The following is a 137,938-nucleotide window of genomic DNA, read 5'->3' on the forward strand; positions in this document are numbered from 1 at the left end:
TGCGGCTTCGGATGATGGCGACCAAAGAGGATTCTGGTGATGGGAGGTTGTGGGTTGCCCTTGGTGATGATGAAGACGAAACTTGCAGGTCAGGCCGAATCGAAACCGAATGGAAGTTTCTTCTTATGGGTTTGCGGAGGGACGAATCGAAGCTTTATTTTTTATTTTTTATTATGGTAAGTTGTGTTTCCATGTGGCTATCATATATATATATACACATATATTACTTGGGGAACGGACAAAGAAGCCGCCATTGGAAGAAACTCTTAATGTTACCTAGGTTTAAATTCCTATTTTATCCTACTGGGCCTGTTATGGGCCAGCTTGGTATTTATATGTGCCTCTGGGCCTATGGAAGCAATTATAAGTGGGGCTTACGGGTCATATCATGGTTTATTTTATATATATATATATATTATCTTTTTTATATGTGTGGGCTATATTATACCTTGGTGATTGATTTATATTTTTTTATTTCAATATCAAAAAGATGCTTTTCTTGGTTCGAGAACATGGGATGCAAAAAATAAATATGGAACATTAATTCTCCAAGTTATTCTAAAACTACATCAACCATTTGAAGCAAGAAAATTGTGAAAAAGAAAAAAAAAAAAATGTTATGGGAAAAAAAAATTTGTGCCAGCAAATTATATGTTTCATATTTTATCCCTCACAATTATGACACTGTGATTCAACAATTTTTATTTGGTTGCTTTTCCGAACAATTGCCCCACTGTGTTTGGTACCTGTTTATTTTTGGTGTTTTTGTTTTTGTCGCGTATTGAACAATGAAAAAAAGTGTATTTGGGAAAAATTATTTTGTTTTGCACAGTAGCAAAACGTTTCGTGAATAATGATCAAAAGTTGAAACAAATTTGATGTTTTATATGTACTCTACTTTTACCAATCCTACAACATTTTTTTTTACCAAACATGTATTTATATTTTTGCTTCCATTTTTTTTTTTTTTAACAAATAGACATTACCAAACATGTTTTGAGTTACTCTTCAAAACACTATACAATAGAAGACTTATTTTGTCCAAGTTAGTAGTTTGATTCTATAAATTCTTTCTATGAGAGAAACAAAAATTTAAACTTTCGCATAATTACGAGACATTTCCAATTTCTATATCATTTTAGGTACAAGAGATGATAAGAAAGAAACTCTTTCCGAATTTAATCCTATCCCACTGTCAACTCTTGCATAATTACCGAGACATTTCCAATTTCTATATCATACTAGAGATGATAATAAAGAAGCTCTTTCCTAATTTAACCCTATCCCCCTCCCCCATTGAGTAAATGCCAATCTTTTGGACAAGTGATATAAAACTTATTGATCTTAATTTTATATAACATAATGTACGCATTCAAAATGCCCCAAAACAATTTCCACCATCTGTTTGGCTTGAAGAAATGCTAAATTCTGGGCTGAAGAGAAGCACACAACTCAACTGACCAATTGCTATTTGTAACTGATCTCCCATTTCAATTTACTGCCAAGACATTGTCACATGAAACCTTGCGGAATTATTTTAACCCAGTGAATCAAGTTCCTTCCCCTGAGAGAGTAGTAAGAGCACTCAGAAGCCATTTCTCCGATCAACTTTCGTTGTGCAAAACATAGCTTCCGTAAGTACTTTTGGAAGAGTAACAAAAGGATAATTGCATGCAAAATAGGAAGAAGAATTACAGATATGTAAATCGAGAGGGCCAACCTGCTGGTGTATGGCAAAAAACATATTCCACAAATCCCAGAAGGCCATCATCTAGTGCCCCTTTTCTGACAGCAGTTTCAGTTTCTGCAAAAATATATGCAGAAGAACACGCATGATTAACAGGCTTACTCTATTCTTAATACACTGCAAAAAGGATCTATTTTTGCTTTTCTTCAGTTGAAAATTAGAAGCAATTAAACTTTAAGAGGTTGTTCATCCAAAAGACAAATACATTCGTAATGAATTACCAAAAAGATGCAATAAAGCTCTTAAAACTTTTTTCTTATGTATGAAACAATAGAGCTTAAGCACACCAACAACCAATGCCCTCATTTTTTTTTTTTTTTTTTTTTGTAAAATGGACAAATCAATGCTGACAACTATCATGTATTCATCATGTTTCCTACTTATAGAATGTGTAAGAATCCGATATTTTTCTTCTATAATTTACTCGTAAAATATTCAGCCAGACTAATGAATAGGTTACATCTTGACACATACATATAAATAGAGAGAGAGGCTTCACAATCATCCATCCAACAACAATTATTTCTTTAATACACAACCTCATCCATGAGGTCGATCTCTTGACATAATTTTGCACTAAACATCCCAAATAAGATGGCTTATCAAATACCAAGGTTATGAGAATCAGATATAATCATTCCTCCAAGCTGAATGGCTATCGTAGACTGAACTGAATATAATTATCAAAGAAAGAAAGAAAAAGAAGAGCAATGACCAAGAAAGGGGAAAACCTACCGTGATAAAATTTGGTGGATCATCGAAATTCGTTGTACCTAGGACCACTTCCCTCCTTAGTTTTGCCGTAAGCTTGTGACAAACCCGTAGCTGAGTAAAAAAATAAAAGTAAACCATCTGCTAAAAACTAAAATGCAGCTCACATATTACTCATACCTAAAAAGGACAATCATGAGAAATTTACCTCAGATCGAGTTGCCCCGCCGATGATGAAAACAAATATGCGTTGCCCCATCCTTTTGAAATCAGAAGATGCATTCCTCAGAACCGAATCACTACAGAAGGCAGTGGGAGAGATAAGAACTTCATATACATAACACAAACTTCTACGCTTCTACCAGCAGTCAGAGTAACACAACCATGCAATAAATTACATTATACAATTTTCATCATTTAATGAAAAGAAAAAGGTACTTGACAAAAAAAAAAAAAAAAAAAAGGGTACTTAACAGGAAAAAAAGAAAAGAAAAGAAAAGAAATGATGGATCACAGAATAAATGATTAATATCATATGGATCAAACGAGCTAGGAAGAAAAAAAAGCAGCTTGTGTAGCCTATATATGCAAGTCATGGACAAAGCATAACACGGAAATATATTGAGTACAACGGTTATAATATAACCAACCAATGGAAGTGTTCCACTGAAGCAAATGGATCCCACACGGTAAAGCAAGTGAACCAATGGCCAACCTGATAACTTTGAGATTCTTTAATTTTTTTGTATTTTTTATTTGGAAATCTTTGAGATTTTTTACTTTGTTGTATCAGGTAGGATATACAACGGTTGTGGTTGCAATGTATACTTACTCCTCTAACACATAAGGAGCTATAACATTACCTTGAGTATCCATCATCAGACTGACGAGGCCGAGCCCATGTTGCAGTCCGTCTGGATCTGATTGAATGTGGAGCAGTAGTTTGAGTTGTCCGTGCTGATGCACTCTGTCCCTTGGTACCCCCTTGGACACTTGAACTTGGTTCATTCATACACTGATACTCGTCCTTTGGCAATTCACCTTTAGTAAGCTGTTCAATCAACTCCTGAAAGACAACATTAGCCATAGGACAACATTAGATATGAGCATGACAATCTAATTTGTACCCATTAATTAGCACAGACTAAAACAGTTTTCCCAATAGTGAGAACACAGATTGATATTGACATCTTAAACCCTAGGAAAAGAGAGAAACAGAGTTGAATTAGGGATTTTACTTTGTGAGAGGACATTGTCTAACCAATGTAGTCCTCAAAATGACTTCGTCTTACCTTGGCTACTTCATAGTTGGAAAATTTGCCATAGCAAAAGTAATCTTGTATATTCCACTTCATTATTTCAACTTGACAAAAGGATAATTCATTTTCACATGATCTGCCAAGGTCTAACTTTGACAAATCTTCTAAAATGTGGAATATATTGTTTGATTAAAACAGATCCAGGACATTTTTTCTAATTGATCAGCTGTCACACATTGCTAGACGACAAACTAGGCATTGCCTTGCCAGACTGGACGAGACACCTAGACAAGCACTAGCAATGAGTAATACTGGAGCAACAACTTAATAGAAGCATAGATGATCTTCCATAAACACATGGGGTAGTGACCCTCCTACACTAGTATAATAAAAGGCCAATACAGCATTTCAAATGACCAGCTAAAGTGTTGGTAGCTACTAGTTTGAGTTATAAAGAGCATATTCATGATAGAGTTCTTCTAAAATGAAAAGATTCTTGAGTGCCTAAATTTTGAACATTCAACAATTTATATTAACACTGTCTCATCATGATATCCACTTTTTGGGACACCACTATGAATATCAGTACAAATCATTTACAAGTTGACTTAAAAGTGTTCCGATATGATGACATTTATGTCTTGGAGTAAGATCTAAACTAGTTCACTTATGAAACCTTGCCTTATATGTTTGGTTTTAAGAATGAACTATATTAAACTAGTTATAAAAAATAAATAAATAAATAAATAAATAAATAAAACTAGCTCAAATATACACATTTCATCTTAAATAATGCATATACCTTGCAACATTAAGTTACCATATACAAACATGCTAAAACAAATCATGAACAAAATGATATACTGTAAAAGAAACAAATGATTTATTCAAGTCTATTGACCATGCAGAAGATAAGAGAAACTATATCTAGCATAATTCATCCACGGCATACATGACAAATTTACCTTTACTGCATGCCAAGCTATGAGTCTTGTGACTCTAAAGTTGAACACAAAAACTTGATGGCATAAACAGAATATCACCAATCATTTCAATACTATATCAAACTAAACAAAAATCCCATAATATTACAGCAACATACTAGGGAAGCAAAGCCACAATTGAACAGGTTCAGACATTATAGGCAACACATATAAGGAAGGTTGTAAGATCTTAAAATATACCTCTATCATGGGATAAAATCGAAATAGTGCCCAAGTTTCTTCCTCCCCAGTTCGATCCTTTCTTGCTGAATGTTTCCTCTAATAATTAAACAAAAAATTTAGCAACTGTCACACCTTGGTTCTGGAACTAAGTTGCAGGGACCTGAACTGATCTTGAACATTCTATTACTATTTATCTTTACCTTCTGAGCATCAAACTTGAGTGAGAAACTCCCAGTTGATGTCTTTCTGGCATCTGATCGCTCAAGCAATCTCATGTTATTCACTGCCTTCATATCCTCAGGAGATAATTTTGCCAACTAAAACGAAAAGAAAATGGTAACTGCCTCGTAAATATTCTCCTCAAATTCAAGTTCAACTTCATACATGCATTAAAAATTTCAGAAGTGTAGTAATCAATTATATTAAAAAGGTTTACTATTCGGAACCTCGAAAAGTCTGGAACACTACTTCAGTGGTGGATCAAGAAAATTTTCAGGGAAAATCAACAAGAATCTTTGATGTTTTAAAAATCCTTGAATTAATGCCCTGTCATTAAAAATTTACATTTAAATTTCCTACGCATTTTTTTACAGCAAAAGATTTATCTAATCAATTAACATTACAGATTATTGAAAAATGTGTCTAGTTCTACAAATTAATTGTTTAAATTGCTCCAACTATTTTAAAATTTGAAAATTTTAATTATCTAATTCAACTACTATTTGTTTTTACATTAATTATAAAAGCAAAAAGAAACATGTCAAAATAAAAAATTTAAGATAACCATTTACACAATTACATGTTATAATAAACTTCTGTAACTAATAAAAAATCTGATTAAAATAAAAGAAGAGAAGAATATACCATGTGGTGAGGGAGCAATGTCTATTGAAAGTATTTGAAATACGTCTTTCCTGTGTTATAAGTATTTTTTCCCTCTTCTTTTTCCTTTCTGGTGACAATGTTTCATTTTTTTTAAACTTTTAACGATTAAGATCCCAGATCATCCACCAAAAGAATTCCCTAGATGTCTGCCCAAATTGGCGAAGTTTTGTACTTCTATTGATATATATATATATATATATATATATATATAACTTACAATTCAACACTATTCATTAGGTGACATTCATTAGGAAACTTATTTGGGAAGGAAAGGGGTCCCATTTCTAATTAAATTTTCTTTTAGGAAAGGTTGGTGATTTTTATTCATTTTTTATTTTTTTTAAGCAACAAAGGGTTTTGGGTTTGCTAGACCTTTAATGTCTAACAATGTTTCAGAAACATAATTTTCGGAACAGGGAAGCCATGCTCTTCCCACCCCCTTCGTACCCACAACTGCTGCTTCTGTACACTCGTGTGAACTACTAAAAGCAAGGATTTTTAAATCAGAGAACGGCACAAAAATAGTATAAGTACACATAATTTTCTCTGAGGATAGATGTGCCAAAGAAGTTTCGAAATACCTAAATTGATAAACATCTAAATTTTTAAAATACCAGTGAAATTCTAGAACAACTAGGCACCCATTTCAGCAATTAGGCGAATGATAAGTTTCTTTCTTCCCCATAGAGGAAATAGGGTAATTAAGTGGTATACTATTTGTATATGTATATTAGAACTCCTCCTAAACAAACTATGCATTCTGTTATCATTTCCAATCAGACGATCCATTAATCCAACTTCTGTATTGTTAACAGTCATTTATGATAAAATCTATTGTATCAAGCAATAATTGAGCAAAATTTCTTACAGGTATAAAATGTATCATCGAATCACAGTAATCATTCAATCAAAATCATAAAACTTTCATAAAGATCTTGAAAGAGCAGGACATCAGAGCCCCCTTTTCAATTGTAGTCCAAAGCAGACAGAAGTGGGGCAGGTAACTGATATTCTACCCTTTCTTGAGAAAGGGAGATTAAAAAGGTTTCTCTTACCTCACATCAGTTGAACAAATGAGGGTGGTAGAGCATCTGGAAGACAAAAAAATGTTGTCTAAAGCTAAGGGCAGGGCAGTAAATCACATTTTTAATATGACCATTAAAGGATGAAAGCAGATCTTTAAGGGCATTGGTAGTAACAATGAAGCTTTCATTTAAATATCAGCTAACATCATTCCGTCAAATGTAAAGAACAGGTAGAACTCAGTTTTTTTCTTTTCAAGTTGAATACTCAATGATCTTCTAACACAAATAACATATTACTTGAGTTATTCAACATCACATAGATAATATGATATAAACTGGTTATCTTTAGAACCGGTAAAATCTCAATTTCCTCTAAGTACACGAGCAAAAATTCTAACTGTTCAGACATGAACCTATCCCTGTTTAAATACACAAAAATGTGAGGATGGAATAATTGGCTTACTTTTGGAGCCTAATTTAAAGAAGACACATATTGTCACACATGAAAAAGAACTCATTCATTGAGGATAACATTCCTTAGAATGCTAGGAGTTGTCAATGACACATGAAAAAGAACTCATTCATTGAGGATAACATTCCTTAGAATGCTAGGAGTTGTCAATGACCCAAAGATGCATAACTTAATTTCAGGATTAAGTGATAAAACTATTTATGCTTACTGTTACCACTATCATTGAAGTAAAGGAAAACTTGAGGTAAAGTTGAAGGATATAAAACAAGAACCAAAATCATAAATACATAGGTAGACATGCCCAGAGCATGACAAAAAAGTCACCTTCAATATTGCAATCAACATAAAGAATAATTTCATTGCATTGTTGATTCAAGCTGCTTAATAGGCTGAGAATTTCAAGTACCAAACAGATGAATATATAAGTAAAGCAACATAAACTACATTCAAATAACAATGGAATTACAATTTGAGGCGCCTTGTGCAGTAGACTTTGGCCCAAGGGCAGAAGCACAATGATCAAGGTGTGAGTACCAAAGATCATCCAAAAATTTTAAAGAGAAAAGGAGTATTCTCTTAATTTCACTTTCCTGGTTGCTCTAAGTTTCTAAGTAGTCCTATCCCGGCTCCTTCCTATTGAATAACTTGCCCTTTCATTTTCAAATCCTTATTCTTAAGATATAACCAATCTGCATTTCGCATTATAGTAAATAATTTTTTTAATTTTTTTTTATGTAATTCTAGCTGGCTACTTATTCAAAAAAATAATAAAGGTATGCTGGAAAGAAATACATAAAGATCCCTGTCAAGAAACCAGAATTTGATATCCAGTAGCTACCTGCATAAGCTTTGAAGCTTTGTCACCCTCAAACTTCTCAGGATTAACAGCTGCATAAATCATCATCAAACGCAACTTATTTTCTGTAGTTACATCCTGGCATGATGAAAAAAAAAATTTAATGAAGAATAATATTATCAATACTTAAAAAATGGTGCCTCCATTTAATTCAGACAAGCCCTTTAGCCATCACCTGCTTTGCCCTAAAAAAACTGAGGACCTCCTTTGTTCCTGCATCACCAAAGACAAGATCCTGCTCAAGTTGCCCAAGTTCTCGAAGCCCGATATCTCTGATAATACCATTAATTTTTCCAGCAATCTGTATTGCAGCAAACAAGTAAATAACCAGTGTGTCAGAAATTTACCCACATTATCATATTGCTCTTTCTTTGTCATGCTTCTCAACATAATCAGTTTATTATTCCTGTTTATATTTCAATTTTTGGATATAAAAGGTATGAAGAGATTTACTTTAACAATATTGTAACTTCTTTCTGGATTATGCAAGCAGATAAAAATGATCTCCCTCTTCCTCTATATATATACACACATAATTTTTTAATTTTTTTTTAACTGGTAAGAAAGATGGGTTCTCATCGTCAATTTTATATATGCACAAGCAATTTTTAACATCCTTGAACTCCCAAGATGGGATAAGGGAATATTCCACATGCTGCAAAGTACATGGCTAAATTTGCTTCGATTCTCCTGGGAGAGAATTTGTAAGTTATATGGTTCAACAAGACATGAAATTAATAAAAAGAAAGAAAAGAAAACCAACCTCTACATGGAGAGAGAGCTTTTCCATTTGTTCATTGTACTGTGGTAATGCTTGAACCATTTTCTGCAAGTCCCGCGTAGATAATTCACTACCATCTCTACATAAAGTCAGACCTCAAAATGAGAGCATATAACAAAAGAGTAGCTATTACGTGAACTAAATACATGTTTTTTTCACTTTCAACTTATAGGGGCACAACAAATTAACTTAATGGTTAAATCAAAGCAAAAAATGGGGATGCATATTGCATTAGACAGATAAAAGACTCAAAATAAAATAATAGAGTGCCATTTGCACCTTTCAGTTACATCCTAAAAATCTCATCTTCCAATTTTGCAAAAGAAGAATCTTGGTGATTTTTGCCTTGTAATAAAAGAACTCAGAAGTCACCATATTACAATTGAAGTTTGTGTGCAGCCTTGTCAGACATACAAGGTTGCAGGTCTAGGAGATGTATCAGACACATCTATTCTCACTCATGTAACCAACAAAAGTGGATAGTAAAACATAGCTCTTTCTCTAGAGATTCCTGTTGAGACTCTTTACAATTTATTCCCACATTACATAAATATTGCTCCAATGTTAACACACTACATTAAATACTACTCTATTAGTTCAGTTGTATTCCAATATCCTAAGTCTCGGGGGCCAAATCGACATCCAGAGAAACCAGCATTCAACATGCATACCTAAGCTAACATTGTTAGATTGAGGGGAAGAATCAATTTGAGGCATCTCCAAGTCACATATCTAAATAACACCTCATCTCAAGATAGATCTTATTAAGCATGTTGTACACTGTTCTGTCACTTATCATGAACCATTACACTGTCCCAACATCAATCATACTTTAAATTCTCAACAACTTCTAGCTCCTGCCAGAAAATGCAATGAAAAGACAGCAAACACCACTAAAACCTTGAACGTGTTATTGAATTATAATATTGAATTCAATGTTATATTGCAATGTCTAATATAGACAGGTTGTATACTTCTATTGCAAATTTGCAATTCAACAAAAATCCATATAATTCCACACCTGATTATGGGCTAAAACTGCACCAACTTTCTGACTCAAAATTATGACTAAATTCTCATCATAATCTGATTCTGTTGTTGTGGAACTTCGGATTCTAAACTACTGACCACTGAGATTCTATAAGACTGGTGACAATAAAACAATGTGATCGATCTAAAAGAACAACAAATTCTGCACTTATAATATCAAATTATCAAGCCTGTTGCAAATAGAACAAAGTATTGCTTCAAAACGAAAAAGAAAAATGGAAAAGAGAGATATGAGATCGCATGTACAAGGTTTAATGGCACCAACCTTTGTTGCAATTGTGCAGCTTTATTCTTTGACACGAAGTTTGTCATCTTTTCATGCAACCTTTCACTAGCCTGATATGCCAGTTAGTGGGAAAGAGCATTCACACTTAGAACATCTACAAGTAAAACAAATTTCAAGTGTGTGGAACGTACATCTGCTATATGTGCATGGCGCAACTCAAGCCAGACAAGATCATGATCTTCCAAAAGGACATCCTTTTTCTCAGGCTGACCACCACTTTTGCTAGGAACCTAACATAGAGTACATATCAACCTTCACTAAAGGGTCCACCAAAGCATGTTACGAAAAACAGCGAACAGAACCAACAAAAAGATGTACCTCATGCACATATTTATTTCCATCCATGTCCAGTAGGTCGTGGCACATAGCATCATAAGTCCATTCATGAATGACAGGAGCAATCTAAACATGAAAATTAATATATTCAACAAAAATAAAATAAAATGAAAAATTAAATTGACAAAGCATGCAGGAAGAAGGTCAACAGAAAAGCGAGCATAACCTGATCAACAGATCTGTCCAGGATAAGGAACTCGCATGTTTCAGTCTGGGGAAAGTTAGGAATTGTTGTTTTATACACTGTAATACAATTCCAGATAGAAGCAGCGAGCTTTGTCGGAACTAAATCACGAAAAGTCACTGCAGACGCATCTGCCTTGGGAGCATGATACCGCACAACAGGATACTCCTGAGGAGATGCAAACATATGTAGTTTTTCAAAAATAAAACAGACATTTTATTTATTGTAACTGATTAATCCACATCTAAATGGTGTTAATGTAATAATCAATCAATCACAGACAATTCCCCAAAGTAGAAGCTCCCATGAGCACTGAACCACACAAGTCATCACCACTCACAGAACATTTGCTCATTTCTTTCCATTGAATTCTATTGTAGCTATTCCACTTTTGCAAACTCTAAATCAAGAATTTCAAATTTTCAATTTAAATTATATAATTATTTAGATTTATTGAATTAGATAAACTGCATATTTTTTTAATATGTTAAAAGAATTTTTTTTGTTTCTATATAACAACTTAGTTTCACATGCAGCAAAGCAACATGAAATTGGAGTTGGAACGTGTTTCAAAATCATATATATAAAATATTTAGAATCTCCTAAAATATCTCTAAGATTTATTTCTCTACTTTACAACAAAAGCAACAAGTTGCCTAGTTGGTAGATGGAGACTTGGAGTTTTTATTTTACCCCTATGAGGTCTCGGGATCGAGTCACGCACGCACTTGAGGAAGCTGATATTTTCACGGTTGACTCAAGTGACTAGTGGATTGCGTAAATGGTTACATGATCTTGCCTGTTGGATCACAAATGTGTATTGGGTTGTTTGGTCAGTTGATGAAGTAATCTGGACCATCAAATTGCAAGGTGACTGATGGGTTGCTTGTAACTCATGACTCTTGGGTTGCATGGTTAAAATCATTATTTAATCACTGAGAAGATTTTGACAAAGTTTCTCACGGTCTAACTCAGAATTCCGGAGAAGTTTTGGTGAACATTAGACAACGGAATTTGAGAATTCCGATCAGTTTTCTAGTAACAAAATTATGGGAATTCTAGGAATTCCGCGTTCAACTTCTACACGATATATGTATATATATTGATATATGTGTTTGAATATAATTTCTTAAAATTATATTTTATTTTGGACAAATGATTGGACGGAGATGAATATATGGGTTCATAGAGGTTTCCACTTTACAAACATTTAGATTGTTGAATCTGGCTTAGTTGAAATCCGAAGATAGTGCTGCCATTCGATATTTCGATTGCACCTAGGAGAGGTTTCAACTATCTTCATGAAGCAAGTAAGCCTAGATTTGGAATTATGTGTAATTTCTTTATTTGTGTTATCGGAATATTATTATTTAACCACTTTTGATAGTCTGGTTCCAACAATTGGGACTGTTCAAATCCCACAAAACTTGAAGATAATAAAAAACTAGTCATGACATTCAATGCATTTGGTGACTAATAAATATGACACTAGAGTAACTCGTAGTGTGTGGTTTCTGAAATGAACATTGCATGTATCGACTTTTTTAGGTGTATGAGCAGGATAATCTCTCTCCAAACAGTAAAAAGAACAGTCTAATCTATAGAAAACCGAAACAAACCTAAACAAAACAATAGGTCACGCTGAAAAGTCACAAATGTTTTCCTTTTTCATATTGGTAATTAAAATCGTAAGTAGGATAAACAAATATGGTACATATTTGAATTTCAAAAGAAGCTAACCCTCGGGGATAGCATTGTGAAATCTAAAATCTATACCTTCAATGAAGCAAAAACAGTAGCAATTCTGGAAGCCATTGTGTTTAAGCAAAGATCAAATTTACGAGAATTCTCAACACCTTCCCCAAAAAGGTCATGTAATGCTCCATCATGGTCAGTGATAAATCCCTACAATTAAAAATATCAAGCAGACAAAACATTCAGCGTGCATTACTGAACAAAATCAAGAAAAATGAAAACAGATAGCGAATGTAACATTAAAATGGTTAGAGATGCTGAACTTTTTGGATAAATCCAAAATTTCCTCACTGGGCAAGACCGCAAGAAAGGAAGAAGGCCCTAAAGAATAGATATCTAGTAGTGCCCCTAGCAAACAAATAAAGCATATAGGGCATATAACATTCTCTTCCTAGTACTTGGACATTCACAAGTTACAGCGAGACGTGTTAAACGTCTCTTAAGAGGCATTCACCAATAGAATAAAAATTCTTGAGGGTCATTACCCCTGTGAACATGCATATTTAACAAAGATTATAGAGTCAATGAGAAACATAGAACCATACACTACCCTTGTGGAATGGGGCTTTTTATAATTATGTATTCACACTTTGCAGAATCATTTTATTGCATATTTGATTGCCCATTACACACGCACATTTGGAATAAGGTAGACGCAATGCCATTCCGGGTTCCCTCATAATTATTTGGTGAATCTGCGGATGTTCAGTATACAGTTTGGAAAGAAAAGATAGTGTTAAATATAAGAATTAGCAAAAAAAAAGTTCATCCAGTTTTTTAAAAAAGTATTTCTGAGAATCAGGGTTGCAATAAAAAAAGGAGGCGAAGGAATGGGAGGATATAGTTATATCTATGTATATGAACTCTCTCAACAAGCTTAATTCCAACTAGTTGGGGTTATTATTATTATTATTATTTAATAAAAATAAAAATAGTTACTAATACTATGGAAATTAGGGTATATACAGGTTGTAAGACAGCTTCAAAATCCATCAGCATTACATCATTGTATGGAAGCTGACATCAGCACACCTCCGGACCTGCGCTTGCTCTGATACCAGGTAAAAAATGATAATAGATTTGAAAGATTAAGGTTTAAGATACATATATATATATATATATATATATATATATATATATATATATATATATTTCTTGATTAGGGTTTAAGATAGAAAGAGAGGAAAAAAAAAAATCGAAAAGGGTTCAAGAGTATTATCTCACATCTCTTCACCCCTTATTTATATTAAATAAGCAACAATTATAAAAATAACCCAAACACTAATTACATGCTAATTATTCGAATATTCTAACATAGGGGTGGTGTTATTCACCATGGTAATTGTTACAAGGGGAGTCTTGTCCCACATCAGATCTAAATGGGAACGTGAATGGGTATATATGGGATGCATGTGAACCCAACCTAACAGTTGAAGTTTTTGGGTTGGATCGTGAAGTACCCTGCCCATTATAGTTGGTACTAGAGTTAGACCCAATCCTTGATTTGGTGTCAAGCCAAGCGCCCGGCTTGGAGGTGTTCGGGTGAGCCCACCCGGGTAGGCAGGGTGGCTTAACCATAATGAGGGTATTGCGAGTTCAGGTAGGAGAGAATGTTACAAGGGGAGTCTTGTCTCACATTGGATCCGGATGGAAAAGTGAATGGGTATATATGGGTTGGATGTTAGCCCCACCTAGCCGTTTAAGTTTTTCGGTCAGATCGCGAAGCACCCGGCCCGTTATAGTAGTCCAAACCAAAAAAAAAATAAAAAAATAAAAAACTTTAGGGGATTAATTCAACTTTATAGAGAGTTTCACTGCTTGTGCTAGTGTTACCCCCTCTCCCCCCATGGATCATGGTAGGCAACGGTCCCATCTCTTCTTGTTTTCTATATTTGACAGATACCACACTAACCAAAAATATCCCAAGCACTAATTACATGCTAATTATCCAAATATTGGAATATTCTAACATAGGGTTGATGTTATTCAATATGGTAGCCCACAAAAAAAAAAAAAAAAAGGCTTTAAGGGGGTTCATTCTACTTTATAGATTTTCACTGCTTGTGTGTGTGTTCCCCCCTCTCCCCCCATGGATCATGGCAGGTGCAATGCTCTCATCTCTTCTTGTTTTCTATATTTGACAGATACCATACTGACCACACAACTAGTGTCAGATGGATTTTTTTTTCATGAACCTGTATCATATAAATAACGTTTGGGAAGTAACAGATCAGCAAAGCAAATCCAACTGTCAATCCTAAGAAAACGAGGTTAAAACATCAGGAGAAAGGTGAAAAAAGTACAAGGATCAAGCTGCATTTCATGGAGATGTTCCAACTCATATACATTCATGTAGAACCCATAGAACAATCAATATTTTCTCACGAAGATGCTCTAAATCTCCTAGTTAAGACTAAAAAATAAAAAATAAAATAAAATGCTAAAAGAAGCTCCCCGGATTATAAAAAAAAAAAAAAGAAAGAAAAAAAAAAGGTGGTGGGTTGATACTTTACTGGTTAGACTGTTCTAAACAATGCAAAGAAGATATCAGTGATGGGGGAAGAAGAGCATTCTCCATTTACAATAAAAATAATTTTTGTACATCTTAATTATTTTCCTTATTTGTGCCTTCGTCTATGTTGTATGTAAGAAATAAAGCTTTAACATGATAATTTGCATGGAAAAAAGCTTGAACCAAACAGAACTGTTAAGAGGCACATTAATCAACAAAGCATCAATAAAGAAGGAATATCAAATGGTAACAACAAATACCTGACTATCTATAGCGAAATACTCCAAATTCATCTGAAATTTTACCAAGCAACAAGATGAGTATCGCAAACAGAATAGCATTTTAAACTAAAAATCCATAAATTACTTGATATAGTACACAAAAGATCATTGCCAAAAAATGATAATCTTAACCTCTCTTAATGCACCTATGCGGGGCAAGACACTTGTATCATTCTTGATGCGAGTAACCAATTCCTTTGGGACAGGTGAACTGAAGTATACAAATGCTCTGTAATAAAGCAAAACCCAACAAAAGCAAGAAGATCACAACAACCAGAAAGATAGACGTTTGAAATCCAGTAAAACAGAGGAAGAAATAGATTTCCTTGGAACTAGTCTTTCACATACTTTTTGTATAAAGGTTCTCTTCCTGACATGTCAGACAAAAACAGGACAACACTGCATATGAGCAAAGGATAAGAGTCAAAATAGGCCCCATCTTCTTGCTATGATTCGGCATGGAATGGATAAATTCAGTAAAAAATCCAAAAACACGAAACCATAGATATGTTTTTCTAAGAAAAAGAAAATATAACAATATGGAGGCTAAAAGCCAAACAAGGAAAAAAGAGAAAGGGAAATAAAACTGCAAAAAAAAATAAATAAATAAAAATAACATGAACATGATACACACTATCATGAGACTCAACCAGAAATGAAAGAACAAACAATTTTCAATATGCATGTCAATCATACACCCCACAAACCATTACAACTTATGTGAATGAAACAATAAAGTGACATGTAGGTGACGGTTACACCCTCCAGTACTAAAAGGGTGTGTTGCATGATAAATAATTAGAGTTTGATATTATAGCTAAGGCAGAGCGTTATACCTAATTGACTCAGATTTTTCATTGTACGAAGTCGCATAAAGGACCAAACAACAAGCAGTAATATCAACAACTGAAGAAGTTCCAAATGTCAACCAGCCTATCTCATCTCAGTTAATTAGAAGCAATCTCACACAGTTCTTCAGGTAACCTTATCCAAAACCTTACTCTTCGTCAGTTCACTAGATAATAGATCGCATAAAAGGTTCTAGTCATAATGACCCCTAGAATTTTGTGTTATTTAAAATACTAGAATTCTGGAGTTAATTTTTTAATTAGTAAAATTCTAAAGTTAATTTTATTTATTTATTTTTTTAATGAAACGGATGTCTGCACCCTCTTCAGGGGCAAGACTAATTCCTTGCAATCCTCAAACCACAGGTATCTGGTAAACCCAAGGAGGAGGTTTTTGACAGGAATTGAACACACGACCTCTAGAGGTCATGCCCAGAGCCTATATGCCATTTCGGCTACTCCGCGTGGGTTAATTATGAAGTTAATTGACAATGCAGTTTCCCAATAAAGATTTAGATAATATGTAAGTTCAAAAAATTTACAACACAACTTGCCGAGTCGTTGTCGTGGTAATCGACTCGTGAAAGAAAAAACATGGAAAGTTCTGTATACACTAACAATCATACCATATCCACAACAACACTTACAAAGTTTCATATGCAAATGCAATATATGATCGTGCATATGATCATAAGCTACTTGTGGTTGATCGCTTCCTTCTCTATGATGAAGATCTATGTCACACAAATATTAAAGAATTGCCTTAGAATTGGCGGGGATTGCACGAACTTGACTTCCCAACACTTGTGATTCTTCTTGGAAAAGACAAGTAACTATACTTGTGTCAATCATCCCAAAGCATATTTCCGACATCAGCTGTCACAACTCATAGTAGTCAAACCGGTCAACACAGCTATCACTAACAACTTATACTAGTCAAATTGGGATTCTTATTGTGAATCGATCCACCATTTTCCGTTATATGAACTATACTGTAAATATGTAGAATTTTTAAGGATGTGATTACATCATAAAATAGTAAGGCGTATCCCATAGTCACAAACTGCTCTCTTTTGTTCTTTTTGTACTTTCCTTTTTTATTTTTATTAATTAATTAATTTTTACTTTATTTTTAGTTTTTTGGAGGGGGTAACACTTGGTGTCCCCACCCTCTTCAGGTATCCATAATCACTCTCATACTATGGGTATCAGGTAAGCTTAGGACGGGTTTACTCCCATGGGAGTTGAACACAAGACACCTCTTGGTCATTGCCCAAAGACCTTATGCCAACTCAGTTACAACGTGGGAGTTTACTTCTCCAGAAGTTACAGTACTATTTTCATTTTTTTTTTCCAAAACAGAGACCCATCCTATGATAAGAAGGGAGTTTTTTTTTGCCCTTTCCATGTTCACCAACCAACTTGATTAAGCAGCAAACATAGGGTACTTAATCAAACATGAAGGCAAGCATTGCCATAGAATAATACAAATATTTTTGAAATTTCCATCTTTAATATCTCTTCAAGAATTTTTTATTGAACCTTTCCACAATTTTATTTCCTTTTCTGAAATGGGCATCCACGGTTCCCTTTTTTGCACTATCATGTGATCTGCTTCTAAACATTTCACCTAAACATCATCTATTTTCTTTTTCATTTCATCTAACATTACAGCCTTTTTAGCGTTGATAAAAGTACAATGATCCCATGTGAAATCATTAAATATTTTCCTTTCCACTCAACAATTATTATTTCTCAATTAAAAATTTGAGAAAGCCAAACACTAACAAAAGTACTTGCAAAAGTCAAGGAGAACCCTCTTAAGCCTAAAGGCGTTAAAAGGCCCTTCTGGCAAAGATTATTTTGAAGAAAAAGATAAAAACCTGCGGTCTCACAAGCAACCAAAAACGAGTGCCTTCATTCAACGAAAGGAAACCTTATCCAAACTGGGATTTGCTACGCAATAATGTATGCATTTTAGAGTCTTCCACTTACTTAAAACAAACTAATATGAAATCCGAAAAAACTTGTATAAGAAATAAACAAGATCAAGATATGTACAAAGGTGGAGTATCAAGAATTCAGTTTTGCTACTAAACAATCTTCAATTATATGTCCATAGAACCATAAAGATATTTTTTTATAGTATGCAAAAGAGGAAGCACCAACAATTAAGTATAAATAAACATTTTATGCAATTTCTATAAACACAACTAATATATATATATATATGTATATATTGAACAACAAACTATCGAAAGATAATTATACTTCTCTTTCGAAGGTTGAATGAAGTATATAGCATCCATAGATGGCAAAGGTTGCCTTCTCCGGTAAATGTCTTCCACCACTGCAGGGAAAGTTGAAAAGTAGTAAGGTTTTCTTGGTCGGAATGAGTTTCAAATTGTAAATGTTGAAACCAGGATAAAAATCTAAACTATGAAGATATTTCACTCAAGTTGTTTCATTGACTATCAACAAAGAAATGCACATGGGAACTAAGACTGGAACACTCTTGACAAAAATGATTGCATGGGACCAGCGGCTTCATACCAATCAAAACTATGACCATCAATTCAAAACTATTTTAAGCATTGTTATAAAATTTTATGATCATGAATGTTAGGGTAACATTGTGATAAAATGTTAATTAATGCATTGTATTCTCAATGAATAAAATGTGATAAGTACCACACAAAGGGAAACTATGTAGAAATACACAAAACAAAATACAGTTCAATTTATAATTATTGCATTTAGATGCTTACATGAAACTCCTTCATCTGTAATATCCGCCATCTTGCATGAGTGAGACATGACTTTCACAGTAACTTTATCCATGATCAGTACCTGCACAAGATCAATTATGAGTGAAGAAAATTTTGAAAAAGCAACTACCTTTATTTTCAAATATTAAATGGACAAAGAATAACAAAAGAAAATCAGCACCCAAAAGCTAAGGACAATTGACATGGCATGTCTCAGGATGATAGACTTCATCATCAGGGTTTGAAGTCAATTTTGAATAACAAATGTATACTTCTGTGCAATATTTTTAACCCACTTTTCATGCTAATAATTAATAATATCATGAAAAGCCAATTTCCATCATGCATATTGCTATCAATTTTGTAGCATTACTCATGACATGCTTAAAAAAAACTGGCAGATAATCCTGGTCACACACCCAGTGTCCATTCAAATACACAAAAAAATTACCTAGGAAATACCAATCCAGTTTCATGCAATATCTCATCCATGTCATTTACTTTATTTTCAATACTTACTGATATGTATGACATGCTTTGAAAGAATTAACAACAAGCCCAGTCTCATTAGTTCATTCCATCTTCTCTTCTCCTGTCTCTACGATCCAGAACTTCTATACTTGGTCTTCTTTCTTCAGTCAAACAACTCAAGACTCAAAATTTTCTAAAGGTAATGGAATTTCTTACAGATAGGAGTTCCATTCAGAATACATCCTAGAAAGGATATAATACTCTTCAGGCTTCAAAACTAAAGGCTATGGTGTTGCCCGGACATGGACAGGACAAGATATGGTATAGACACGCAACTTGACATGTCCATAAGAAATAGGAATTGACAGGCAGAGATGCAATAATTTATTATAAAACATATATCGGTCTACATACAAGCGTATGTATGGATGTTAATGTGTATGTATGATGTTGTGACTGTACAAACGCATGCATGCACGTACATACATGTATAAATAATTACGAAGAATTAAGGTCTCCTTATTAACACTTCATTCTAGCTAACTTATTTTCTCTTTAGGTTGAAGCTTGATGTAATGACCCTTCAGGTTAATATTTTTTTAATTACTCTAGAACACACAAAAGATAGCGTCATGTGATTAGAGGCAACTAATTATTGATTGTAAGTTAGAATGTGCTTGAGTGTCTGAGAATTGTTGGCCAGGTGTCCAAAATTATAAAATTTAATTTTCAAATTTTAGACAATCCAATAGGTATCGAACACATATCATGGAGTACCCATAAAGTTTTGTCATCTAACATTAATCAAAAGCTAAGACAGCTCCCCTATAGAAATTTTGTATGCTAATTAAATAGTTAAATTAGAGTAGACCATATGTGTATGCACGTAAAATAAGGGGACAAAAGATGAAGATTTTTTCAATAAGCTAGATAGTAAAATACTTACCAAATAAAAAAAATTAAAAAAAGCAAATGCAAAAGCAAAAGCAAAAGCTAGATTGTCAAACTAAACTTAGGACAAAAAAAGAATTCCTGCATACTATTTTTTGGAGAATGATAGGAGGTTGCTTAAGAGTAAAAGATTAGTTAACACTGTTTAACTCGAGACTGACTGTTTTGCTTGTAAGAAAAATATAGCCATTGTAAAAATATTTCAGGCAAAAGAGTACAATTTGTTCTTTAGCAATAACATAACTGAAAAACCAGTAATGTTTCTAATGGAAGACCCAAAAATAAAAATAAAAAAATCAAAGATCCAATCAACAAAAGGACCAGCAAAGTAGATCGTCTATATTTAATTTCCACCAGAGACTTGACATCCTATGAGTAATAATGTTAATATGTAAGCAGGCCAACAAGATTAATTCACTTCCCCTAGAGCAATAAGCATCTTCTTCTTTTACATATAAAAATAAAATAAAAATCAAGCTACCATAAGCAAGCAAAAAAAACAAAAAAAAAAAAGAACGTAGGTTCCCTCCAAACAATAGTGTAAACTACAACAACCATACCTTCCAAGTTGATTTTGAGTCCCCTGTCTTGGATGACCGGAGCATTTCATACAATAACCCTAGTATATCCAACCAACAAGTACATGGTAGAAGAAAATTAGGTAAGCATCAAATCAATGTGTTAAGTTCTGAAAGTTGACAACTGCAAGAAATTGGAAAGCAATTCATTACAGAAGAATGCTTTAAATTAGTGCAAATATAAAAATGAAACTAAACAATTATGGATATTAGATTTAACATAAGCTTAACCATGGCCTAAGATAGAGCAGAATGGAAAAATAGGAGTCTTGTAGCCGACCACAAGTAGTTGGAAAAAAGGCTTTGGTGGTGGTTGTTGTTGTAGATCCAACATAAGCTAACACGTGTATTTGTCATTTGTGGTTTTTGGGTTTTGCCTCGTCAAATCAAATACTTTATTTTCCTATGTTCAGTGTATAATGCTATATTCAAGATCCAATTCTTTAGATGAAAGCGCTCATTTCATAAATGTGATTCTTAAAACTCTCCAAAAGTGACATTCAAACATTTCTGCAGACGTGAGCCCTAACAAGGCTAATCTAAGCCACTGGATATCCGACACCAACAGCCAATCTGTCACCAGAAATCTTGACCGATCTTGAAAATTTGGTCCATCTTCCCTTGAATACCAAATCAATTGGTTCATCAACTAATCGTCCACATCTTTCAAGCATAAAATTACTCTTCACCAGTGGACAGTTAATGTTCCCTCTGTGCCTTTTTCAGCTACTCAAACTTCTTAAAAGTTTCACTAAGAGATGTTCAAAACATGGAGTCTTATTTGATTCTTCAATTCCACTCCTTTCTTTTTCATCTTGAATTAATAATATAAAAACGCTATCTTTCTGCTAAATCCCTCGGGCTACTGTTATTGTTGTCTTCATTGAGCTCTGTTACTGTCGTAAGTTTTCTTCAATTTCTTGTCCAACCATAAAAATATATACGGTTCTCTCTCACACAGACACACTTCTGTTATTGTAGTTGGCATTTGCAGTCTCTAGGCCACTACGAAAACTTTAGGCAACAAGATGCTCAGGCACGGACCTAGTGAAATTTTTTTGTTGTTGCTATTATATACCTACTGATTTTGTTTTTATGAATAATATAAATATAAATTTTTAAAATTGAACCGCCTGAAATTAAAAAAAAAAAAAAAAAAAAAAAAAAAAAAACCTTAACTATTGCCCCCACACCTCATGGTTTCGATTTTTTATCTTCTTGTTATTAAAGGTCGGCCCCTTCTCACATAATTTTATGGGTCCGTCCGTGAATATAACATGCCTATTAACGCATTTCTAAGAACTTTGGGGCATCAATATACAATGGCTTATTCCTTACAGAATGTGGCAGATCTCACTAAAACATTATCACTATAAAGAAATTAGAAATATAATAAATTCAGAACCTACAATGGGTGATAATCATTCATGAAAATTTTACAATGTCACCAACTACCTTCGTGCGGCAATGTGGGGAGAAACAAAAGAAAGAAAACAATAATTAACAATTAAATCGATCAAACTAAAATTCATATATTATGCATTTTGTATTAAAAAATTCATTATCAAAAATAGATGAAACTTAGAGAATCTGCATTCATATACAAGCGTGTGTGTGTTTATATATGTGTGTGTGTGTGTGTGTGCGGAGATCAGATCCATAATTCAAAACAATGAAGTGAGTGAGGGAAAAAAAAACGTACTTTCGCGGCTGACTTGGCGGAAGTTCTTGTACTCTCCACCACCGCCATGAGAAGAGGTATCTGAGTCGGAAAATGACATGGAGATTTTCAACAATATCTGATCAGTGTTAGAGTTTGATGCTGAGGAATAGAGATGAAGAATTGAATTCTAGAGAGAGAAAGTAGAGAGAGAATCAGGGGCTTGTCTTGTTGAAGGCGGGGGGACGAGAAAGAAGGCGAACAAGTCTGACAAATTCGTTACATTTGTGGGGACGTGTTGAGCGCTCCAACAGTGAATCGTACGGGAATTACGGTTTGCTCTCTTTAAAAGTTGTTGCAAGGACTCTTATGCCCTTTTCAATGTGTGCCTATATATATATAAAATTAGATATATATAAATAAGTCCATATTTCTTACTTTTACAGAAGTTTTCGGGGACTCGGAGTAGCGGTAGCAAGAATTTACTTTTTTAACCTCAAAACAGTGTTTCTTTTGACACAAATCATTGTCTCTAGCAATTGGCAGCTCCGTTTTGAATTTGATAGAAACGAATGAACTTGTACTTGGCAGCTCTAGTATTCGCTGGTCCATCTAGCCTAGGCAGGAAAAACAAATGAATAAATAAAAATAAAAATAAAAACCTTTGAATTGGTATTTTACTTGTACTAAAGCTGAATTTAAACTTTTTAAGAGAGAATAAAACGCCTTATAATTACGCTTTATTAATGGTTATACTATTTGCAGACTAGATATACTCCAAAACAATAAATTTTCACCAGGAGGTTAGTTTTGGACCTTTGGTGATATAGAAAAATGTCCAAGTATCACAAGTCCAGCAAGCTAAAATGTAATAATGTCTCTGCTTTAAAATCATCCATCTTAAACGGTGGCAATCAAAACGCATAGAATACTTGTAATTTTGATACAAAAACCAAAAACTTTGATGTAATTAAAAAATAGTTGCTCCGTAGTATGAACATTTAAGCATAAGTTAATATACAAACACCAGTGACAACTTGAAGATACAGTAAATTCAGAATGCTAAATGTAATATAGTTTATTTTGGTACTATAAGAAAAAATATTATGCAGCCAACAAGGTTCCAACTAACTTCAGATCTGGAGGCAAATTTTGTTTATTGAAATTCTGCAATCTCAAATACGCGGGCAGTTCCATCAACCGAAGCCGAAACAAGAAATTCCCGGTTAGCAGATACAGCCAGAGACTGAATGCAAGCAGTGTGACCACTGAAGGTTCTTACACAATCTCCAGAAAGACTATCCCATAACCGTACTTTCCCATCACCACCACCTGTAGCCAGGTACTTGGATGCACCTAGCCATGACATGCATGTCACTCCACCCTGCCAACAATAAGCTTACTTGTTACGATAGCAATGGAAATGTAAAGAACATTATATTGATTTGTCCAAACATTGAAAGTCTGCAAGTTAAATGGGGTTAATATATGTGAACAACGATGACAGAACACAACTAAAGAGGACCTCATGGTCACACGTGTTGCGGGGAGATGAATGCTGCAGATCCCAGATAACGAGTTTTTGATCCATGCTTCCTGTTGCAGCCCAAGGAAAGCTGCCATGCAAATTTTGAATCATGAGCATAGTATGTTAAGTTACATGCACCCAAAAGGGGGAGAACTGACTTTATCTCTTCATACATTAAAATTTTTGGTTGTTAATTGAATAATAACCTTGCATATCTTAACATTTTCAACACCAACTCTATCCCCAATCTGATGGATAAAAGTGACATATTCAGACCATGATCCATGACAAAGCGGCAAGGTTTTGAGAGTTACCTAAGGCATGCCAACTACAAAACATCCACGTGATGAGATCAAGTGGACGCAAGGTAAAGATGAACAAATTATCTCATTGTCGATCTGGTTTGATAAAAAAAAGAATAAATTGATTAGGTGAAATGGGTTGCATTTTACATCTGTGAATGAAAGGTGCTGGACCATTTGGTCCAAAATCGACTTGAATGGTCCACTCTAGATGAGGTTAGGACTTGGTTAAGGCACTCCGGTTGAATTCGACCAGAATTCATATAGCCAAAGCAATATTAGCTACATTACCATATTGTAATATGAATTATCATCTTTTTACTGGCAAATGCAACACATGCCCATAATAATAATAATAATAATAATTAAAAAAAATAACACATTTACGAAGGAACCCGTTCAAGATTTCAAGCAAGCAATGACTGATCGATTAACAATTACACATAAGTTAAATTCGCTTACTTGGTTTGAAAATAGATGTATTTTTTCCCTCATAGCATGATGTAGATTTCAATTGTTACATGCAAGAGGATGAGAACAAAGTATTTTTAAGGTTTGTAGATCAATTGTACCTACAGACAGTATCGCAACCTCCAGCCTACCGCCAACCAAACATGGAAACAAATGGAAAAAAATATCTAAAGGTTCAAACTTTGCAAAAGAGAACTCTAGCTGAAATTTTGGGTGAGAGAGAGCGAGTTTTCAAAACATGACAGTACCTTACTGCAAGGCTAACACATTCAATTGAATCTGAGTGAGCATTCAGAGAAGCAACAACCTGTGGATGAAAGCAATACAACTCTATTAGTTAACATGAAAGAAATATAATATACAAGTCTACTTTCGCCATTGCCTAAATATTTGAACGTTCACAACCTTCAACTCAGTTCCACTTTTCAAACAAACACAAGAAAAACAAAGACACATATAAAATCAAAATTTGTATTAATTATCAAAAAAAAATGTGACAAATGCTATAGTTATACTAATACAACGAAAAGATGAATCCTAGCATATTTAATATTATTAAGATGGATCCTAGCATATCTAATGTCATTATGAGTCCCATATAACTGTGTTTGCTTCATCACCAAAATAGAAACAGAAGTAAAATGTAAATAGAAATAAGGAAGACAAGATTTTAGAATTGGCTAGCTATAAATTCTATACCAATTAATTACTGGGGAAAAGAAAATATTCCTAGTGTTGGTAGCCAGGTTCATAGGACTCCAGACTACATGCCATCACCTTATAAGCCCAAGAGGCATACGGGAGACCAGAAACACATAGGAAAGTCCCCAAATTTGAAGAGCTATATGAGCTAATATGGTTTGCTAAATAAAAATTTACATGAAAGCCTAAGCACGAACAGGTCTGCATGAGGCGCGGAGCAGGTCTGCATGAGAGTAAACTCCCAGACATGCCAAACGATGCAGTCCCTGAAAGGCGAAAACACAGCAAAATAATACAAAATTTCCATCCATCCTTTTCGTAGATGAGTAAAATCAGGGCCCAGGCATCTTAAATTTCAAATATTTATACATAAAAATGAAGCAACAAGTTTTCTTTATGAGAAAATGCAAACTATCTGCTAATGCTCTTAAAAAATGTGGAAACAAAAACAATAGTTGATCAAAAGCAACAAGGTTCACACCTTCCCAGTTGTTATATTCACAATGTGAACAGAGCTATCCACTGAACCAGTAAGAGCAAGAGTTGAATCAGAGCTTATTGTTAAGCATGTCAGTTCTTCAGTGTGATACGGATGACCTAAAGAAAATAGAATGTTATTTGATCATAATACCATAAAAAATCCTAAATGACAATTTCCCTTCCAATAGAAACAAAAATATCCAAGAGTACTTTCTATAACATCAACAACTTGAATGAACATGTCATATTGAGACAACACCAAAGACAGCGATATGGAAAGCTCTGAAAGTAGGAGGATGGAAGAAGTATCCTTTTTAATACAAGTACTCTCTTAAGGGTTTCATTTTTTTCAGTAAGTATATTTTCCAAGGTTTTAATAAGTTCTCAGGGAAAATACTACAAAATTTACAATTTTACTAAATTCCAAATCATGTTGATGCCTATGCAGAAGTCAGAACCTAAAAGAATTCAGAGTTTGACCTAAATGTTGGGGGAATCATAGAATTTTATAACTATTGGTTCAGCACTAAGGGTCTTGGGCTTGGCCAAAGTTCATAGATTAGAAAATGGACCTACTCTTGGGGCTATGAATCCCAGAATTTCAGGCTCCAAAGCGTACTGATAAATTGATAAATTTTTTTTGACCTCATATATTGAATCCAAAGCGTACTGATACACAACTTTTTACAAAATAATTCAATAAATTTGATTTTTAATGAACTTCAGATATTTTTGTTAATTTCTTTAAGATCATTTGGCACAACTAATGACCTATAAATGAATTTTAAATTGCCGCGTTATTAAAGATTTAGTAGATTTTACTTTTCTAAATAATAATAATAATAATAATAAAACTTTTTAAGTTATATAAATTTGTCTATTATTACCTTTTGTGAGACAAAAGAGTGAATTAGATTTTCTTCGTAGATACATAGGTTCTATTTATGAAAAAACAGAATAAATAAGATCTCCCACATGTGCCATAAATATCATAAAAGATATATATAAATTTGCTACTTGTGCCTTCTACCTCTTGCAGGGAAACAAAAGTCATACAATTTATATGATAATGGGCATTTTATTATATTTTTCTTTTAGAAAAGATGAGGAGCTGCAGCTAAAAAAGGAAAAGAAATAAAAAAGGGAAACAAAGGACGCCAATAATGGGGAAACAGAAAATTACATTTGTAGCCCAATAAACTAATTAATTACAGAAGTCAAAGCTTTCCACGCTCCAAGAAGCTGCAACGGACTCTCTCTCTCTCTCTCTCAGACTCTGCAAGCAATCCAAACTGAGTTTTCCATTGAGTCGGACAAGTCAAGTGAGAATCACCCTAATCCTTTGCGAATCGGCCGAGTCACTATTGAATGGGCTGTGTCATGTGTAATTTTTACTACCGATATATCAATCCAGACTAAGTAACAAGCCCTGCCGATTCCATTTCGATTCGGCTGACTTGCTGAGACATGGTCGATTCTTCAAACCTTTACTATATCTGGTCTAGTAATTTGCTTGCTTGTAATATTCTTGTTACATTTAACAACTAACAAGGGGCAATCCTATTTCATATTTGTTGCTTCTGTTTAAAACACACCCAGCAAATATGCATGGTCAAGATAATGGAACCCGCTGTTTTGGGCACCAGCCCCTGTATTGTAGTTCATTTAAGGTTCCCATGCACCATCCATCATACATGGGAACCAGAATTTATGATACTATTAGCTTCATATATATGGCATTTCACCCATTAACAGATAAAAAGTAAGATGGAGGAAAGGTCAAGGTTCTTGACATCTTCCCCATTTAGTTCAAATTTTTCTGTAAAAAGAATTTTCAAAAAAGGAAAATCCATAGGAAGAATATTTTCGGTTGCCAAAAAAATTGCAGTGCATGCAAAAAATATTTACACCAGCATAAATTTATGACAGACTGAAACTTCAAAACCCAAACACATTACAGAACAGAAATATCCCTATACGAGATCAATACATACCTCTGACAACATGGATGTTTTCACCATTTCTTGGATTCCAAATTCTCAAAGTTGCATCTTTGGAACCAGTACAAATTGTTTTACCTGAAGTGACCATATGGCAAAAAAAACAGAGGAAAATACACGTTTATAACTTAATTCCAGGAAGAAAAGCTAAAAGACCCATTCTTTAAATGATAAAAAATCAGGGCAGTACCATCAGGGGTAAAATCACCACAGGTCACACCAGCACCATGACCTGAAAACATATTAAGATAGGCACTCCTGTCAGCATTCCACATCCAAACAGTGGAATCCTCCGAACCAGCCAATACCAAGTGTCCCCTTGGATGCCACCTTACCCACTGAGAAATCACATAATTCATGCTTAATCTTCACAAACTAGTTACAATACAACAAAATCGCTAAGAATGCTCATAAAATCTCACCTCAATGCTCTCTCCAGGACCTTCAAGTGTGCACTTGAGATTTCCAGAGGAACTGTCCCATACTTGAATAACTCCATCTAAGCTTCCAGAAGCAAGCAACTGTCCATCGGTACTGAAGGCCAAACTATTCACTGAGTCCTTGTGCCCTGCAGAGAAATTTCAAGAGTGAGCAGAAGCAGGGGTGATCAAGTAAGATCATATTTATGCATACTTTATGCCAGTAGGCTATATACGTAATATAGGTTAAATGAAAAATAAATTAATTAATTAAAAAAAAAAAAAAAGGATACAAAACAGTTTAATTAGAACAAGGCTTTGCTGAGTTGAGATTATTGGATAACCATGAAAAAAGAAGTACACAATGTATAAGTTTTGGTCAAGTGCATACCTTGTAGTTCAGAAGCCCAATCTCCTTGACCAATCCTCCAAAGAAATCCTTTGTCATCTCCACCCCCTGTTGCAACTAATGTTGCATCCGTTGGGCTGCATGTGACGGTGTAAAGTTCACCTATACCAAAGAAAAGGTTGGGAAATATAAATAAGTACTTGTTATTTGACATTTTTCGTAGAATAATCCGTGGACAAAACCGAGTTTCATGCTTCTTTGTGCCCATATCTGTAGACCCCACCCACAAGTTGGATGCAACTTTGCCCCTCTTAACATTACAGAACTTAGAGAAGAAATACACACCTATATTTTTACTTGTTATAGTATCTAAAGTGTTCATAGATAGGATAAGGTTGCATATTCAACAGTGAAAATAGAAATTCAATTTCTCTGAGTCATAGATTGGTTAGATTAGAGATAGGACTCAAAAGTTAAATTTCATTTTGAGTCTTTGAGCTGCTTCCAAATACATGATTTTGTAATAGTTACCTCGAATCCGCAATTACAAAATTGCAAAAGATTCAATATGTTAAACAGAGACAGAGATGATCAAAGTTCAATTGAACTCCAACCAAAACAATTCTGCAGTGTAGGTGATTCGCTGAACATCTAATTAACAATGAACCCTAAACTTAAGATATTAATTGGATCCATAACATATTCATCACAAATTAGTTGACAGTTCAGAATCAAAATACCATCCAACAAAATTTTTACAAGAAACAAACTGAAACCTTACCAGTGTGACCGGTGAATACGTGCATGGAATCGTCAGCTTCATCTGCAATCACCAAGAAATACATTCCACATAATCAAAATAATTCACAGGCTTAGAGAAAACTTATCGAAGGCAAGAACTACATGATTTAAAAAAAAATAAAAAATCCAGTCTTTCCGATAATATTTTCTGCTTCAAGAAATTCAAAAGTCCCAAAATAATACGTATATATACATTAGACTGACATTATATAAATCAATTAAATTAAAATTGAAGGACAACTTATCTCACCGCCGAATTCAGTATCAGATTCTGCATCTTCGTCCGCATCAGGAAGATCTGAATCGACAATCAGTAGATAAATAGAAGGTTAGCGAGAGTTATATCAATTGATGCATACAAATACATTCGTATACAGCTAGAGAGAGAGAGAGATAGGGAAAAGTACCTTCTTCGTCGACATTAATTTCATGGATGATATCCTCGTCGTCCAGAAAGACCTCTCCATGAGCGTCTTCGTCGTTGCCGGGATTGTTCATCCTCCTAAGCCTTTCCGTTAATGGCGTATTATGAACAACGTAAAGGTTTTTGTAGGGTTTGGATTTCAGGAATCGACTGCTGAAGCTTGAGAACGAGTACAAAGAAGATGGAGGCGATTGGGAAGGCTGAAATGATTTGCTGAAGCTTGCGAACGGCGAACCCGAACTGGAACAGCGGGAGATGGAAACTGAAAGATATTGGTTTTGATTTTTTGAACAAACTGAAATGATATGCCGATATGGGTTTTGAACTTTTGATATAGATAAACTGAAATATATGGGTTTTGAACTTCTGATTCTTGTAGATTTTGTAGTTTGCAGTTGCAGAGAGAGAGAGAGGGCAAGTTCAGAGTTGAGAACGAGTATAAAGAAGATGGAGGCGGTTGGGGAGGCTGAAATGATTTGCCCTAAAAATATTTTGTTTTTTAATAATAATATAATCAAATATTATATATATATATATATATATATATATATATATATATATATATACCAAATATATATAAATTTCCCAACCAAAAAAAAAAAAAAAAACAAACAAATAAACAAACAAACTCAATTCAGTTAACCTGATCCGACTAGCACGAAAATATTCGGACTCTGTTTTTATCATAACTTATGTTGAGTATAATTCGAGTTGGCTCAACCCAATTCGACTCGGATTGAGGTTAGATTGGGATTGGACTGGATTGGGCCAGCTCAACTTGCAACCCTTCTCATGTGTTCTTGAGTGGCGTGTCACCGATAACAGTCCTAAATTACCGGGCCCATAATGACCTGCATGTGGGCCACTGGAGGTTAGAATTTTTTTTTTTCAAGGAAGTTTATGTCAACTTTACCAGTATGTTGATGGGGGTGTTCAATAGTTCATTGGGTTAGTGTTAGGGTGAGTTTTAGAATTCATTAACTCATCCAAATCCGAATTGATGAGTTGGCAAAGAATAATTAAATTAGTTGGTTATTAGCAAATCCACCCAAGCATAACCATTTTTTTTTTAGAGGGTAGAGAGAAAATAGATAGCATATCCTTTATTGGTTTCCCCAGAAAATAAAAAACCCACGTATCCACTTTGCTCATTTGAACAGGGGGCTAGTTTAATGTGGTTGAATGAAATAAAATGGGAATGGAATGAATTAGAGAATGAAATGGGAATGGAATGAATCAGAGAATGAAATGACCATTCTCATTCTCATATTTGGTTGCATAGAAAAATAATGTATTTTTGTAAAACACACACATATATATGTATGTATGTATATATGTGTGTAGCCGACGTTCATTAAATGCTTGTTTTTATTCATTTATTTATTATTATTATTTTTAAATGGGAATGGAATGGTCATTACTTTAGTTGAAAAGTGAAATGAATTAATGAGAATCAACATTCTCCGAGAATAGACAAGAATCATCATTTCAACTTTAAAGTTAGTTACCAAACTAAAGAATGGAAAGTTAGAAACAAAAATATTCCATTTTCACTTCATTTGATTCCATTTATTCACACCAAATATGACATCAAACTCTTACCATTCACTTTGAAAATTAGAAAAGATAACATTGGACCACAACACAGTTAAAATATTAAAGTAATGATTCTAACATTAGCTTTTTGCATTATCTGAACAGGAAAGCAAATGATTCTATTTAATTTTGCCTATGACACTACAACTAGCTGCACCAATTGTCATAAAATTGTGAACCACGAGATTGTATTCCATCTCCTTTGCTTTTATTTCTTAGCAGCCAAACAGGTCATTAGACAACTCTGATTGACATCTTAGCAATTATAATAGGATTCCGGTCGACCCGAATTCTGATCATTGGGATGGGTATGAACTTACTGAATTATTTATGTTTAAAAAAGGGTTTGGGTTATCGGGTTAAATTCGGGTTGAATCACCCATTTATGACCCATTCACGACTCACCCATTTGTAACCCGCCCAATTGCCACCCCCAAGTCAGATATGAGTTTCCATTCAACTTGTATCCAACCCGATTCGCACCTGCAGAAACTTATTTTTTTGGTTGCCAAAGTATAGATTCATAAATGAAAAAATATTACTGTAATGAACACATCATTTAACATTATGAATTCTGACTCAGTTGATTTGGATTAAGGGTCCGTTTTTTCCGATGTAATGTTAAAGGTAGATGGTAATCACAGTCAGATGTAACTCCAAAAAAAATAAAAATTAGCCAGATATATCCTTCACAAACCAAGATTTAGAAGTCAGATCAGAGAGGCACAAGTAGCACCAAAGCTATATCACCGAGTGGAAAAGCAACAAGTCCTATTAATCTACCACATGAAGTTCTTGAAAAACCCTAAAATGTATAACTCTTAATCTACTCTATATCGACTCGAACAACCTTTTTGGCTCTCTGCCCAGAAGAAAGAGTCTTAGCTCCAGTATCTCGTTTCATTCCTTTGGCGTCTCCCAAGTGCTCTGCAGATGGTAGAGCCCAGCCGCCCCAAGTTGGGTGGCCATTCCATCCACTGCTGCTGCCTTCTGCCCACATTGGAAAAAAAGGGTGATTTTAACCAAGCATATGTTTAGGGAGAAATTGTTAGCAACACCAAAAATGCAATTCTTAGAGCCATATCACATCAGATATCATGAACGCCTGTAAAGCAGAATCAGCCCTTCAATACTCAGCTGCTAGGAAGTCCCATCCAAGTTTCAATCTAAAAACAATAGGTGACCAGTCATTTCTTGCAAATGCAATAAACAGACAGACACGGGCACTGGGAATACAGCAGTGTGATTGAAATGGGCCATGGGAGATCACATTGCAGCAAAGGCATTTCAATTTTTACTTCCATACAACTTTACACATCCAGACCAAAAAAAAAAATAGTATTGTTGGAGATTGTACACAATCAAACAAAAAAATTAGCATTATAAGAGAATGTATTTTAACCGTAACAATGCAATAACATAAACAAATATAATGCAAGAAAGAGAAACGTATAAATGCATGGCTCCCTCATAGGACTTGGTCTATTTTCCAAATTAACACTTATACTAACATTGGATGCTAGAATACCAAATTGAGAATTAAAGCACAGAGTTCATTTCCAAGTTCTACTTACAAGATGCAACAACATCACAGCAGATTTAAGATGGGAATTATCACCATGCTCAATTATTAACCATGACGCTATCTCATATGCATAGTTAGAGAAGGGAAACAATCCGGACGCAAATATCAATGTATTCAACTTTGTCGCTCTCTAATAATAATGAGAACTGTGACAGTTCACATAGCGGCCCCTCTCTCCCTCACACGTAAAAACCTAAATTCTAACTAGGGAGCGCTTAAGCTTATTGGCCAGGACATAGAAATTACTCTTTCACTGGGAAAGCAGAGATATTGCTACCCATGCTAACCATAACTTTCTATCAGTGTGGATGGATAAAGAGCTTCTCGAGTTCTGCAATCAATGATACCAAGACAATCAAGAATTAAATGCCCTGGCATGGGTTAAACGACAATGTCATGAAAGCTGATAATGAACACAAGATGAGAAATGATACAGATGGAGGAATTCTTTAAAATTTAGGCAACACACAGAAATAAAGATTTTTTTTTTCCGGACCAAAGAAAAGAGAGATTTGTCAAGTTAACTTTAATTATATGTGATATTGTGATACTACCATAACTTGATTTTGAATAAGCTACGAGTTGAAGAGAAATGCTGAGAAGAATAAAGCGGATCAAAGCTATAAGAACCTACAATTTAGCCGAAGTAATGACTCTACCTAAAACAATATGGCAATGATCATGTGTTGACCCCAAATAGTTAAAAAAGGTTTCTCCAGCTTTAGTTACCAGCGGATGGTACCATGTAAAACCGTTGCTTAGTAATTTCTACATATTAGATAGTTTGGATAATTCTTTACCAAATCAATTCCTCAGCTAAGAAAACTTTTGTGAGGCTAAACCATTCTCAATAAGTCACACTGACTGCACTGCTTAAGGACCATCTAATCAAGCGAAAAAAATGTAAGAAAATGCCCAAAAGATTATCATTTTATTATGCAGCATTACAGTGTCAATGCAAGGTTGTCACTACCGCCTAAGGCTGATGAAGGCAACAAGTGGTCTGCCATGGTAATACCTTAAATAAACTGGCTATGGTATTCAAAAATATTTGCAGCTATAATGATAAAGGCAAATGAAAAGGCTTAACGCATAAAAGGAAGATCTTTACTATGGAACTCAACAATATTGTCCATGGAGCATTATTTGGGACCACATTTCATCCTTCTTGGCAAGATTTTCATTAAATAAAATAATAATAATAAAAAAGAAAAGAAAAAAAAATTACGAATTCCAAATTGGCATAGAGAAAATATACTAAAGTACTCAACTCAATTAAGATTTGTCTCAATTATTTATCATTCATTATATGAATGATGTTTCACCATTGTGCTCTAGCTAACACCTAAGCTTCATTTAGACCAAATAATCTAAATGTTGCAGTGCTGCAAAGAAGGGAACCACATTCAGATTCAACCACTTGAAAGCCAACATAGCTTTTCCAATAGCGTTGCAGCAGATAATGGAAAAGTAAAAGGATAAAAATTCAAAAAACCACCATACGCACTACAACATGCAAGAGGATCATCAATTAACCTCATTATTTCGTGAAACTTTAAGCATCTTTAGTGAACATGGTTCAATAAGCACATGCCAGTTCACTTAATATTATTACTGAGATTGACAAAAGTGCATTGTAGCCCATAAAATTATGCTAATGGAACCTTATTATTGTGTCCATCTATTGTAAGTATCAACTTATTCCTTAATCAAGCACAGTTGCCACATGGCAATTGATTCTCATAAAACAACAAGAATTTGATATACATCAGGTTCAAACATCTACAATCATTTCGAATCCTAACAAATAAACATGTATAAAAATAATGGTCAATTTGCAATCTAAAGCAAGTTGAATGGCATACCAATTTATTAGGATCAAAAGAAAAAATTACCTGGATATTCAAGCAAACTAAACTTATCATCCCAGCCAGGAAAATACCTCTGAACATTACTTTTCCAAGCTCCATCAAAACTAGACAGCTCATCTAAGAAAACACTGCGATGTCAATTCTTCTGTTGACGCATTCACTGAACATAATAACTCTAAAGTCTACAAATGGAAACAAACCTTCATTCAAATTGTGTAGAGTCTGCAGTGTATCCACTTTGCCATCTGAATTGTGTTTCTTGGTAAGGGAAAGGCCCTACATAAGCAACACTAGTCATGCTCTAAGTAAAGACTTTTTCTCTACCTTCCCAATGTAGATGACAACCCTTATTCGGTTCCTTTGTCTACCAGTGTGGTTCCTTAAAATCAAAGTCAAGTTCTCATCCATGGAACTATGAACTTTTACCACAGGACTGACCAACCAACAGCCCCTCTTCTATTTTAAAGCAATACCAGGAAATATATAACACACAAACATAGGGGGAATGGGGACATCCTAACATTTTAACATGCAAATATTTTTAGTAAAAGAAACAAATATTGCATTTTAAACACAAACCATACTCTATAAAGAGTTAAAATTGTTCTTATATGAGACAATTTCACTCAAATTTATCTCAACGTTAAAAAATGTTAAGCAGTCACAGTATTTATTATCCGATCCGTATCCTTAGAAGAATTTTGTGTTGTAGGATAGGCCCCTAAGAATAAAAGTAAGTGCATTTTGATAAAAACTTTCCTCAATTTCTTTTCAATATCAAATCAGTTTATAGTCATGTTTCTCTGGAGACTACAAAAGAACACCAAGTCAGATACCTTATCTTTGATCCCTTTAGAAACAGTATGCAGTGATTGACCCATTGTCTTATCTTCTTCTTTTGTCTCTAACAGAACCACCTATTTCTCAAACAAAGGCAACATAAATATTATGTAACCAAAAGATAAAAATTAAAAGAGAAAAGGTAAAACATAAACCATAATCATAAGAAATCCAGCCCCCTAATTGATAAATTTCTCCATCAGAACAAGTTACATACTCCATCACCAGTGCTAGCCCTAGCCATAGAAGAAGTGTAATACATTCCTTCCGGTCCACCATATGCAACTCTTTGGAAGCTGAAGGTATGGTTCCCTGTGGGATGAACCACAAAATGTTCTACTTTTAAGCAAATAAACTATTATTATATATACATTCAAATCAAACGCGCATAGGATAAATTAAATGCAGAAACACCAAGTACCACTAGCATTTTCACTGGGGAAAGTAATAATGGGATTTTCACTTGAATGCTTCTGAGTGTTATCATCAGAGTTTAATTCTTCAATAGCAATTTCCTTCAATTGACGCTCAGAACTAGATTTTCCATCAAATGGATGAGGGAAAAATGGGTCATCAAACAGATTCTTCCTACCAAAGATGCTACCAAATGGGCTTGTGAAGAATGGGTCATCAAATGGATCTTTTCCTCCAAAGAACGACATTGTACTCAACCTAAGAAACAGGTCACCTGAACAAAAGTAAGCCCGAATTACCTCATAATCAAAAGCAGCATATGGAATCCAATATAACAGCCTTTGTATGAAAAACCAGAATCACAATTGTATATGTGTGTGTGTCTGTGTGTGTTTATGCTGCTGCTTTTTTTATATGCAAACCCGAATTTATCAGTCTATAAACACAAAATTATCTGTCTTTATACTAAAATCCAAATGAAGATGTAAACCCCGAATTAATACAACTCTGAACTGTGTAAATGAACCAAAATTTATGCATCCTCGCATGAATTATGTTTTCAAATGTCTTCTAAACAGGACCTCATTTTGTATTTTTAATCCCTAAATTTGTACAATAAAAAAGGAAAAAAAGAAAAAGTAATAATCTTTTTTATACCATCTCAAAACTTTCTATCTGCCTCTGGAATGCTAGGTTGTGCGAAAAAGAGATTACAGTCGATGTAAATATAATCAACATTTTTTAGTTGGGAAATTCAAGCAAACGCAAAATACAATCAACATTCAAACAACATGAACCATAGCAAAAATACTGGGAAAAAAATTTTAAAAAAAAGAATAATAAAGGAGGAAGAAGAAGAATTTACCTAGCAAAAGGTTCAGACGAGCTTTCTAGAGAGGCCTAGAGAGGGATTGAGAGGCGAGAGAGACTTAAAAGTTGAAAGCAAAGGAAAAGGAGACCTCTCCGGTACACTTTTTTCTCCATTAGCACCACTATCCAGTACACTTTAAATCACTTCACTGTTCGCAGAAAAATGAGAAGGTTGAAAATGAATGTGGGAAGTGATTAAAAGAAATAGGATCATCCACCAAAGTGTAGGAAAAATATTACTAGTAGATATTAGTATATTACTAGTATTAGTATTCATTGAAAAAAAAAAAGTTAGGGTCGGCTTTGCAAGTTTTTTGTTTTAGTTGTTTTGTTTTTGGTTAAAAATAGAAATAGTGTTTTTGCTGCAGGAGTGTTTTTGAAAAAAATAAAAAGCACGTTAGGGAATAATGTTTTGCTGTGAAATGTTTGGACCCATGTTGAGCTATTGTTATGGTTTTGAGCCATGAACAGTTGTCAAAATAAAAAATATTAATTTTTTTGTATTTTGGTTATGGGCCACTGTTCACGAAGCGTTTTAGCATGGTGTAAAATAAAATAAGGTCGCACCAAACATAATTTTGTTGCCAAAATCGACACTGTAACAACCTAAAAACAAAAATAGCATAAACAAATGCATACCAAACGGGGCATTAGGGATTCAACTTAGATGGTTTGTACCATATAGACAAAAAATACCATTTTTGTTTAAGGTGATTCAAAATAATATGAGATTATTAAAAAGAATTTTTTAAATTTTTTTTTCATATGACTTGGAATTAAAATAAGAATGATGATGATGATGCAAAGGTGTGCAACATTATAAATCATGGTCCCAATTGTGTCTTTGTTGTGGAATATAACGCTATCCGATCCTTTTAGTTTATAAGGTAAGAAGACATGAATACAACTGACATGGATAAAATATTTAAATAATAAAACACTTTTATTTATATTTTAAATAATATAATTGTGTTTTGTGATTATTAAAAAATTTGATTCAATACCATTCAAAATATTTTAATGGGTTAATTATAAAATACTGTTAAATTTTAGAGGGCAAAAATAACAAACATTTAATTCAAAGCTTCAAAATTTTGAATTCATTCATCATTATATGGATTAAATGAGCAAAAATGTATTGTTTATATGTATAACATGTCATATTCGTGTTTTGTGTTCGTATTCATGCTTCATACGATTTATTTTTTCATTTAAAAAAAGCCAATGCATTCCCACATCAAATATTTTCATGCCTTACAAAAAAAAGTTACCTCTTCCCAAGAAATTATTAAATACTTATAATCAATTTGACACTTGATAAACTATTTATAATAAAAATCAATGTTCAATCTCTTTTGTATTTATTAATACACTCTATTAGGTTCATTTTTTGTATGGAGGGTCTGAATTTAACTAAATATTGAGTGCAGTTCCATTATATTTTGTCAGTTTGTTGGTTTTTTTAATTAAAAAATGTAACAGACCTCTTTGGTTCTGAGATGGTAAAAACAACTAATGGATACAAAGAAACAAATAAACTTTATCTAGGGCAGCAGGAATATTCACAAGCCCTCCTACCATCAAATGAATAATAATACTCTTGGAATTGAGCATTAATTTACTTGTCCTCGGATCGAGGTTTTATTGGTTGATGACTTCGACAACAACGCATGTTTGTCAGGTAAGAAAATGCACATGTATAGGAAAATTTCAAGAGCTTATACATATGAATGCAGTTGAAATTCTACTTTCTTTGTCATATTTTCGCCAATAGATTTTTCTCGATGGCCAAACAACATCAAATCAAGACAGAAAATGAAGTTCAAAAGTATCATGAACCTTAATTACAATTCTTCTAGAGAAAACCTCTCTCTCTAAAACATTGAATTGCTCCCTCAAACATTTCATCGAGACCATACTTAAACCTGAATCCAGAATCCAAAAGCTTCTTTGAGGAGAGGCTGGGAAGCATATAACCTTTAACTTTGTCCAAAATACTGCAGAAAACATGGAAAAGTATTATAAAAAATATTTTAAAAAGTAAAAGAAAAAGAAGGAGCAATATGTTTAGTACTTGTTCTGACACACGCACACATATTCTGAAGAACATACGACATTAGATAAATGAGACGTACTCTGCTGTGGGCATCTGAAATTCAGGATATTTGGCTGAAAGAAACTCAGACATCTTATGCAGTGTTATCTCATTTGATGAACAAATGTACCTCCCTTTGGCATTAGGATAGTCAAGGAGGAAGATATGTGCACTAGCGACGTCGTCTACGTGCACAAAACTGGCTTTCGTAAGAATGCTATAGTAATTTTCTCTACCTACACAGATACAACAAATTAAAATTAGGTTGGTACATCATGCATTAACTTGCAAAAATATTGAAGTACGAAAATGTTCAATTTTAGTCCAACCTACACCCGCACGCGCCTAAAAACATGTTTTACGTATAGGTGTTCACGGTTTTCAAAACGTACTAAGGATGTCCGGTTAGGTTGAGTTTGGATCAAAATTGACCTAGAACCCTAGTGACATAAAGAGATAGGCACTTAGCTTTTAGTATGAGAAACACACTTACCTAAAATCATAGCCAATCCAATATGCACAGAACTAGGTGGATTGGGACAAATGAAGGGACCAAATGTCAGAGGAAGCACCAGAGTCACCAGATCTAATCCGTGATTCTCAGCAAATTCCAGAGCTGCCCTTTCAGTTTTGGTCTTGGAACACACATATGCACTGGTTGATGGCCCTAAAGACCTGTAGAAATCAATATTAGTCCATATACTCTCCTCAGTCTCACCCTGATCCTTCCTGTTGAACATACAAGTCACTGAACTTGAAGTGTGTACAACTCGCTTCACTGTCTTCGAATTCAGGCAGGCCTTCAAGATGGCTAGTGTACCTTGCACTGATCGTCTGCTGACAGTTTCTTCGGGCTCATTTCCAAAGACATCCATGGGATGAGCGACGTGAAATACACCGGTGCACCCTTCAATGGCTGCATCGAAACTGTCTAGTCTGTTGAGGTCTGCACTGAAGATTCGGAGCCTCTCTGATGCTCCTGGTAGGTTTGTGAGGTAACTGATGTCTCTCTTGTATTCTAGTCACATTCAATTCGAGTGTTAGAAAGATTCATAAGAATTTTGTCGAAAAATAATCTTACCGTTGTGTCAAAACTTGTTAATTAGTTTCTGAGTTTGAACAAAGAAGAGGCTTTACCAGGGTCCAATCTAGCTGTGGCATGGACGGAGTAACCCAGTTGAAGAAGCCTCATGATCAGCCATGATGCAACATATCCTGTTCCACCTGTTACACACACTGGACCTTTATCTCCTTCCATATCTCTCTGTCACTTCAAGAATGTGTCAGTCATTGCACAATTACGCACTTAAATATGTCATTTTGGCGATATATACAAGATGGCATGAGTCATGATGTGACTACTACATGCTTTTTTTCTGGTTGTCCTCTCATTTGACACATTTGGCAAGGAATATTTGATCGGCCGAAACAAATGTGGACCCAAATTTCATTATTTAAGCCTGCATTTTTTGTCTAGGTCATTATTATTATTATTTTTTTTTGTTTTTTGGTTAAAGGTCTAGGTCATTATTTACCGCTTCATAGCTTCCAATAATTCATTTCACTAGTCTTTTAATTAATTAACATTATATATATAATGGATTCTTTTATTCCTAATATTCTTTTGTTAATAAAGGGTGATAATTTGTTCACGAATGGTAATCATGTCGCATCCATATAAGAGTATTTTATTAAATAGCTCAACTCGAAAATGGTCAGTTTAATAATTATGTCAAAAACCATCAACACTAACATGATCTGTTTATTAAATAATGAAATATATGTATATTTTATACACGTAATTTGTGAAAGTTTGAAAAATTACATTTATTCTTAATTTCTTATAGATATTTGCAAATATTTTTTTGTATCTTTTATTTGTTTGTAACAATAGATATTATTTAACTTTGTTTTTGAAAGTTAATAAACCTTTCACTGATAAAAGGAGCTAATAACACTTTTAAGATTTAAGCATGTGCATTATGTGCTATTCTAATATAATATAATTTTAATTTTAAATTTTAAGAAATTATACTTATGCATTTACTCCAAATATATAAGTTATATATAAAAGATGAGAAAAAGATAACAAAATTTTATTTATTTTTTTATAAACATAGTTGATTATTTGATTTTTTTTTTTTTTAATTTTATGATTGATAAACTTAAGATGTCATTGTTATTGATTATAATTAGTTTATTTTTTTCATGATTATTGTGATAGTGTCAATTTAAAAATATATATATATTATCTGAACATTTATTTATTTATTTTATTATTTGTTACATTTTCTTTTAATGTCTTTATAAGTATATGATATATAAATAAATAAATAATATATGTATAGCTGAATTTTTAGTCTCAAATTTTTAATTCATATGACCTATTATATAGGTATCCGTATATTTTTTCAATCCACTTTTTTCTATATCATATTTTAATAATTATATTATATATTTATCTGTTAATGTATATAAATATACAAGTCAACAGGCACAACCTATGTGGTGCCCAGTGGGGCAACCGCCCCTACTGAAATACGCATAAATTCTGGTTATAAGCACTCTATGAGCATTTATTAAATATCTTTTAATTTTTTTTTTTTTTTTTTTTTTTTTTTTTAATGACGTGTATCAACTCCACAACACACATATCATTCAAGTCAATAGTGCGATTCAAAAACGAGACCTCAAAATCTTACCTCCCAATACTATTAATTAATGGCTTTTTAAGAATGTACTTTTTCAGAACCATTAGACTGTATATAAAAGGGGCAATACCGGTGACACATAAGAAAAATAAAAATAAAAATAAAAAATTGTGCTAATAAATGGTCTTTTAAGGATGTATTTTTTTCTGTATCAATAATTATATATAAAAAATGGGCAAATCCAATGCACAATAATTTTGCCATTGCAAAGTTTACATAATCTCACCTTCGCATATAAAGATGTCACAACATAGCAATCTTACCATTGCGCCAAAGCTCGTCCTTGTTTGATTCAAATCCAACCAGATTCAATTTTATTTGAAACAAAAGTTGAACCACATTTCATTATTTAAGCCTGCATTTTTTGTCATCTTTATAGAAAATTTCTTTTTTTAGGGATTTTCGTTGGACAATCCCAATAAATTTTAGGAGGTCGTTTACTATAGTGAATTAGTTAGTACCTTACTGTATGTGCCACAAGCAACAATGTCTACTTTTGCTGTACTTATTATAAGAAAGAATAAAATTATTTATTCTCAAGAAATTTTTACTTGATACTAGAGGATTATATCATCTCGTCAAATCACATGCAACCATGTATGAATTCTGTTAAAATTGTATGAAACCAGGTTTTGAATGCATGAAAAAATTGTGTCAACTTTTTGTCATTTTTTGGATATTTTTATTTTTTTTTCTTGTTCTAGTTTGAGTTGGATTTGAATTCTCCTAATTTTTTGGGAGGTAATTGTAGACACTAAAATTTCATGGACTTTTGTTTTGACAAATTGACCCATCAAATATGGGTCTCATGTTTAATTAAATTATTTAATTGGCTCAAACTTGGTCCACTTAAATTATTTAATTAGCCCAGCCCAGATGATTAAATAAAAAGATAATTATTCCTAATAAAATATATTTAGAATAATTATTTATGGATAATTTTCAGAATATAACCGGCCGGCCCAGTTATAATTATGTCCTTATCAGGAGAGGATACATATCATCATCCTATTAATCCAAGAAGTCTATAAATAGAGGCATGGAAGAAGGAGAAAGAGGGACAAAAATTGAGAATTCTAGAAATTCGGAATTCTAGAGAGAAATTCAGAGTAAAATACAAAAGCTCCGTCAACATTCATCCCTAACACTCAATCCTTGAAGAGAAGAGCAACAAGCACAACCAAAGTCGTGCCGTTCTTCCACAAATTCAACAAATTCTCTGAAAACGAAGAACAACAAGCACATCCAATCCTAAGTCGTGCCGTTCTTCCTCAAATTCAACAAAGAACAACAAGCACATCAAAACCGTATCGTTTTTTCTCAAATTCAACAAAGAACAATAAGCACATCAAAGTCGTGCCGTTCTTTCTTTGTGATTTAATAAGTTTGAAGAATCACTACATAACACTGTTCGAAATCAAGCTTCTTCAGCCCTTGATCAGAAATCAACGACGGTCTTCCTCAACTACAAATACTAAGATTGTCAATAGCCCGATCCAAGATAAAGCTCCAACAGCCCTTGGATCCAACTAACAAATGCGATCGAATTAGATGATATTTTCTTTATTTTGTAAAGAATATCTCAGATGATTGTACTCGAATTTTCATAAATTAATAATTTATTATTTGCTTCATATGTCTATCTTTAATTTGCATATATGAAATAGTACACACAAATTTCGTATCTACAAATTAGACATAGAAATATAGAGCAAATAATAATTTATTAATTTATGAAAATTCAAATACAATCCTTTGAGATATTCTTTACAAAATAAAGAAAATATTATTTGATTCGATCTTCTTTGTTGGTTGGATTCAAGGGCTGTTGGAGCTTGATCTTGAATCGGGTTGTTGACAATCTTCTTCAAGTATTTGTAGTTGAGGAAGACCGCCGATGATTTTTGATCGAGGGCTGAAGAAGTTTGATCTCGAACAGTGTTGTTTGGTGATTCTTCAAACTTATTGAATCACAAGAAAAGAACGGTACGATTTTGATGTACTTGTTATTTTTTGTTGAATTTGAGAAATAACGACACGGTTTTGATGTGTTTGTTATTCTTTGTTGAATTTGAGGAAGAACGACACGACTTTAGATTGGATGTGCTCGTTGTTCTTCATCTTCAGAGAATTTGTTGAATTTGTGGAAGAATGATACGACTTTGGTTGTGCTTGTTATTATTCTTCTTCAAAGATTAGGTGTTGGGGATGAATATTGACAGAGTTTCGATTTGTATTTTACTCTGTAATTCTAGACTTTTGAGTTTCTGCCCCTCTGAATTTCTCTCTGGAATTCTGGATTTCTATAATTCTTAATTTTTGTTCCTCTCCTCCTTTCCCATTTATAGGCTTCTTGGATTAATAGGATGATGACATGTATCCTCTTCTGATAAGAACATAATTATAACTAGACCAAGCCGGTTATATTGTGATAATTATCCATAAAATAATTATTCTAAATATATTTTATTAGGAATAATTATCTTTTTGTTCATTAATCTGATCAAGAATGAAGTTGGCGAAGTCGCAAGTGGCTTTGCATGTCCAATGAAGTGAAGAATTTAATATCAAGGCAAATAAGACAATGGATTCTTCATTAATCTGATCAAGAACGAAGTTGGTGAAGTCGCAAGTGGCTTTGCATGTCCAATGAAGTGGAGAATTTAATCTAATCAAGACCAAAGATGGTGAGTTCACATGTGGCTTTGCGTATCCAATGTGATGGAAAATGTTTGTTGTCAGGATCAAGCACTTGAATGGCATTGCGATTGAGAATGGAGTCAGATACACTTAATGTGGTTCCTTGGCCGCTTCGATCACTTTTGTTCTCTAAGATAGTCATTTTTTGCTTTATAAAACACTTAAATACTACCATGATGGAACAACAAACAAAATTCGAAAATTCTCATTGAAGCTTTTGGAAAAGTCTTTTTGGGATCCTGAAGAAAAAAAAAAAAAAAATCAATCTGAAAAAAAAAAAAAAATCGATCTGAAAAGTGTGTGTACTGCCTACATGAGAAATTGAAGCACAGTAAATTATGCTTACACGCATACATAAGAAAATAAAGAATGAATGGGCAACTATCAGTTTAGAAAGGAGGAAAGTTGGAAAACCTTTCTTTTTCGTTTTACGTGCATATCATGAATTACAAATACAATGTCTTTGTATATGAATCTGCAAGGAGATTCTCTCGTTTTGCGTGATATCATGTAAATTGAATAACTGATCATTTACTCACGAAGGACACTCAATTTGCATAACAGTGTGTGTTTCAAAAAAAAAAAGAAAAAGAAAAAAGAAAAAAGAAAAAGAAGAAGAAAGAAGAAGGAGAAGAAGCCATGTACCAGCAATCTTTCTTCTTCTGTTGCTTGTGGTGGTGCTGTAATCTAGGAGTGACAAATTAGAATACGACTTGTCAATATGACTCGAACATGACACGAGAAAGACGAGTTTGGGTTGACCTGAAACGGGTTCGAATCATAAATGAGTTGACACGATTAACCTGTTTACTTGACCGTATCAGGTTAGTATTGAGGGATTCAACCCGTTTAACTCAACATGTTATAATAATTAATATGACATATGTAATATGTTACCTGTTGAAACCTAATTACTATGAATAGTTAACTCACTTCAACATAAACCTTGTCTATGCCGTATGATTTTTCTTCTTATCTTGAATATTTGGATTAATTGTGACAATTTATTTTATTATTTATTATTTGATTAAATATTAAATGTCTCGTTTTGATAAATAAGTCATTAAACGGGTTAACACGTTTACCCGTTTAATAAATCGGTTGGGTTAGTATTGATGGTTCTTAACACGATTATTAAATGGGTTGGGTTTGGGTTTATCTGTTTAGTATAATACCCTTACATCGACACGACACGATTATGACCCACGAACACAAATTGTCACCCGTACTGCAATCTAATAGGTTTTCAAAGACTATTGGAATTGATGTCAAACCATATAATATTGGTGGTATATATATTTGACCTAAAATTTGTATAATTCAATTCAAATTAGAAAGTTAAGAATTACAATCCAATGTTGGATAGAAGAGTGAAAAGAGAAATTTTACAATTTAAAGTTGGATAGAAAGGTGAAAAGAGAAATTTTATTATTCAAAGTTGGACAAAAAAAAAAAAAAAAATTCTTACAATTCAAAGTTGGATAGAAAAGTGAAAAAGGAAGTCTTACAATCCAAAGTTGAATAGAAAAGTGAAAAAGGAAGTTTTACAAATTCATAGACCAAGTTAAATACTTCACGTCCCACTTAAAAAATGAAACAAGTCCAGTCAAATGCGAGTCTCTAAATGGGGGCAATTTGTTGATACTAAAATTTCATGACTTTTGTTTTGACAAATTAACTCATCAAATATGAGTATGTTTAATTAAATTATTTAATTTGTCAAAAACTTGGTACATTTAAATTATTTAATTAGCTTAGCCAAGATGATTAAGCAAAAGATAATTATTTCTAATACAATATAGTGGTGTGTGACTAAATGATAAGGAGTATATTATTCCTTTCTTCTTTTTTCAAAAGACACCGTGGCTATGACAATGCATTCATATTTTGTGACGTGTGTACACAGTAATGAAAAACTAACCTCATTTTAATTAAAATAGTGGAATAAGTTTTAAAAATAAAAAATAAAAAAATCATTCAAATATCTAATCTTTATGGCTCTTAATTTGAATTTTATTTTTACAACTCTTAATGTTATCAATCTTAAATTACATTTGTTTATTTGTTCAATTGTATTTTGCTTCAATCTGTTGTAATTTTTTCTTTTCCAAGCAATCTGAATACACCATTTGTTTAATTGTTCAATTGTATTTTGCTTAAATCTGTAGGTTGGTTTTTTTTTTTTTTTTTTTAAACTAAATAAATCTGTTGTATCCGGATTGCTTGTTAATGTTGTTTCGATAAGAACTTGATCCAAGACACTGGGCTTACCCATTTTCCACATTCACTCAACATAATGATAATTCGGTTTCCGTACCAATTATTTTTTAATCAAATTTTTGTGTTTACTTAATTTTGAAATTATAAGGCAAAATATTATAGTTTAATAAAAAAAATTATGATATTATATTTTTAATTTCATGAATGAATTTGATATACTATTTAGAGAAATTAAATTAGTTTAAAGAAGCAACAACCATCCTATTTGTGAAGCTAAAAAATTAAAGAGTAATGATACTTGCATCTATTTGTTGCAGTAAAGATTTTTTTTTTTCAAAATCTGTTGTATTTTTTTTTTTTTAACTAAATAAAACTGTTGTGTCCAGATTGCTTGTTAATGTTGTTTGGATAAGAACTTGATCCAAGACACTGGGCTTACCCATTTTCCACATTCACTCAACATAATGATAATTCGGTTTCCGTGCCAATTATTTTTTAATCAAATTTTTGTGTTTACTTAATTTTGAAATTATAAGGCAAAATATTATAGTTTAATAAAAAAAAGTACGATATTATATTTTTAATTTCATGAATGAATTTGAAATACTATTTAGAGAAATTAAATTAGTTTAAAGAACCAACAACCATCCCATTCGTGAAGCTTTGCATCGATTTGTTGCAGTAAATTACTTAATCAAATGTTTCTCATTAGTTATTTATACACAATATATATAAGTGGAGGGTCCCACATCTTTATTTATGCATAAATAGATCAATTAAAAGAAATAGGTATAACAATTCACTATAATAAATGGGATAAATAAAGGAGTGAACTCTCCACTTACATGTATTGTGAATAAATAACTAATCGGAAACATTCGATTAGGTAATTTATTACAACAAATCGATGCACAACGTTTGGGATGCACAACATACCTAGATCGTTTCGTTGGATCGAAGTTCATTTAAAATGCATTCTTGTTCACATGCAAGTGTTAGTATGTTTGATTTTTACCTTTTAAAGTTGTAATACATAATTAGGATAAAAATGTCATTTTTGCCTTGGACTTGTAATGTGTGCCTAAACACACTTTTTGACATTCATTCTATGTATATGATATGTGGCCAAGGGCCAAACTTTATTTGAAATCCATATATTTTCATAAATGTTGAATTTAGCCTTTAATGAGAATAATATGAAAAATTAGGGTTTAATATGTCATTTTTGCACCGGAGTGTGCATTGTGTATGAAATTTATCCTTTGGCATTCATTTATCATATATGAGGTGTGATCAAGGGTCAAACACCATTTTATTTTTGGTTTTACATCTTTGTTTCATATATTGCATTTTTTGGCTAAAATAGGAAAATCCGAACCTTTAAGGGTTCATTTTCAAATTGGGTGGCGTATAGTGTGTTCCGGCACATCCACTAGGATTTATTTTATATGCATGAAGTGTGGCCAAGGGCCAAATGGTCTTTTGATAGCATTAAAGTCCGGTTCTTGCGTTGTTTGTCTTTAATAGGCAAATTTCCCGCATTGGGGTTTAGGTAGATCATATTTTGCATCGGCGGTAATTTTAAACCGTGAATCATTGTAGCATGTCATAATAGATAAGTTACGTCTGCGTGCATGATTGTTTTTAAAGAAAAACTCATTCCTTGGTGAAATGAGCCTCCTATGGGCTCATTTTGCATTTTCTTTTGCAAAAACCATTCATAAGGGCATTTTGGGGTTTTCACATGAAAAATAAAGTTTTATTTTGGCATAGTTAGCTAGAAAACAAGATTTTTAAGAGAAGGGGGGGGGGGGGGGGGGGGAGTTTCTTCACAACGCTTTTCCAAAAAAGTCCCTTAAAGGCCTCAAAATCACATTTTAAGTTCAAAAAGCTATTTTGCTTGTCTGTAGGATGAGCGCTCGTCCATGGGGACGAGTGCTCGTAATTAGGGCTGAGGGTACTGCCCTGGGCGTGCCCTTGGACAAGCGCTCATCCATTCTTCTGTGTGTGTGTGTGTGTGTTTTGATTCAGCACTGCACTTCCAATTTCGAGTCGTCGTATCTTCTTTGTTTTAACTCTGAATTGGTCCGTTCTTGAGTCTAAATTAACTACGTCAAAATAAGCTTTCCAATGGTACCAATTACAGCTTCAGATTCCATTCGTACCTCAAGATATTCAAATTTTAGTGAGGTAGTGTCAGGATGGGGTTTTTTTTCCTTCGACTTCAAGACTTGATATCTTTGTCGTGGGGGGGAGTTACTTCACAACGTTTTTCCAAAAAAGTCCCTTAAAGGCCTCAAAATCACATTTTAAGTTTAAAAAGTTGTTTTGCTTGTCTGCTGGACAAGCGCTCGTCCATGGGGACGAGCGCTCGTAATTAGGGCTGAGGGTACTGCCCTGGGCGTGCCCTTGGATGAGCGCTCATCCATCATTCTGTGTGTGTGTGTGTGTGTGTGTGTGTGTGTGTGTGTTTTGATTCAGCACTGCATCTCCGACTTCGAGTCGTCATATTTTCTTTGTTTTAACTCTGAATTGGTCCGTTCTTGAGTCTAAATTGACCATGTCAAAATAAGCTTTCCAATGGTACTAATTACAGCTTTAGATTCCATTTGTACCTCAAGATATCCAAATTTTAGTGAGGTAGTGTCAGGATGGGGTTTCTCTTTCTTCGACTTCAAGACTTGATATCTTTGTCGTCCGGACTCCGAATTAAGTAATTCTTGAGTCCATATTTGTTAATTTTTTGTTGTCTTCCCAATGGTGTGCACGGTGGCACCCACCTCAGTTTGGAATGACCATTTTGCCCTTGGTCCATCTGGTCTTGCTTCCGCTGAGTCACGGGACCCCTCAGAAAGTCGTTATTATGTCTTAGGGATGACTTGCATCTCTATGAACTTGTTTATGTTTAGCTTTCGCATTTTTGGATCCATTTCAGGTTATCACAGGACACACTGGGTTTATAAAAATCCAGGGTCATCACATCAAGGATAAATTAGATCGAGGTTCGAGGCTTGTCTATCAATGGTTTGTGGCTAGGTTGGATCGAGGTTCAAGGCCCGTCGATCGACAGATGGTGGCCAAGTCAGATCGAGGTTCGAGACCCATCGATCGACAGTTTGTGGCGAGGTCGGATCGAGATTCAAGGCTCGTCGATCAACAGATGGTGGCCAAGTTGGATCGAGGTTCAAGACCCGTCGATCGACAGATAGTGGCCAGGTCGGATCAAGATTCAGGGCCCATCGATCGACAGTTTATGGCGAGGTCGGATCGAGGTTCAAGGCCCGTCGATCGATAGATGGTGGTCAGGTCGGATCGAGGTTCAAGGCCCGTCGATCGACAATTTGTAACGAGGTCGGATCGAGATTCAATGCCCATCGATCGACAGATGATGGCCAGGTCGGATCGATATTCAAGGCCCGTTGATCGACAGTTTGTGGCAAGGTCGGATCGAGATTCAAGGCCCGTTGATCGACAGATGGTGGCCAGGTCAGATCGGGGTTCAAGGCCCATCGACTGATTGTTAAGTTCAAGGCCGACTGGTCATTTGTTGTTTTTTCGCTGAGGTGGATTGTCTCGTCTGGGTGTTGATCATTTTTGTCTTCTTGCTTGTAGGTAGTACTATGGTGGGGTCATCTTGACTTGACCCTTGGTGACGTGGCAATACCACATCCACACTATGATCCCAAGTGGCATTGAAATCACCAGTTGAATCGTATTGCTGTTGAGTGTAGGATTGTGAATGAGAGTGTTAATTGTTTGACAAAACAAATTATATTGTTGTATTGTGTCTCTGACAATGTAAAAGTAGTGATCAAATGGAATGGATTAGTCAAAATTTGCCAAATTAAGGATTTAAAAGAGAAGAAACAGTTGGACTCATGAAGAAAAAGTCTCAATTTGGCCTTTTTCTTCGTCGGAATAAGAGCGGATACTACAGATAGAAAAGAAGATGGATGGCTGGATGGTTGTTGGTGGTGGTTCACCGGAGTCTCAAATTATTATTATTATTATTATTATTATTATTTGCAGAACATTTATATATCTGAATGCCTTTGGCTTCTGCATTTGGAGAGGTATTGAGAGAGAGAGAGAAGGGAGAAACGGATTTAACCTGTACAAATGGGAATTATCCATATTTTTATATTATTTTTAATTTGGACTGGTGTTAGGGAGGATGGCCACGTCAGGGAGGATGAACTTCATTTTTTAATTTTGGACAGGTGACCACGGCCATGACGATTTTGATGGCTTCGACACAATCACCAATCTGATCCAGATCGACAGAGTTCCGATCAAACATTATTGACTCGGAAAAGTTGTTTGCATAAACTGTTCCACAAGACGAACTAATGCCGGTACCTTCTGACATGGTGATCACTGGCAAGACGTTTGATGTATTATGAGTATCTTGCTGTTGTGTTGGTTTTTAGCGGAGAGAGAGAGAAGGGAAACAAGTTTAACCTGCAGTTTTTTAGTTTTGAACAGGGGTCATTCTAATAGGTGGCCACAGCCCTGCGCAGAATGGAATTATTACTCTTTTTAAAAATTGCAATTTTGGCTGTTCCAAAATGTATTCACAATCCAAATTCAATGTAATAAACCTTTTAACTTTCAAAAATAAAATAAAATGTAAGTAAGCTTTGAGTAATCACTGGTATAGCTTGTACAGGTGTCAAATCTCTTACTGGTGTTGTTTACAAACAAAACTTCCCCTACTAGGCTACCAAAACAACAAACACAGGCCACGAAACATAAAATAAAGCTCTCGGCATTAATATCAGAACCATAGTAATCAAGTAGATCTTGTTAAAATTACATATGACAGTTATTAAACATGCCAAAATTTAAATTTGAAAATCAGTTGTAAAAGGATTCTACACATTTATCATCCTGACAAGTGGTATATAAAATCTTACATGTAAAAGAAATTAAAGAACACGTACATCAAGAATAAGACAATATAGTCTATATGACGGGTTGAAACCATCGATGGTATGCACGCTCTTGCATTTGATCATGACATAGATTTAATGGTTCAACTTTATGATTTGCTAAATCATACACCCCAAAATCCTTATTAAATGAGTTTGCATTTGCCCGAATATCATCAATGAAATAGATGGAATTGGGTTTATATTTAGAATTATATCTAACTGAGACAAACTTAGAATCATTATGAGCCAAAAATAGAGCTTGATCACCGAAATTTGTCATCTCTTCCCATTCACCATTACTCCAATTTAACTTAAAAATCTCAAACAACTTTGTCCTCATTTTAAATTCTCCATCATCACGATGATAGTAATGGTCAAAACTCTTTGCAACCATCAACAATTCACCAGACCACGACTCCACCAAGTACCTGAATCGAGAGGTAAATTTGCCAGTACCGTTAGATATTACCTCCTCCTTATAATTAGAATAACATTTATCAAATAAGAAACGTCGAAGCACACCAAACTCGTCAACGGAGTAAAAATTACCGTTGTAAAATACCACGCACACCGGGGCGTAATTTGTAGTGAAAACGGGAGTCCATTCCCTGTCACTAAGTTTGTAAATAGCAATATCAAACGATGATGTATTGTATAAGTAGACCATGCAAGTGGGTTCAGTAATATTTGATGATGTGATGAATCTAAGTTCATTTGGATCAAAGACCATAGCCCGTTTCGGAGGTGGTGGAAGATGGACAACCATTCTTGAAAGGGGATTGAAGAGATACAGTGCACTCTCAAAAAAGGGATACAGTAGTAGCCATCCACGATAGGTAGCAACGCACCTGGTCCTTTTTGGAACAGCACCACCACTGCCCACCTCTTCCTCGATGCCTTCATCGTCTGCCATCCGGGTCCCCTCCATGGATTTTATCAATTCGGGATACATCACATTGCATAAGATACCGTAGTCCTTGAAGGACAACCTCTTCATTCTGGGTGAGGAGAGCCAATACTCAGCGGTGGTGTTTTTACCAAGACATAAGAGTTTGGCGGGAGATTTGTATAAGTCGGCCTTATTGTAAAGGAGGAGTAATGGAATAGTAGTAGTAGCAGCACGTGATATGACATTCAGTGCAGCAGATCGCCATGAATGACATACACCGCGGCATCGTAGAAGATCGAAAGTTGTAGTCACATGTGCCATTATCAACTCCAGCAGTTCTTGTGGAAGGTCGGACCAAGGGACAAGTAGGACCAGTACTCCTACTGTATGAATATTATTACCCATGTTCATGTGGGCTGATCAAACCTAGCAAGCTAACACAAGATTTGAGTGGGAAGCCAACAATTGATTCACAATTAACAATTAACAAAAAGAACAATAGATTGAATTAAGGTTTCAAGTCAAGGAGGAAATTAACCCTACTTATATAGAGCAATACGAGGAAATCTTAATTTTACTTTTCTTTGTTTCCTAATCCCGAAAGAACTCCTCTTTCTATATATTACTGTATACTTTTAGTCCAACATTTTTTTTTAATTGAAATTATTAAAACTTATTATAGGCCCTGTTTCCTAATCCCGAAAGAACTCCTCTTTCTATACATTAGTGTATACTTTTAGTCCAATTTTTTTGTTCTTTTTCTTTTTTTAATTGAAATTATTAAAACTTATTATAGGCCCGACCAAATGAACCTTGTGTATGTGTATAAATATATAATGAATCAAGTCGATCTAACGGTTACATCATCCTTCTCGGATTCCAACCATAACCATAGATCTCCAGTTTCATCAACAATATTATCAGAGTGGATAGAGAACTAACCTTGGTGTTTGCAGATGGAGTTCGGCGATTTCCAAACAGAAGAAAGCTATTTCCCAGATTGCCAGCAAAAGCTTGGATGCGGCAGGCATGGTTTTAAGGTTTCAATGTTTTGACTTGATATAATAAATTAAATCCACGGCTGAGATTAAGTGGGCCAAAGGGCTATTTAGTTAATAGGCTTTATTTGTAATTTTTTTTTTTTTTACTTCTTCTTTATTTGTGAGACGGGCCTCTAAAGATTAAACATTAATTGGCCTTAAGACATGGTCTAAACTTTGCAGCGGTGGTCCCTATAATACAAAACTACAGTATTCTTCTACTCTACACAAAATTCTTTAGTCTTCATTTGATTAAAAATTAATTGGCCTTAAGACATGGTCTAAACTTTGCAGCGGTGGTCCCTATAATACAAAACTACAGTATTCTTCTACTCTACACCAAATTCTTTAGTCTTCATTTGATTAGATTGAAATAAGTAAGGAAAGAAAAGAAATAAAAAATGAATGAAAAAAAAGTTATTTTTTATTAAGCATTTAGTTATCATTAAAATTTATTTAGGAAAATTGTATGAAAATATTAATTTGTTAATTATAATATGAAAATGAAAAAAAAGTGATTGTGCATATCAAAATTATCCTTATAATTTTAAATACTTAAAAAATAAATAAATTTGTATTTGATGATATATATTTTTATCAAAGTTTTTATAAAATGATAAATTATTAAATTTTAATAATATAATTATTTATATTGTTTAAATTAAAATAATTCTTCAAGACTTCTTAGGTAGAAACGTATAAATAGAACTATCTATTCATTTAAGATAAATAAGGGAGCTTAAGAATAAAAAAATAAATTTTTTTTTTCAAAAAAATTGGGGGCTCATGGAGTACTCATGGGCTTTCAACCAAAAAACACAAAAAGAAAAAAATATATATATTAGGGAGGGCTATTCGCAGTCCACTTTTCTACGTTTGCACTACAATCTTAAATGAAATAACAATTATAACATTAATTTTACAACTAAATGATTAGTACTTTTTAAATGTCACAACTGTCCTTTTAGATTTTCTCTCCTTATCTCCGATCTTTAATATGTTAGGTCTCTTTTGGCAAGATAAAAAATAATAATTATAAAAATAATTTGAATAATATTTTGTTTACAGGAAAAAAAAAAAAAAAACAGTTTATGTTGAATAAATTATTTCTTTTGACTAGACCAAAAATAAAAAAAGTAACTATTAAAATAATTATCTCTTTTGACAGGAAAAAAAAAAAACCCAAAAGAAAAATATTTATTGAAGAAATTATCTCTTTTGTCAAGAGAAAAAAAAAAAAAAAAAAAGTACCGGAAAAAGAGGATTAAAAATATACATATATATAGATATATTGAATAAATTATTATTTTTTATAATACCATAATATATATATATATATATATATATATATATATATATATATATATTTCTTTTGAATAAATTAATTATTTCTTTTGATGGAATCATAAAAAATCACCAAAAAAAAATTACATCTTTTGATAGGACTGGAAAAATAAAGTCAACTTTATTGAATAAATTATTTATTTTGATTGCACTAAAAAAAGTCACGAATATAGCACAGGAAAAAAAAAATAGTAAAGGAACTAAAGAAAGTACAAAAATAAAAATAAATAAGTTGTATAAAGGGTAGTTATAGAATTATAAAATAAGGTATAGTATCATTAATGAATTGAATGATCTTCTTGTCATTTTATTTGAAAAAAAAAAGACAAGTGTAGTGTAATCGGAGAAAAGTGGAGTGCTAATATTATTCTCTTTATATATAATAGAGATTTATAATATATGTGATACAATGTATATATTTGGAACCAAAAAAAAAAATCATCCAAACAGTTGAAGAACTTGCCTCTTTGAAACTTAGTAGACTAGAAACTCAGTTAGAAAATAAAGAAGTTAATTGTCAACGGAATAAAATAGGAACTTCAAATAAAAAGAAACAATTTTCACGAGAAAATATTATTTTCCCGTGTTTTTTGTGAGAAAAGTTTTGGGAGAAACTAGTCTAATGCGAGAAATTATATTTTTTATTACGATTTTTTTTTTCATCTATCCAAATTCTAAAAAAATTAAAAAAATTTCTCTTTCCTTTATTTTTTAGTTGATTCAATCTAACTAAACGAAGCCTTAGTTTTTTTTATCTGAAATCCGGTGTTAAAGCCTTACATCCTCGTCTAAAAACGACATTATGCAAGACCCATAAGGTATTAACCGAAATACAAAGAGTTGTAATCCAAATGTGGCTAGCCCAAGATGACATGAACTAAAATCCCTGCTGCACAACAGTTGTTTGGTATATATACATGTAACAATTTTTTCTTTTTTACGTGCATCACAAATTAGAGGGACCAGACAATTATTGTGTAGAAGAGGATTTTGATCCAAAAGACATAATGCAAGACTCATAAGCTATTAACCGCAATTCCGCTAATAGTCCATATAATAACCGCTACTTCTCGAACAAAGCAAAGAAGATGAGATGGGATGCTCGCCCAAACGACGATACGAGGTCATAAATTCTTTGAAACAACAAGAGGCTGGTAACACTCACCATTAACACAACTCAGTTAGTTTGAATACATATCCTATACTAGAATCACAATGATTTCAATCACAATGATTTCAAACAACTTGAGTATTAAGAAGCAAATAAGAGAAATAAATACTCAACATATTGACTCAGAAACGAATCAAAATTGAAGAGTATATGGCCCTTCTCATCTACTCAGAAACTCACATTATTTATCCGTTTATTACTTCTAATCTAACATTTTTGTCTTAAAAAAAAAAAAAAAGATAAGAATTGAAGAGCATATTGAGTTGCTCTCCAATATCCCAAGGAGCCTGACTTCGCACCTTCTAACTTCTCTTATAACTTTCTTGTCTTAAAAAAAAAACAAAGAAAAAAAAAAAAAAACTTCAATGTCACATTTCTCTAGTCAGTAAATATCTTTGTATTAAATTATCATTCCATATTATGCATGTAACAAAGCGAAGACCTGACTGTCTTGACCATATCACTTCAGCAGTCCACTTTTGAACACCAACCTTGCAACTAATCAGTGCGCTCTAACGAAAATTATATAAATTCTCTGCGGTAGAGCGTTCGAGACTCCTTAAGGAGTAAAGATAATTTTCTCAAGTTTCAAAAAATAAGACTAAGATTAGATTTGAGTAAACATTGAATATGCAATCAACAAATAAGAATGCCAAATTTTATTACGTGAGTTTAATATTATTCGGTTCTGATCTAAATGAGATGTTAATGTCATTTTTTGAAATTAAAGGAGAGGTCTCAATCACATTCAGGGTTGAATGTTATGGTGACATCCATGGACTTCCACACACTTGCTTTTCCATACTACAAAATAATCATTATTTAGTGTATGAAGTGGTCCGGTAAAACCTATTAATTAGCTCATCCAACAATGAGTTTAAATATATATATATATATATGAAATTAAATTATTTTTTATTATATGAAATTAGTGTCTTGAAATTAAAAAAAAGAGAAGAAATTAAAGATTTCGTACATTAATTCTAAAGCAATATAGCCTATAGGACGGGTTGAAACTATCAATGGTATGCATGCCCTTGCATTTGACCATGACATAGATTTAATAGTTCAATCTTACGATTTACTAAATCATATATCCCAAAATCCTTATTAAAGGAGTTGGCATTTGTCCAAATATCATCAATGAAATAAATCGAATTTGGTCTATATTTAGGATTGTATCTGACTGAAACAAACTTGGAATCATTATACGCCAAGAATAGAGTTATTAATCTCCTATCTTCATCCTCCCTTTGGCCAGCTTGGGATTTCAGTCATAACCGTTGATCTGATTTCAGCTATAACCGTTGATATCCAGTTCCATCAGCAGGATTATCAGAGTGGAGAGAGAAAACTAACCTTCTTGTTCGCAGACGGTGGTTTCCAAGCAGAAGAAAGCTATTTCCGCAAAAGCTTGGCTATGGTTTTAAGGTTTTTCTATCTTTTGACTTGAGATAAGAAATTACTAATGGGCTACTTAGTAAACTTTACTTATTTATCATATGTAAAAAATTACTGAAATGGAAAAAATGGACAAATCATCAACAAGAAATTCAAAATTCTATCATTAATATTTTTCACAATTCACAAGTTCATAATGCACCTTGCCCCACCCCCAACAAACTCATATTTTTCACTGCACAACCAGAGAGTTCCCTTCAATAAGCATGGTTCAAGGGAGTTTCCAACACTAAACCCTTAAAAAATTACTCAGCAGCACATTTGGACATATCAGGGCTTTTAATCTCAAAAAGACATAATATAAGACCCACGAAGTATTAACTGCAAATACTCCATATAATAACAGCTACTTCCGGAAGCAAGCGAAGAAGATGAGATGGGATGGGATGTTCAAACTGTCGGGTTGGTGAAGAAGGGAATCTGAGACTTAAACCTAATGCGTTAACCTTTTGGATTAGATACCCCCAACGCAACCCAACACAAACAAGGATACAGGTCAAACATGCAAGGATCGTTTAATATATCAAATGGAATCAGATATTTGAAATTTAAGTTTTAAAGAAGAAATGAAAAATAAATAGATAAACCTTAAAGTACAACTTTCCTCCCCGCCCCAACTGTATTTCCATCAATTACATGAGCAAGTTTCAACTTTAAAATTCTATAAAGATGACTCAATAATTCTTACTGCCAAACTGAACCTTTTTGCAATTTTCATCAACTTTAAGGCCATTCCACCGAGTAATTGAGTTCCAAGAGCCATGTCCTAAAAATCTTGACAGAAGTGGAAAGCAATGCTATCAATAATTACAACTCCAACCTGTAAATAGATCAAATTAATTCATGAGGCACAATCAATAGATACTGACACAACAGATATGTATGAATAGGTAAACATATAAAATGATGATTAAGATAATAGACTTCTCCTACATAACTCGACTCAGTTAAAATAACGAAATGTAACAGGTATTAAAAGTTTATTATATTTAGTTATACATGTCCCCAGGTTAAGCAAAGAGTAGGGGAGAAATGAAGTAACAGACAATGCATCCAATGTTAGCACACACACACATGATCATTAAGATAATTAAGGGAAAGCTCACAACTTATACAGATCTCTAGTTTTTAAGGGTCAAGTGTAGAAAACACCCCTAATGTATACACCGCCTAATACTTTCACCCCCTATTTGAAAAAGTGTGCTAATTACCCTCTTATTCTTTTAACATTTTGCTGAAACACCCTCAAAAAGAAATCTAACATAATATAATGCTATAATGCCCATTTTGTCATTTTACTCTTCCAAAAATGCCCAAGGGGGTGTGTATGCTGTTAATCTTATAGTATAGGGATGTTATGTACACATTAGAATTCTTTAAACTTTCTGTGTAGGAAATTGAAAACCAAGGGCCAGAAAAGTTCAGTGCTGACATGGTGGAGGTTTCCGGCGGTAGAGAAATGACATTATAAATATATCATGCCAGCCAAATACTTACTGCCTGATAACAATACCAATTGTACAACCAATTCAAGTTACCTCTATTTCCTACTCATCCATGCAGATTGCAATTGGAGTAATAATAAAACAACCAAAAAAACATCCACTTACTTTCCACAAATCCCAATAATTCATGTTTCTAACTTTATTTTATTTTATGTGTTTTCTTTACGCAAAACATCAGCCAAACTTGGTACCCAAATAGAAGATAAAACAGTAATCAAGGTCATAAAATATGAATGCTTCATTGTCCTCCAGACTGCATTCCAGCAAAAATTTAGTTATTTGTTAGAAGAAGAAGAACGTTCCATGAATCAAAATCATATTATTTATCGTCTATGACCGAAATCGTTCGTGTTAATGCAGCAGAAGAATTAGCCAGTTGAATTTTTTATAACAACAAAATCGTTCGTGTTGCACGGTTCGAATCCGGTCCCGGTGAAGGTGGAGAGAGTATATGAAGCTCACTGGTAGCATAGTCTGAAATTCTAATCGTTTGGATAGCTCACTGAAGCTTTTGTCTCCATCTTCTGCACTTGCCCAGTGAAGATGTTGAACTCCAAAGTGGAAGCTTATACATGGATCGCTGACAGCGAAGATCCAGTTATCTCCTACAGTTTGGTCAAGACAAGAGAATGAGAGATCGTGCAAAGTCTTTTTTCTCCCAAGCTCTCCCTAATTTATATTAAAGATGATGTCGGTCTTGGGTCACTGAAGTTCTCCTGTAGGTTGGTCAGTGAAGCACTCCGTGTTGGAAATAGTGGCCTAGTTACACACACAACACTATACTATTTGGAAGAGAATAGAAATGGAGGAAAATAATTCTTATTTCACTTGATAGAAAATGAGTACAATGCATGGGTTTATATAGGCTTCAAAACATAAATGTAAATGAAACTTAAAACCCCACTAACATATCATTTAGTAGGCAAAACTCCCACTAACCCACTAACATGACCATTTAGTAGGCAAAACTCCCACTAACCCACTAACATGACCATTTACTAGTTGTAACTCTCATGCCCCCCACTAACTCCAATAAAAAACTCACATAAATGTAAAACACTAAATAAAATAAAGTTTAATTTCTAACACCCCCTCTTAAACTTGATTTTTTTTCAACTCCAAGCAAACTCCTAAACTTGTGAAAATCTGCAAACTTGAGGGGCTTGGTGAAAATATCCGCAACTTGATCTTGTGACTTGATGAACTTGAGCTCCACCTCCTTCTTAGTTATACATTCTCTAATGAAATGAAATCTTGTATCAATATGCTTGCTTCGTTCATGAAACACCGGATTCTTGGCCAAAGCAATTGCTGATTTGTTGTCCACAAAAATCTCCGTTGACTCTTCTTGTAGCATGTGTAATTCCTTCAACAAATTCCTCAACCAAATTACTTGACAGACACATGAAGTGGCTGCAACATATTCTGCTTCACAAGTTGAGAGGGTGACAATGGGTTGCTTCTTTGAACACCATGTAAAAGCAGTATTTCCCATGAAAAAACAATAGCCCGAAGTACTTTTTCTATCATCCAAATCTCCGGCCCAATCACTATCACAATAACCCACAAGCTTGAAATCATTAGAAAATGAATAGAATAACCCAAAATCAAGGGTACCTTTGATGTAACGAAGAATCCTCTTAGCCGCCTTGAAATGAGTTATGGTGGGTCTTTCCATAAACCGACTAACAAGCCCAACCGCAAATAATATGTCCGGCCTTGTGCATGTTAAGTATCTCAAGCTTCCAACAAGACTTTTGAAAAATGTTGGATCCACCGTCTCTCCATCTTCATCTCTTGACAATTTAATTCCAACTTCCATGGGCGTGTTCACCAATTTACAATCTTCCATCTTGAAATTCTTAAGAATTTTCTTAGCATAGCCTTCTTGGTGAATGAAAATTCCATCCTTCATTTGCTTGACCTCAATGCCAAGATAATAAGCCATGATGCCAATATCTGTCATCTCGAACTCTCGAGCCATAACCTTCTTGAAATCTTCAAACATTTTTGGATTGCTACCTGTGAAGATTAAATCATCCACATACAAGCAAACAAAAAATACATCTCCATTCTCACTTACTTTGGAGTAAAGAGCATGTTCATATGGGCACTTTGAAAAATTATTGTCTTGAAAATATTTGTCAATTCGCTTATTCCACGCTCTTGGTGCTTGCTTCAAGCCATATAAAGCCTTCTTCAATTTCAAGACTCTGTTTTCTTGCCCTTTTACAACATAGCCCATGGGTTGTTGAACATACACCTCTTCTTCAAGAAACCCATTCAAGAAAGCCGATTTCACATCCATTTGGTGGATTCTCCAATTGTTCTGGGCTGCCAAAGAAATTAACAATCTAATTGTTTCCAAACGAGCTACGGGTGCAAATACCTCATCATAGTCAATTCCGGGCTTTTGGTTGTACCCCTTGGCGACTAATCTTGCTTTATATTTTTCAACTTCACCATTTGCATTATGCTTTGCTTTATACACCCACTTGACACCAATTGCCTTTTGCTCTTTTGGAAGTGTAGCAAGCTCCCATGTGTCATTCTTCTCTATGGATTTAATTTCTTCATCCATAGCATTTCTCCATTTTTTGTCTTGTGCCGCCTCTTCAAATCCTACGGGTTCACAATCCGCAAAGAGACAAAAAAGTGTTAGATCACCTAACCTTTCCGTTACCTCATCTGTTTCGTCATATATGTCACGAAGACTCCTCATGCGAAGTGGTGGTGTGTCACTTAAACTTGATGATGATGGAGTTGATTGATCTTGAATTGATGGCGGTGGAGGTGATGTTGGTGGAGAAATGGGCTGCTCCATGCCTTCATTTTCTTGCTCCTCATCTGAAATTGAAAAAATATTATAATCTTCATTTGGAGTGTTCCAATCCCATGTGGCTCCCTCTTCGAATTCAACATCTCTACTAATGACAATCTTCCCATTACTTGGATTGTACAACTTGTAGCCTTTGGAATTTGCATCATAGCCAATGAACACCATTTTTTCACTTTTGTTGTCTAACTTGGTCCTCCTTTCATCCGGCACGTGCACATGGGCAATGCTCCCAAAAACCCGCAAATGAGAGACACTTGGCTTTCTTCCGCTCCATGTTTCTTGTGGTGTTTTGTTTTGCACACTTCTAGTAGGACACCGATTGGACAAGTACACCGCACAATCAACCGCTTCAGCCCAAAATTCTTTAGGCATTTCCTTACTTTTCAACATGCTTCGAGCCATATTGAGAATGGTTCTGTTCTTCCTTTCTGCAATTCCATTTTGTTGGGGCGATCTCGGAACCGTTAAAGGATGGTGAATTCCATTTTCTTCACAAAATTTTTTGAAATTATTTGATGTGAATTCACCACCTCTATCGGATCGAAGAGCCTTTACATCATAGCCACTTTGTTTTTCAACAAGTGCTCTAAATTTTTTAAAAATTTCACACACCTCCGATTTTTGTTTAAGAAAATACACCCATGTTTTTCGGCTAAAATCATCAATGAATAATAAAAAATAATTATTCTTACCAAATGATGATGGAGAAATTGGACCACAAACATCCGAATGGATAAGTTGTAGTGGCGCCGTAGCTCTTGTGGTAGCTTCTTTAGGAAAACTTTTCCTTGATTGCTTTCCAACGAGACATCCTTCACATAATTGATTTGGATTGCTAATGAAAGGCAATCCCTTCACCATCTTCTTTTTGGCCAACAACTCTAATCCTCCAAAATTCAAGTGCCCAAATCTCAAGTGCCAAAGCCAAGTTAAATCATTAACACAAGCCTTCAAACATTTAGCCTCGTCGGCTTGAATATTTAGCAAAAACATCCGGTTCTTTGTCATTGGAACCTTGGCAATCAAATTACCCAATGGGTCTCTTATCGAAAGACTACAATCCTTCATGGATATATTGTAGCCTTTTTCTAAGAGTTGTCCCAAACTCAAAATATTGTTCTTCATATTAGGCACATAATAAACATTAGAGATAAATTGATGATGCCCATTTCTCAAACGAATCAATATTTTACCTTTCCCTCTTACCGGAATTTGTGATAAGTCTCCAAATGTTACCTTGCCATTTATTGATTCATCAATATCAACGAATTTCTCTTTGCTACCACACATATGGTTGCTAGCACCGGTGTCAAGATACCACACATCTTCTTGATCACTCCTTTCACATTTGTATGCTAACAACAAAGTAGGCTCCACTTCTTCATCAACATAATTCGCCTTTTCTTCAACATCGTTAGCAACATTTCTACATTCCGAAGCATAATGACCATACTTTTGACAATTATAACATTGAATTTGAGACTTATCATACCTCCTTCCATATGACCTTGAGTAATTTCCTCTACCACGACCTCTTATTTGTTGTGAGTCATGGATTTTTTCTTCATTGTTGGTTGTGTGTTGACCACTTCTTTCTCCTCTTCCACGGCCTCTTCCTCTTCCTCGGCCACGTGCATTTCCACGTCCTCGGCCCCTTTGATTTCCTCCATGTTTTTCGTCTCTTTCGTTCAACGAAAACTTTGTTTGTAGCACTTGCTCCAATGCTTCTTGTTTCTTCACCACCTTTTCTTCATGAGCTTGCAACGAACCCATGAGTTGATCAACAGTCATGGAATCCAAATCCTTTGACTCTTCAATGGCTACAACAATGTAGTTGAATTTGGAATCCAACGACCGAAGGATCTTTTCAACGACCCTTGTATCAGTCATGGTGGTTTCGCCATATCTCCTTAGTTGATTTACAATAGCCAGGACCCTCGAAAAATAATCTGAAATTGATTCAGATTCCTTCATATGCAATGCTTCAAATTCACCCCGTAACGTTTGGAGGCGAACCTTCTTCACTTTATCAACTCCTTGGAAGGAATTTTGAAGAATCTCCCATAGTTGCTTTGCATTTTCTGCACTAGCAACTCTTTGTAGCATTCCATCATCCAAACATTGATGGATGGTCATCACCGCCTTTTGGTCCTTCTTTCTCATGGCTTGTAAAACATCTTTTTCGGCTTGAGACAAAGTTGCCTCATCTTCTGGCTCATCATAACCTTTGGAAACAACTTCCCACACATCTTGTGCTCCCAAAATTGCCTTCATACGGATACACCAATTTTCATAGTTATCTTTGGTGAATCGAGGCATTTGAAATGGAACCGAATTGTTTGCCATTTCTTCTCTCTCTCACAAACTAGCTCTGATACCACTTTGTTGGAAATAGTGGCCTAGTTACACACACAACACTATACTATTTGGAAGAGAATAGAAATGGAGGAAAATAATTCTTATTTCACTTGATAGAAAATGAGTACAATGCATGGGTTTATATAGGCTTCAAAACATAAATGTAAATGAAACTTAAAACCCCACTAACATATCATTTAGTAGGCAAAACTCCCACTAACCCACTAACATGACCATTTAGTAGGCAAAACTCCCACTAACCCACTAACATGACCATTTACTAGTTGTAACTCTCATGCCCCCCACTAACTCCAATAAAAAACTCACATAAATGTAAAACACTAAATAAAATAAAGTTTAATTTCTAACACTCCGATGGGTCAATCGCTAAAGCTCTCCCCGGTTTGGTCGCGTTGGAGCTTTCTGGTTTGGTCGCAGTTCTTAATTATTTTTTTCAAAATTTTTAAAAATATATATACATGTATGTGTGTGTGTGTGTGTGTGTGTAAGGAGCTTTTCTGTTAAGCTTCTGGGCTCAGTTGGTTTTTGGATGGAGTTCTGCACACTGTTTACATATATATATATGTATCTATGAGTGAGTTCAGTTTGCTCACAGCACTGACCCAATTCGTTACTTCCATCAAAACTTAATCTTCAATATAGAGATAAGCTTATTGATAATCATTATCCTCTAAGTTATACCCTTTTTCGTCATTTCACAAAATTATTATTTTTCAATAATGTATAAAAAGTCTATAAAGGGTAATTTGGATAAATTATAATTTTAATGTGTCAAAAGGGACATATTTACACAAATTTGAAACTTTAACGTGTTCTTTACAAGGGCGGGGCGTGACGCACTGACTTGGCTTAGTCAACCAAGCAAATCACCAAGTACAATTCCTTCATTGGCTTAGTCATTGATTATTGTACCAAATCAAAGGATCGGGAAGTAGTTTTCTTCTGTAAGAAACTAGTAGAAGGAAAATACTGCTGGTAACTAGAGCAGCTAACAAAAATTAGACTTGATGAAAATTCTACACTTCCAAAAATTATGACACTTTGTAAAAGAAGCTGAACGATAAAAATTCAATTACATTGGAAAACTAAATAACTTATATCAGAGTTTTGCATAACATAATTGAGTCGTACGGTAAACCTATACTTATATATTTGATTAGTAGTGATACATCACATATATTAGTCACACTTAAAAGTGAATGGCACTTTTTATATTTTCCTATAACACAGTTTGTAGAAGTATGAAAAACATCACTTGAGACATATATGGGAGCAGAGCCTCGGTGCTTGGTAGCAATTACATTGCACTAAAGCTGAACTAAACTAAATCATCAAATGTTGTAGATAAACACAAAATCACTCGACTAAAGCTGAACATAACAAATAAATCAAATTTTAAAAAATTAAAAGAAAAAAGAGGTCATATAATTCACCAAAGAAGATGGAGATCAGCAGTTATGATATGCAAACAAAGACCAAATGCCTACAGGTTATGATTTTTCGCATTATCAACAGTTATCTCGCATTATTGATGTATATAACTATATATTTAGACGCACACACCAACATATATATACATACTCACATATTTACATCTAATTCAAGTAAATTTGTATTATTAACAGTTTCAAAACGGGAAAAAAGTAAAATAAAGCAGATATAAAAAAAGAAAAGAGTAGAAACCAATAGCAGTATTATAACTTCCATCAGAATTGTGTAATCACGATCTATAAAAAATTTTAAATGCCTCTTCTACTAAATGCTGAGATCTACAATTCAAAATGAAAATAAATACCTAATTAGCATAAGAAACAGCTCTATACAGGTAATTTTGGGGGAGAGAAAAAGAAAGAAAAATAATCATGAAAAAAAAAAAAAAAAGCATTTTTGTTTCGAAAAACATACTCCACCTTATAAATTAAATTATTTTAAATAATTTGCTATCATGTTTAAGATGAGATCTAAATGCCCAATAAAGATTATTTTTTTAATGGTAAATTATTTTGGTATTATGAAAGTTTCGTTTAAATTGTTATTAGTATTTTTTTTCATATAAAACTTTTTTAATAGTATTTTTTTTCATATAAAACTTAAATCTTTTTATTTAAGTTTTTATTTTTGGTATTATGAAAAATCTCTCTTTATCCTTTCAATGACAAATCAAATATGAATTAGGTAAAATATTTTTTTATTTTCTGTATTTGGCAAAGGTTTACGAGATTAAGGTAGAATCCATCAGACAGACATGCAAAAATTTTTGCCGAAAATTGATGGATAAGTTATTTTTGTTAAATTTAAATTTTTTTTTTTTCTTTGTAAATATTTTACGACAACCAAATACCAAAAATAAAAAAAAAATATTTTTTAAAAAAATATTTTACATCCAAACAAACGAAGTCAACACCATAATTTTTTTGAACAAGAAAATAAGATGAGAAAGATCAGACATATTTTTTGAGTACCCATTTACTATAATTCTCTATTCAAAAGTGAGGGGAGAGGAGGGTGCAAAAAAAAAAAATTACATGTTGAATTTCCGGGAAAAAAAATGTTGAATTTTTGAGAAAAAATTATATATTTTTGTTACATAAAATTAAAAGGATACTTTCAAATTAATTTAAATGTGTGTATATATATATTATCTAATGCTACAATGATATTATAGTCATTTTCTTTGCTTCCACCCCACCAACACAAATGCAAAAAAAAAAATACATTTATCCATTCTCTTCTCATTTTCATCATTTTCCATCCTCGGCTAAATAGAGTATAAATATAATAAGTAATGTGTTAAGGTCTGGTTGCACTCGATTTTTCACGTAATCACTTTTACAATTAGAATTGAATTAAAGTTAAGTTTGAATTGAGGTTACATCAATTTGAGCTCATTTCAAATTTAAATTTAATAATTTTTTTAAGAAAAAAATTCAAATTTCAATATTTACTTTTACTAAAATAGTACACTTTCAAAATTCGCAAAATATCAAATCTGATTGAAGCATCCCACCACATGACATCATTTGTGGGGTCCACACCCCTTCCGGTATAATTTCTATTCGATATTTTTCGAATCTGAAAAATGTATTATTCCTCTTATTTTTTATATAGATTTATTGCTATAAATATATTTATAACCTTTGTATTTATTTATTAACTGCATTCGTTTAAATCTCAAGGTATTTTGTATTAATAATTAAGAGATTCAGAATTTGCTTGTTTTGTAATTATGGAAACTGTTTTTCGTTCTCCAAAAACTAAAAACTGTACAAAAAAAACTTTGTTTTGTTTAGTTTTTCCTGAAAACTGTTTTATGAAAATTCAATTATAAAAATGCCTATTTTTAGATAACAGTATTTTATAATTATCTGAAAACTGTTTTATGTTTTCTCAATTTCTGATACCTGTTTTTAAAATTACAAACCAAACAAGCCCTTAGTTTTTCAAAAAATTTGTTTGTGAGTTTTTAATTTAGAAATTTACATTAATTATATATATATTATTTATTTATTTAATCTAATATCAAATGACTAAAAATTAGACCAGTCATATAACTTATCCGAATTAATTCAACAATCTACTCCGTAATATGGAATCTAAGGCTTAATTGCAAACTTAAGTTGAAAATTTTAGGGTAAATTACATAGACGTATGCCATAAATTAATTAGAAAGTGAAAGAGATAAAAAAAGGTCAAATATTTTAGGAACTACAGGCAAAACAACAGCGAAAAACTTCAGCGAAGCAACAGCAAGGCAAGGACTGCACCACAGCACTACCAAAACCTACAGCTTCCCCACCGCCATCCCCACCCCATAACCTCCACCATCCTTTCTTAGACTGAAATGGGTATCTCTTCTTGTCCCAAAAATGGGTCTGCAAAAGGTCGTAGGGAGGAAAAAGAGTAAAAAAATACTTTAAGCGTTTTTGTCTTTTTAAAATTTATTGTATTTATAACAAAATACAATGTAGATATAATAAGGGTATAAAAGTAATTTTGATAGAACTGTTAACTCCATCCATCCAAGAGCTCTAATAGGGGATGTCATTCTAATTTGACAAACAAAAGGGAAAGTCAGTGTAGGTTGACGAAACCTTAGGGGAGGTCAGTGTAATTATCCCTTTTATATATATATATATATATATATATTATATAATGACATAATCGTAATTAAACTCGACAAATTTGACAGGAGAAGTCAGTATAATTTGATAAATAAGAGGGGAGGTAAGTCTATATTAAAAACACCTTAGAGGAAGTCAGTGTAAATTCCCCAAAATGATATAGTTCAAAAAATAGTTTAAAAGAGATTCTATTATTATTATTACATAATAATGTAATAAATTTTTTTTTTTTTTTCCAAATAATGTAATAATTAAAAATTTGTAACTATTTGATGCTTTCCTTTAAATATTTATATTATATTAGGAATTATTATAGATACATGGACTTATGAATCCATATTTATAATTTGGTGGAGGTAAAGTCACGATGTTTTGAAAAAATTAAAGTTGACCAAAATAATAAAAACATTATTTATTGTCCAAATTATACTTACCATTTTCAAGTAGCACTTTCTTGGGCCATAGAGAATAAATCTTGGATTCCAATAGACGGAGTTGGAGGTGGTTTCAATTTGGATTTTTTTTTTTTTTTTTTTTTTTTTTTTTTTTTTTTTTTTCCTGGAATGTATCAAATTGGGAATTTTGACTTTATATATTTAATAGCTTATAATGGTCTTCGTCATTATAAATTTAAAGACTTGGTATCTGATACCACGCGCTGTTTAGTCGGAAAAATTAATCGGAACTTCAACTGTGGGTGACTTTTGTAAAACGTTAGATAGTTTGGAGAATTAATTGTAAAATAGAAGTTCTGAAAGGTTTTAAGAAGAAAGGGTATAATTTAAGAGAGTTTTATATACTTTACCCTTTTTCTTATTATATTAATATTGAGAGGAAATTTTTATTTTAAATAATAATAATAAATTTTTTATTTTGAATATTGTTATGCGGCCGCTTGCCACTACTACGGTGAGTCAACTCTGTTTTCTATAAAAGGCTCTAATCATTGAGAAATTATTGGGTACCTCAGGGGTGCCACGTCAAAGCCACTAACTGGTACCCCCATCCAATAGAATAATGCTATATGTCATATTAGAGAAACATTCCATGTGAGCTTTAACTAAGCCCAGGAAACAAATAGACAGAAAGTTAACACCGTTTAAAATTAATTGAGTCAAAATTTTCAATTTTCAAATTTCAAATTTCACATTATAATATTTTTTTTCCTCAAATACCACAAAAGAAAAATTTTTGGTCGAAAAATGAATAAAGCTGTTTCTTACTCCACATCTCACAAATGGACATCAAAATCTAGTAGAACTTGCCTCCATTGCCGGATGAACACCACCACAGATCTCTCTCAGTATGAATTCTTTCATCACTATTTTGTATTTCTTTCATTTTCTCGCAATTTTTGAGATCCATTGTTTCCAATGGGTTTGTTGAATTTTTTAATTTGAATTCATATTTTGATATTCAGCTTTAAATGTGTTAATAATTTTATTTTCTTGTTGATCAATGTTTTGTTTGAACACAGGTAACTTCGAAAAAAACGTAGGGGTTTCCTTTTGTTTGTGATGATGTAAACCCAGCCGAACTGTGGAGATCGGTCCAAACAAACCTATTCTTGGAGGTTCTAAAGAAAAAATACTGGTCAAGCCCTTGGTCTCAATGGGGAAAAAGAGGCAACAAGGAGAAGTAGGGAAGGGCCAGTATGATCTTGAACGAGAGGAGAGACAGGGAGCACCTAGTAGAGCCCAGTACTTGTATGGACTCATAATGCACTTTTTGCTGAGCCAAGCTTGGCTTGAGGAGAGATGCACAAAAGCTCTCTATCAGAGATCCTACATTTGGTTTTTGCACATCCCAGTGGTGGTTTGGAAACTCATTAAAATGCTGTATTCGCTGGTGTACATCTGAATGTTTGCTTTGCAGTTCAATTAGTAATCCAAGGATGCCCATTATTTGTATATTGATTGGATTATCAACCACTAAGTTTCACTATTATTTTTATTAACAAACAAATTCTCTCACAAGAATACCTATTATTTTTATTGATTGAGCCTTTTTCATGAAAAAAACATCTACCAAGAATAATCTAAATTCATTATTTGCTTGAATAAAGGAAAAAAGATTTTTTTTTTTTTTTTTGACAAGTACATCACTGGACTTGTATCTTCTTATCAAAAGCTTCAGATACCTCCATCCTTAAAACCTTACAAAAAAACATTTGGTTTACCCTTTTAAATTGGTTTCAGGGTTTAAGTACTGATACAAGAACTTCAAACTACGGATCATGGAATAAAGACAACAAATTTACTAAAAGTAAAGGCAAGGCAATCACTCATTACAATCCAAACATTACATAGTATCCTTAATATGATAAAAGTGCAATTCTTGGAAGAAAGTAGCACTCTCTAAACAAAATAAAACAATTTCAGACTATTGATCTTCATAAGTCATCCAACTTCAACTTTCATGTTGGCCAATTGGTAGAAATCCTACAAAAAATATTTATATGTGTGTGGTTAGTTAAGAATAGTGTTGTTTAGAATGAATTATAGAAAAAAAATCTACAAAGTTGTACCAATTAAACCATCATCTTTTAGGGAATCAACAGGATTTAACGACTCTTGAGATATTAGCATTTGTCGGCTTCTTTCACAATCACTGGGGTTGTTTGAGATGACATCCTACAAAAACGTGTTGAAAAATGTCATGCACAAATGAATATATAACCTATAAATTATTTATTTACTATATGAAGACGGGTTATTAATGTATTTTGAGTTATTAAAGTAAAATGAAATGTACCTCATGGGAAAGACTTGGATTGTAAAAATTAGCATGCATTGGTGTACCAAATGAACGACTATTCGTCATATGAACATGGCCAACTGTAGTGTCTGAGCTACCAAAGGTGCTAACTGAATGCTTTACACTTGTTTGTGCTTTTGGTGCTGCAATAAATAATTATAACTCATAAGTTTGGATAGGTAAATTCAATATGAAAAACAAATTGAGTAAATGTAGAGAAAATTGTGTTACCTCCTGCCTTCTTACGTTTTTTCTTTTCCATATGGCTTTTTAACCGTGCATTGGTTATTCCCTTTTCCCTTACACGTAAAGGATCCAATATGGACATATCATTAAACTGTACACAACTTTCCGCGGTATGATCACAACTAGAATCAGCACTTCTTTTATTGAGATTGCAAGCCTCCATTAGTTTTTGAGTTTCATCCCACATTGATTGCACATGGCTTTTTGCCACATTTTTTCCTTCATCACTCAAAACTAAGTAATTGATAGCACGATAAGCCTGTTGAAGTAAGAAGTTCCTTTCTACAGTTAGTGATGTTTTTTTTTGCGTGGATAACTCACCTTGGTCAAAAACAACATTTCTATCTTTTGCACATTTCTTCCATCTATCAATAATATATTGAGATGGTATCTCGGTGATATTCCACAAATTGAGAACCTTAAGTGCATGCCGACACAACCATCCCGCGGACTCAAACATTTTACAAGAGCACGTGACGTTATAATTTGAGGAGTCGTACTATATAATGTGGCACTCTTTGTGACGCTCCTGAAACGCACGATAATTGTGAAGTTTACTAAGACTACCAAGTTGTTCTAGATGCACCTTCAAACTAGAAAGAAACTCATCTTCAAATAAGTAATAAATACTAGTTGTATAAACACTAGCTGCTTGTTCCAATATTTCACTCTCTCTTATTTTTGGTTGCACCATTCTATGTTTACAACGAAAATCTTCATGAGTCTCTGCCAAACGCATCTTCTCACATTGTTCTTCATAATGTAGCACAAATTCCATTAAGGCCATGGTCTTGCAAGATATCTTCTTTAAAACATTATTCATATTTTCACTCCTTTGAGTGGATTTAATACGAAGAGTGAAGGTGTCTAGGCTAAAAGCGGGACACCACTTTTCTTTTAATCCATAAAGTGTTTTAAGCCATTTGTTGCCTCCATCACAAAATCTTCTAATCATCTCATCCCAAGTTGCTTCAAATTCATCCTTTTTTTCACAATGTAGACATTTGTGAAACAAACATAATTGGCATACAAGCTCCCAATGTTTTGAGTTGCATTCTTCGAAATGTGCCATGAGCAAAGACGATGACAAGTATTTGGAAAAACTTTCTTAATGGCATTTGCCATTGCTTGACACTGATCGGTAAATATAGTCTTCGGTGCTTTATTCTCCATTGCCTCTAAAAAAGTTTCAAATAACCAAACAAATGAATCGGTAATTTCATCTAACAAAAATGCACAACCAAATAAAATATTTTTTAAGTGATGATTGACCCCGACGAATGGAGCGAAGATCATGTTATATTTGTTTGTTCGATATGTGGTGTCAAACACCACAACATCTCCAAAACAATCATAATCAAATTTTGATCTCCCGTCTCTCCAAAAGAAATTTGCCAAACGACCTTCCTCGTCTAATTCTTCATCATGATAGAACATATGGTCTTCAATTCGACAACACCTGAAATGTTTCATTATACTTTGTGCATCTCCTCTTTTAATCAGATTTTGTTTCTTTTCATTGATAAAATTGTGACAATCACTTTGAGTAAATCCAACATGTTCAGACCCACCAACTTCCTTTGAAATATATGAGTAGGCTTTTGTCCCTTTTATACCAGCATCAACCATAGAATTAATAATGCTAGCACTAGCAGAATCTATATTTCTATTTATTTTTAAAAATTGTCTCTCTTCTGGAGCAACAAAATCATGGTTGTGATCATCACTGAAATGACTTACCTTCCACATTCCATTTATAATGGAAAACCTAATTGAAGCCTTACAACCCATTCGTGTCACCAATCTTCTAACCTTTTTCAGATCGGAAGGATCACCATATCGATATTGTCCTGAAAATGCACACAAATATTCACGTTGCCTGATTACTCCACCACTCCCATGTCGATAATTTCCTTTTCGAACACTAAAACGCTTCTTCAAAGCATACTCACAGTACAATCTATATGCTTCATCTTCACTAGAAACTTCCATTCCAATTTTAAGTACGTTAAAATCCCCATTTTCATTTCTCAACAACTCTGAATCTGATGACTCCATTTTGATGAGTTGCCTATTAAAACCACAAAATCTATTTACAATAAGAAAACCTATCAAACTACTTTTAGAATTAGAAGGACAAAAAGAAAACGAAAAAAGAGAGAGTACTTAATTTTGACACACATTAATGATATCCATGACACATAGAACAGTAGTTGATTTATCAAATTGATATGACTTGCAAATACTATTACCTTTTTAACACTTCAATTAATTCTCATTATTATTATTATTTAAGCAACAATCAATACATAAATCAACAAACAATGACTGGTGTCTAGGATAACAATGTAGAACAAGGAGAATAAAAGCAGTCCATTAGAAAATAATATAGCAGAAATTTTAGATTTTCACAAGATTAAAAAAAAGTGATGGGAGAAGATAGAATAATAATTGGTAAACTCATACCTCTTCCGGTAACTTCTTCGTTGTAGGCTTTGTCGACTAGAGAGAAAATTTTGGACTGAATTGTTTATTGCCACTATCCGGGATGGAGTGAAATAAAGAAATATTTTTTCAGAAGTACTTTATGGGTTTGGGGAAAAGAATTTTAGGCGGGATTTTGGGTTTGGGGAAAATAATTTTGGGCGGGATTTTTGTTTTCAGCGACTGTTTAGATGGTGTTAACTTTCTGTCTTTTTGTTTCCCAGTTTTGGCTGAGTTGAAGCTGACATGAAATGTTTCTCTAATATGACATATGGCATTATTCTATTGGATGGGGGTACCAGTTAGTGGCTTTGACGTGGCACCCCTGAGGTACCCAATAATTTCTCCTAATCATTGGCTTTCGCATACACTACTTGCCCGTATTACGTACACACACTACACACGGTTGGACAGAAGATGGAGACCAGCTTTAGAAACCCACACGTGTTCGTTAATGTCCTCCTTTCCATAACCAAGATTACTCCTATAGTTTCCCTTGAATGCAATTCAACAGAGGTGAAGATTCATGTTCGTTGTGACGATGAGAATAACGATGGGATTCTAGGTTTTGCAGTCTTCCACCGCGAGGCTTTTGATTTGTTCACCGGTCAACAACATATGTTCCTCACCATTGATGTTCAAGGAATGCTTGAATATCTTCAAGAATCTGGGAAAATTGAGCTATTCGTGGAGGATGAGTACATGGAAATCATAAACAAAAATGGTATGTCGATCTACACTAGCTAAATTTGAGTTCATATTCATGTTTGTTGAAACTTATATATATATATATATATGACGATGATATTTATCTCTGTGTAATTCAAGAAAACACCTAACCCAAAACAGGAAAAAATATCCTCCCCAACTCTCTCTCTCTCTTTAATTCAAGAAAAGACCTTAAATTTAAACCAGAACAGGAAAAAAGCCACCCCCAACTCACTTTACGCCATTACTCTCTCTCTCTTCGGATTCTATTTTGTGAACTGCTTGTTGGCATGTAACAATGCGAATTCTGTTTCTGGGCATATTGAGTAAACTGATTCACGTTCTTTATATATAACAATCTGTGATATATATATATATATATAGGATTAAATGCAGCAAACCCCCTGAACTATTGGCCATTTGCAAGAAACCCCTTAAACTAAAATTTTGTTGCAATTTACCCCATGATGTCAGATTCCGATACCGGAAAATTTGAAAGACCAGTAAAGTAGTACATAAATTAAGCTTTTCGTGTTCTTGAAAAACCAACAAAAACTCTGCAATTGGGTTGTTGGTGGTGAGTTCGGCGAGGATGAACTCGGCCGGTGGAGACGATGCATGGGCTGTGGATGAACTGCGGCAGTGCTCGGCCGGTGAAGAGGTCGGCGGTGGTGATGGGCTGGCAGAAGAGACCCACCGATCCCAGCAACAGATTCCTCGGCTTATCCAAACACTCCTCAGACGACATCCACCACTCCGATCCCAGCCACAGATTCCTCGGCTTATCCAAACGCTCCTCAGACGACATCCACCACTCCGATCTCCTATTCTTGCAACCCAAAACTTGGATGCCCTTTGATTGGAATCAATTAGAGTAATCAGGAAAGGGGATTTCACCATTGCTCGATCTCTCCGTTCTCTCTCTTCGATTGATTGTTTATTCCTCAGCAATCACAAGCATTTTTGTGTTTTCTTAGCTTAATAGCAACAGTAAAATTTGGGGATGCATTCAAATATATGGTTGATTGATTGATTTCATTTTTAGTTACAGTTTCTTTATATATAAATATTTATTTATATTGTTTCAGTGAGATTCTATATATAGAACTACATACATAAATGAATTTTTAGGAAGAAAGGTTTATATATAGAAAGATATGTGTCTGTATATATGGAGAGAGAGAATGAATGACTTACCAATTTTTTGGGAAGAAATGTACAAACAAAACAAGGAGGGAGAGAGACTGAAACAGGGATTAGGAGGTGTTTATGGAAGAAGGGTATTAAAGTCTTTTCATGTGTATAAGGGTGTTATGGTAGCATAATATTTTGTGTTATGTGATAGGCACACGGGGTCGCCGGCACCGGATGGGGCAAACGGCAAAAAAATGTACAGTAAGGGGGTTTTTTTGTACAATTTTTGTAGTTCAGGTTTCTTGCACGTTCCCCAATAATTCTGGATTTTTGCACTTTATCCATATATATATATATATATATATATATATATGAACCTCTCAGTGTGTATATATATAACCTCTCAGTGTGTATATATATAAATATTTATGTATGTATATATATATATATATATATATATTTGTATACGTGAATCAGTATATATAAACCTTCCGATAATACGTATTTATACAGAGTTTGAGCTTTGCTGAAATGTTTGTATACAGAAAAAAAGAAAAAAGAAAAAGAAAGAAACTCGTTGGTTCAATTTTGCTTTTTGTATGATAGCTTTGCATTTTTTTGAACTGTGTGGATAATTGAAGATTTCCTATATCAGAAAATGGTCAGTGCTAGATCATTTCTAAGTTTGTAAAATATGTTATTTTCCTAGTTTGAACCTGTACAGTTAAATGTTGCATTACTGAATTGGAAGTTTTAACAGAGCAATTTTTATTTTCTTTGAATGTTGTCGTCATGTTGTGAATATGTGATAGAAACATTTAATCTTCTCTCTTCATGGAAAGGTCTAAAGTAGAGCAAAAAAACAAAATGCTAGCTATGTAGTGACAAATGTTGTTATGGTGACATATAAATTTCAATCACATAACCTAAGGGGCTGACCTAGTGATTGTGCACAAAATGTGACCATGCCATTTTATTCAATCAGTTGTGAATTGATGTATTTGAATTCATCTTCTCAGGTCGCTGCAGATGTGACCAGGCCGAAAATGTAGTCGAAAACGTTCTGGATACAGAGCATAATGAGGTTCTGGTGGCCATTGCAGCTCCACTGTTGAGGACTTTAATGTCATCCTCCCCCACTGGAGGTGAAAAGTCCTCTCTTTTTTCTTTTTTTTTTTTAACTTAGATTAGTTTCACTTCCAGTGCGTTTGTTGGTGAAAGAACATACTATCTCAGTCTGAACTTGTGAGTGACAAGTTGCTTTAAGTGTAAGTTTTCAAACAATTTTTATGTAGTTTCTGTTTTGTTTGTTAACAATATTTTTTGAAAATTTTCCATTTTGTTTTTCTTCTGCAGAAAGATGACTTTGTTATCTGGGCAGCAGAGTCTGTATCCCCTCATGACTACCCGGATTCACATACCACCTTTCCGGTTATCATTCCATCCCGCATTGCATATCTGTTTGCACTAGCCGGCTTCTCAGAAACGATTTGGCTACACCTCTTCACAGCCTCATCAAAGATAGCTTACGCAACGAAGGATTTGAACGTTGTCATACGTTTCATTGTGTAGCTTTGGCCAACACAAATGTTCAGTATACGGTAAAATCAATGTAAGAATTTTTTCACTGTTTATGGATTCTGAACTGAAGTAAGCCTGAACAGTACTTGATAATTTTGCTTCCCATGGTTTGACTTTAGACTGATTAGACTTCAAAATGTTGATTTTTTTCCAGTGAACTGAATGTTATCCTTGCTTGATTTTGGTTTGGATGTCAACAAAAATAAAAAATGTCCATATACCATAGTCTTGCTGGCTAAAAATGTCATATATAGTTAGGAAAATTGTCAACCACATTGATACTGGTACTGACTTTGTCAAAACTTCCATCGTACATATTGTAAATTTTCGCCTACAGATTTTTCTTGATAGCCAAACAAGATCAAGACAGAAAATGAGGTAAGTTCATGGATATCATCAACCTTACAATACCTTTATTCAATTTTTGGGGTTATTTGAGATCGAACTTGGTGAGACATGAACTAGAGAAATCCGTTTTCTATTACAACATTGAATTGCTCCCTCAAACATTTCATTGAGACCATACTTAATCAGTTTAACCTTATTCCAGAATAGGCCCCCGCCATTGCAAATGTGCCTTTGGAGTATAGGCTCCCACCATTGCAACTTCGGGTAGATTGTTTTCTTGTTTTAAACTCATCAACTTCGTGTCACAACGGAACAATCTTATTATCGAGCTAAAACTCACCTTCTTGAATAGACTATATATCTCATGTAAAATATGCAGTATATTACCAATCAGAAAAACAATTTCATTAATTTCAAGTTTCAACAAAGAAGAGGCTTTACCAGGGTCCAATCTAGCTGTGGCATGGACAGAGTAACCCTATTGTAGAAGCCTCATGATCAGCCATGATTCTACATATCCCGTTTACACAGGACCTTTATCGATCTCCTTCCATCTCTCTCTCTCAAGAATTACTTGCTTTGATGAGTACGCAAATTAATATAAGATATATAATTTAAATATAGTAAGGTTCATCAGTCTATCTAATAGTCAATTCGGGTGTGTGAATTATTGCTTTACCATTCAAAAAAAAATTGTGGGTGTGTGAATTGTGTGTGTTTTTCTTGTTAATGATTTAAAAAAAATGAAAAAAATCATCTATCCAAGAGTTGATTAAAAAAAAAAAAAAAATTTAGAATGTGATTTGTGTTTCTTGACAATGACCAAAATAAATAAATAAATAAGCTTCATCTATCCAATGGTCAATTCAAAAAAAAAAAAAAATTCAAACATCATTTACACTTGAGTCATCACACGGCAAAACTGGAGAAAGTCAATTCAATTCAAATTTAGAGTAACGCACACAACACTCATTCAAGCATGCAATTAGGGACAAGGTCTGTAGTTATTGTCCACGGATGGAAGAGGTTTTATTGTTTGATGACTTTGACAACAACCCATGTTTGTCATGTAAGAAAATGCACATATGAAAATTTCAACAGCTTACACATAGAATTGCAGCTGAAAATGCTACCTTGTTTGTCATGCAACCACACTGAAACTGACTTTGTCAAAACTGCCATTTATACATACTGTAAATTTTCACCTTCAGTTTTTTCTTGATAGCCAAACAACATCAAGACAGAAAATGAAATGAAGTTCATGGATATCATCAACCTTACAATTCCTTTATTTTAATATTTGGGGTTATTTAAGATCAAACTTGGTGAGACATGAACTAGATCAAACCTTTTTCTCTAAAACATTGAATTGCTCCCTCAAACATTCCATCGAGACCATACTTAAACCTGAATCCAGAATCTAAAAGCTTCTTTGATGAGAGGCTGGGAAATATATAATATTCAACTTTGTCCAAAACACTGCAGAAAACATGGAAAAAAAAGAGAGCAGTTTACTTGGTACTTGTTCCAAAAATAAAAAAATAATAATAATTATGAAGAACATAGGACATTAGATAATTAGGTTTACTCTGCTGTGGGAATCTGAAATTCAGGGTATTTGGCTGAAAGAAACTCAGCCATCTTGTGCAGTGTTATCACGTTTGATGAACAAATGTACCTTCCTTTGGCATCAGGATGCTCAAGAAGGAATATATATGCACTAGCCACATCGTCTACGTACACAAAATTGGAATTTAAAATAAATTTATAATAATCCTCTTTACCTGCACCGATAAAATAAATTAGAATTAATAGACTGACTACTTTTTACATAAGTGATAACCATATTGACTTACGAATGAATAAACTTTTAGTGGATTGAAATGATCCATTTTTTACTTATGTGACAAGATATAATTAGTTGATGACATGTTATTTTTGGTGCAAAGAAGATTTTCCCGATTTTCAATTTTAATCCTTCTCATCTAAAGAGGCACTTACCTAAAATCATAGCCATTGCCATGAGCACAGAATTAGGTGGATTGGGACAAATGAAGGGACCAAATACTACAGGAAGAATCAGAGTCACAAGATCCAATCCATTTTTCTCAGCAAATTCCAGAGCTGCCCTTTCAGTTTTGGTCTTGGAACACACAAATGAACTGATTGATGGGCCGAAAGACTTGTAGAAATCAATATTAGTCCATGTACTCTCCTCAGTCTCACCCTGATCCTTCCTGTTGAACGTACAAGTCACTGAACTTGAAGTGTGTACAACTCGCTTCACTGTCTTTGAACTCAGGCAGGCCTTCAAGATGGCTAGTGTACCTTGCACTGCTCTTTCGGTTACAGTTTCTTCGGATTCATTTCCAGAGACATCCATGGGGTGAGCCACGTGAAAAACCCAGGTACACCCTTCAATGGCTGCATCGAAAATGTCTAGTTTGTTGAGGCCTGCGTTGAAGATTCGGAGCTTCTCTGATGCTCCTCGTAGGTTTGTAAGGTAATTCTGGTCACATTCAATATTTCAAGTGCATGTTAGAAAGATCGTCATGTTTTGGTTATGAAGTCTCTATAAAGCTTTCATTAACAATCTTTCAAGCTACTTTGAAAAAGGCCATTTTTGGAAAGAAAAAAAAAAAAAAAAAATTCATGGTGCTATTAAATGGCCTTTTAAGGGTGTCTTTTTTCTCTATTAATAGACTATATTTAAAAAAGGGCAAAATGCAATCAGATGTGCCTCTAGAGTAGATAATGGGAATTTCTTGGGAGGGGGGGTTAAGGTGGGATTGAGATCAAGTATAGATGTTATGGCATTGCTCCCGTCATTGCAAGTTTTGAAAAAAATTATTTCCTTATTTCGAACTCGTCCCTTCCAAATTATAATGAAGCAATTTTATCGTGTTAATGACACTATGTCTATCTCATGTAAAATTTATTGTATATTACCAATGAGAAGAACAATTTCATTAGTTTCCAAGTTTGAACAAAGAAGAGGCTTTACCAGGGTCAAATCTAGCTGTGGCATGGACAGAGTAACCCTCTTGAAGAAGCCTCGTGATCAGCCATGATGCTACATATCCTGTTCCACCTGTTACACACACACACGACCTTTATCTCTCTCCATCTCTCTCTCTCTCTCTCTCTATTTTCTTCAAGAATGTGTCATTAATTATACAATTAGCACTTAAATATGTCATTAGGGGCGATACATACAAGATGGTATGAGTCATATGACTATTACTGGTGAAAAAAAAAATAAAAAATATGACTATTACTGGTTGTCTCTTTCCAGAAATATTTTTTCTATGCTACCAAAAATATTTAATTTGTAAAACCACATAGATTGAGTTTAAATTCATCAATTTTAATGCACGCAATGGATTTGATTTGATTGAAACCACCATGGTAACAAACTAACAAAGTGCTTGGCTTTTGTTATTATATTTTTTGAATTTAATTATCTCATATTTTCATCAAAGGAATGTGTTATACTCTTTTAGCTTTAATTTATTGCCATATCTTTTGAATATTACAAGTGATTCCTTCACTTTTCTTGAATTTCATGAATTACAGTTATAATTCTTATTTCAAAAGTCACCAAAAACCTTTCCCAACAAAAAAAAAAAAATATATATATATATATATATATATATCTAAAACATTCAACTCACTATCGTCATCAATTTTAACATTATCATTTTTAATAGTTTCTTTCTTTGCTTATACCAAATCACATGTAGATGGTAAATAAATTATTGAAACAAAATGACAAAAAGTTATTGAAACAATTACAAAATTACCCTAAATTCGAATGAATACAGATATGAATGAATCCGGATATGTAATGAAGATACTTCTTCAATTTACCCTAAGATTTGATAGCTACTAAATTGTCTTTTTTTCCCTTTTTCTCATAATATCCGCGTGAAGGGAATCATTCTTCGATTAGGTATAACATAATAGGGCATCATTTATTGTCATAAGTCACACTATGTTGCCTAATTCAATTATTAAAACGAGTGAATTACCCTTAAAAAAATAGAGATAAATGCATGAATATATACTATTTGGGACCACCATAAAGTACCAAATTGCAACTTTCTTATTAGTTTCTTAAAATAAATAAAGTCATGTTTAAAAACTTTGAACTAATTGTTTTTTTTTTATTTATTTATTTAAATTAACAGACTCTGGAGGTAACTCAAGTGTAGTGGTTTATTATTATTATTTTTAATCTATTTTTCATGAAAATTTTAGTCCAAAATGAGTTGTACTCCAAACATAATACTACATTTGATAGAGTACTTAAAAAATGGGAAAATTATTGAAGCAACCATTTAGTTTTTTCATGATCCCCCACTCCATTGCATGTGTACTATATGTGTGTGTGTATATATTTTTTTCATAAGGATGTTTCCCATTTACAGATTTATAATGGTATGAATTACGATATATGGTTAAAGTTATATGCATATAATATTTTATATATTTACATATATATATATATATATATATATATATATATAGCATGAATTTTCACTTATCGAAAAAAAAACTATATATAATGAATTTTCACTAAATTATTTGTATATTTTTAAATTGACATTTAGAGGTTTGAACCGATATAGATTAGGAGATACCGTTAAAGTTTTTTGCACAACATTTATAATATATATATATATATATATATATATATATATGTTGATTTTTATTTTATTTATTTTGATAATATATACATCATATGCAAAATTGTCAAGTTGAAAGTCAACTCAAAAATATTATTTTTCTAAATTTAATGAATGAAAGAATTTTTTGATTTAGGACGGATATTATGGTATTTTGAAATAAGAGTTTGGAGAGTATTTTGGATTTAAATAATAGATTTTAATGCATATATAATTATTTTACCTAATTAGACTAAATTAAAAAATTAATTTTAAAAAAAGATTGATTTGTTATTTAAAGTTCCTACATCTACTTAAGTGTAATTTTTAATTAAAAAATTAAAAATCTTTGATTCAAGATTTAGATATAGATCCAATCATAAAGATTTTATAAAATTCAAAACCAAACTGAACTAATTTGCAATTATGATTCAACTTCTACAGTAATTATTGAACTGATATTAACTGGTTGAATTAAAATTAGATTCCGTAACTAAATTAATTTATCTAAAAAAAAAAAAAAAATTATCTATAATTTTAATTAAAATTCCGTAACTCCCTTCACACTTCAAATAACCCCACATCCCTTACATAGCATTTGTCAGTAGATGCACCGTTTTGAAATTTTGACAAAGACAGTACCTTCTAGATTTTGACCATCACAGAACCTTCCTTAAAATATACATGCACCTTAGAGTCTTTTGAGTCTTGGACCAACTCTCTCTCTCTCTCTCTTTAATAGGCTCTCTCTATATATGTGTCTCTTAAATTCTTAAAATTAATACAATTTATTAAAGTAACATTTTTTCTCTCTCCAAACATTTTTTCTCTCTGGGAGACCTTGTCTTCTTATTATTCTCTCTCTCTAGACATGGATTCTGTACTCATACCTAGAATCCATAAACCCTAATAAACGGACTTTTTATCTGGATTCACAGACTGAAACAAGAGAACGCACAGGAAAATAACTTATCGGTTCTGTATTGGAGTATGTATAGATCTGGAGGTCTGATGGCTTGGAATGTATTCAGGTTCTGTACAGCCCTGCGAGGCTTGGGCTCGATCATGATCTTGTTGGTACTCGGCGTTGTTTCTATAACTTATTACGCCGTAGTCGTCTCCAATTACGCCCCGGCTTTGTATGACGGTGGTCTCGATTCGCTCATTGCACTCGTTGTTTTGATCTTGTTTCATTGTCTGGTAAGCTAATTCAAATTAGAAACTTTTTTTATTTTATTATTAATTTTTTTTTTTTTTTGTAGTAACTGTTTTTGGGTCTAGAGGGCTTGTTTTAGATTTCTATGTTTTCAAATTTGCTAGCTTTGGTTGAGAATTGTATTAATTAGACTGAGATTGCTTGAAGTCTATGGATTGAACTTTGATTATATTTGGGAACTCAGCTCTTTGGAAGTATAAAAGTCAAATTTTTTATTTTTTTAAAGGCATAAATTTATTCCATTTCATTATTCAGCTCAAAAGAGAGTAAAAGACGGAAAAAAATGATTTTTTTTAGTTTCTTCTTGGTAAGATACCAGTTTATTGACGATTAGGGCTTTGTGATAGTTCACGCGGCTTTGTTGCTTGTTCAATTATGTTAAGAAAATTTATTAGTTACAGTAGGATTGATTAAAGAGTCTTCTTCAGCTTAGTAAAATTTAAGCTCATTGAAAGTCATAATGTATCCTTTCTTTTTATTGCTTGCATTTGTTTTTTTTTTTTTGAATAAATTGAAATTCGGATGAAGAAAGGGATATAGAATGGTGGATTTAGTTCAGAAGATTATAGAAAGGTTGTTGATGTATTAAATTAAGTGAAGCTAAAGCTAAAAATGAAGTTATTGTTATTATGATGCAGTTGGTGATGCTATTATGGAGTTACTTTTCTGTTGTTTTTACGGATCCGGGTACCGTGCCGCCGAATTGGAGGCCAATGTTGGACGAGGAAAGAGGGGATGCTGATCCATTAACTGGGTCTGAATTTGGTGGTTTGCCGGCGGATCCAGCAAACCCAAGGATCCGATATTGTCGGAAGTGCAACCAACTAAAACCACCTCGGTGCCATCATTGTTCTGTTTGTGAGTTTACATACACAATTCTTTTGAAACTTCCCCCGCCTCCTCAATTATTTCAGCCAAAATGATTTGCTTTTACTTAACTGTTTCAGGTGCGAGGTGTGTGCTAAAAATGGACCATCACTGTGTGTGGGTTGTGAATTGTGTTGGGGCATTGAACTACAAATATTTCCTTCTTTTTCTGGTATGCTCCCGTTTCTACTAAGCACAAATTATTTCAATCTACCCGTCAGGGTTGCTTGGATAGCAGGATCTCAGAGTTACTACCTCGAGGTCTCAAGTTTGAGTCCTAGTTTAAGCGATATCCATGGTCTGTGAGTGATTGCGGATATCCATGGGATGATATTGAAGCCACAAGTCTAAAGGGCGCCTGGATAGAAAGGTCCTCGTTGCTCAAAAAAAAAAAATGCTTTTAATTAGTTGATATTCTTCATTTAAAAAGGCACACTCACACTCTTATTTGGATAGGGTTGCAAAATATGAATTGCATTTCGTAATTTCTGTAAAATATGTTTCTGCTTCCTGAAGATGAATCAAATGAGCAGTCAGTTTTCTCTACTTATGGATTAATATAAATTTTCTCATGATTTAATGGATCTTGCCTATGGGATGCATATTATAATCTAGTAGCTATAACCATAGCCATGATGTGGTCTAGTGTAGTTTCATGTGATCTTTAGTGAGAAACTCATGGGCTTAGTGTTTTCTTCTTTTTCTCTTCCGACACATTTATATGTTAAAGTGGAAATTTTGTTTACTATAATCCAATGGGAAAGGAATGTGGAGTTATAATATTCTTGAATTGTGGTGGAGTGAAAGAGATGTTCCTAATTGATGAGAGAGGGAACTGGAAATGGTCATTTAGATGGTACAGGCTAAAAGTACTTTTTTTATTTATTTTTATAACTGTAATCCATTTGAAGGCAATGTGAAAAGGAAGGGAGCCTGTTAAAAAATGGGAATGGACATCTAGATGGTACAGGCGACAAGTGTGATTAAATTTGAGAAAAATATGGATTCTACATTACAGTAGGATGGGTTTATCAATTGATGAACTGATGAAGACCACTTGGAATTCAGGCATCCTGTGATTTAATAGAAGCCTTCTTATCAAATATCTCATTGGATCGGTTGTTACTCTAAATAGATTGAGCCATGCAAAACTAGCATGCTGCTTGAAAATTTAAATGGAAAGTAAGTGTATCATTAAGGCTCATCCAACGGCAGGATAGTTTATATCCAAGGATGAATTTTTACGTTGGTGTATGGTGCTTTTTGTTCAATAACTCTTGTCAACTATTTCTTTCTCAGGAATATTTAAATGTACTTGATGTCTCACAAAGAAATGCTTCAAGCCTTCAACTATACCCTTTGGGACCAATCTTTGCATTAGGCTGTGTGATTGTCAATGAATTCTATTCACATAGGTTTGAAATTCAACCATTCCTTTGGCAATTCCCCAAGGACGGTTAATAATTTATTCCAAGCTAAGATTCAAGGTTTGCTTCAATGTTTTCAGATCTTAACTAGGTGCTGAATATATATATTTTTTTCCTAATTGGTACTCACACACACATGCCTCCATTGAGGCTTGAACCCCTGACCTCTCTTTGAGAAGTAGGGGCTTGGTACCGCTAGGCCACTTGCCTGTTGGTAACTAGGTGCTGAATAGGTCAATTTAATAAGTATAAATAGTGGTTTAATTGGTTTCTGATTTATAAATAGTTGAGAATTAAAGAGAAATCTCATAAAATCACAGCAAAAATCAAGAACTAGAGGGGTAGATTAAGGACACAGCAGTTTGGAAGCTAATTGTAAGCATTCTAATTGGGATTCTCGTAGCAAGTTATTTTTGACAGAGAAAAGGGTCATTGATGTGCCTTGTACCTGCATTGCCTTACCATTTATTTTGGTAGGCAATGTTGCCCGCATTTGATGGATTTTTAGGAGGTGGAAAGGGGTGTTTGATTGGTTATTAGTTCCCATAAGTACTTCAGAAGAATAGCTGAGCTGCTTGAAGTTGCTTTTGTAACTGTGACTTGAGTTATGGAGGTATTCAATTCTTCATACTTCTATGTTCAGCATCGTTTTCTCTTCTTTTCATTTTATGGTATTTTAATTTTCTTTCCTTTCTATTTATCCTAGTGAATTGGTTGTTTCTGTAGTACCCTTTCAATTCATCCTCCTCCTCCTCCTTGCTTTGTCCCATATGTATGGGGTCGGCCACATGAAAGGAAACTTTCAATTCCGAGTCTCATTAATTTCACAAATATCAGTGGCTCACTCCATGTTCTAAAATGTTTTGTTCTATATGTCTTATCATCTTAATCATCTCATGTCTGTCTATGCCCAAAGTGGTTTTCTATCTTATCTATATATGTGCTGAGGATATATGTCAAAAAGTAGGACATGTTGTGCTACATGTCCACGAGGGCTTTTAGAAATTATTCACCAGACTTGCTGGTGAAGTGATGATGATCATGTCTTGGCTTGGGAATATATCCCTTTGTCTGAAGGCCCCTCTCCCCAACCCATGGAATAAAGAGAAAACAAATGTTCTTTATTATTTTTCTCTAAAAAGAAAACAAAATCCTCTAGCAGATCAAATCATATTTTAGAGAGAGATTTATTTCAAAAGACAATTATTTTTTAATTATATAAAACTTTAACCTAGTGTGGTCCTCATTAATTTAGGTGTTTGAGGGGTAGGCTGAGTATAGACCTAACTTTTAATCATTTTGTACAAAGTGGTTGTTCTCTCACTCTAACTTGTGTCTCATTTTTAGCAGTTCAAGTTTTAACAACTGCACCAAACAAAAATCCCTATTTTAATTGAATATATATGAATAATATATTTTATTATATATGTATGTAATTCTATGATATCTAATTTATGTTTGATTTAGTTACATATATTTAGTTTTCATTTAAAATAAAGGTATTGATATCTTTGAGGTTCCCTGAATGAATAATGATGGTCTATAGGGGTATCAGGGGTTTTGTGGCAGTAAAGATGGAATAAGCCTTACTGGGACTGGGTGTATGCTGGTTTTCTATTGTTACTAAATATGAGGGATTTGTTCTGTCATGCCCCGAATCCAATCTGGTCCTCACATGTTCCGCATGCTAGAAGGATTATAGGAAGAATGCTATTGCCCTTATTATGTAGGTAAAACAGTTACCCATGTATTTCATTTTAGTTATCCATGTGCCATACTATAAAGTAGGGACTTTTTTGTGGGTTAGCTTCTTTTTGCAAGCAACTATGGGAAGTGGGGTCGGCATACTTGTGGCTTATCTCATCAAAACTTGCGAATGCAGAGTTGTAGATAGGATTGCTGGGTTGTTCTTTGTGCGTACAATTAAGACAATTGCTAGTATTGGTGATGTTCTATGCCAGTATCCCAGGTCCACGGCATGAACTTGGCTGTTTGAGCTTGTTATAAAACATGATTTTGGTCCTTTTTTATGGCCTCAGAAACCCTATAAAAACATGGTTTTAGTCAAAAGTTAAAAACATGAGAATTGATAACTCATCTTACCCAATCTCTCAGATTCATATTCACAATTCTTTGAAGCCATGCCACGACAATTTTTGACTGCCTCAATTCAACACCATGTTTTAATTACCCGGTGGACCTCCTGAGATTTTTTCTCTTTGGTCATTTCTATCTATATATTCCCAGTCTTTCTACATGTCTTAACACTTTCTGCCCATTTGATTTTGGCCCAACATTCTGCTTCGCACACATTGTTTCTTGTGCTATATTAGTATATAACTGATTTTAATATTTTTAGTTTGATCTTAGTAAATCACATAACAAGAGATAGGAGGATATCAATAACACGATACAATCTCGGGGCGATCAATCCGACACTTGAGTTTCTCGTGAGTGGTCTTTTTGTATCTATATGTAATGTGGTGGTGCCAAGGTTGATCTATTTATTTTATTATAATGTTGTTAGATTTATCTGTTTTGGCCTTTTAGTTATGTTCAAGCACTCAGAATTCTATACTTGAGATATTTGAGTATAGAGCTCTTTATTTGACTTACCAACTCCAAGCCCAGATGCATGTATTCCAAAGGTCATACTGAATAACTGGTAACTGAACCTTTAGGAATATAGAATAATCTTATAGGAGCCTAGGAGGGAAGCATGATTGCATTGGACAGAAAAGCTATTTATCGGAATGGAAGTTGATTGTCATTTAGGATGAGTTAGATTGATGTAATATGCTCCAGGTTAGAACTTAGAAAATTAATTCCACATTTCTTAATTGAACTTCTTTTTCTGACATGTCTCGTTGCATTCAGAGAAGGATTTGACGTTTATAAGACGAGATAGCGTCTCAACGGACTCTTTCTGTAACTAAAAGATGACCTTTTTATGGTGTTACTTGCTTTTGTCATAACTGAATTTGTCATAGTATCATACTGATGATTGTCTAACTATCCACTTTGAGTTCTATAATTCCAGAGATTCTATACGCTAGCCATTGCATGAGGACATTGATTTTGTTTCATGTATCTAATTTATTTGTTTCTGGTGGTTAGTGGAATATGTTGCATATTAAAAGATTGCATTTTTGGGGGGTTAGCCATCCTGTTGTTGGGGCTACTAATTATGCTTTCTGGACATCTTATGACATGTTAAAAAGCATAGTTGATTATATTGTTTTGTTGATGCAGTTCTACACATTCTTAGAGACAAGTCTTGTGACTTTATCGTTACTGCCACATTTTATGGCATTCTTTACTGATGAAGAGATTCCTGGGTCACCAGGCACTCTGGCAACGACTTTTCTTGCATTTGGTAAGCTCTAATTAACCTATTTGTCTGAGCCCTCTTTTCATGAATCTATACATTTATGTAACCATTATTGCTGTATCCACAGTCTTGAACCTAGCATTTGCACTGAGTGTTCTGGGGTTTCTGATTATGCACATGTCATTGGTGGCTGCTAATACCACCACTATTGAGGTATTGACTTCTTCTTACCTCTGTATGCTAATTTGAATATAATCAATGATAGTCTCTGCTGTAATACTGTGTCTATTATAGTCAGAGTCTTGCGCTGCTTCTTTGTCTATTATAGCCTTGGGTTTGATTTGGGTGTTGGATTACATGTATATGTAAAAATTGAATAACTTGAGTATAAATATATAAAAAGTTATAACCAAAACTAAAGAAATTACTAAAAAAAAGAAAAAGAAGATGAAGAAGGAATTTAATAAAAGGCTGCTCATGACTATTAACATATAATAATATAATTGTAGATTAACTTATCGAAAAAAAAAATTATAATTGTAGATTTATGTGAACTTGGGACAGATCAACTTCAGATTACACAATTTGAGTTTGATATGGTTCCGACCCCTCAACTCATGCTCCACTTGAATTAAGTTTGCGTTGGAATGACTAGGGTGGCTTTCTTTGTTTGGACCGCTGTTTGGGGTAAGATTCTAACAATTGATAACTTGAGGAAAAGGGGCAATTGTATTGTTAATTGGTGTTGTCTATGCAAGAAAGATGGGGAGTCAGTTGATCACCTCCTTATGCATTGCCCTGTGGCGAACGACTGTTGGAATCTTATTCTTGGATTGTTTGGCATGCGTTGGGTAATGCCACGATCTACTAAGGAAATGATTCATGTTTGGAGAGGATGTCGTGTGAGAAGGGATGTACGCGATTTTTGGAGAATTGTCCCACATTGTGTATGGTGGTGCATTTGGAAGGAGAGAAATAGTAGAATGTTCAAAGGGAAAGAGTCGTCTACTGCAATGTTGAAACTTTACGTTTTTCATTCTGTGAAGAGGAGTTCTTGCTCCTCTTCTGATGATTTAATTATTTTCTTGGATTCTTTGGTGCCTTAGCCCCGGTTCTACTTCTGTATAAGGGACGCGTTCCCCTTTTAAACGCCTTTTTATATTATTATTACTTATCAAAAAAAAGTTTGGGTTGGAATAATTCAGAACTCATGCCCAATCCAAAATTGTGAAAAATGCTACCCAAGCCTGTGAAAAATCAGGTTGGTCTGGATTATTGCCCTAATTGTTACAACCTTCTGATGCAGGAATTGACAATTTGTCTTTTTGTGCATATTTTCAAATTATAAAATCTGTGGATATATAATTATATATATACACTTTAAAATGCCAGGACTGCTACTCAGTTCTTGGGTAGGTTTTTTGAGTAGATTGGTGGCCTTCTCATTTATCAACCCGAGAAGAGAACAAAAAAAGAGTAACGAATAAAGGTTTATGTGCATCGAGTTACTTCTGTAAAAAATGCTAAACATAATTCTATTTCTAACTCCAATGATTCTATTAGAACTTTTTTTTAAAAATATTTTTACTACAATGCACCTCCTTTAGAGGAAGGTGAAGGGATATGCACCGAGTTATTAATGGATTATTTCATGTGTGTGCAGGCATATGAGAAGAAGACCACTCCAAAATGGCGCTATGACCTTGGTCGAAAGAGGAACTTTGAACAGGTTGGTTCACTTAACATCAGATTGTTTCCGACAATTCTTCTTCTGATGGACATTCCCTTGTCCCTCCCTTTTTTTTTTAATTTTTTTTTGTGAAAAAAAAAATGCTGAGAAGTTGTAACGCACACTTTAAACAACTAAGCGTTACAAAGGATCAAAAGCACTGACATGACTAATGATATTGGGGACTGGGGACGTATATATCTTGAATGTATGTAGAGAACCTCAAACAAGGATATTGCAAGCAGTGCCACCAACATTCTAATGAAAATTTATTGTATTTACATCTGTTTAATACAAAGTAGTAGAAGCCAGTAAAAGAGAGCACTTAGAGATAGAAAGAGATATAGGAAACTAGAGAGCACTTACATTTCTTTTCATCATCTAGCACACTCTGTATTAAGGTGTTCCATTTTTAAAATTGCATACTTGTTGTGAGCTGGTGTTTGCTAACCGCTCTCCTATTGTGGAATCATATGACACTTGACTAAGGTTTTGGTGGTTGTGGATCAGGTGTTTGGGATAGACAAGCTCTACTGGTTCATCCCTTCTTACTCAGAAGAAGATTTAAGACGTATGCCGGCCCTTCAGGGTCTTGAATATCCATCAAAGCCTGACTTGGATGCGCAAGAGTTTTAAGATCATTCATGTCACATTCAGAAAGTCGGGTTAATTGTAACAGTAGCCCCGAGCCTCTGCAAAGTGTTCAATTTACAATTCTAATATACTGAACAGGTTGTAACTCTGGGCTGTGATTCAACCATTCCCACCGGCATCATCTTGCAGAATAAGGTTAAGAGGTATCACTCTGATCATGGAGCAGCTCGGGCATAACAGTGTATGTATTGCAGAAAAACGGGGATCGCCTGACAGGCTAATATCTATTTCATGTTTTTATCATCAATTTTTGAAAATGTGGGAACTGTTAGGTAAGGAATGGACAGATTCATGCGGTGTGGCATGCTGATGATCCCATAGGTTTTTATACGGTTCACTAGTAATGTAAAATTAACAGCTAGTCGTCGGGAATGGTGTATGATGGTTGTGATATTTTCCTTTGAATATTTATTCTCACAGGTTAAGTGCTTCTGAGATTGTAGTTGTCAAAATTAGAGTTTGTGCTTAATCTTTTTAGCACTTATCCTAATTTCTACTAGGTAAGTTGTGCAAATCAGCATTTGATTTCTACGTAATCATGTTTCTTGTAGAATGGTTGTAGAATGTTAGTAATGTTGCCGCGCCCAAGCTACTGATCCTAGTTTTGATGAGAAAAAGTATTTTTTTAACTTGCTTTACTTTCTGAAATTTATATTCTTTTTTAAAAGGGAAATTTTTGTTAATATAGAAGCAGGAAAGATTAAAATGATTGGTCGAGTGAAAGGGTATGAATATTCCAAGTGTCATGTATGTTAAAAAAATAATAAAAAAAAAACGAAGGCAAAAGAAAAAAATGAAAAAAAAAAGAAAAAAAAAAAGGGGAGAAGATAAATGTTATTTTTAATTTAATAATTAGTTTTCATTAACTATATATATTTATTTTGTTGTTCTTTAAAGTACTTACACTTTCGCAATTATTATAAAAAAATAATTTTATACTCCACTTTTGAAGGCATTAATAATTTCGCTTCCAAATAGGCAAATAGAGAGTATTATCTCATATTTTTAGAAATTTGGCTAAATCATTGGGCATTGCCAAATCAATGCTCTATTTGACTTATAAATGAGTAGACGAACCCACGAGATCTGGTGGCATGACGGGTGATAGTATAGAGATCTGGTGGCATGACGGGTGATAGTATGTTTCACAGTATGTTTCTATCGTATTTTATTTTATGGACTTTTGCTATGATTATATTATTTGAATAATATTATATTTTTTGCCTGTATATAATCTCTGTTTGAAACTATTTGAATAATATTTTATGGACAAATATGGTGATTATATTTACATCCCAATAGCTATAATCACTGTTTGAAATTTGAATACAAAATCTTTTTAAGGGTACATAAATTTGGTTTACTTTAGAGTTGTATAAATTATTTTGAGTTTATAGACTGATAGATTCGTGTTTTCGCGCGTGTGTATATATATATATATATTTTTGTAGTTCTGAGTTTTTTCATTCAAAGACATGTTGTGAAAAAAAAAAAAAAAAAAAAAAAAAAAGAAAACATGTTATATTGGATTTTGATTGTCTCATTTTGGACCCACTTTTGTCCAGGTGACATTATACTTGGTTCGTGTTCGATGTCTTTCTTTGGAGGAAAAGATCCATTTGATGACCTAAGCATGTGGGCTGATGACCCATTCTTCGATTATCCAATTGATAATTACATATCCCACATGGACCTATCTAGCATCAACGATGGTGACCCATATTTTTCCGACCCGTTTGATGGAAAATCTTGTTCTGAGCCTCAGCCGAAGGAAACAGCTTTTGATGAATTAAATACTGTTGATGGAGTAAGTATGGAGAAGTTTATCAATTAGGGCACTACATGTCTTATGATTAATTGGTTTTTTTTAAACAAAATAAAATTTGAAAGAAATTGAGAGCGAAGACTCCATGTCCCACTTCACTTCTAGTTTTTTTTATCTAGATTAACATGAAGTGTTAGGGGTTTTGCCCTTACTATTCCGCAAGGATTTAGGAAGGTACCTCCCCATCCTTAGATCGGTAACTCGCTTAATATAGTCCCACTTCAAATCTGAGATTTGATACTTCTTAACTCTTGAGGCACTCGGGCCAAGTAATCTTGCCACGGGTCAAACCGTTGAGATTCGTCACACTCATAGTTGAATGCATCAAACTGGTAAAAAAATCTTCTGCCTAAATATTATTGCTCTTTAATTTTTGTCTTTTGATTACACAATTTGTGTTGACTTTGTTGGAGAAATAGGTGGGTCGGTTAGATATGACACAGGAGGATATAACAATGGCACGGGCACTGTATTTTATTTGTAGAGGGATCAAAGATGAGGTATTTGAATTGGTGTTCTTTTAGAGAAAGATGATCGATCATTAACTGATTCAAATATTGAACAAAATTTTAAAAAAGATTTTATCTAAACAAAGTGTTTACTCGAGTAGGACTAGTTTTGCTTATGTAGGATGATCCCCTTTCCACGAAGAACACTACAGGTGGCAAAGTTGCTTTCTTAGATGCGTTTGCTTTTTCGGAAGAAGTTGAGAGGTCTTGTTTTGGCTGGGATGATTGGATCAATTTGCCTGAATATGAAGGTAATTTTTGCTTCTCATCCTAATAATTTGGTATATCATTTAGTTTATTGCTTATGGCCAATATTTAGTTAAATTTGGTGTCCTCAAATTGACCCATATATATTTTTTTTATGCTTATTTTTTACGATTCGAAACGATGATAGATGTTTGAACCTGATGTATATGAAATTCATATATCTTGGATTTATTTATTAAAATGATCATCCCCAATTCTTGTTTTTTTGAGAATCAATTGCAACGTGGCAAATATGCTTCATTACGGACAATAATAAAAATGTTTTCATTTAGGCTTTCTCGAGAAGACTATTGAGTTTAAAGAAAACCCTTATATCATGCTGGGTCAAAAAAATATATTTAGGTCGTCATCCTTTTTAAGTCTTTGAAGTCACAATACGTCAGCAAACCTTGAGAATGTGACTCTCGTATCCAAATTAAATACTGGCATTGTAACAAGTTATCACATCTTGAGGGTATCGCCCTTGAACGCAAAAGAAGCACTCGCAGGTTGTGTAGAGTATGGGACGAAACAAAGGCATGGCCTTCTCCTGTACCCATCACTACTATATGGGACACTTCGAAGTATTTTAGATTGTTGAATAAAAAGTTCGAAAATATTTAACACAAATAATAGGCCAAACCAAATGGATGATGAACACATGCTGTAACAGAAACACTCACAATCACCATTAATGCTTAGTTTAGAGCCCAGCACGTGTATCAAAAATACTCATAATCACCATTGATGCTCAGTTTAGAGCCATTAAAATTTCAACTAGTATTGTTGTTCTTCGGCCAAATGCATTTAATGCCTGTAGAGGTTTAACACACCACACCACACTAAGGCATGGTGCAAAAGAAGGAATTCAGTGTTGCCAACTAATTTCTCCCTAGACTTACGCTTGGTTAAACTCAATTTATTTATTTACATGTTTTTTCAGTAGAGGCTACCAGTACATCTGCTGAGCTCATGGTAGATGCCGAAGGATGGTTCCAGATACCTGATCCAGAGGATCCAGATATGGAGCAGCTCTAGGGCTCTTTCATCTTGGCAGATTAGGAGTTTTGGTCACCTTTTAGGGTTGTTCAAGAACTGCATATAGTAGCAATAGTACTAATAGGACTTTTTACTTTATTATCCACACAGTGATTTTACTTTGGTGATACTTGTGCTTCTCTTATGTGACATATAAATCCGGCAACTTTCTTATGTAATGCCATTTGAACAACCTAAATCTTAGGTGTCTGTATTTTTTACTTTTTTTGGTGATAGCTTTGATCGACAATAGGAGAGTACTAGAGATTTTTGGTTATGTTTTTCTTTATAATTCTTTGTGCGTCTAAATGAAATTATAGTAAATTGAACTTAGACTACCAAAAGAAAAGGTTTGAATATTTCATATGAAACATGTAAATCAAGGCTATATATATATAGTCTATATAGTCCATGTCTCAATCTCAATCTCAATCTCCATTATTTTTGGGGGAACAAATTTACATGACAAAATGTACAAGTGGAGATGCAGAAGAAGACAAAATTAACATCATCTTCAAATAGGGTCATGTGCCTCGGGTTCAAATTTTGTCCAGTTCAAAGAACTTTCATGCAAAATGACCTCAAAAGGGACATTTTAACCACCCAACCATGGCATGGCGAAGAAAATGCACTCCAAAGTATCAAAATTGGAATCTAGAAGATGCGCGTTTTCAACGCAATTATATCGTATTTTAACACATTATTTCAAGTTGATAGTAATATTTTGAAACTAGATTTAATTATGTCGAAAATTTGTACATATCATGATTTTGTTGACATTAAACTTTTACATATCATGATTTTATTCAAGGTAGAGAATCCTGACATCAAAATTCATCCCCTGAACAGATGCTCCTCTCCTGACTGTTGATCTATGTAGCTGATCCAACGGCTAGTACTCTTAGGAGAAATCGTGGTCCCACCTATGTAAGCAATATCTAATCCATTCCCCACTGGAGTAGCCACTGATCTCACGACACGTGTTGCGCCATCAAGAACCCTGCTCCATCTGAACCCAGCCACGATCCTTTGGTTAACATTTTTGCATGCTAAAACTGCGCCCTGGTGGCTCAACTTAGCAAACCTAAGCACTCTAGCAAGGTCCCTGCGCCGTCCATCCACCACCAGGAAATCAACACCCACCAGCCCTACCATCATCTCCTCAGCCTCTCCGACCACCACTTCCGGTGGCGACACACCGGCCTCACGCATGGTGTTTACAAACTCTAATCTGGACCGTTCATCAGACACCATGCACACGTGTCGGCCACCCGTTTGACGGGCAGCCATAGCTAAACCTATACTGGTCCCCACTGCACCTCCGTGCCACCACGCCTCCACGATCAGCTTCGCGTTCCAGCCGCCGGCCATGGCGGAGATAAACTCGGCCACACCAGACTCCTTGAAAAGCTCACACTGTATGATCATATGATATATAGAAAAGTAAGAGAAATGTAAGAATATATTGTTAATTAATTTCATGCATATATATATATATATATATATATATATATGTTGGAGGTTGAAGGTGTACTTACGGATTGAACAGTGTCAATATAAGCTCTTGAAGCTCTTTCCGGGGACCAGACCAGCTTCATTTTCTTCTTCCTTTTTTTGATATAAGTTGAGGGTGTTTGGGGGTTGAGAAAATTGGTTTGGGTGAGTTAGCTGTTTGGTTGGCTTTATAAATAGTTTGAGAAGACTGTTTGTTTTTGTAAAACCGTTGACATATTGCCTAGGCATATACATCGTGTAGATTAGGTGTAGAATAACTTAATATCAATATCTCATTTTTTTTTTTTTAACTGTGAGACAACGGAATTAAGTGTCTATTTAGTTAGATGTAATTCAACATCGAAATGTGATAAAGTGACTTAAAGACAATATCAGAAACAACTGTATTTGTTGTTATTTATTGTTACAATCCAAACAACAGAATTAATATATATGTATATATTATTACATTTTTTTTCACTCTCAAACACGAAATCAAGAACAATATCATAAAAAAACTATATATATTTACCACAATGAATTTATTAACTTGTTGTATCATGTATGTACTTATAAATTAAAATACTCACATGAAAAGTCTACACAAGACGATGCAGGTAAAATTATGTAACAAAATTTATATCATATACATGCACCTGGTGTCATATGCGCATGAAAAGTTTTAGCTCTAGTGTGTGGCTATGTGTCTTTGTTGACTCATTCAAACTCTCCTAAACCTGTGACACGGGGAAAACATTTATACCTAATCTATATTGTCTCCTTCTAGAAAATAGAAATAATAACACAAATAAAAAATCAGTTTGACACAAAACGAAAAACCATTTTTACATAAAATGTACAACATCAATACGTGATTGGTCTATAGATACATATATTTTAAAAAGTTCAAATTTACACTATCGGGAATTATATAATGCTGCGGATTATTTAATTATTTTTTCTTTGCTTAATATTTTAACTAGATTAGCGATAATATCAAATGGGTAGTGATCATAACAACATCAATGGCCACAAAAAAATAAAATTGAATTATATATATATATATATTTGTATATGTATATATATTTTACTTAAGCAAGTTGCATCGTGTGAGGACCTAAGATTGATCTTAATTGGTCACCAATCCACTTGCATTAAAGTGAAAAGTAATTTATTAGCATTTAACACCAAGGAGGATAATCCTCATTTTGTCAATGCATCTGGCGACAAATTTTCAATGTAAGCAGTGTTAATTAAAGTACTTGATAGGCAAGCTGCAAATGAGCTAAATATTTGACATGGAAAGAATGATTTGTTTATCTTAAATATACGTGTATATATATATATATATATATATATATATATATATATATATATATATATGTGTATATTTGTATTTTAATTCTTGGTCTTGCCTTTTCCTATCAAAACCTTGGGGGGTAATTGCTTTTGGACAGTAAAGTTTGCCTTCAACTTTTCATTTGGAAGAAAGACAAAATACAGTTAATTAGACTAAGTCCTCAATGGTATCAAGATTTTGTGACAATATCATTTCCTAGTTTAATTAATTACCTTATAATAAAAGAAATATACCATTTCCTAGTAAAGAGAGTGTTTCCAATGATTAAAAAAAAAAAGTCTTAATTTAGTGATAGTTTCTTTAGAGATTGTGTGCATGTGTGTGTGTCTGTGTGTGTATATATATATATGGATTTGGATCTCTCCAACTAAATTTCTCTCCTAAACTCCACATAGTACTTCAATTCCGTGGTTAGTCACGTCATCGTGTAGTCAAAGTTTACCACTTACAAGTTCACATATAATAAAATTCCTTACATAGACTTTAACCATGGCTAAATCTGGACAACATGATTGAGGTTGTAGATGAATTGGTTGGACATGCATCACAATGTTTTGATTAGATATATATGCTCATAATATTTGACTTTATTTGACTCTCTAAATCAAAATATGTTTTTTCAAGCTTAATAATCCGAGCATTTTCCTATTGCATCAAACAATATATATGGATACCAGCTCCAATGATTTTGTGATGAATATGGGTATACTTTACATTATTTGCAGAATAATATTGATTAATTTTTGAGTGAAAATATAGAAATGTTAATATGATTTGTTATATTTTTACTCAAATATTCCAATAAAACTAACTAAACCCAAAATAATGTGACGACATTTAATTTTTTTATACCCTGGTCAATGTCCAATTGCACTAAAGCTGAGTTGCAGTTAATGTGAGATTTAAAGGCTGTAGAAATATCAAAAACTACTTGTTGCAAGTTGCAAGTCCCTGTCTCAATCTATAACGTACCCACACCATCCTCTAATTATGGACCAGTTCATTGCACACAGTCATAACATACATCAATATTTGGTTATTACTTATTGACATAATATCGTATGACTATATGAGTAGTTTTCGACTTTTGTCAAAAGGAAAAAATGTGTACTGTGTAGGATAAAATATGAACCCGATATCTTAAATATCTAATCCCTCTAGAATTATTTTAGAATTAATTCTATAATTTCTTTTCTTTTAAAACAATAATATAAAAATCAAGTCAGGGTAAGATCCTCTATGTGGTATATCAATAGCCCGTTGTAATTATTTGCACGTGTGTATACTCTGGTATGTGTGAGCAATCACAGCCTAGTGTCCAATATATGAGCAATCACAGTTTTATAGTATGACATAATTCACACGTACAAACGATCACAACCTAATGTCCAATATAAGAGCAATCACAGTTGTTCGATATGATATAATTCACACGTGTAAATGATTATAACCGAACACTTACATATACGACTCTGCGGTATAATAATTTGGACTCATATTATTGATAATGAAGTCCATGCGGTAACTTAAAATGATCAAGTACTTATTTGTACGACACTTTGAAAGCTACATATCTTCATAATGTTCAAATAAAAAACCGCAAAAGATAAGCATGTTGTACGGAGTCAACTTCTTATTTCCATCATTAAAACATCAAACAAGTAAGCGTGGCTTAGATTTCTTATTAATCTCTTGTTTTAAAATAGGATGATTTATGAATTTATTAATGATCTTATGTTTTTTAATAGGATGATTCATGTATGGTTAGTAAAGAGACAAGTTGTATGTCGTCATGAAAAGCTTCAGCTCCAAAGTCAACAACTCTGTCGTACATATATATCTACTAATTATCTAGCAGTGACTATACATGCATGAAGACATATTGTCACGCTCCGCAAATTCTAATACAAGAAACCCTGTCTTGTACTAAAACTTGATATGTGACTCATATCATTCATCCACCATAATTCATGATTAAATCAATAAGAAAACATTTTTATTCAAAAATCTATCAATCCGAATGAAATTTATTACATCCCCAACTAATTCAAAATTCCACCAACGGAGTGAATCTTATTACAAAGTGTTTACAAAGAAACAATAATAAAATCATAATGTAGAAATCCGGAAATCTCCTTCTCTTACTGAGCCTCCTTTGCAAGTTAAATCCATATGCATCTGAAAGTAATAAAAGGGTGAGCTCACAAGCTCAACAAGAAATTGTTAAACACTATCATCGTTCAACAAGTCAATCCTTACTTATAATCCGTATATAAATACATATATAAGTGACTACGAAATATCCACTAATCATCGTCATTCTAAAACATTAACTCAAACTATGAGCTTGTAACCCATCTAGAATTTAAATTACTAAAATTTCACTTACCTCACATGAGCCCCTGGCTCCCCTCAACCAGTTGGCGTTTTAATGCCATTACCTCACATGAGCCCCTGGCTCCACTCCGAATAAATGGTGTGAATTGCATAGTCCCTGACTACCAAATACACACATGTGGCTGGGTTGTACGTCTACTCACCCAGATGGCCCCTGACCACGTCCACATACTAAGGGCACCTTTAGCCCAATAGCCATAACAAAAGAGTAATTCACTCCCGAAGACAGTCCCTGACTGCACTCAACAACCTCATCATTATAAAAGTCTCAGACCACTGCTCCAACTTGTTTAATCACATCAATTAAACACTGAATATATTTAAATAATTCCAACTCATGTTATCATGAGTTTATCCAATACCATAATTAATACTGACACACCAACTCATAGCCCTAATTACAATAGGTTGCAAATACTCTAAATTTCCATCTCAATATCATTAAATTTGTATACTACCTGCTATACCAACAAATTCAAGGTCTGTAATCAACATAAAGCCAACCTTAAATATCTAATTCTAATGACTCCAAAATGTACCAGTAAGTATGGGCTTAAATAAAAATTATATAAATTAGTGACTATATTAATTCATGACACCTCAAAACTCATTTACTGCCAACCAAAACCTTCATCCTTAGTCTAATCCATTCATTACTCCAATTAATCATGTACCCATCTTTACATACATTCAATCCATTAGTAAATCACTTGCATTTCTTGAGCCTTATCTACAACTACTAACATAGGTAAATCTATATATATATATATATATATATATATATATATATATATATATATATCCATCCAATGTGCATATAGAGCCCAGTCCGAGAGACAAATGCACGGACAAATGGTAGCATTATTCTGGTTGAAGCATGCAAGGATGCTCTTGTTTTAAAACCCTTTGATTCTGACTTCTCAATTAATTGTCAGTGGAAGTATGGACACTTGGTCCCGGCTGATATATTGATTGTTCACTGGAAAGATCAATCATGAAGCTTCTATAAAATCACATCCTAGTAGTGACCTACAATAGATTAAATTAATCCCATCAATAATTATGTACATATGTATAGATAATCTGTTACATATATATCCATCTGTAGCGGTCCATCCCAATCTTAATGTATAAGATCTACACTGTTCAAATAACATTATTCATACCTATTATATAATTATACCAGATCAACCAATGGATTCAACTAAAATCATACACTGACATTCTCTTATATACATGAAAGTTGAGAGATTCTACATCCAATCATTTTGATATATCCATAATCCGATCAAGGAAAACACCAATACCTCGATAAAATAAATCATTCTAATTCACATATATAATAACTATCAACTGAAGTATAATCGAATTCAAATAAATCGGTACCTCCATGTGTAATCTCCATATTGTAAGTCTAATTAAACATAATTATTATGAGTTTTATAATTAAATCACGGATAATCATATATACAGGATATAAGCAAGAATTAACTTACCTGACAATGGAATCTGCTTAAGCCTCTTCGTTACTCACAGAATAGTATTGCCCGTAAAAAAAATAATGCCGATACACCAAGTCTAGATATATATCTAGTAGTTGAGTTCTATATGGACTCTTTTAAAAAAAAAAAAAAAAAAATCAACTAAACTGATAGCCTGATATCTCTCAAATTCCATTATACGATAACCCTCATAATTCCACATAGATATATATTATATGGATAAACATGAATTCAAAAAAAAATATATATATATATACAATATATATCTGGTTGTTACATTCTACCCTCCTTAATTGAAATTTCGTCCTCGAAATTTACGTACCTTCATTTATGGTCCAGCGACTCCGCCTTAGGATCCTCTTCAGGATCATCCTCTTCACTTTTCATTTCTTTGAGATGAACTGGGTTTGCATTGGGTCCGTAAAATGGAGGCCAATCTCGTACACTAGATACCTTTCTCGGTTTGTACTTTAGAATATCACCTATTGGAATAGAACTTTTGATAACCATTCCTATCTTTTGAGTTCTCCCTCGCATACAAGCCGATAAATTAATCTTTTGCTCCTGTTTGTTCTCATTAATTTTCTTTCCAGTCATCCTGATTCTAAAGTGCAATCAGATAAAAAAAAAAATTAAAAAAAAAGTCCGTCTAACTTTTTCACTCATAAAAAAAAAAAATTCAATGGCAACCATCCAATAATAATCAATGAATTTACAAGACTTATAAATCCAATTTTTTTTCATGTCCAAATGTAAAGAACAAACCAAATGTTCAAAAGTAAAAAAAAAATGCTTAGCAACCATTAATAGGTAACCACAAACCTCTACTTTATTCCTATGCCAAAAGCTAAAGAGAGAAAAACAAATAATCATAATAATAAATTCCCACTTCTTCATTCATAATCTCTTCCTCCTACTTCTGCAGCTGCGGTTCCTTTTCACCCGTCTCAGAACTCTTACGTGGCTTTGGACAAAACCTTGCCATATGTCCACTCTCCAAACAATTATAACAATTTCCCCAGAATTTATATGGTTCCTGTCTCGTTTTTGTTGGCCCTACTGATTTGATTTGTCCAGCACCTTCAATTCTTTGTCGTTTCCATTTCTGCTCATTTTGTTCGTCTCTTGAACCCCATTGGCCACGTTGGAACTAATCATTCTTACTTCCTTGAGCTTCTTGGAAAGTACCCTTTCCTTTTCCTTTCTTTTCTGACTGTTGCTCCTTTTTCTTGTGAAAAATATTGTTATTATTTCTTTAATTGCCATGGCACATTCCACAACCTTTGCATAAGTGTCACACCTATGCCCGACTACCAATCTTTTAACATGGGAGATCAAACCCCACTCAAACTTTCGAATCCGATGTTCCTCATTAGCCACTATGTGAGGAGCAAACCGAGAGAGTTCCGTGAACTTTGTCTCATAGTCACTAACCGTCATTGTGTTGCTCTGTTCTAATTCCATGAAAAATTTAAGAAAACCGTCCTTGGGGAATTGCCAATGTTGGACGAGGAAAGAGGGGATGCTGATCCATTGACTGGGTCTGAATTTGGTGGTTTGCCGGCGGATCCAGCAAACCCAAGGATCCGATATTGTCGGAAGTGCAACCAACTAAAACCACCTCGGTGCCATCATTGTTCTGTTTGTGAGTTCACATACACAATTCTTTTGAAACTTCCCCCGCCTTCTCAATTATTTCAGCCAAAATGATTTGCTTTTACTTAACTGTTTCAGGTGCGAGGTGTGTGCTAAAAATGGACCATCACTGTGTGTGGGTTGTGAATTGTGTTGGGGCATTGAACTACAAATATTTCCTTCTTTTTCTGGTATGCTCCCGCTTCTACTAATCACAAATTATTTCAATCTACCCGTCAGGGTTGCTTGGATAGCAGGATCTCAGAGTTACTACCTTGAGGTCTCAAGTTCGAGTCCTAGTTTAAGCGATATCCATGGTCTGTGAGTGATTGCGGATATCCATGGGATGATATTGAAGCCACAAGTCTAAAGGGCGCCTGGATAGAAAGGTCCTTGTTGCTCAAAAAAAAAAAAATATGCTTTTAATTAGTTGATATTCTTCATTTAAAAAAGCACACTCACACTCTTATTTGGATAGGGTTGCAAAATATGAATTGCATTTCGTAATTTCTGTAAAATATGTTTCTGCTTCCTGAAGATGAATCAAATGAGCAGTCAGTTTTCTCTACTTGTGGATTAATATAAATTTTCTCATGATTTAATGGATCTTGCCTATGGGATGCATATTATAATCTAGTAGCTATAACCATAGCCATGATGTGGTCTAGTGTAGTTTCATGTGATCTTTAGTGAGAAACTCATGGGCTTAGTGTTTTCTTCTTTTTCTCTTCCGACACATTTATATGTTAAGTGGAAATTTTGTTTACTATAATCCAATGGGAAAGGAATGTGGAGTTATAATATTCTTGAATTGTGGTGGAGTGAAAGAGATGTTCCTAATTGATGAGAGAGGGAACTGGAAATGGTCATTTAGATGGTACAGGCTAAAAGTACTTTTTTTATTTATTTTTATAACTGTAATCCATTTGAAGGCAATGTGAAAAGGAAGGGAGCCTGTTACAAAATGGGAATGGACATCTAGATGGTACAGGCGACAAGTGTGATTAAATTTGAGAAAAATATGGATTCTACATTACAGTAGGATGGGTTTATCAATTGATGAACTGATGAAGAGCACTTGGAATTCAGGCATCCTGTGATTTAATAGAAGCCTTCTTATCAAATATCTCATTGGATCGGTTGTTACTCTAAATAGATTGAGCCATGCAAAACTAGCATGCTGCTTGAAAATTTAAATGGAAAGTAAGTGTATCATTAAGGCTCATCCAACGGCAGGATAGTTTATATCCAAGGATGAATTTTTACGGTGGTGTATAGTGCTTTTTGTTCAATAACTCTTGTCAACTATTTCTTTCTCAGGAATATTTAAATGTACTTGATGTCTCACAAAGAAATGCTTCAAGCCTTCAACTATACCCTTTGGGACCAATCTTTGCATTAGGCTGTGTGATTGTCAATGAATTCTATTCACATAGGTTTGAAATTCAATCATTCCTTTGGCAATTCCCCAAGGACGGTTAATAATTTATTCCAAGCTAAGATTCAAGGTTTGCTTCAATATTTTCAGATCTTAACTAGGTGCTGAATATATATATTTTTTTCCTAATTGGTACTCACACACACATGCCTCCATTGAGGCTTGAACCCCTGACCTCTCTTTGAGAAGTAGGGGCTTGGTACCGCTAGGCCACTGGCCTGTTGGTAACTAGGTGCTGAATAGGTCAATTTAATAAGTATAAATAGTGGTTTAATTGGTTTCTGATTTATAAATAGTTGAGAATTAAAGAGAAATCTCATAAAATCACAGCGAAAATCAAGAACTAGAGGGGTAGATTAAGGACACAGCAGTTTGGAAGCTAATTGTAAGCATTCTAATTGGGATTCTCGTACCAAGTTATTTTTGACAGAGAAAAGGGTCATTGATGTGCCTTGTACCTGCATTGCCTTACCATTTATTTTGGTAGGCAATGTTGCCCGCATTTGATGGATTTTTAGGAGGTGGAAAGGGGTGTTTGATTGGTTATTAGTTCCCATAAGTACTTCAGAAGAATAGCTGAGCTGCTTGAAGTTGCTTTTGTAACTGTGACTTGAGTTATGGAGGTATTCGATTCTTCATACTTCTATGTTCAGCATCGTTTTCTCTTCTTTTCATTTTATGGTATTTTAATTTTCTTTCCTTTCTATTTATCCTAGTGAATTGGTTGTTTCTGTAGTACCCTTTCAATTCATCCTCCTCCTCCTCCTTGCTTTGTCCCATATGTACGGGGTCGGCCACATGAAAGGAAACTTTCAATTCCGAGTCTCATTAATTTCACAAATATCAGTGGCTCACTCCATGTTCTAAAATGTTTTGTTCTATATGTCTTATCATCTTAATCATCTCATGTTTGTCTATGCCCAAAGTGGTTTTCTATCTTATCTATATATGTGCTGAGGATATATGTCAAAAAGTAGGACATGTTGTGCTACATGTCCACGAGGGCTTTTAGAAATTATTCACCAGACTTGCTGGTGAAGTGATGATGATCATGTCTTGGCTTGGGAATTTATCCCTTTGTCTGAAGGCCCCTCTCCCCAACCCATGGAGTAAAGAGAAAACAAATGTTCTTTATTATATTTCTCTAAAAAGAAAACAAAATCCTCTAGCAGATCAAATCATATTTTAGAGAGAGATTTATTTCAAAAGACAATTATTTTTTAATTATATAAAACTTTAACCTAGTGTGGTCCTCATTAATTTAGGTGTTTGAGGGGTAGGCTGAGTATAGACCTAACTTTTAATCATTTTGTACAAAGTGGTTGTTCTCTGACTCAAACTTGTGTCTCATTTTTAGCAGTTCAAGTTTTAACAACTGCACCAAACAATAATCCCTATTTTAATTGAATATATATGAATAATATATTTTATTATATATGTATGTAATTCTATGACATCTAATTTATGTTTGATTTAGTTACATATATTTAGTTTTCATTTAAAATAAAGGTATTGATATCTTTGAGGTTCCCTGACTGAATAATGATGGTCTATAGGGGTATCAGGGGTTTTGTGGCAGTAAAGGTGGAATAAGCCTTACCGGGACTGGGTGTATGCTGGTTTTCTATTGTTACTAAATATGAGGGATTTGTTCTGTCATGCCCCGAATCCAATCCGGTCCTCACATGTTCCACATGCTAGAAGGATTATAGGAAGAATGCTATTGCCCTTATTATGTAGGTAAAACAGTTAACCCATGTGTTTCATTTTAGTTATCCATGTGCCATACTATAAAGTAGGGACTTTTTTGTGGGTTAGCTTCTTTTTGCAAGCAACTATGGGAAGTGGGGTCGGCATACTTGTGGCTTATCTCATCAAAACTTGCGAATGCAGAGTTGTAGATAGGATTGCTGGGTTGTTCTTTGTGCGTACAATTAAGACAATTGCTAGTATTGGTGATGTTCTATGCCAGTATCCCAGGCCCACGGCATGAACTTGGCTGTTTGAGCTTGTTATAAAACATGATTTTAGTCCCTTTTTATGGCCTCAGAAACCCTATAAAAACATGGTTTTAGTCAAAAGTTAAAAACATGAGAATTGATAACTCATCTTACCCAATCTCTCAGATTCATATTCACAATTCTTTGAAGCCATGCCACGACAATTTTTGACTGCCTCAATTCAGCACCATGTTTTAATTACCCGGTGGACCTCCTGAGATTTTTTCTCTTTGGTCATTTCTATCTATATATTCCCAGTCTTTCTACATGTCTTAACACTTTCTGCCCATTTGATTTTGGCCCAACATTCTGCTTCGCACACATTGTTTCTTGTGCTATATTAGTATATAACTGATTTTAATTTTTTTAGTTTGATCTTAGTAAATCACATAACAAGAGATAGGAGGATATCAATAACACGATACAATCTCAGGGCGATCAATCCGACACTTGAGTTTCTCATGAGTGGTCTTTTTGTATCTATATGTAATGTGGCGGTGCCAACGTTGATCTATTTATTTTATTATAATGTTGTTAGATTTATCTGTTTTGGCCTTTTAGTTATGTTCAAGCACTCAGAATTCTATACTTGAGATATTTGAGTATAGAGCTCTTTATTTGACTTACCAACTCCAAGCCCAGATGGATGTATTCCAAAGGTCATACTGAATAACTGATAACTGAACCTTTAGGAATATAGAATAATCTTATAGGAGCCTAGGAGGGAAGCATGATTGCATTGGACAGAAAAGCTATTTATCGGAATGGAAGTTGATTGTCATTTAGGATGAGTTAGATTGATGTAATATGCTCCAGGTTAGAACTTAGAAAATTAATTCCACATTTCTTAATTGAACTTCTGTTTCTGACATGTCTCGTTGCATTCAGAGAAGGATTTGACGTTTATAAGACGAGATAGCGTCTCAACGGACTCTTTCTGTAACTAAAAGATGACCTTTTTATGGTGTTACTTGCTTTTGTCATATCTGAATTTGTCATAGTATCACACTGATGATTGTCTAACTATCCATTTTGAGTTCTATAATTCCAGAGATTCTATACGCTAGCCATTGCATGAGGACATTGATTTTGTTTCATGTATCTAATTTATTTGTTTCTGGTGGTTAGTGGAATATGTTGCATATTAAAAGATTGCATTTTTGGGGGGTTAGCCATCCTGTTGTTGGGGCTACTAATTATGCTTTCTGGACATCTAATGACATGTTAAAAAGCGTAGTTGATTATATTGTTTTGTTGATGCAGTTCTACACATTCTTAGAGACAAGTCTTGTGACTTTATCGTTACTGCCACATTTTATGGCATTCTTTACTGATGAAGAGATTCCTGGGTCACCAGGCACTCTGGCAACGACTTTTCTTGCATTTGGTAAGCTCTAATTAACCTATTTGTCTGAGCCCTCTTTTCATGAATCTATACATTTATGTAACCATTATTGCTGTATCCACAGTCTTGAACCTAGCATTTGCACTGAGTGTTCTGGGGTTTCTGATTATGCACATGTCATTGGTGGCTGCTAATACCACCACTATTGAGGTATTGACTTCTTCTTACCTCTGTATGCTAATTTGAATATAATCAATGATAGTCTCTGCTGTAATACTGTGTCTATTATAGTCAGAGTCTTGTGCTGCTTCTTTGTCTATTATAGCCTTGGGTTTGATTTGGGTGTTGGATTACATGTATATGTAAAAATTGAATAACTTGAGTATAAATATATAAAAAGTTATAACCAAAACTAAAGAAATTACTAAAAAAAAGAAAAAGAAGATGAAGAAGGAATTTAATAAAAGGCTGCTCATGACTATTAACATATAATAATATAATTGTAGATTAACTTATCGAAAAAAAAAATTATAATTGTAGATTTATGTGAACTTGGGACAGATCAACTTCAGATTACACAATTTGAGTTGGATATGGTTCCGACCCCTCAACTCGTGCTCCACTTGAATTAAGTTTGGGTTGGAATGACTAGGGTGGCTTTCTTTGTCTGGACCTCTGTTTGGGGTAAGATTCTGACAAGTGATAACTTGAGGAAAAGGGGCAATCGTATTGTTAATTGGTGTTGTCTATGCAAGAAAGATGGGGAGTCAATTGATCACCTCCTTATGCATTGCCCTGTGGCGAACGACTGTTGGAATCTTATTCTTGGATTGTTTGGCATGCGTTGGGTAATGCCACGATCTACTAAGGAAATGATTCATGTTTGGAGAGGATGTCGTGTGAGAAGGGATGTACGCGATTTTTGGAGAATTGTCCCACATTGTGTATGGTGGTGCATTTGGAAGGAGGGAAATAGTAGAATGTTCAAAGGGAAAGAGTCATCTACGGCAATGTTGAAACTTTACGTTTTTCATTCTGTGAAGAGGAGTTCTTGCTCCTCTTCTTATGATTTAATTATTTTCTTGGATTCTTTGGTGCCTTAGCCCCGGTTCCACTTCTGTATAAGGGACGCGTTCCCCTTTTGAACGCCTTTTTAATTTATTATTACTTATCAAAAAAAAGTTTGGGTTGGAATAATTCAGAACTCATGCCCAATCCAAAATTGTGAAAAATGCTACCCAAGCCTGTGAAAAATCAGGTTGGTCTGGATTATTGCCCTAATTGGTACAACCTTCTGATGCAGGAATTGACAATTTGTCTTTTTGTGCATATTTTCAAATTATAAAATCTGTGGATATATAATTATATATATACACTTTAAAATGCCAGGACTGCTGCTCAGTTCTTGGGTAGGTTTTTTGAGTAGATTGGTGGCCTTCTCATTTATCAACCCGAGAAGAGAACAAAAAAAGAGTAACGAATAAAGGTTTATGTGCATCGAGTTACTTCTGTAAAAAATGCTAAACATAATTCTATTTCTAACTCCAGTGATTCTATTAGAACTTTTTTTAAAAAATATTTTTACTACAATGCACCTCCTTTAGAGGAAGGTGAAGGGATATGCACCGAGTTATTAATGGATTATTTCATGTGTGCAGGCATATGAGAAGAAGACCACTCCAAAATGGCGCTATGACCTTGGTCGAAAGAGGAACTTTGAACAGGTTGGTTCACTTAACGTCAGATTGTTTCCCACAATTCTTCTTCTGATGGACCTTCCCTTTTCCCTCCCTTTTTTTTTTAATTTTTTTTTGTGAAAAAAAAAATGCTGAGAAGTTGTAACGCACACTTTAAACAACTAAGCGTTACAAAGGATCAAAAGCACTGACATGACTAATGATATTGGGGACTGGGGACGTATATATCTTGAATGTATGTAGAGAACCTCAAACAAGGATATTGCAAGCAGTGCCACCGACATTCTAATGAAAATTTATTGTATTTACATCTGTTTATTACAAAGTAGTAGAAGCCAGTAAAAGAGAGCACTTAGAGATAGAAAGAGATATAGGAAACTAGAGAGCACTTACATTTCTTTTCGTCATCTAGCACACTCTGTATTAAGGTGTTCCATTTTTAAAATTGCATACTTCTTGTGAGCTGGTGTTTGCTAACCGCTCTCCTATTGTGGAATCATATGACACTTGACTAAGGTTTTGGTGGTTGTGGATCAGGTGTTTGGGATAGACAAGCTCTACTGGTTCATCCCTTCTTACTCAGAAGAAGATTTAAGACGTATGCCGGCCCTTCAGGGTCTTGAATATCCATCAAAGCCTGACTTGGATGCGCAAGAGTTTTAAGATCATTCATGTCACATTCAGAAAGTCGGGTTAATTGTAACAGTAGCCCCGAGCCTCTGCAAAGTGTTCAATTTACAATTCTAATATACTGAACAGGTTGTAACTCTGGGCTGTGATTCAACCATTCCCACCGGCATCATCTTGCAGAATAAGGTTAAGAGGTATCACTCTGATCATGGAGCAGCTCGGGCATAACAGTGTATGTATTGCAGAAAAACGGGGATCGCCTGACAGGCTAATATCTATTTCATGTTTTTATCATCAATTTTTGAAAATGTGGGAACTGTTAGATAAGGAATGGACAGATTCATGCGGTGTGGCATGCTGATGATCCCATAGGTTTTTATACGGTTCACTAGTAATGTAAAATTAACAGCTAGTCGTCGGGAATGGTGTATGATGGTTGTGATATTTTCCTTTGAATATTTATTCTCACAGGTTAAGTGCTTCTGAGATTGTAGTTGTCAAAATTAGAGTTTGTGCTTAATCTTTTTAGCACTTATCCTAATTTCTACTAGGTAAGTTGTGCAAATCAGCATTTGATTTCTACGTAATCATGTTTCTTGTAGAATGGTTGTAGAATGTTAGTAATGTTGCCGCGCCCAAGCTACTGATCCTAGTTTTGATGAGAAAAAGTATTTTTTTAACTCGCTTTACTTTCTGAAATTTATATTCTTTTTTAAAAGGCAAAAGAAAAAAATATAAAAAAAAAAGAAAAAAAAAGGGGAAGAAGATAAATGTTATTTTTAATTTAATAATTAGTTTTCATTAACTATATATATTTATTTTGTTGTTCTTTAAAGTACTTACACTTTCGCAATTATTATAAAAAAATAATTTTATACTCTACTTTTGAAGGCATTAATAATTTCACTTCCAAATAGGCAAATAGAGAGTATTATCTCATATTTTTAGAAATTTGGCTAAATCATTGGGCATTTCCAAATCAATGCTCTATTTGACTTATAAATGAGTAGACGAACCCACGAGATCTGGTGGCATGACGGGTGATAGTATAGAGATCTGGTGGCATGACGGGTGACAGTATGTTTCACAGTATGTTTCACAGCATGTTTCTATCGTATTTTATTTTATGGACTTTTGCTATGATTATATTATTTGAATAATAATTATATTTTTTGCCTGTATATAATCTCTGTTTGAAACTATTTGAATAATATTTTATGGACAAATATGGTGATTATATTTACATCCCAATAGCTATAATCACTGTTTGAAATTTGAATACAAAATCTTTATAAGGGTACATAAATTTGGTTTACTTTAGAGTTGTATAAATTATTTTGAGTTTATAGACTGATAGATTCGTGTTTTCGCGCGTGTATATATATATATTTGTAGTTCTGAGTTTTTTCATTCAAAGACATGTTGTGAAAAAAAAAAAAAAAAAAGAAAGAAAAGAAAAGAAAAGAAAACAAAGACATGTTATATTGAATTTTGATTGTGTCTCATTTTGGACCAGCTTTTGTTCAGGGGACATTATACTTTGTTCGTGTTCGATGTCTTTCTTTGGAGGAAAAGATCCATTTGATGACCTAAGCATGTGGGCTGATGACCCATTCTTCGATTATCCAATTGATAATTACACATCCCACATGGACCTATCTAGCATCAACGATGGTGACCCATATTTTTCCGACCCGTTTGATGGAAAATCTTGTTCTGAGCCTCAGTCGAAGGAAACAGCTTTTGATGAATTAAATACTGTTGATGGAGTAAGTGTGGAGAAGTTTATCAATTAGGGCACTGCATGTCTTATGATTAATTGGTTTTTTTTAAACAAAATAAAATTTGAAAGAAATTGAGAGCGAAGACTCCCATGTCCCACTTCACTTCTAGTTTTTTTTTATCTAGATTAACATGAAGTGTTAGGGGTTTTGCCCTTACTGTTCCACAAGGATTTAGGAAGGGTACCTCCCCACCTTTAGATCGGTAACTCGCTGAATATAGTCCCATTTCAAATCTGAGACTTGATACTTTTTAACTCTTGAGGCACCCGGGCCAAGTAATCTTGCCACGGGTCAAACCGTTGAGATTCGTCACACTCCTAGTTGAATGCATCAAGCTGATAAAAAAAATCTTCTGCCTAAATATTATTGCTCTTTAATTTTTGTCTTTTGATTACATAATTTGTGTTGACTTTGTTGGAGAAATAGGTGGGTCGGTTAGAGATGACAGAGGAGGATATAACAATGGCACGGGCACTGTATTTTATTTGTAGAGGGATCAAAGATGAGGTATTTGAATTGGTGTTCTTTTAGAGAAAGATGATCGATCATTAACTGATTCAAATATTGAACAAAATTTTAAAAAAGATTTTATCTAAACAAAGTGTTTACTCGAGTAGGACTAGTTTTGCTTATGTAGGATGATCCCCTTTCCACGAAGAACACTACAGGTGGCAAAGTTGCTTTCTTAGATGCGTTTGCTTTTTCGGAAGAAGTTGAGAGGTCTTGTTTTGGCTGGGATGATTGGATCAATTTGCCTGAATATGAAGGTAATTTTTGCTTCTCATCCTAATAATTTGGTATATCATTTAGTTTATTGCTTATGGCCAATATTTAGTTAAATTTGGTGTCCTCAAATTGACCCATATATATTTTTTTTATGCTTATTTTTTACGATTCGAAACGATGATAGATGTTTGAACCTGATGTATATGAAATTCATATATCTTGGATTTATTTATTAAAATGATCATCCCCAATTCTTGTTTTTTTGAGAATCAATTGCAACGTGGCAAATGTGCTTCATTACGGACAACAATAAAAATGTTTTCATTTAGGCTTTCTCGAGAAGACTATTGAGTTTAAAGAAAACCCTTATATCATGCTGGGTCAAAAAAATATATTTAGGTCGTCATCCTTTTAAGTCTTTGAAGTCACAATACGTCAGCAAACCTTGAGAATGTGACTCTCGTATCCAAATTAAATACTGGCATTGTAACAAGTTATCACATCTTGAGGGTATCGCCCTTGAACGCAAAAGAAGCACTTGCAGGTTGTGTAGAGTATGGGACGAAACAAAGGCATGGCCTTCTCCTGTACCCATCACTACTATATGGGACACTTCGAAGTATTTTAGATTGTTGAATAAAAAGTTCGAAAATATTTAACACAAATAATAGGCCAAACCAAATGGATGATGAACACATGCTGTAACAGAAACACTCACAATCACCATTAATGCTTAGTTTAGAGCCCAGCACGTGTATCAAAAATACTCATAATCACCATTGATGCTCAGTTTAGAGCCATTAAAATTTCAACTACTATTGTTGTTCTTAGGCCAAATGCATTTAATGCCTGTAGAGGTTTAACACACCACACCACACTAAGGCATGGTGCAAAAGAAGGAATTCAGTGTTGCCAACTAATTTCTCCCTAGACTTACGCTTGGTTAAACTCAATTTATTTATTTACATGTTTTTTCAGTAGAGGCTACCAGTACATCTGCTGAGCTCATGGTAGATGCCGAAGGATGGTTCCAGATACCTGATCCAGAGGATCCAGATATGGAGCAGCTCTAGGGCTCTTTCATCTTGGCAGATTAGGAGTTTTGGTCACCTTTTAGGGTTGTTCAAGAACTGCATATAGTAGCAATAGTACTAATAGGACTTTTTACTTTATTATCCACACAGTGATTTTACTTTGGTGATACTTGTGCTTCTCTTATGTGACATATAAGTCCGGCAACTTTCTTGTGTAATGCCATTTTGAACAACCTAAATCTTAGGTGTCTGTATTTTTTACTTTCTTTGGTGATAGCTTTGATCGACAATAGGAGAGTATTAGAGATTTTTGGTTATGTTTTTCTTTATAATTCTTTGTGCGTCTAAATGAAATTATAGTAAATTGAACTTAGACTACCAAAAGAAAAGGTTTGAATATTTCATATGAAACATGTAAATCAAGGCTATATATATATAGTCTATATAGTCCATGTCTCAATCTCAATCTCAATCTCCATTATTTTTGGGGGAACAAATTTACATGACAAAATGTACAAGTGGAGATGCAGAAGAAGACAAAATTAACATCATCTTCAAATAGGGTCATGTGCCTAGGGTTCAAATTTTGTCCAGTTCAAAGAACTTTCATGCAAAATGACCTCAAAAGGGACATTTTAACCACCCAACCATGGCATGGCGAAGAAAATGCACTCCAAAGTATCAAAATTGGAATCTAGAAGATGCGCGTTTTCAACGCAATTATATCGTATTTTAACACATTATTTCAAGTTGACAGTAATATTTTGAAACTAGATTTAATTGTATCAAAAATTTGTACATATCATGATTTTGTTGACATTAAACTTTTACATATCATGATTTTATTCAAGGTAGAGAATCCTGACATCAAAATTCATCCCCTGAACAGATGCTCCTCTCCTGACTGTTGATCTATGTAGCTGATCCAACGGCTAGTACTCTTAGGAGAAATCGTGGTCCCACCTATGTAAGCAATATCTAATCCATTCCCCACTGGAGTAGCCACTGATCTCACGACACGTGTTGCGCCATCAAGAACCCTGCTCCATCTGAACCCAGCCACGATCCTTTGGTTAACATTTTTGCATGCTAAAACTGCGCCCTGGTGGCTCAACTTAGCAAACCTAAGCACTCTAGCAAGGTCCCTGCGCCGTCCATCCACCACCAGGAAATCAACACCCACCAGCCCTAGCATCATCTCCTCAGCCTCTCCGACCACCACTTCCGGTGGCGACACACCGGCCTCACGCATGGTGTTTACATACTCTAATCTGGACCGTTCATCAGACACCATGCACACGTGTCGGCCACCCGTTTGACGGGCAGCCATAGCTAAACCTATACTGGTCCCCACTGCACCTCCGTGCCACCACGCCTCCACGATCAGCTTCGCGTTCCAGCCGCCGGCCATGGCGGAGATAAACTCGGCCACACCAGACTCCTTGAAAAGCTCACACTGTATGATCATATGATATATAGAAAAGTAAGAGAAATGTAAGAATATATTGTTAATTAATTTCATGCATATATATATATATATATATATATATATATGTATGTATGTATGTTGGAGGTTGAAGGTGTACTTACGGATTGAACAGTGTCAATATAAGCTCTTGAAGCTCTTTCCGGGGACCAGACCAGCTTCATTTTCTTCTTCCTTTTTTTGATATAAGTTGAGGGTGTTTGGGGGTTGAGAAAATTGGTTTGGGTGAGTTAGCTGTTTGGTTGGCTTTATAAATAGTTTGAGAAGACTGTTTGTTTTTGTAAAACCGTTGACATATTGCCTAGGCATATACATCGTGTAGATTAGGTGTAGAATAACTTAATATCAATATCTCATTTTTTTTTTTTTAACTGTGAGACAACGGAATTAAGTGTCTATTTAGTTAGATGTAATTCAACATCGAAATGTGATAAAGTGACTTAAAGACAATATCAGAAACAACTGTATTTGTTGTTATTTATTGTTACAATCCAAACAACAGAATTAATATATATGTATGTATTATTACATTTTTTTTCACTCTCAAACACGAAATCAAGAACAATATCATAAAAAAAACTATATATATTTACCACAATGAGTTTATTAACTTGTTTTATCATGTATGTACTTATAAATTAAAATACTCACATGAAAAGTCTACACAAGACGATGCAGGTAAAATTATGTAACAAAATTTATATCATATACATGCACCTGGTGTCATATGCGCATGAAAAGTTTTAGCTCTAGTGTGTGGCTATGTGTCTTTGTTGACTCATTCAAACTCTCCTAAACCTGTGACACGGGGAAAACATTTATACCTAATCTATATTGTCTCCTTCTAGAAAATAGAAATAATAACACAAATAAAAAATCAGTTTGACACAAAACGAAAAACCATTTTTACATAAATTGTACAACATCAATACGTGATTGGTCTATAGATACATATATTTTAAAAAGTTCAAATTTACACTATCGGGAATTATATAATGCTGCGGATTATTTAATTATTTTTTCTTTGCTTAATATTTTAACTAGATTAGCGATAATATCAAATGGGTAGTGATCATAACAACATCAATGGCCACAAAAAAATAAAATTGAATTATATATATATATATTTGTATATGTATATATATTTTACTTAAGCAAGTTGCATCGTGTGAGGACCTAAGATTGATCTTAATTGGTCACCAATCCACTTGCATTAAAGTGAAAAGTAATTTATTAGCATTTAACACCAAGGAGGATAATCCTCATTTTGTCAATGCATCTGGCGACAAATTTTCAATGTAAGCAGTGTTAATTAAAGTACTTGATAGGCAAGCTGCAAATGAGCTAAATATTTGACATGGAAAGAATGATTTGTTTATCTTAAATATACGTGTATATATATATATATATATATATATCTTTATATGTGTATATTTGTATTTTAATTCTTGGTCTTGCCTTTTCCTATCAAAACCCTTGGAGGTAATTGCTTTTGGACAGTAAAGTTTGCCTTCAACTTTTCATTTGGAAGAAAGAGAAAATACAGTTAATTAGACTAAGTCCTCAATGGTATCAAGATTTTGTGACAATATCATTTCCTAGTTTAATTAATTACCTTATAATAAAAGAAATATACCATTTCCTAGTAAAGAGAGTGTTTCCAATGATTAAAAAAAAAAGTCTTAATTTAGTGATAGTTTCTTTAGAGATTGTGTGCATGTGTGTGTGTCTGTGTGTGTATATATATATATGGATTTGGATCTCTCCAACTAAATTTCTCTCCTAAACTCCACATAGTACTTCAATTCCGTGGTTAGTCACGTCATCGTGTAGTCAAAGTTTACCACTTACAAGTTCACATATAATAAAATTCCCTACATAGACTTTAACCATGGCTAAATCTGGACAACATGATTGAGGTTGTAGATGAATTGGTTGGACATGCATCACAATGTTTTGATTAGATATATATGCTCATAATATTTGACTTTATTTGACTCTCTAAATCAAAATATGTTTTTTCAAGCTTAATAATCCGAGCATTTTCCTATTGCATCAAACAATATATATGGATACCAGCTCCAATGATTTTGTGATGAATATGGGTATACTTTACATTATTTGCAGAATAATATTGATTAATTTTTGAGTGAAAATATAGAAATGTTAATATGATTTGTTATATTTTTACTCAAATATTCCAATAAAACTAACTAAACCCAAAATAATGTGACGACATTTAATTTTTTTATACCCTGGTCAATGTCCAATTGCACTAAAGCTGAGTTGCAGTTAATGTGAGATTTAAAGGCTGTAGAAATATCAAAAACTACTTGTTGCAAGTTGCAAGTCCCTGTCTCAATCTATAACGTACCCACACCATCCTCTAATTATGGACCAGTTCATTGCACACAGTCATAACATACATCAATATTTGGTTATTACTTATTGACATAATATCGTATGACTATATGAGTAGTTTTCGACTTTTGTCAAAAGGAAAAAATGTGTACTGTGTAGGATAAAATATGAACCCGATATCTTAAATATCTAATCCCTCTAGAATTATTTTAGAATTAATTCTATAATTTCTTTTCTTTTAAAACAATAATATAAAAATCAAGTCAGGGTAAGATCCTCTATGTGGTATATCAATAGCCCGTTGTAATTATTTGCACGTGTGTATACTCTGGTATGTGTGAGCAATCACAGCCTAGTGTCCAATATATGAGCAATCACAATTGTATAGTATGACATAATTCACACGTACAAACGATCACAACCTAATGTCCAATATAAGAGCAATCACAGTTGTTCGATATGATATAATTCACACGTATAAATGATTATAACCGAACACTTACATATACGAGCAGGCAATCACAACTCTGCGGTATAATAATTTGGACTCATATTATTGATAATGAAGTCCATGCGGTAACTTAAAATGATCAAGTACTTATTTGTACGACACTTTGAAAGCTACATATCTTCATAATGTTTAAATAAAAAACCGCGAAAGATAAGCATGTTGTACGGAGTCAACTTCTTATTTCCATCATTAAAACATCAAACAAGTAAGCGTGGCTTAGATTTCTTATTAATCTCTTGTTTTAAAATAGGATGATTTATGAATTTATTAATGATCTTATGTTTTTTAATAGGATGATTCATGTATGGTTAGTAAAGAGACAAGTTGTATGTCGTCATGAAAAGCTTCAGCTCCAAAGTCAACAACTCTGTCGTACATATATATCTACTAATTATCTAGCAGTGACATATACATGCATGAAGACATATTGTCACGCCCGCAAATTCTAATACAAAAACCCCTATCTTGTACTAAAACTTGATATGTGACTCACATCATTCATCCACCATAATTCATGATTAAATTAATAAGAAAACATTTTTATTCAAAAATCTATCAATCCGAATGAAATTTATTACATCCCCAACTAATTCAAAATTCCACCAACGGAGTGAATCTTATTACAAAGTGTTTACAAAGAAACAATAATAAAATCATAATGTAGAAATCCGGAAATCTCCTTCTCTCACTGAGCCTCCTTTACAAGTTAAATCCATATGCATCTGAAAGTAATAAAGGGGTGAGCTCACAAGCTCAACAAGAAATTGTTAAACACTATCATCGTTCAACAAGTCAATCCTTACTTATAATCCGTATATAAATACATATATAAGTGACTCCGAAATATCCACTAATCATCGTCATTCTAAAACATTAACTCAAACTATGAGCTTGTAACCCATCTAGAATTTAAATTACTAAAATTTCACTTACCTCACATGAGCCCCTGGCTCCCCTCAACCAGTTGGCGTTTTAATGCCATTACCTCACATGAGCCCCTGGCTCCACTCCGAATAAATGGTGTGAATTGCATAGTCCCTGACTACCAAATACACACATGTGGCTGGGTTGTACGTCTACTCACCCAGATGGCCCCTGACCACGTCCACATACTAAGGGCACCTTTAGCCCAATAGCCATAACAAAAGAGTAATTCACTCCCGAAGACAGTCCCTGACTGCACTCAACAACCTCATCATTATAAAAGTCTCAGACCAATGCTCCAACTTGTTTAATCACATCAATTAAACACTGAATATATTTAAATAATTCCAACTCATGTTATCATGAGTTTATCCAATACCATAATTAATACTGACACACCAACTCATAGCCCTAATTACAATAGGTTGCAAATACTCTAAATTTCCATCTCAATATCATTAAATTTGTATACTACCTGCTATACCAACAAATTCAAGGTCTGTAATCAACATAAAGCCAACCTTAAATATCTAATTCTAATAACTCCAAAATGTACCAGTAACTATGGGCTTAAATAAAAATTATATAAATTAGTGACTATATTAATTCATGACACCTCAAAACTCATTTACTGCCAACCAAAACCTTCATCCTTAGTCTAATCCATTCATTACTCCAATTAATCATGTACCCATCTTTACATACATTCAATCCATTAGTAAATCACTTGCATTTCTTGAGCCTTATCTACAACTACTAGCATAGGTAAATCTATATATATATATATATATATATATATATATCCATCCAAGGTGCATATAGAGCCCAGTCCGAGAGACAAATGCACGGACAAATGGTAGCATTATTCTGGTTGAAGCATGCAAGGATGCTCTTGTTTTAAAACCCTTTGATTCTGACTTCTCAATTAATTGTCAGTGGAAGTATGGACACTTGGTCCCGGCTGATATATTGATTGTTCACTAGAAAGATCAATCATGAAGCTTCTATAAAATCACATCCTAGTAGTGACCTACAATAGATTAAATTAATCCCATCAATAATTATGTACATATGTATAGATAATCTGTTACATATATATCCATCTGTAGCGGTCCATCCCAATCTTAATGTATAAGATCTACACTGTTCAAATAACATTATTCATACCTATTATATAATTATACCAGATCAACCAATGGATTCAACTAAAATCATACACTGACATTCTCTTATATACATGAAAGTTGAGAGATTCTACATCCAATCATGTTGATATATCCATAATCCGATCAAGGAAAACACCAATACCTCGATAAAATAAATCATTCTAATTCACATATATAATAACTATCAACTGAAGTATAATCGAATTCAAATAAATCAGTACCTCCATGTGTAATCTCCATATTGTAAGTCTAATTAAACATAATTATCATGAGTTTTATAATTAAATCACGGATAATCATATATACAGGATATAAGCAAGAATTAACTTACCTGACAATGGAATCTGCTTAAGCCTCTTCGTTACTCACAGAATAGTATTGCACCTCTTCGTTACTCACAGAATAGTATTGCCCGTAAAAAAAATAATGCCGATACACCAAGTCTAGATATATATCTAGTAGTTGAGTTCTATATGGACTCTTTTAAAAAAAAAAAAAAAATCAACTAAACTGATAGCCTGATATCTCTCAAATTCCATTATACGGTAACCCTCATAATTCCACATAGATATATATTATATGGATAAACATGAATTCAAAAATAATATATATATATATATATACAATATATATCTGGTTGTTACATTCTACCCTCCTTAATTGAAATTTCGTCTTCGAAATTTACGTACCTTCATTTATGGTCCAGCGACTCCGCCTTAGGATCCTCTTCAGGATCATCCTCTTCACTTTTCATTTCTTTGAGATGAACTGGGTTTGCATTGGGTCCGTAAAATGGAGGCCAATCTCGTACACTAGATACCTTTCTCGGTTTGTACTTTAGAATATCACCTATTGGAATAGAACTTTTGATAACCATTCCTATCTTTTGAGTTCTCCCTCGCATACAAGCCGATAAATTAATCTTTTGCTCTTGTTTGTTCTCATTAATTTTCTTTCCAGTCATCCTGATTCTAAACTGCAATCAGATAAATAAAAAAATTAAAAAAAAAGTCCGTCTAACTTTTTCACTCATATAAAAAAAAAATTCAATGGCAACCATCCAATAATAATCAATGAATTTACAAGACTTATAAATCCAATTTTTTTTCATGTCCAAATGTAAAGAACAAACCAAATGTTCAAAAGTAAAAAAAAAAAATGCTTAGCAACCATTAATAGGTAACCACAAACCTCTACTTTATTCCTATGCCAAAAGCTAAAGAGAGAAAAACAAATAATCATAATAATAAATTCCCACTTCTTCATTCATAATCTCTTCCTCCTACTTCTGCAGCTGCGGTTCCTTTTCACCCGTCTCAGAACTCTTACGTGGCTTTGGACAAAACCTTGCCATATGTCCACTCTCCAAACAATTATAACAATTTCCCCAGAATTTATATGGTTCCTGTCCCGTTTTTGTTGGCCCTACTGATTTGATTTGTCCAGCACCTTCAATTCTTTGTCGTTTCCATTTCTGCTCATTTTGTTCGTCTCTTGAACCCCATTGGCCACGTTGGAACTAATCATTCTTACTTCCTTGAGCTTCTTGGAAAGTATCCTTTCCTTTTCCTTTCTTTTCTGACTGTTGCTCCTTTTTCTTTTGAAAAATATTGTTGTTATTTCTTTAATTGCCATGGCACATTCCACAACCTTTGCATAAGTGTCACACCTATGCCCGACTACCAATCTTTTAACATGGGAGATCAAACCCCACTCAAACTTTCGAATCCGATGTTCCTCATTAGCCACTATGTGAGGAGCAAACCGAGAGAGTTCCGTGAACTTTGTCTCATAGTCACTAACCGTCATTGTGTTGCTCTGTTCTAATTCCATGAATTCAATTCCCTTCTTTTCTCTCACGGACCGCGGAAAATGTTTTTCATAGAAACGTGTCTTAAATTCTTCCCAAGTCATAGCAGCTATGTCTACAGTAGTCCTAGTCACGTGCCTCACCCGACAAGAAAAATGCAGCTATCATCATTTTCTGCACTTCAGTGCAGTCCATCATCTCAAAATACTTTTCCATGTCATCGATCCATTTTTTGGCATCAAGTGGATCGGCAGCTCTAACGAACTCAATAGATCCTAATTTGCGTATGTCCCTTATGTATGTAGTCATGGGAACTTGTTCCGCATTAGGATTCGGCATTTGAAGTGCCTCATCCATCTGAGCCATGCCACGGCCTGCACCACCCTGATCGGCGTCTCCTTGACCTCTACCTTTAGTAGGTCGTCCTTGGCCTCTACCAGCTCCCGACATCCTATTTAATGAAAAATGATATAATCATTAGTCTTAACAATCAATCAAACCTAAGACGGAGCATGCTACGGAAGCAGATAATCTACGCATTTCATAACACATTTCATATCTTAAATTCCATTCTTACAACATTCCCTTCACCCTAGGATTATTAAACTTTATGCTCTGATACCAAATTGTCACGCCCAGCAAATTCTAACACAAGAACCCTTGTCTTGTACTAAAACTTGGTACGTGACTCACATCATTCATCTACCATAATTCATGATTAAATCAATAAGAAAACATTTTTATTCAAAAATCTATCAATCCAAATGAAATTTATTACATCCCCAACTAATTCAAAATTCCACCAACTGAGTGAATCTTATTACAAACTGTTTACTAAGAAACAATAATAAAATCATAATGTAGAAATCCGGAAATCTCCTTCTCTCACTGAGCCTCCTTTGCAAGTTAAATCCATATGCACCTGAAAGTAATAAAGGGGTGACCACACAAGCTCAGCAAGAAATTGCTAAACACTATCATCGTTCAGCAAGTCAATCCTTACTTATAATTTGTATATAAATACATATATAAATGACTACGAAATATCCACTAATCATCGTCATTCTAAAACATTAACTCAAACTATGAGCTTGTAACCCATCTAGAATTTAAATTACTAAAATTTCACTTACCTCACATGAGCCCCTGGCTCCCCTCAACCAGTTGGCGTTTTAATGCCATTACCTCACATGAGCCCCTGGCTCCACTCCGAATAAATGGTGTGAATTGCATAGTCCCTGACTACCAAATACACACATGTGGCTGGGTTGTACGTCTACTCACCCAGATGGCCCCTGACCACGTCCACATACTAAGGGCACCTTTAGCCCAATAGCCATAACAAATGAGTAATTCACTCCTGAAGACAGTCCCTGACTGCACTCAACAACCTCATCATTATAAAAGTCTCAGACCACTGCTCCAACTTGTTTAATCACATCAATTAAACACTGAATATATTTAAATAATTCTAACTCGTGTTATCACGAGTTTATCCAATTCCATAATTAATACTGACACACCAACTCATAGCCCTAATTACAATAGGTTGCAAATACTCTAAATTTCCATCTCAATATCATTAAATTTGTATACTACCTGCTATACCAACAAATTCAAGGTCTGTAATCAACATAAAGCCAACCTTAAATATCTAATTCTAATGACTCCAAAATGTACCAGTAACTATGGGCTTAAATAAAAATTATATAAATTAGTGACTATATTAATTCATGACACCTCAAAACTCATTTACTGCCAACCAAAACCTTCATCCTTAGTCTAATCCATTCATTACTCCAATTAATCATGTACCCATCTTTACATACATTCATTCCATTAGTAAATCACTTGCATTTCTTGAGCCTTATCTACAACTACTAACATAGGTAAATCTATATACATATATATATATATATATATATATATATATATATATATATATATATATCCATCCAAGGTGCATATAGAGCCCAGTCCGAGAGACAAATGCACGGACAAATGGTAGCATTATTCTGGTTGAAGCATGCAAGGATGCTCTTGTTTTAAAACCCTTTGATTCTGACTTCTCAATTAATTGTCAGTGGAAGTATGGACACTTGGTCCCGGCTGATATATTGATTGTTCATTGGAAAGATCAATCATGAAGCTTCTGTAAAATCACATCCTAGTAGTGACCTACAATAGATTAAATTAATCCCATCAATAATGTGATACCCCCGAATTTCCGAATGCGGGTTGGCCAGGCCCACACCCGAATACCCGAGGATATCAAAACAAATTGATAATAAACGAACACAGAGTACAAAAGAATAAAGAAGAATAAATAAAATGCTGACAAGAAACTAAAATGATAATCTAATAATAAACCTCATAATATATTTCCATTAATTAATAAACTCTTCTGATACAACTGATCCTCCAAAATACAACTCGGGAATCCATACTGTGTGGACCCCTAGAAAATCCAAACTAAACAAATGACAGTAATCTAAAACAGGAAACTGAATCATAAAGGAACTCCTATGTAGTATCGGAAGAATGAAGTAGACTGATCCCCGCTCAGCACGAACAACCTCTACTCGTGACGAACACCTGAAAAATAATGGTGGGTCAGGCCCACAAACAAGTTCTACTCTACTACAGTCCAAGCAGAGATCCGATACACGTATACATCCTAATCAATCCAACAATAACTAGTAGTCCGCATATATATATATATATATATATATATATATACACACTAAAGGAACCTCACTAGACTATAGGGTTGTCTCAACTTGAATAGTAGGCAACATGCAAAACGCACATATAGTGGGCATGAGTACCTAGACCTACCAGGGTACACAACTACACTGTATCTAGCTACACATCCCTGGCGATATACGCGCCCTAACGATTGATCCTGAGACTCAAGCTCATATCATGGCACCATACTTATATATATAAAATCTAATAACCATCATATCCAGTATAAATTAATCCTCCATAAGTCATTCAACTTGTTCAGCTAACCTGACTTGAATATAAGTAGGACTTAACATTTTAGTTAATCAATTCTCTTATATAATAAATTAATCATCCATAAGTCATTCAACTTGTTCAGCTGACCTGACTTAAATATAAATAGGACTTAACATTTTAGTTAATCCATTCCCTTATATAAAATAGGTAGGACTTAACTAATAAGTTAATCCATCCCTAGAATGCCACCGTCCCATACCGGTGCATTAAACCACACAATCCAACAATTGATGTAACAATTAAGGAAATACATCAAACATTTCATAAATAACTATGATAAATATGATATCAAGTTATCACATAATAGGAATGACTTATTATTTCTTTAAACTTCCTATATCATATGTCCTACACAAACTGAATCTTATACATGATGATATTTTATTATACCGTTAAATAAGGATTCTCCATATCCAATTCATCCTACACATTTAATCTCAATTGCTAAAATATTTTAAAAGATTAAATCCATTCGTTTGTTTAAAACATTCAAATAGCAAGCATCATTCTGATTGAGTCTATTTAAATTTATTAAAATCCAAACCTAATCCCTATTTAATGTTCAGGAATCTTAGGCATGTTTCTACGTTCCATAATTCCACGGATATGAAAAATACATAATTTAAACATGTAAAAATTCACATAAGAAATTAAATTAAAATCATGCATTTTATCAATTCATAACACAAGAACAGATATGAACCAATTTTATAAAAACCTATGTTTTAATCCAATTAAACATGCATAATTATTTAATTTTATGTGTTTAATAAATCCTGGAATTTCCTAGGCATGTATAGAAACACGAATCAAAGGGAAAGAGATAGAAGAAGAACTTGCCTTAAATTTTCGGATCGAAAGTTAAACTTCTTCTTCCTTGATCTTCTCTCTATAGGGTTTTTCTCCTCATTCCTTCCTTTTCCTCCTTCCCTCTCTAACACTATCTCTCCAGTATATATCACGTGAATATTTCTAACCCCCTTCTACAACCTATAGCTATATTATAGGCTAAATAAAATAACCCTAACCCTTTTCCCAATCCAAGTCAACTAAAAAAAAAAATGAAAATAAAAATATTAAAAAGGTAAGCAAAATATGTTACATATATAATTTATGTACATGTTTATTAAATAAATAAATTATACACATTCCATTATTTATTAATGGATTATCCAATAATATTTAAGTTACCATAATATTATAAAGTAACTTAAAACATAACACGTATCAAATCTATGTATATTTTTTTTATTTAAATAAACATATACATCAGATTAAATATTACTACCCAAATTACCATAAAAGTAATTAATAAATTATTTTCTCTTTTATATATATATTAAAAAGGTAAGTAAAATATGTTACGTATATAATTTATGTATATGTTTATTAAATAAATAAATTATACACATTCCATTATTTATTAATGAATTATCCAATAATACTTAAGTTACCATAATATTATAAAGTAACTTAAAACATAACACGTATCAAATCTATGTATATTTTTATTATTTAAATATAAAATATATATATTAGATTAAATATTACTACCCAAGTTACCATAAAAATAATTAATAAATTATTTTCCTTTTTATATATGTATATAATATATATTTATATATATACATACATTATCAATGGGTAATAATCCATACACATCCAACCTCCTATTCAAGTAGTCCATGGGATCCAATTGGTTGGCCCATTACTACTAACCATAACCATAAAAGAAAAATAAAATAAAATAATAAAAGAAAAGAAAACATTTAATTTACAATTAAAACAAATAAATAAATATCGAGATTATCCTTTTAAAATTAGGGGTATTACATTCTTCCCCCCTAATAAAAGGAATTCCGTCCTCGGAATTCGCCCTTACTTTCTTCTATTATGCTTGGAAACTGTGAGCGAAAAACATCCTCATATTCCCAAATAGACGCAACCTCACTATAAGGGCTCCACTTAACTCCAATATACTAAGTGGTATACAGAGTTCCTATATTTTAAGAACAATGCGTAGGTTGTATCAAATAACAACGTAATCCTCCTATGTCGACAAGGAAATGATCTACATACCTCCAAGTGTCATAGAATATACGCACGAACTCCTATGCACCCAGTGCTAATAATTTGGTAACGCTGATTCAGAGGTGACTGCCTCAATTGCGAAACACAATCTTCTAAAAGTCAATGTAATAAGTAAAATTGACCTTTCTCCAAAAATCGCCTTTCTTCCTACATAGAAAACAGAACGAGCAAACTACTCCCTGATAGAAAAACTCTAGTATACGAGTTCAACTATTTACAACATCCTACTGTTGCCTCCCAACCGCGTGCAGTTCATTATAAAAGGAAGTATCTATTTCCGACATATTTTTAAATGAAGTCGAGGTCTGATTGTACAACCCTTACTTCCATTTCCAACCAACAAATGAGAGGTATGCATTGTGAAAGATACAAAACCTCCAAAGTTGTCACACTAACCTCCTTGTGCCAACAATATCACAGACAAAATTCTGACAAGTGAAGTAAACACTTCCAACAGTCCATAAAAATCTAGGATATATCCCTCAAACAAATCCTTTATGGTCTAATTTAATCTCTCGATTAATTCCTCCGTCTATATATATGAAGTAGAGCTGCTGCTCCAAAATCTTCATAAAGCTCCTTCGAAATAGCACTTTGCATCCACTAATATGGACATCCACATGCTATAACACCACTATCACTGAACTATATAACTACTATGAAGTTCTAAAATAAGCATCACTCAAATTTATGTCCTCAAGCGATCTTTCTCAATCCACTACTCGGATTCCATATGGAAAATTGAAATTCCAAATCAATGTCGATCCTTCCCACCAACTATCACTCCTGTTTAGTTCAATTTCCATATTTGTTATAGGAAGTGGCTAAAGATTCCTATGATATCTAATGATCAACTTTCTACCTTTGTAGCAGGTTTTACACTTAGGGCAATTATATACACGTCCCTATCCGTATTTGTTCACCAAAACTGATATTTGATGTCGTGATGTACCTTCTAACCGTTTGGGTGTACCAAGAAAAATTATAAATTTCCATCTCAGTCGCCCGACAGTCATATCACTATTTATAGAAACTACAAACTCCTCCTCCAGTACCTTAAACTCCATCTGAGTAAGGTAACACCTTCTCTAGGGTCAGCTCCGATATTCAAAATTGACCTCCTGAACTACCTTGGTAATAACAAGTGTTATTATTCACACTTTGCATCCATCTAAGCCGTCTCGTGATCCGTTATATTCGTATGAACTGATATCTTACCAGCTCGATCAAAATAGACAAAATGAAACTGATTTAATTTTATCAGTCAACCAATATCCCATCTAGAATCCTGACCCTTGCATCAAATCAGCAATCCCTCAACTAAATCCGTGAAAATGCTCTGTCATTTTCACTTCAGTATAGAAAATAGCTGCAAAAATCCAGTGATCTCTGATGGTCCATCTCTACTATTTAATAAATATTAGCCTTAGAGAAAAAACACTATATTCCTCTTCCTGCCTGTCCTCCAAACATCTGCTTCATACTGTGAAACATCATATTTCTACTAAGGTGAATAAAGAACTAAGAGTTGTGAAACTCAATCCTTACATTCTTCATCAAATTTGTCTACAGCAAGTACCGTTAGTCCGGTACCACCAACTTTCGTCTGTACCCATTGTTTAAATTGGAGCATCTTCAAAAGCGAATTCTGTAACTAAATCTATCCACCACTGATCCGTGATAAACTTGCCGATATTAAAAATCAATTGGTAATTCAATTTATTAATAGTTAACTATGACTTTAACTCAACAAAAGTCAACAAATTACAACCTTTCCATACATACCATGCACCTCATCTTTATATAAGTATTTGGTCTCACCATCTTGTCTTTGACACACCCTACTTCTTTAAGACAAGTTAATGACAATCCGACTTCTTTATCTTACTTCAAAAGAATATGAAATCTTCCCATCCTCTACATAAGTCATCAATTTCCTTGTAACAGCTAATTGTTGCAAATTGTGACTAAAAAAATAATTCCATATTATTTATGGAAATGAAGAGACTTAGTTTCCTCTTCCATGTGCAACATCGGCAAATTCCTTCCAGTGATATACCCTCTTGAATAAATTCTTGATTAAGAATTTACTGATGAATATTTATTCAGTCTCCTATCCTCACTCGGTGTCATTCCAATAAGTACTTAATCCAGTATTAAATCCTCCTTCTGACTTGGTAACAACTGCTGAAATTTTCAAGAAGATGTTCAGCAAATCTAGCACCTCTAATATATCATCATGGCATTTTAGTGATCTTTATTTACCACTACTTCACGCATACCGAAACATTAACAATTACCAATATCATGATGTTGTAATATGATACGAATCCATACCTAACGTAAAGTATATCAAATTAATCGTTCTAGATTGTTTGACTCGTAGTGATGGTTTAATTATCCCATCCCAAAACATACCATAATGACACATGTCCAGGTCCAATAGATTGGTTAGATTTTTGTGTATCTACCAAATCCTATGACCGTATGCTCACAAATTTAGCATAAATAGCGCTATGACTCCATGTTATTAAAACAATAATTGGTTGATTACACACTTATGTCCTCAACTAAACCACATACCAAATCCCGAGTAATTAACAAAAAAATAAAATAAAACACGTATGATAAACACAATAGAACAAAATATACTCCTACTTAGGATATCGTTCTTTCTAGAAAAGAAAATCTCCTTTGAAATCAACTTTACTAAATTGTTTCAAAATTTCCTTTTATAGTTTCATAAATAATCATTCAACCTCGAAACATATCCTTTAAAACATCGCTTAAAAGTACAAATGTTTTCCTAAGCAAATACCAAGGGCTTAACCCTCATCCTCCTTATATGCGGAATGTAAACTGTCTTACTTGACTTTATAAATCAAATTAGAACGTCACAACATAATACCAATGCCTTTTTGTATGTGATTTAAAAATTATGTATTTCGTTCTGATAAGAACACATCCAATCCCCAAACTCCTGAATAATACTTCTTATATACCTCTTTTAGAGATGATAAGAAAGATTTAATTATTTGTAGATTGATCAACCCCAATTCTACTAATAACATTCACTATACTACTAGCAATTTAGATCACCTCGCGCAATCATCCCTCTTCAAGATTTAGTGCCCTCTCTATTGGACACACATAAATCTCCTCCATTAGGATCCTCTTCGGCTCCTACTCCTTGCTTGTCTCCTTTTTGAGATCAACTGAAGTCGTGTTGGTCCCGATATGTGGTGACTTATCATGTACACCTAAATCCTTCCTTGGCTTATACTTTTAAAGTAACGCCAAACGAACCTAAACCGTCAATCCTTAACTCTGCCTTCTGGCAACGAAATCGATGACATACTCCTTTACTCATTTGGGTCTTTATTGCTTTCGCCTTGAACCCATCCTTTTTCTAGTGCCAACCATTCTATGACTACAGAATATAATTGACATCAGCTCCTCCTAACAAACCGTAAATAAAGTACAACGAATCCTAATATGGGCTCTAAGTTTTAAGAGACGCAACGCGGAAGTCACATAACAAAAGACACTCCTAAGGACACTTGAACCTGGAGTGCTCTGATACCAACTGTGATACCCCCGAATTTCCGAATGCGGGTTGGCCAGGCCCACACCCGAATACCCGAGGATATCAAAACAAATTGATAATAAACGAACACAGAGTACAAAAGAATAAAGAAGAATAAATAAAATGCTGACAAGAAACTAAAATGATAATCTAATAATAAACCTCATAATATATTTCCATTAATTAATAAACTCTTCTGATACAACTGATCCTCCAAAATACAACTCGGGAATCCATACTGTGTGGACCCCTAGAAAATCCAAACTAAACAAATGACAGTAATCTAAAACAGGAAACTGAATCATAAAGGAACTCCTATGTAGTATCGGAAGAATGAAGTAGACTGATCCCCGCTCAGCACGAATAACCTCTATTCGTGACGAACACCTGAAAAATAATGGTGGGTCAGGCCCACAAACAAGTTCTACTCTACTACAGTCCAAGCAGAGATCCGATACACGTATACATCCTAATCAATCCAACAATAACTAGTAGTCCGCATATATATATATATATACACACTAAAGGAACCTCACTAGACTATAGGGTTGTCTCAACTTGAATAGTAGGCAACATGCAAAACGCACATATAGTGGGCATGAGTACCTAGACCTACCAGGGTACACAACTACACTGTATCTAGCTACACATCCCTGGCGATATACGCGCCCTAACCATTGATCCTGAGACTCAAGCTCATATCATGGCACCATACTTATATATATAAAATCTAGTAACCATCATATCCAGTATAAATTAATCCTCCATAAGTCATTCAACTTGTTCAGCTAACCTGACTTGAATATAAGTAGGACTTAACATTTTAGTTAATCAATTCTCTTATATAATAAATTAATCATCCATAAGTCATTCAACTTGTTCAGCTGACCTGACTTAAATATAAGTAGGACTTAACATTTTAGTTAATCCATTCCCTTATATAAAATAGGTAGGACTTAACTAATAAGTTAATCCATCCCTAGAATGCCACCGTCCCATACCGGTGCATTAAACCACACAATCCAACAATTGATGTAACAATTAAGGAAATACATCAAACATTTCATAAATAACTATGATAAATATGATATCAAGTTATCACATAATAGGAATGACTTATTATTTCTTTAAACTTCCTATATCATATGTCCTACACAAACTGAATCTTATACATGATGATATTTTATTATACCGTTAAATAAGGATTCTCCATATCCAATTCATCCTACACATTTAATCTCAATTGCTAAAATATTTTAAAAGATTAAATCTATTCGTTTGTTTAAAACATTCAAATAGCAAGCATCATTATGATTGAGTCTATTTAAATTTATTAAAATCCAAACCTAATCCCTATTTAATGTTCAGGAATCTTAGGCATGTTTCTACGTTCCATAATTCCACGGATATGAAAAATACATAATTTAAACATGTAAAAATTCACATAAGAAATTAAATTAAAATCATGCATTTTATCAATTCATAACACAAGAACAGATATGAACCAATTTTATAAAAACCTATGTTTTAATCCAATTAAACATGCATAATTATTTAATTTTATGTGTTTAATAAATCCTGGAATTTCCTAGGCATGTATAGAAACACGAATCAAAGGGAAAGAGATAGAAGAAGAACTTGCCTTAAATTTTCGGATCGAAAGTTAAACTTCTTCTTCCTTGATCTTCTCTCTATAGGGTTTTTCTCCTCATTCCTTCCTTTTCCTCCTTCCCTCTCTAACACTATCTCTCCAGTATATATCACGTGAATATTTCTAACCCCCTTCTACAACCTATAGCTATATTATAGGCTAAATAAAATAACCCTAACCCTTTTCCCAATCCAAGTCAACTAAAAAAAAAAATGAAAATAAAAATATTAAAAAGGTAAGCAAAATATGTTACATATATAATTTATGTACATGTTTATTAAATAAATAAATTATACACATTCCATTATTTATTAATGGATTATCCAATAATATTTAAGTTACCATAATATTATAAAGTAACTTAAAACATAACACGTATCAAATCTATGTATATTTTTATTATTTAAATAAACATATACATTAGATTAAATATTACTACCCAAATTACCATAAAAGTAATTAATAAATTATTTTCTCTTTTATATATATATTAAAAAGGTAAGTAAAATATGTTACGTATATAATTTATGTATATGTTTATTAAATAAATAAATTATACACATTCCATTATTTATTAATGAATTATCCAATAATACTTAAGTTATCATAATATTATAAAGTAACTTAAAACATAACACGTATCAAATCTATGTATATTTTTATTATTTAAATATAAAATATATATATATGATTAAATATTACTACCCAAGTTACCATAAAAATAATTAATAAATTATTTTTCTTTTTATATATGTATATAATATATATTTATATATATACATACATTATCCATGGGTAATAATCCATACACATCCAACCTCCTATTCAAGTAGTCCATGGGATCCAATTGGTTGGTCCATTACTACTAACCATAACCATAAAAGAAAAATAAAATAAAATAATAAAAGAAAAGAAAACATTTAATTTACAATTAAAACAAATAAATAAATATCGAGACTATCCTTTTAAAATTAGGGGTATTACAAATAATTATGTACATATGTATAGATAATCTGTTACATATATATCCATCTGTAGCGGTCCATCCCAATCTTAATGTATAAGATCTACACTGTTCAAATAACATTATTCATACCTATTATATAATTATACCAGATCAACCAATGGATTCAACTAAAATCATACACTGATATTCTCTTATATACATGAAAGTTGAGAGATTCTACATCCAATCATTTTGATATATCCATAATCCGATCAAGGAAAACACCAATACCTCGATAAAATAAATCATTCTAATTCACATATATAATAACTATCAACTGAAGTATAATCGAATTCAAATAAATCAGTACCTCCATGCGTAATCTCCATATTGTAAGTCTAATTAAACATAATTATCATGAGTTTTATAATTAAATCACGGATAATCATATATACAGGACATAAGCAAGAATTAACTTGCCTGACAATTGAATCTGTTTAAGCCTCTTCGTTACTCACAGAATAGTATTGCGCCTCTTCGTTACTCACAGAATAGTATTGTCCGTAAAAAAAAATAATGCCGATACACCAAGTCTAGATATATATCTAGTAGTTGAGTTCTTTATGAACTCTTTTTAAAAAAAAAATCAACTAAACTGATAGCCTGATATCTCTCGAATTCCATTATACGATAACCCTCATAATTCCACATAGATATATATTACATGGATAAACATGAATTCAAAAATAAAAAAAATATATATATATACAATATATATCTGGTTGTTACACATATAATGGTGAGAAGGCCTTTAATTAAAGATGTATAGTTATCACAAGTAGCCTTATATAGCGTAATTATTTTTAACCCTTATATAATTTATAAATTTTGAATGCATACAATTACCTGTAAATCATATCTTAAAAACTTTACCACCCGAATAATTTGGGCCAATTTTGCCCAGTGATACTATTGTGAATATATTACTGTTGTATATATTCACCCTACTTGCAGGAAGAAAAAAAAAAAAACTCTTGTATTCACCCATATCACGCTTGAAAGATGAGACATTTCCATCACTTTAAATAAAGCAAATATATATATTGTCTCTTGCTTCATAGCTTATATTAGTCGTAATGAGAGAGAGAAGGTTTTGGCAAACTGCAATTTAGCTTATCAGGATTATGGCTGCAAATGAGCCGAGATGTTCGCGAACTACTCGGGCTCGGCTCGTGAATTACTCGGCTCGATTCATAAACGAGCCAAGCCTGAACATCAATAGGCTTGATTCGTTTGTTCATGAACCGTTCACGAACTGAGCTCGATAATGAGTTCGCGAACATACTTGATTATATATATATATATATATATATATATATATATATATATATATATATATACATACACATATCCAATTATAATATATACACATATCCAATTATAATATATACAAAAGTTGGGGTCAGATTGTAATTGTACGTAACACAATTATATGTAGATATATATTTATGTTGGGGTCATATTGTAATTGTATATAGAACTTGTGGTTATTATGCAAATACACCTTTCTTGTCTTTGAATATAAACCTTTTTTTTTTTTTTTTTTTTTGGTAATGTTTAGGGTTAATAGAATATCTATCCGCCTCCATCTCAATCTATTAACTCTCTCTTATTATTGACCAGTGACCAGGCGCCTCTATTTCAGCCTCCATCTCAATCAGTTCTCTCTCTCTCATTATTGACCAGTGACCAGGCGCCTCTATCTCAGCCTCCATCTCAATCAGTTCTCTCTCTCTCATCAGTGACTAGTGACCACCAACGAGGCAAATATCTCAGCCTCCATCTCAATCTATTATCTTTCTCTCATCATTGACCAGTGACCACCAACGAGGCAATGATCCCCAACCATCAACGAAGAACGGTCGCCGGGATCTCACTCCCTTATTTACCCTCTCTTCTACCTCCAGCATCTCTTCCATCTACCACCTGTGGCTTCACCACCTTCGTCCATCACCACTCAACCTTCCTCTCTCCTCTTCTCTCTCTCCTTATATATATATACACCAACCTCCACCTGTGCTACCATCGGCCCTCTCTTTTCTAGCCGTTTTATCTCCCGTCTGCTTCCTCTCTCGCCGTTTCTGTCTTTTTCAGTGACCAAGGCGATTCATTGCCGGTTATCATTGTTGTGCCAATCCGATTTTTGGCACTAAGAGTTGTCGCCCACGAGCTATCGAGCTCCGGCTCGAAACTCGTCAAACATAACCCGAGCCAAGCTCGAATTAAATTTTTTAGGCTTGACTCGAGCTCGAGCCAAGCTTGAGCAATGTATTATCTGATCGAGCCGAGCTCGAGCACACCATTACTCGGCTCGTTTACAACCCTGATCAGGATTCAGGGGGATAACTGATATTGAATATATATAAATATATAAACACACATATATAAACATTTAGGTGTTGCGTTCACCTGCATCATGCTTGGAAAGGATTGGTAATCCCTTCCAAATTTCCAATAGGGCCAGAACACATTCTCACATTACCTAAGAGAGGAGCAAAATTCAAAGATCATATTTAAAAGGGAAAAAAAAAATTAAAAAATTCAGTTATCAAGACCACATTAATCAAATTTAGAGCAAATTTACTTAGGTATGTTTGGTTCGCATTTTCTTTTTTATTTTTGATTTTTTTTTTGTCAAGTAATATAACAGTGAATTGTGAAAAAAAATGTGATTGGTAAAATTGTTTTATTTTGTACAATGCTGAAAAGCAATAACTAAAAATAATCCTTTTAAATTAGTTATTAGATTTTTAAAAATTTATAACATTTTTTTTACTAAATTTTGCAACAAGTAAATGTTACCAAAGAACTTATCGGCACCACCAGTGGCGGATCCAGGGGGGGGCTTGAGCCCAAAATTTTTTTTTTTTTTTAGTATAGGTATATTTAGCCCAAGGTTTTAAAAAAGAAAAAAATTAATAGTAGTATTAGCCTCTTAATTTTAACCCATCCAAACAAGCCCAATATCTAACTCACAGTTTTAAAACAAAGGCCCAACCAAATAAGTTCAAGCCTAGCAAGTATTAAACAATCACTAAGCCAAAGCACAAAGAACTCTTAAATTCCTAATCTTGCATAAATCAGAGAGCTCACTCATTCTCTTCCTTTAAAGTCTAATCCAATTTCCTCTAAAATTTTTTAACTCTTTAATCTTTCGATCCCCAATTCTCCTTTGTTTAATATTAACCCCATTAGCAATTCCTGAATTTTCCCTTGGACACCACAAACCCCTTTCACACACTTTCCCCTAAGAAACTTACAGGCACCACAAGGCCACCTCTATTATCATTATCACTCATCACTCCCTCTCTACACAGAAATTATATATTGTCGAGTCAGTTTGAGAGAAAAGAGAGATATTTAGAAAAGGAAGGGGGAAGGGGGGTGGTTAGAGAGAGAGATATTTAGAGAAGGAAAGGGGTTTTCTGAATTGTGTTTAGAAAATGTGGAAGGTTAACTTTGGTGGTGGCCTATTTGTAGATTGAGTCAGTTGAGAGCTAGACTTGGGAAATTATATATATATATATATATATATATATATATATATATATATATATATATATTTATTTATTTATTTATTTATTTATTTATTTATATGTGTAGAGAGAGGGAGGGAAAGGAGATTGAGGGTGGAATTTTGGTGCAAACTTCAAAGCCATAGCAAGTGGTAGAGGAAGCAGTAGGGGAGTAGGTTGCGTGGAGCAAACATACATACAAACATATATATGAGGAATGTCAGTGCTCATCTTATTTGCTATAAAAAGTACAGCCACACCCTCTGAAGTTTGACAAAAAGACACTCAGAAGAAACTTACCTATTTTTTGGATAAAGACACTGCCTGAAGGTTCAAAAATGGACAAAGACACCCC

At 33.7% G+C, this 137,938-nt stretch overlaps 12 protein-coding genes across 15 annotated transcripts; 3 read left to right on the forward strand and 9 right to left on the reverse strand.

Annotated features, from left to right (window-relative positions):
* Positions 1-1,328: 1,328 nt before the first annotated feature.
* LOC132299108 (protein transport Sec1a-like) lies at positions 1,329-23,193 on the reverse strand. Its single transcript, XM_059795566.1, has 22 exons — positions 22,625-23,193; positions 20,905-20,963; positions 18,923-19,004; positions 18,426-18,504; positions 15,655-15,705; positions 15,439-15,535; positions 15,286-15,318; positions 12,535-12,663; positions 10,741-10,926; positions 10,557-10,640; positions 10,370-10,468; positions 10,218-10,288; positions 8,885-8,981; positions 8,297-8,422; positions 8,104-8,199; positions 5,084-5,200; positions 4,902-4,979; positions 3,322-3,524; positions 2,667-2,757; positions 2,483-2,572; positions 1,721-1,804; positions 1,329-1,608 (listed from the first exon to the last, which is right to left on the reverse strand). The coding sequence occupies exons 1-21, from the start codon at positions 22,701-22,703 to the stop codon at positions 1,772-1,774; spliced, it is 1,980 nt and encodes a 659-aa protein (XP_059651549.1). The 5' UTR covers positions 22,704-23,193; the 3' UTR covers positions 1,329-1,608; positions 1,721-1,771.
* A 327-nt stretch (positions 23,194-23,520) lies between these two features.
* LOC132299110 (uncharacterized) lies at positions 23,521-30,545 on the reverse strand. The gene is made up of 11 exons (XM_059795568.1): positions 30,042-30,545; positions 29,885-29,932; positions 29,615-29,656; positions 28,876-28,995; positions 28,488-28,633; positions 28,256-28,403; positions 28,060-28,143; positions 26,067-26,182; positions 25,132-25,190; positions 24,108-24,198; positions 23,521-23,966 (listed from the first exon to the last, which is right to left on the reverse strand). Exons 1-11 carry the CDS (start codon positions 30,130-30,132, stop codon positions 23,739-23,741), a joined length of 1,173 nt encoding a protein of 390 aa, XP_059651551.1. The 5' UTR covers positions 30,133-30,545; the 3' UTR covers positions 23,521-23,738.
* A 1,760-nt stretch (positions 30,546-32,305) lies between these two features.
* LOC132299111 (uncharacterized) lies at positions 32,306-37,348 on the reverse strand. 3 transcript variants are annotated; one of them, XM_059795570.1, is made up of 7 exons: positions 37,230-37,348; positions 36,372-36,638; positions 36,168-36,262; positions 35,947-36,027; positions 35,311-35,386; positions 35,135-35,227; positions 32,306-32,641 (listed from the first exon to the last, which is right to left on the reverse strand). In XM_059795570.1, exons 2-7 carry the CDS (start codon positions 36,610-36,612, stop codon positions 32,481-32,483), a joined length of 747 nt encoding a protein of 248 aa, XP_059651553.1. In that variant the 5' UTR covers positions 36,613-36,638; positions 37,230-37,348; the 3' UTR covers positions 32,306-32,480. The 3 variants fall into 3 exon arrangements, with proteins under 3 accessions (XP_059651553.1, XP_059651552.1, XP_059651555.1); XM_059795569.1 differs by having other exon boundaries at positions 32,306-32,644; XM_059795572.1 differs by lacking the exon at positions 32,306-32,641 and adding an exon at positions 32,651-32,820.
* Positions 37,349-38,908: 1,560 nt separating this feature from the next.
* LOC132298603 (vestitone reductase-like) lies at positions 38,909-40,590 on the reverse strand. The gene is made up of 4 exons (XM_059795003.1): positions 40,467-40,590; positions 39,823-40,347; positions 39,370-39,565; positions 38,909-39,231 (listed from the first exon to the last, which is right to left on the reverse strand). Exons 1-4 carry the CDS (start codon positions 40,585-40,587, stop codon positions 39,090-39,092), a joined length of 984 nt encoding a protein of 327 aa, XP_059650986.1. The 5' UTR covers positions 40,588-40,590; the 3' UTR covers positions 38,909-39,089.
* An 11,335-nt stretch (positions 40,591-51,925) lies between these two features.
* Positions 51,926-53,188, reverse strand: LOC132300955 (putative F-box protein At4g17565). Its single transcript, XM_059798257.1, has one exon. The coding sequence runs from the start codon at positions 53,186-53,188 to the stop codon at positions 51,926-51,928; it is 1,263 nt and encodes a 420-aa protein (XP_059654240.1).
* A 19,409-nt stretch (positions 53,189-72,597) lies between these two features.
* LOC132300956 (protein FAR1-RELATED SEQUENCE 5-like) lies at positions 72,598-73,704 on the reverse strand. The gene has a single exon (XM_059798258.1). It carries the CDS (start codon positions 73,702-73,704, stop codon positions 72,598-72,600), a length of 1,107 nt encoding a protein of 368 aa, XP_059654241.1.
* Positions 73,705-74,518: 814 nt separating this feature from the next.
* LOC132299112 (uncharacterized) lies at positions 74,519-77,711 on the forward strand. Of its 2 annotated transcripts, XM_059795573.1 has the most exons (4): positions 74,519-74,854; positions 76,992-77,117; positions 77,176-77,240; positions 77,329-77,711. In XM_059795573.1, the coding sequence occupies exons 1-3, from the start codon at positions 74,548-74,550 to the stop codon at positions 77,211-77,213; spliced, it is 471 nt and encodes a 156-aa protein (XP_059651556.1). In that variant the 5' UTR covers positions 74,519-74,547; the 3' UTR covers positions 77,214-77,240; positions 77,329-77,711. The 2 variants fall into 2 exon arrangements, with proteins under 2 accessions (XP_059651556.1, XP_059651557.1); XM_059795574.1 differs by lacking the exon at positions 77,176-77,240.
* Positions 77,712-79,238: 1,527 nt separating this feature from the next.
* LOC132300957 (vestitone reductase-like) lies at positions 79,239-80,522 on the reverse strand. The gene is made up of 4 exons (XM_059798259.1): positions 80,508-80,522; positions 79,903-80,410; positions 79,490-79,685; positions 79,239-79,380 (listed from the first exon to the last, which is right to left on the reverse strand). The coding sequence occupies exons 1-4, from the start codon at positions 80,520-80,522 to the stop codon at positions 79,239-79,241; spliced, it is 861 nt and encodes a 286-aa protein (XP_059654242.1).
* Positions 80,523-83,322: 2,800 nt separating this feature from the next.
* On the forward strand, positions 83,323-92,227 carry LOC132299113 (probable protein S-acyltransferase 14). The gene is made up of 7 exons (XM_059795575.1): positions 83,323-83,768; positions 84,423-84,642; positions 84,732-84,823; positions 89,331-89,454; positions 89,537-89,622; positions 91,073-91,138; positions 91,649-92,227. Exons 1-7 carry the CDS (start codon positions 83,559-83,561, stop codon positions 91,772-91,774), a joined length of 924 nt encoding a protein of 307 aa, XP_059651558.1. The 5' UTR covers positions 83,323-83,558; the 3' UTR covers positions 91,775-92,227.
* Positions 92,228-96,135: 3,908 nt separating this feature from the next.
* Positions 96,136-97,249, reverse strand: LOC132298604 (uncharacterized). The gene is made up of 2 exons (XM_059795005.1): positions 96,949-97,249; positions 96,136-96,826 (listed from the first exon to the last, which is right to left on the reverse strand). The coding sequence occupies exons 1-2, from the start codon at positions 97,006-97,008 to the stop codon at positions 96,245-96,247; spliced, it is 642 nt and encodes a 213-aa protein (XP_059650988.1). The 5' UTR covers positions 97,009-97,249; the 3' UTR covers positions 96,136-96,244.
* A 6,414-nt stretch (positions 97,250-103,663) lies between these two features.
* On the forward strand, positions 103,664-111,488 carry LOC132299114 (probable protein S-acyltransferase 14). Its single transcript, XM_059795576.1, has 6 exons — positions 103,664-103,808; positions 103,898-103,989; positions 108,500-108,623; positions 108,706-108,791; positions 110,240-110,305; positions 110,816-111,488. The coding sequence occupies exons 1-6, from the start codon at positions 103,664-103,666 to the stop codon at positions 110,939-110,941; spliced, it is 639 nt and encodes a 212-aa protein (XP_059651559.1). The 3' UTR covers positions 110,942-111,488.
* Positions 111,489-115,188: 3,700 nt separating this feature from the next.
* On the reverse strand, positions 115,189-116,405 carry LOC132298605 (uncharacterized). Its single transcript, XM_059795006.1, has 2 exons — positions 116,043-116,405; positions 115,189-115,908 (listed from the first exon to the last, which is right to left on the reverse strand). The coding sequence occupies exons 1-2, from the start codon at positions 116,100-116,102 to the stop codon at positions 115,327-115,329; spliced, it is 642 nt and encodes a 213-aa protein (XP_059650989.1). The 5' UTR covers positions 116,103-116,405; the 3' UTR covers positions 115,189-115,326.
* Between the last annotated feature and the right edge of the window lie 21,533 nt (positions 116,406-137,938).

This window comes from Cornus florida, unplaced genomic scaffold, assembly GCF_030987335.1.
Source record: "Cornus florida cultivar Cherokee Brave unplaced genomic scaffold, ASM3098733v1 CherokeeBrave_3.0.0_Hap2_Chr03, whole genome shotgun sequence".
NCBI lineage: Eukaryota > Viridiplantae > Streptophyta > Magnoliopsida > Cornales > Cornaceae > Cornus > Cornus florida.

Coding starts and splice junctions, on each gene's coding strand:
- LOC132299108 (XM_059795566.1), bottom strand. CDS start 22,703: ATGTCATTTTCCGACTCAGATACCTCTTCTCATGGCGGTGGTGGAGAG. Junction 15,706..18,425: donor ATTCAACCTTCGAAAGAGAA/GTATAATTATCT, acceptor GCTCATATGCAG/TGTTGTCCTGTTTTTGTCTG. Junction 12,664..15,285: donor ATTTCGCTATAGATAGTCAG/GTATTTGTTGTT, acceptor TTTTAATTGTAG/GGATTTATCACTGACCATGA.
- LOC132299110 (XM_059795568.1), bottom strand. CDS start 30,132: ATGAACAATCCCGGCAACGACGAAGACGCTCATGGAGAGGTCTTTCTG. Junction 28,144..28,255: donor TGGTGATTTTACCCCTGATG/GTACTGCCCTGA, acceptor TGGTCACTTCAG/GTAAAACAATTTGTACTGGT. Junction 23,967..24,107: donor GCAACACGTGTGACCATGAG/GTCCTCTTTAGT, acceptor TATTGTTGGCAG/GGTGGAGTGACATGCATGTC.
- LOC132299111 (XM_059795569.1), bottom strand. CDS start 36,612: ATGTCGTTCTTTGGAGGAAAAGATCCATTTGATGACCCATTCTTCACA. Junction 36,263..36,371: donor CCCCAGTGAAAATGCTAGTG/GTACTTGGTGTT, acceptor TTCATCCCACAG/GGAACCATACCTTCAGCTTC. Junction 35,387..35,946: donor CTAAAGGGATCAAAGATAAG/GTATCTGACTTG, acceptor TTGCTTATGTAG/GGCCTTTCCCTTACCAAGAA.
- LOC132298603 (XM_059795003.1), bottom strand. CDS start 40,587: ATGGAAGGAGATAAAGGTCCAGTGTGTGTAACAGGTGGAACAGGATAT. Junction 40,348..40,466: donor CACAGCTAGATTGGACCCTG/GTAAAGCCTCTT, acceptor GAATGTGACTAG/AATACAAGAGAGACATCAGT. Junction 39,232..39,369: donor TTTCAGATGCCCACAGCAGA/GTACGTCTCATT, acceptor TGTTTTCTGCAG/TATTTTGGACAAAGTTAAAG.
- LOC132300955 (XM_059798257.1), bottom strand. CDS start 53,188: ATGGGTAATAATATTCATACAGTAGGAGTACTGGTCCTACTTGTCCCT.
- LOC132300956 (XM_059798258.1), bottom strand. CDS start 73,704: ATGGAGTCATCAGATTCAGAGTTGTTGAGAAATGAAAATGGGGATTTT.
- LOC132299112 (XM_059795573.1), top strand. CDS start 74,548: ATGGAGACCAGCTTTAGAAACCCACACGTGTTCGTTAATGTCCTCCTT. Junction 74,855..76,991: donor GGAAATCATAAACAAAAATG/GTATGTCGATCT, acceptor TCATCTTCTCAG/GTCGCTGCAGATGTGACCAG. Junction 77,118..77,175: donor GTCATCCTCCCCCACTGGAG/GTGAAAAGTCCT, acceptor TTTCACTTCCAG/TGCGTTTGTTGGTGAAAGAA.
- LOC132300957 (XM_059798259.1), bottom strand. Junction 79,686..79,902: donor GGCAATGGCTATGATTTTAG/GTAAGTGCCTCT, acceptor TTATCGGTGCAG/GTAAAGAGGATTATTATAAA. Junction 79,381..79,489: donor TTTCAGATTCCCACAGCAGA/GTAAACCTAATT, acceptor TGTTTTCTGCAG/TGTTTTGGACAAAGTTGAAT.
- LOC132299113 (XM_059795575.1), top strand. CDS start 83,559: ATGTATAGATCTGGAGGTCTGATGGCTTGGAATGTATTCAGGTTCTGT. Junction 84,824..89,330: donor AATATTTCCTTCTTTTTCTG/GTATGCTCCCGT, acceptor TTGTTGATGCAG/TTCTACACATTCTTAGAGAC. Junction 89,623..91,072: donor CTAATACCACCACTATTGAG/GTATTGACTTCT, acceptor ATGTGTGTGCAG/GCATATGAGAAGAAGACCAC.
- LOC132298604 (XM_059795005.1), bottom strand. CDS start 97,008: ATGAAGCTGGTCTGGTCCCCGGAAAGAGCTTCAAGAGCTTATATTGAC. Junction 96,827..96,948: donor ATATTGACACTGTTCAATCC/GTAAGTACACCT, acceptor ATGATCATACAG/TGTGAGCTTTTCAAGGAGTC.
- LOC132299114 (XM_059795576.1), top strand. CDS start 103,664: ATGTTGGACGAGGAAAGAGGGGATGCTGATCCATTGACTGGGTCTGAA. Junction 103,990..108,499: donor AATATTTCCTTCTTTTTCTG/GTATGCTCCCGC, acceptor TTGTTGATGCAG/TTCTACACATTCTTAGAGAC. Junction 110,306..110,815: donor GAAAGAGGAACTTTGAACAG/GTTGGTTCACTT, acceptor GTTGTGGATCAG/GTGTTTGGGATAGACAAGCT.
- LOC132298605 (XM_059795006.1), bottom strand. CDS start 116,102: ATGAAGCTGGTCTGGTCCCCGGAAAGAGCTTCAAGAGCTTATATTGAC. Junction 115,909..116,042: donor ATATTGACACTGTTCAATCC/GTAAGTACACCT, acceptor ATGATCATACAG/TGTGAGCTTTTCAAGGAGTC.